The following is a 115247-nucleotide window of genomic DNA, read 5'->3' as shown; positions in this document are numbered from 1 at the left end:
GTGCAAATATTGTTAGATGCTATTTGCATCCCTAATTAAATACCAATTGGAGCATCACTGCATCGTGTTTATTGTGTTTATTCAGAGTCCTCAAAATACCATACTTAACCCTAACCATACCTTACAAAAATTAACCATGGTTTTACAACAGTAACCATAGTATCACCATGGTATTTTTTTAGCAACAAAATTAACAGAGTTAAACATGGTTATTATATTGACACAAAAAAAAAAAAAATTTTTTAAAAAAAACTCCCCGACCATCATCATGACCAAATCACTGCAAGGAAATCAACATTTATATTCATTTTTATGTATTATTAAAGTAGTAGTAAAGGAAATATTAAGAGTGGAGACAGTAAACAGGATGGGAAAAAGTGGGACAAATGGCGGATTCGAACCCAGGTCGTCCACACGATAAATGCACATCTACACCATTGTTACACCCCATGCCACTGCAGTGACACTAGGGGGTGCTGTTTGTTTTCAATTTCTGTGTTTCCACCAGACTATTGGAGTGCAAACAGCCGTGCTGTGTGGCAGGTGCCATTTACACACCTCGTGCAAATAGTTATTGCGTTAATAAAAATAATAGGGGTGATTACAACTGGAAAGAAAATAATACAAAATTCAAATATAAACAAACCAAAAAAGGGCAATATCATTTAATTATTTTTTTGGTTTACATATTTAATTACATTAGCCTTGGAAACTATAACCTTTTCAGACTAATCTCAGAATTTGGTAAATGTGAAACAGGCTTTAATTTCCAAATGACTCAATCAGTCACACAAGACAGGGTGCATCCCAAACCGCACACTTGTAACCGGCAACTGTAATTGGCCCTCTGAGCGGGATTCGAACCGGCACCAGGGAGGCGGGCACGTTAACGAGGAGGCTAAAGGCAACAGCCTTTAGCATTAGTCATTAGTGCGCCTCTTGAGGTCAGGAGAGTGAGGTTTACACATACCGCATAGCTATCAGGTACCAGCTGGCTCCCGTTACATAAGTTGACTGCTTTATCATCACCCCACGCTGTGTATACTGTATACACATTATTTGAGATACAGTTGTTGAACTGAGGATAGCTAACGCACTAAAGCTAGCGGCAACACATCGCATGCATTTGAAACGTCACTTCTGTCAGCTGTTAAGGCGAATGCTTCTCTATAGTAAAAACAAAGTGCTCCATTTGGGACGATACTACACTTTGAAAATTCAAACATTACACGGCTGAGTGCATAGCGCATATTGTAAGTGCATAGTGTATAGTGTGTCATTTGGGACATAGGATAAAAACAACATAAAAGTACACCTCCTATAGACTTGAATAAGGAAAGATCAAAATCTCTAAAACGGTTGGCCAAGAATATAATCAAAATCAGCAGTAAAATCTGACAACAATGGTATGATCAAAATTGTGCTTCTTTAGCTCAGATCAGCGCCATTTGTAGGCTGGTTCTGCTAATGCGCATGCGCGTTTTCAAGTTGCCTAATAGGGAACGTCAGTTTCTAAAGGACGATTGGCTCTTTTACCTGTAAGGTGGGACATCCTTATCTACATCCGCCATATTGGGCGTGCCAATTCCTCTCATGCATTTTAATACAAGTGTTTCGTCTCGGGTTAAGCAGTCTCTGGTTAAATCACTATTATGCCTGAGTGAGCTACAGTATTTTTGTCAGAAATCAGATTGATTTGTAACGCCACCCCCTAGTGGATGTTAAAGTAAGACACAGGCAGATCATTAACAACACTAAAATACCTTAGTACCATGGGTATTTAATATTTACCACAATGAACACCTTACTAGGAGTTTATTATGATTACCATTTTTATCATTACCTCTGCAGCTCATTCTGTGTAAAGAACAAAAGACACATATAAAACTGTGTGTATTTTCAATCACAATGCACTGACGTGGAAGAAATGACCAACACAATTAGTGACAACAGAGATTTTGTAATTTTCCAAAACGTTTTCTTTTTAACAGATGTCAAAAAGGACATTTCTAAAATGTTTTGTCTGATTTTAAGCACTTAATAATGTTTTTATATACATCTTAAAAAATAACATGCATGATGAAAACTTGTCAGTTGACCATCACCACTATAAAAGAGATTGACTTTATGGCCATTGGCTCACATGATATTTTCTCTAAAAAAATTTAATAAAAATAAAAATAATAGAAAGATGTAAAACTATTCTTTATCACAAAGACCTGTTATCAAATATAGATAGAAAAGTAAATCAAACAACAACAAAAAGAATAATAAAGATTTTCCAGAAATTACCTTCCATAAAAATATAAAACATACAAAAAAAGACATTCATATGTACACACACACACACACAATCTGCACACTGTATGGACGGAGCATGCACTCAGATTTGTAAGTAATAATTTAAGATGTGTTCCACAGTGAGATGAAGAACCGTTACGTCTGTTCTGTGCCGTCGAGTCCATGAGCTTCAGCACTACTGATCCGTTTCTCTTTGGGAGACTTCATTTTCTGTACAATAAAAGTGTTACAAGTCATTTTCTCTCAGTACTACCAATCTTAGTAAGTCTTATCACAGCAGGGCTGAGTATTGATCCAGATTTCCCCTCAATACGGTTTGATTCTGATTCCGATTCATTTGGGTTTATTTAAGTTATAATGTCCATTTTACTTACATCTGAAATACATTCTCTTACAGCTATACAGGTAATTATACAAGGGACCTTCAAACTTGTTACATTACCAAAATGATAATTGTACAAATGTATTGTATCATTAGTTTTTCATCATTTTAGTTACATTGTAGCTTTTTAAAGGAATAGTTCACCCAAAAATTAAAATTCTCTCATCATTTTCTCACCCTCATGCCATCCCAGATGTGTGTGACTTTCTTTCTTCTGCAGAACACAAATGAAGATTTTTAGAAGACGATCTCAGCTCTGTAGGCCCATACAATGCAAATGAATGGTGACCAGAACTCAGAAGGTCCAAAAAGGACATAAAGGAAACATAAAAGTAATCCATACGACTCCAGTGGTTTAATCCATGTTTCAAAAGCAATATAAGTGTGGGTGAAAAACAGATCAATACTTAAGTCCTTTTTTACTTTAAATCTTAAACCACTTTCACTTCCACATTCTTCTTCTTTTGTTTTTGGCGATTCACATACTTCATGTATATCACCACCTTCTGGGCAGGGAGGAGAATTTATAGTAAAAAAAGGACTTAAATATTGATCTGTTTTCACCCACACCCATCATATCACTTCAGAAGACATGGATTTATCCACTGGAGTCTTATGGATTACTTTTATGCTGCCTTTATGTCTCTTTTGGACCTTCAACGTTCTGGTCCCCATTCACTTGCATTGTGAGGACCAACAGAGCTGAGATATTCTTTTAAATAGCTTCATTTATGTTCTACAGAAGAAAAAAGTCATACACATCTGGAATGGCATGAGGGTGATTAAATGATGAGAGATGTTTTATTTTTAGGTGACACTGTCCCTTTAAAAATGTACAAATTCCATATATTCCATCAATAAATATGATGTCTTAAAATTGCATATATACTGTATATTTTGATACATAGATACATATTAATTGTTTACATGCATAACTTGTACTATTTACAAGCATTTACATTGATTTGTAGAACAAGTGCTAAAACGGTACTGTCTCTTTAAATATAGTGGCAGTTCAGCGAACGTCACACAGAAGTTTTTTTGGTTGAGCACATAATATCAAGAGTGGAGTCGCACTCGTGCTATGTGTGATTAGAACAGAGAGGATATCAAGAGACATTATTCAGTCACAAATGGACTGCGTAGATCGTCTTTGGTCACACATTACACGGAACGAGTCAAACCAAAATTTACTCTCAACTTATAGTGAAAGGATCTTGCTGCTGAACTTCTTTGCTGCTATACTACTCAGTCACTGGTGAGTAAAATCTGAACATTTACAAGCCAGTGGCTAATCACAGACATTTTTAGTCGCATTGCAGGAAATTTGGTTGCATACGCAAGTGATTTACTTGCATTGTAGAGGGTTGCGCATAGAGCAAAATAGAAATCTTGAAATTTGAAAGGTGCAATATGTAACAATTTACATGTAATATTCGCCTTTTTTTTTTGCCAATGTGTGAACGGCTTGTAACGCAACTTAAAAAATGAGCCCTTCCTGGACTTCCTAGGTTGCCCATTAAAGCCTGTAGACTGATTTTCATGTGAAGGGAGCAGGTCGCTTTTGCCGGTAAAATCCTAAGGATGTGACGTTTATGCGCGCTCCCAACAGCCTTCTACTGAATCCCGTCTGGCTAAGCGGGAACGTGATCATGGTCGAGCGAAAACTAGAGTGAACATCGGCAGGGCATTTTATTCCTGGAGGGACATTCGTTCGGTTTTGGGGATCAAAACCGACCCTGAATTGCCATTCTTCTTATTGGACAGGTAAACTTACATAACTGCAAAGCATGTGAAATATAGTGCCATAAGGATTGATCTGTGCCATTTTAGCTAAACTACAATAACACATGAAATGAATGCTAGACAATGTTCAAGATAATGCAAAAAGCTCCATTCATTAGTGTAACGTAACTTGGTTATACAGAAAATATATACAATCTATTATTATAAAACAATAGCGCATCGATATATCAAAATAACAGTTGTGATTGAATCACATCAATACTGAATTGTGTCAACATATTTATAATGTACGGTCTATTTTATAAACAGCTACTGTCATCACCCACCAAATTTAGCTAACAGCTATTGATAAAGCTGGCTAGCTAGCTAACGCCGACATCGTATAAATGCAGTCAATGTATCATGCAAAGAAAAGTGATTACTTCAAACTACGGTCTCACACAGTCAGACCTATATCCACACTTTGTTTTAGCCCTGTTCCAGCACTGGAGAGTGAAATATAATATACAGTCTCAAAGTTTGTAGTAAAACAATCATAACTGTCAGCCTCATCTGTCAGCTTGATGTCGGTGGATCACGTTCAGTCTCTTTGTACGTTACGTCATTGTTTTGGCCAATGCTCGCTCGCTCGCGTCCCTATGGATTGTGTGCACGAGCGCGATCACGAGCAACAGGCTGCAGTTCACTTAGTGGCCACAGGTGTCATTAATAACAAGGGTTTCTGAATCTTACATACTGCACCTTTAAGAATCGTTATTGGCATCTTTCAAATGTATATTGCAATTATTCAAAACTGTAAAATCTGGGCTATTCTCAGAATAGAATTGCATCCTGCATACTGCGCAGTAAATTCTGTATACTACCTGTCTACGGTTATTTAAGAATGCCAAAAAGTATGCATATGTAAAACAATAAACACTTACTTTTGGCAGGCCGTTCAAATAAAGTACATTTGTAGTATGCAATTTCAAATGTAGGTATTAGGCCATTCTGAACATGCAATGAAAAACATCTCCAGAAATTTTACCTTTTTGTGAACTACCACCTCTTCATCTGGAGCAGACACAGGAGAATCATCAGAGATTTGCTCTTGTGTCTTCTCTTTTTTCTTCTTTTCTGTACATTATTTTAGAGACAGCGAGAACATATGCACACATTAAAATATGCAGTAAAATATTGGTTTTAGCAATATTAGTTATAATAATAATAATAATAATAATAATAATATTATAACGACCTAGTTAGATCATCAATCACTCACTCTTTTTCTTCTGGCTGGTTTCTACAGTAACAGAAGCTATTTCTTGTGCTGTTGTTTCACCCTCATTTTCACCCTCCGTGTTTTTCTTTTTCCCTTTCTTGGCCTTCGGCATTGCCTCCTCTGGCACCAAGACATCACTCGGTTCTTCCTGTGGCCGTTTTCTTTTTTTGGATGAAGTCTTAAGATCTTGACTAGATGTTTCCTCATTACCCAAACTTGCTTGTTCCATTTCCAGGAGAACGTCATTCCGGGTTTCCGAAACTTCTGAGGAAGCCTTGTCCTTTCTTTTTTTCGAAGAGTTGTTCGTAGGGTCGGACTGCTGGAGATCCGCATCCGATGAAACCGTTTTGGACTTCTTAGAAGGCGTTTCCGTCTGACCAGGTTTTGCAGAATCTTTCTTGGCTTTAGCTTGCTTAGGATTTTCAGACTCTACGGTTTCTGAAAGACTCTTACCTCCCTGAACTCTGGCTTTTTTCAATGGAGTTTCAGACTCAACCATTTCTGAAAGGTCTTTAACAGCCTTATGTTTGGCTTTTTTAGATGGAGTTTCAGGATTAACGGATTCTTGAAGGACACCAACTTCTTCAGATGTTGTTTCTTTGTTAAACTCTGCAATATTTTCTGTTTTCTTAGACTTAACCTTCTTAGACGAAGTCTCACTATCAACAGGTTCTACAACAGTTTTAGACTTCTTGTCTTTCACTTTCTTTGATGGCGCCTCTGATTGGTCTGACTTGAGGTGGCCGTTATCAATCGCAAAGTTGTCATCTTTACAGTTATCCTGCGCAGGCTTGCTACCATTTTTTACTTTCTTAACTTCTTGAATGGCTTCTTTAGTATTTGAGAGACTATCTTTGTTTCTTTTAGGAGTTTCAACCTCATCACATTCAGATTGGATATTTAATTTCTTTTTCTTGGCCTTTTTAGATGGAGTTTCAGGGTTAACGCATTCTTGAAGGACACCAACTTCTTTAGATGTTGTTTCTTTGTTAAACTCTGCAATATCTTCTATTTTCTTAGACTTAACCTTCTTAGACGGAGTCTCACTATCAACAGGTTCTACAACAGTTTTAGACTTCTTGTCTTTCACTTTCTTTGATGGCGTCTCGGATTGGTCAGACTTCAGATGGGCAACATCAAACATAGGGTTGGCGTCTTCACTAGGGTTAGCTTGCGCAAGCTTGCTAGCATTTGTAACGATTTCTTTGGTATTTGACAGACTATCGTCAGTTTTCTTAGGAGTTTCATCAATATTGCCGTCAGACTGGATTTCTGATTTCTTTTTCTTGTCCTTTTTAGTTGGAGTTTCAGGTTTAACAGATTTTTGGAGAACGTCCACTTTCTCAGATGTTGCTGCTTCAAGTTTAGCAAGACTTTTTGTTTTCTTAGCTTTTACTTTTTTAGAATGAGTCTCACCATCAACAGGCTCTACGACACTTTTAGGCTTCTTGTCTTTCACTTTCTTTGACTTAAGTTGGGCATCATCAATCGTATGGTTGGCGTCTTCACAGTTAGCTTGTGCAAGCTTGCTAGCATTTGTAACAACTTTGTAAGTATCTGACAAACAATTAGCAGTTTTTTTAGGATTTTCAACATTATCGGCATCAGACTGGATTTCTGATTTCTTTTTCTTGGCCTTTTTAGATGGAGTTTCCGAGGTACCATTAGCATCCCCAGGAGCAGCTATTTCAGTGGTCTCAACCACATCATGACCTGAGATGTTACTGATTTTCTTATCTCTACCCTTTTTTGATGGTGATTTAACTTTAGGAAGCTCAGATACAGCAGTAGCTGTCTTGTCTTTAGACTTCTTTGAAAGTGTCTTAGTTGTATCAGTCTTAAGAGGAATGTTAGCAGTTTTAGCTCTTGATTTCCTGGTTGGCGTATTGGACTTTTTATTCTTGGGTGGGTCTCCCTCTTTTTTAGTTTTTGTTGCCTTTGCGGTCTTTCCCTTTTCTGTGGACTTTCCAGATGAGGAGACAGGAGATTTTTCAAAGTTTGAGAGGACATTCATCTTTGCTATATCAGCATCTGGTAACACAAAATGTGACGATCACTCTCCCAGACAAACTTTAATAATCATATATCTGGGTGAATCTCACATTAAACCCCATGAAAGGTTATAGTTATATTTTGTGTAAAGACAATGAAATATTGTTTTTGCAAATGTAGTAATATTTTCATTATAATTAAGAACATTTTCAATAAAAAATAATGTTAATAAATACAGGCTTCATTTCCTTAATCCACATTTTTTATTTTATTTTATTGAGGGTGAAATATGACCCAGATATGTTCCTGACAGGTTTTGTGAGATTCACCCACCATTTTTTTAATGTGGATGCATCAATAAACTTTGGATTGACTCACATTTATAAAGTTTGTCTCACCTGATAACTGTGTGACTAGTGTCCTCCATTTCTCCACATCTAAACTGGTCTCAGAATCAGAGTCAGAGTCATTCGCTACAGCAGAAGAGACAAACGAAGGTGCAGAAACAGCAGCGGTTTGACTTTTAGAAGCTCCATCTTCTGAGGTGCACTTTTTCCCTTTCCTTGGTATCATCACCACTTCTTTTTTCTTCTGTTTCTGTTGAGATAACAGATGACTTTCGTTTGGCGAGTCAGTTAAGTTTGAATATTCTGAAATATTCGTAATAACTTAAATACCTGTGATTTGCTCGGTGATCCCCGTGAAGTTTTCTTGCTGTTCGTATCAACAGGTTTTTGTGGACTGAGTACTTTTCATGCACAAAACCCCCCCCCCCACACACAAAAAAAAACAAAACACAAATAACAAAACAAGTCAGCATGCGGTGTGCAATCCGAGTGTTGAAATAAGACGATGGCCGTCAACTCTAAGAACATGTCTGTTGTAAGTCACTCTAGATGTCTGCATCTTGTGTGCAAACACACTCTACACCATATAAACATGACATTACATGATATAACGTGACTACTGAGAGTTACCTTTAGAGGGAGCTGTGTTTCCAGCTGTGTTGTGTTTCTTGTGGGACTTTCTAACAGCTAGAGAGGTTGTCTTGTTCTTTGCAGGACTCTTCAATTCAGGAGTCTGAACGCCTGCGGATTTGGACACTTTCAGTTGGTCACATCTTACAATTAGCACTCAACTGATTGAGCATGGTGACTGATATATTGCTAAAATATAAGCTGCATCATTAAATGTAATGGTGGCAAAAACAGATTTATTGTCATACTAACTCATTCACTGAAACGCATGAAAACAGAAAACATGCATCCCCTGATAAAAGCTGTCGGTAATGTTTGAAACTGCAACATGATGGTGAAATATCAGCCGATTAATTGGCCAAGCCAATATATGTTCGTCTTTGACTACTAACAATTGAAATGGATCAATAAGTGTCAGCACGCATGTTTAAGTTCTACCAAAACAGGCTCTTTTTGCACAGATTTTTACCTGTGAAGCCTTTGATGACTATTAGTTACATACCTGATGGCAGAGGAGGAACATCTTCATCATCCAAGTCTTCGTTCCTTTTACTTGAGAAAAGGGGCAAAAGCTACATATTAGTTGAAAGAGTTCCAATACATCCCACAATTCCTTTGATGCATTGGTGCAGTCCTACCTTGCCCACATCTTAAAGATCTCTCCTAAAGAGGCTTTTACTTCCTCAGTTTCAACCTGCAATTGACATTCACATTAAAACACATTTAATATAAATATTATACGCATTCAGATATGGAGCTTATCACAGCATTGACCATTGGGATCACTGTCTAACACTGACTCTAATGCGGCAGAACTTTTAAATGCTTTATTTCTACAGCTGTTGCCAGTTATAAGTAATACCCAGGTAGAAATAAAGCATTTTTAAGTGTTGCATTCATGACAATGGATCAACTCGTATAAATTCATTTCATAAACTTGAATGCTTCTTGTAGTGCACTTTGTACAAGGGTCACTGGTAGGACCAAAGAAGTTAATTTACTCTAAAACAGCAATGTTGTCATCTGCATCCAATGCATGCAATAAGCCACGACTACAGTGGTGGAACTGAAGTATATTTAATGTTGCATTACAGTCCATGGATACCATTTATCTTCTAATATCAAAGCCTAGTTGTACACACTACACAGGTGGTCTCAATGCATTATATTAAACCCATTAACTCAAATGCAACAGTTCTACGTGCTTTATTTTGACCACTTTTGCCATGTTTATGAAATGCATGCAATAAGCCACAGCCACTCTTGATATACAAAGCATAGCATGCACTCGTACACACGTGCATGCATACGAATATGAACCTGAGGCGCGTGCTTTCTCAGCACGTTGGCAGCTTTCTTGTAACCGTTGTCCTTTAAATGCAGGTATATTAAATTGATCAGCTCATCTTGAGAGGCTTCTGTAAGCTTAGATGTCATGATTACAGGCGGTTATAAAATCAGGCACGAGTGAACTTTATGAAAAACTTTGTTGCATATTTGTATTTCCGCTATCCTGTTGCCACAGCACGCGCATGCTTCCACTCTCACCTCTGAACTCTCGAGCGCTGCACAATGGGAAATGTAGTTCTTCCTCTGTTTGGAAATATTGTTCCTTTAAGTGAGTTGTAATTAAAGTGCTTATAAAAGGATAACGAAAATAGTTTTGTAGAAATAATTATTAAGGTTATAATAATACAAATATACTATATTAATAATATTGTTATAATATTGTACAGTTATTATTAAATATTTTAAAAGGTTAGATATATTATAAAATATATAAAATATAATAAAAATGTAAAATACTCAAATATGCATGCTCTAAAAGCAATGGAATCAAATATCAAACTTTTTATGCACCAAAATATTTATATTTTTATATTTGAGGACTTTTTGTATTGTCAACAGTGGACAGGATATGAGGGTGAATCACGCGAGCAGAAAACACAATGGATTCGAACCAAAGTCTTTTTCAAGGCAAGTCAAAATCTCAAAAACGGTTGGTCAAGATTGCGATCGAAGAACATATTTTAAATAAGCAGTAAAATCAGACAACAACAGTATCATAAATTGTGCTTCTTTAGCTCAGATCATGCAAAAAAAAAAATGCTATTTTTCAGGCTGGTTCAGCTAATGCTCATTTGCATTCATGAGTTGACTGACAGGCAATGTTTGTATCTAAAAGGTAATTGGCTCTTTTACCTTTAAGGCAGGACTTCCTTTATACATCCGCCATATTGGCCATCCCAACTTCTCACATTCATTTTTAATGCAAGTGGTCCATCTCTGGCTAAATCAAATCTCTGATTCGCCTGCGTGAGCTGCTCAGAAATGTGCAGTAACCGCTATGCTATGGATCCAACTTGCATTTACATTTTTATTTATTTATTTATTTTTCAGTTTTGCCCAACTTTCTGTTTTTTACTCACCCATATTGTTCCAAACCCATTTTACTTTTTTCTTCCATGGAACACAAAAGGAGGTATTAGGCAGAATGTTAGCCTCAGTCACCATTCACTTTCATTGTATGGTGCTTGGAACTAACATCTACCTAACATCCCCAAGGAATAACAACAACAAAAAAGTTATATGTGTAAAACAGTTATATGAGGGTGATTTTTTGGGGGGTCAGTTGTCTCTTTAATTGTCAAATTGTCAAAGAATGTGTTGAAAATGTTTCACAAAGCAGTCGGAGTGCAAATGCATTGAAACCGTCCATGTGGGCTCACGTTCAAAAGAGTATACTTTAAAAGGCTGAGCACTTAACTACATGAGAGATGGAAAGGCACATGGAAAAACAAAGTGTGCTCTAACATTTAAGGCCAAAGTAAATACATTTTTTTATAAGTGCTGGTACGTCTCATGCACAGTGCATGCATGATGCATATTTCATCTTCAGTACAGTACGCGCGGACTGTCTGCATGCAGCCTAGCTTTTCTAGACATGTGGACAGTTTTTTATATTACTATAAATCTCCACCTTTGGCCAGCCCAACCAGTAGGTGGCAATATGCACGATGAATGCGAAACGCCAAAAAAGAAGAAGAATGTGGAAGTGAAAGAATGAGCTTTATTGCCAAATATGCTTACACAGACAAGTGATTTGGTGACAGAAGCTTCCAGTGCACAAACATTACAACAACAAGACAGAAATAATGAAAAATAGAATATAGAATAAAAATAAGTGAATAGGATATAACGTTTATATAAAAATACACAATAAGACACAAAAATATATGTATATACAAAAGACAATCTGTTATATACAGATAGTGCAAGGGAATGTAATGTGCAGAGGAGGTAGGATATGTAAAACAAATATAATTGACTAAGCTTTTTAATTGCACATAATTATACCTCAATGGGGCAGTTTTTAACTGTTCATGAGATGGATGTCCTGAGGGAAAAAGCTGTTCCTGTGCTTGGCTGTTCTGGAGCTCAGTGCTCTGTAGCGCCAGCCAGAGGGCAACAGTTCAAAGAGGTAGTGGGCTGGGTGAGTAGGGTCCAGAGTGATTTTTCCAGCCCTTTTCCTCAATCTGGATGTGTACAGTTCTTGGAGGGTGGGAAGGGGAGAACCAAAAATCCGCTCAGCAGTCCGAACAGTCCTTTGCAGGCTTCTGATGTCTGATTTGGTAGCTGAACCAAACCAGACAGTTATTGAACTGCTGAGGACAGACTCAATGACTGCTGAGTAGAACTGTATCAGCAGTGCCTGTGGCAGGTTGAACTTCCTCAATTGGTGAAGGAAGTACAACCTCTGCTGGGCCTCACAATGTAGTCAATGTGGGTCTCCCACTTCAAGTCGTGTGAGATGGTAGAGCCCAGGATCCTGAATGAATCCATTTCTGTCACAGTGCTGTTCAGAATGGTGAGGGGAGGGGGTAATGATGGGGTGTTTCTCCTGAAGTCCACAGTCACCTCCACTGTTTTAAGCGTGTTCAGCTCCCTTCGGTATGCAGACTCATTGGCATCTTGGATGAGGTTGACAGAGGGGTCCTTGGCAATGCATTCGTTGGTGTACAGGGAGAAGAGTATTGGGGAGAGCCCACATCCCTGGGGGGGCGCCAGTGCTGATCTTACAGGTGCTGGCAGTGAATTTCCCCAGTCTCACTAGCTGGTGAAGCTGGTGATCCACTGACAGATAGAGGTGGGAACAGAGAGTTGGTTTAATTTAGTCCGGAGAATAGCTGGGATGATGTTGAAAGCCGAACTGAAGTCCACAAAAAAGATCCTTGCATATGTACCTGGTCTGTCCAGATGTTGCAGGATATGATGCAATCCCCTGTTGACTGCATCATCCACAAACCTGTTTGCTCGATAAGCAAATTGAAGGGACTCCAGTAAGGGTCCAGTGATGTTCTTCAGGTGGGCCAATACCAGTCTCTCAAATGACTTTATGACCACAGACGTCAGAGCGATGGGTCTGTAGTCATTAAGTCCTTTGATCTTGGGTTTCTTAGGGACAGGAATGATGGTGGAGCGTTTGAAGCAGCAGGGAACTTCACACTGCTCTAGTGATCTGTTGAACATCTGTGTGAAGATGGGGGCCAGCTGGTCAGCATAGGCATTTAAACAGACAGGTGAAACACCATTGGGGCCTGATGCTTTCTTTGTCTTCTGTTTCTGGAAGACCCGGCACACATCCTCTTCACAGATACTAAGTGCAGGTTGAGTAGCAGGAGGGGGGTCGCATGTTGTTGCGAGGTGTTGATGTTTGTGTGAAGAGAAGGTCAGATTGGGTGTGGGGTGTGAGACTGGGCATTTCAAAAAGTAAAACACATTCAGTTCTTCAGCCAGTTGTTGATTCCTTACAGAGTTGGGGGATGGTGTCTTGTAGTTAGTAATGTCTTTCAGGCATCTCCACACTGTTGCAGGGTTGTTAGCTGAAAACTTGTTATTCAGCTTCTCAGAGTAGCTTCTCTTAGCCACTCTAATCTCCTTTATCAGTGTGTTTTTGGCCTGATTGTACAAGATTTTATCCCCACTTCTGTAAGCATCCTCTATGGCCTGATGAAGCTGCCTGAGTTTTGCTGTAAACCATGGTTTGTCGTTGTTGAATGTTGTTGAAACTGACATATGATGTCACAGTATCTGTGAGCTTCAAAAACACTCCAATCATTGCAGTCAAAGCAGGCTTATAGTTCCATCTCTGCTTTATTGGTCCATCTCTTTACAGTCCTTACTACAGGCTAAGCTGATTTAAGTTTCTGCCTGTAGGTTGGAAGAAGATGAACCAGACAGTGATCAGAGTGTCCCAAATCTTCTCTAGGGACAGAGTGATATGCATCCTTACTGTTGTGTAGCAGTAATCCATTATATTTCTGACTCTGGTGGGGCATGTAATGTGCTGTTAGTATTTTGGCAGTTCATGGGTGAGGTTGGCTCTGTTAAAATCGGCAAGAATAATAATAAGTGAGTCTAGGTATTGTTGTTCCGTTTCTGTGATCTGATCAGCCAGCTGATTCAACGCTGTGCTCACACACACTTGTGGAGGAATGTGAACACCCAACTTTCATTGATGTAAAAGCATGTTCCACCACCTCTCGTTTTCCCCGACAACTCCTCGATGCGATCCTCTCTGAACAGCTGGAAGCCTGGCATATGTAATGCGCTGTCCGGAATGGCTTCACTCAGCCAGTTTTCTGTGAAGCACAAGGCAACAGAGTTTGAAAAGTCCTTGGTGTATGGGTGAGGAGATGTACAGTAGTTTGCACTTGAACAACACCGCTCTCCTCCAACTAAAATAAAAAACTTCCAAATAGTCAAAAACCGGGAAAAGATTGTTTGGTATGTGCTGCCGAATGTTCAGCAGTTTCTGGTAAAACTGATTGAACAAAACATTACTAAACACAGGACAAACAAACAAAAACAGCAAAAGAATTGGAGAGCTCCACACTGAGGTGGCCATTTGTGGCACCATCATGTATCACGATGAAAGTGGAGATTTATAGCACAAAAGGACTTAAATATTGATCTGTTTTTCACCCACACCTATCATATCTCTTCTGAAGACATGGATTTAACCACTGGAGTCATATGGATTACTCTTATGCTGACTTTATGTGCTTTTGGACTTTCAAAGTTCTGGTCACCATTCACTTACATAGAATGGACCAAAAGAGCTGAAATATTTTTCTAAAAATCATTGTTTGTGTTCTGCAGAAGAAAGAAAGTCATACAAATCTGAGATGACATGAGGGTGATCCCTTTTCTGGCCAAGGTTCGTTTGGCCTTAAAGGGATACACTTTAAGCGTATGCTGATACGTCTCATGCACAGTGTGCACAAATTTCTTTCTCAGTACAGTACGCGCAAACTGTCTGCATGCAGCCTAGCTTTTCTAGACACACAGACAGTTCCTTTCTTTGCACGTAGTCGGCACATGTGCCTGCCATTGACTGTAGCCTACTAAAAAGTATCACAAAGCAGTCGTATAGTGCACATGATGCAAAAGCGTCCATTTGGGTTAGAGTTTAAAAGAGTATACATTGAAAGACTAGAGCGCTCGACCGCGCGCGAGACGTTACGGCATGCAACATTTTTATTTTATTTTTTAAATAAGAAGTATAGCCTAGCTTTTTAAAATGCAAAATAGTTCATTTACAAGATGAACTGGATGACTTTTAACATACAACATAATAGTAGTTGGCAGTATGCCGTGTACACTGCACAGTATTCTGTAAGTTGTAGTATTCCATTCCAAACAAAGCCAAGGACTCTGGAAATTGTCTAACACTCCAGGTCAGACAGTGAGAATTTGGGTTAAAAAAGCAAAACCCAAAGACTGCACTCACACAATCACTTTTTAGAAACTGCAGAGCTCAGAAGAGGAAATATACTGTAGATAATTTCCCAAATTAGAGTTAAGAAAAACCCCTCATTGAACACATGAGAACCTGAGATCCTTTGAAAGCTGTACAGTGAAAAGCATGCCGTTTTAATGGCACCGGTAGCGATGATTAAATAGAGTTGTTAGCATGAGGAGAGGGATTTTTTTATAACTGCCCGGCTCTCTCTCGCAATGGCAAACTCAACATCTGCTCAGACTCCGTTGGCTGCTCCTCTAATTATTTCCTTTCATGTTCTTGATTTCTTTTAAAAAGTAAAAGGAAAGAAATGCCAGGATTAGATTATTGGTACAAAAGAGTATACAGGTATGTGTTTAACACCCATGTTAAAATGAAATAAAAATGAAAATAGCAAAATGGATTTAGCACCTGAAGTAAATTTACTGTGCAAGATCATAATATACTGTATAACGTCAACACTACTGTCAGTTTAAATTCATAGAAAATGTTAAAAGAAGCCATCTGAGCGTTACTTGATATGACTTTGTATGTCTATTTTTTGCACAGCGTTATAATAAACTGTTATGCAAAAAATGTTTAATGACAAAATTCCATTTGTGTAAGTTTTGTTATAAAATAATTTTTTTATTATAATTTGATTGTAATTTACAACACTCACAAGTTTTTCACTCAAATAATTTACTGTGACACTTAATTTTACAATATTTTAAATCAATATTAAATTCCAGTGCAACATTTGTATATCTGATTTGGTTTGTTTGTCTTCTGACTTTGACCAAAGGAATGTGGAACAGGTCAGGTATTTAAAATCTCTTGCTTTTAAAAAAAAATCAAAGATCATATTTGGTAGTTTTATGAGCAGTTATGCTATTGATAGACCATGCTAAAAGAGTTTGTGTAGCACATCAGAATGTTGAGGTTTGAACTAAAACTCACATCAAAGACCCTTCAGTCGGATTTGCATTTGTTGAAGTTTTGGCAAATGTAATGTTGACTCACTGATGTAAGATATTTTCAGGGGCAGATATTTCAAGACAGGTAGAAAACTCCCATTAGGCCATAAATGATGTAAACAAATAAACATTACTGTTGTGAGATTGTGTCTGTCTGCTGTCAATGCAACACACACACACACACACACACACACACACACACACACACACACACACACACACACACACACACACACACACACACACACACACACACACACACACACACACACACACACACACACACACACACACACACACACACACACACACACACACACACACACACACACACACACACACACACACACACACACACACACACACACACACACACACACACACACACTCACTCACTCAGAATGGTGGTGTAGTGGACTAAAGCACTGAACTGATAAGCAGAAAGTTGTTGGTTTGATCCCCACAGCCACCACCATTGTGTCCTTGAGCAAGGCACTTAAATCCAGGTTGCTCCAGGGAGATTGTCCCTGTAATCAGGCACTGTAAGTTGCTTTAGATAAAAGTGTCTGCCAAATGCATAAATATAAATGTAGAATGAAAGGATTTGGTTAGCAGTGTGTTCTTGTCTGCTACAGCTCATTACTGCATCACATGAGACTGATCTCAGTGTGAATTTGGTACAGTAGGTTGAAAGTTCTTCAGCTGAAATCAGTCTTTTTCATTTCTATTTTTTAATTTAGCATTAAACAAATATAGTTACAATATAGTAGAACAACAAAACAATCAGAACAGTTCAAAACACCAACATTCAAAGGGGTAAAATAAAGAAAAAAATATTAATAAATAAAACCATACACAATAATAAAAAACAAAAAACAATAATACAAATAAAATCAATTTATACTGATTCAATAAATATAGCAAATTGTAATAAACAATATCAACTGAAAATCTTGAAATAAGCGCAACAAACAAGTGTTTTCCAAGATTGTTTATTTTTTTAGCCGCAGAGAGCGTTTCAAAATAAAATGCTTAAATTAGTTAAAAGCACCATAAAATTGGTTTGTGTTGAGAGAACTTACACTTATGTATGTGAAACTAGGCCAAAATTAATAAGAGATTAATACGGTGAAACTGTTTGTCACTTTCTTTACCTATTATTTTCTGAAATCAGTCTGTGCTTTTTTGGGTGTGCGTATAGTTCACCCAAAAATGAAAAAGTAAAAATGATTACTTACCCTCCTGGGATCCCAGATGTGTATGACTTTCTTTCTTCTGCAGAACACAAATGAAGATTTTTTAAAAGAATATCTCAGGTCTGGAGGTCCTCACAATAAAAGTGATTGAACATTTTGACGCTCCAAAATCCACATAAAGCATAAAAGTAATCCATAAAACTCCAGAGGTTAAATCCATGTGTTCAGGCACAAAATGATAGGTGTGGGTGAGGAGCAGATCATTATTTAAGTCTTTTTTTTAATTAATATAAATTCTCCTCCCTGCCCAGTAGGGGGTGATATGCATGAAGAATGTGAATCACCAAAAACACAAGAAGAAGAATGCGGAAGTGAAAGTTAAAGTGGAGATTGACTGGACAGGGAGGAGGATTTATAGTAATAAAGGGCTTAAATATTGATCTGCTTCTCACCCACACTGATTTAACAACCAGAGTCGTCTGGAGAAATTCTTATGTTGCCCTGATGTGGATTTTCGAGCTTCAAAATTTTGGCACCCATTCACTTGCATTGTGAGGACCAAAAGAGCTGAGAAATTATTCTAAAAATCTTCACTTGTGTTCTGCAGAATAACAAAAGCCATACACATCTGAGATGGCATGAAGGTGAGTAAATGATGAGAGAATTTCCATTTTTTTGGGTGAACTATTAACCTTTAATGAAATTAAAATCACTGCCCCCAGTGGCCAAAGCTGGAAGTGTTGTTGAACGTATGGGCATGTGTGACCTCCACTTTCCAGGTGAACTGTCCAAAGAGTGGCGCCAAAAGCGATTTGTAATTTTAGTTGTAAATGATATAATAAAGTCAACAGGAATGCATATTATATTTACTCTAACTCCTAACCCAAACCCCAACCCTAAACCTAATCATCAGTGAAGTAAATATGAAATCTTAAAGGAAAAATGCAACCTCCGAATCACATTTGTCATGTTTATGTTAAACGTGATTACTTGCTGGTTTCTGTTGGACCAGAACCCGGGTCTCTGAGGCTGCTCACGCAACACACTTTTATTAGTGCCACAGGAAAAGTAAATATTTACATTGATTTAAAATGCCTGATGAGAGATGGTGGTTGGTTGTCAGTAACTGATGATGTCACAGTACCAGAACATTCAATAGCAACATGTTGAGTTCCCGTATGATTATGTTGTTCACACTGCTAGTATGGTACAATAAAATATATACTGTGTGTATTTTAATAGAATGTTGATAGAGCAACACAATTTTTTCTTTTTATCTTTTTTTATTATTAATGATGGTTCTTTTCAATTCATTTGAAAATACAGATAGCAAAGGGGCGGGGGGTGGGGCTTATATCATGTGGATATAGGGGCAATAGTAATATAGGGAAATGTGACACCATATGCAAATTCTTTTGATATAAGAGGACTTTTTTATGTGACTTTGAAGTAAATGAACACTTGGATTTAATCACCATTGTTTACTGTGGTGGTTTGTTGCCATTTAGTGTTTTGTGAGAAACAAGCATGAAAATCGTATTAAAATCAACTGTTTGCCTGTTTTAATGACACTTTTGTTCTTCAAATTGAGCTTTAGAAGGACATGCATAAACAAGTAAACCTTGAAATAAACTTCACGTATGTTTAATTTCCTCCCTCACATAGTGTTGAAGTCATCAGAGAAGAGCTCTTCTTAGTTCACTTTACGTATGAGGTTTTCTCATTTTCAATTTGGGGCGTATCATACTTTGTAATTTTTCAGATTTTTTTATTCGTTTGGGTACTATTTGTACTAGTAAGTGGTACATTTTCAAAACACTTAGTGCTAATATCCCAACAGATCATCAAAAATTAAATTTTTTGTTCAAACATTTCAGCATATTTTCAATTGACCAAGTACAAAACACAAAATCACAAAGTAACGTTTTATCCACACCAAATAAGTGTTTCATCTATATATACCTTTCATTGAATATAACTGCCTTTCATAATGCTATTACAATCAAACCTGTTCATTTGTTACTGTTCTTGTTCAGTTTAATATGTGTCTATCATTTGATCTATTTTATGTGTTTGTAAAATAACATCTACAGTAAATCATATGTTCAGAACAGGAAAACATAATGCATTTTTTATGATATTGCCAATTTATATCATACGTAACTCTGTTGTTTACAGTATGTACCGTATGCATTCAGAGTGTGTGTATGAGCATTTGCAGTTTGTCTAATTAGTGCAGGATAGACTGAAAGGAAGAGGAACCAAACAATGAATTTGTATACTGGAGGCCAGTCAGAGAGGTCACAGAGGAACTGGTGAGCCCAATGACATCTGAGCCATCAATGTCCACTATGTGATTCAGTAAACAAAGACCTTCTGTAAAGCAAATGAAAGGTAATGTGACAAACTTGTGAGTCTCTCTTGTTTGTAAGTCACTTGGTTACTATAAAAATGATCAAAAGATCATTGATCACACGTTTTGATCACACATTGGGTTGATATAACAGACATTATGAATTTACAGTAATGTCAGTCTGGTCAGGGAATGTAAGTGTATTTCCTAATGTGATTTTGCAGTACTGTAAAACAACTGTATTAAACATCTTTAAGGTTAATCTGAAACATGCATCTTGTACTGTTTGCTACAGAATGAACCGACTGATAAAATAACTAAACTGAAAGAAGATCATTCTGTTGTGTTTGGTTGATTAAACTAAATGTTCTCATTACATGTCACAATAATCGTGTGTTCTGAAACAGTGTTTATATGAAAGGAAACATGTACAACCCTGATGAAAGCATGTTAGGAGGTTTTAAAAGAACGATTAGCTTTCTTACAAGTGTGATCAGTTTGGTGTGTGTACTAAGAGTTTTGAAAATGTACCACTTGCATGTGAAGATAGTACCAAAGCAATTAAAAACAAAATGTTAACTACTCAATGCAACCCTATATTGCAATTTAAACATCTGTAAGTTTAAAGCATCTGTTTATGTGTTGCCAGTTCTATACATACAAGCTATAGGAGCAATTGTAACAACACTAGAAGTTCGTTGATGAATTTACAGTATCTCATATCTGCATCGGCTGATAATTTTCACACCCGTAACACTGCTAATCGCTGATATTACTGCAAAAGATAAGCATATGAATCTGTCAGCTGCTATAATAACACTCTAATTTCATCTACACCTCAATAAATGCACAGTAGGCCTAACAAAATATCAAATATAATGCACTGCAATATATTTGATCCTATCCCTTTCATTTATTACAGATATGCACAATTGTACATAATAAAACTTTGGTATATCTTCACTATATTTATTGATTTCCTATAGTTTAGATGTGATTTTGTAGTTCACACCTGTGCGCGCTCCGCTCTTGTGAAAGTCTGTACAAAGGTAAACGAGGCCGAAAATTTGGGTTACTCCGTGTCAAACAATCGACCAATCACAGGCCTCCTAACAGTCGCTCCATTCGTACGGCGCCTCTGATTGGTGGAGATATTGGCCACGGAACACATCGGAAAAGGTTGTAAAAGCTCAGTGAGCACAAACGCAACAGAAGTGTACGGACTCCTACAGGTCAGTACAGCAAGACCGAAGGTTATTTGTAATTTATTTCCTTGTTAATATTATTTATTTTTATGTAAAGTAATACGCGCGGGCCGGATGTTTTTAGCAATTCTGTTTCCATGTTCTGCAACGTGTCCATAGAGTGCAGAAGAGCACGTGATAGTGAAAATAACATTGTAAACTCCTTAGTGCATCATTTTTATTCCACAGCAGTGTGGATAAAGTGCTTTAAGTCTTCAGTTGTTGTTTGCAAAGGTCTTTTTTATAATTTGACCAATGCAAAATGTGTGGGGTAGTAATGTAAACACTAGTTTAGCATATGCTTGATAGAGTGGCTACGTGATTAATAATTAAAAATCCTGTTCTCATTTTGTAAACAGAACAGTGCAGTCATCTGTCATGTGTCTCACTATATACAATGACTCAGGCTCATTATTACTCATTTAATTTAACCTGCTGTTCTCAGTGCATTAATCATGTGGTTATTCATAAAGAACTAGGCTACTTGTTTATGGTAATATTCACATAGAAATTGGTATTTAATGTGTCTTAAGTTAGTTAGAGTCTATAGTATGGTTGTAATTGAATGTTGCCAGTGTTACGCTCTCTTGCACGAGTTCACTCTTGTGTCCTTTTGACCTTGATCTATGGCAACAGCCATGTTTCCTTTTATTATGTTTACTCCCAGGTGAGAGATCACCTGTAGTCATCACCTGGGAGAATACCTGAGTTGTGTATTATTAAATAATGGGTTTTCATTGAAAAGGGAATGTTAAAATCTATTGTCTGCATGGTTAAAGGGATGGTTCAACCCAAAATGAAAATTCTGTCATCATTTACGCACCCTAATGTAGTTCCACACCCACATGACTTTCTTTCTTCTGTGGAACACAAAAAGATGACATTAGGCAGAATGTTAGGGACTAACCGCCTTCTGCAGAACACAAATGAAGATTTTTAGAAGAATATTTCAGCTCTGTAGGTCCATACAATGCAAGTGAATGGTGACCAAAACTTTGCAGCTCCAAAAAGCACATAAAGGCAGCATAAAAGTAATCCATACGACTTCAGTTGTTTAATCCATGTCTTCTGAAGTGATCCAATCAATAGTTTGGTGAGAACAGACCAAAATATAGCCTAACTACTATATAACTACTATACTCAAAGATCTGGCCACCATTAACTTGCATTGTACGGACCTACAGAGCTGAAATATTCTTCTAAAAATCTTCATTTGTGTTCTGCAGAAGAAAGAAAGTCATACACATCTGGGATATCATGAGGGAAATAAATAAGAGAATTGTCATTTTTGGGTGAACTGTCCCTTTAACAATACACATTTAACATACAAAATTACACACTTCCCTTTTAAGAGAAACTCATTGACATTTCAATTCATAAGATATATTATTTTCGTTATAAAAAGGTAGAATACATCATGATAATAAACTGCCACAAGACAGTTTGAGACAGTTTAATTCTGCCATGATATTCTTGTTCATTGTGGCCAGTGTGTTGCAAATGAATGACTAAGACACAACAGATTTTGAAAAAAAGGTGCCAGGACTCATAAAGCCAATGCAGGGTGAAAGGTCAAGGGCATCATGTGAGCATATGAATGTTTGCTAATGAGGTCATGCGTTCATTAATAATCTGTGCAAGCTGATTGATTGTACAGTATTTATTCCATGCATTTTATATGAAGGTCATTATAACTGGACTTTGTGGTACAAACTGTCTTTCCTTGATGTGCAGCCCTTTTTACAAGGAAATGACTGCTCATATTTTGTCAACACGCGTAAGTAGAGTAGATCTCTGCATTTGTGTCAACTAGGGAAATCATGTGACTTTTCTAATGATTGGCATCATGGTATGTGGATATCACAAACTCAAACGCCTGTCTGAATTATTATAAAACTTGTTTATTATGTTTGAGTTCCATTTACTTGAAATAGCAGCAAGCTGTGACATATTTAGATATAAGCAAATTATCTCAAGACATAATGCAACAGACCTGCGGCGGATCTAGAACATTTTTCATGGGGTGGCAAGGGGGTGGCATGCAGACTATGTGGGGTGGCAACACCAAAGCAGGCATCCATGCGTAGTTCTTATGGATTAAGGCACCAAGCTTCATTGCAACAAGTATTAGTTCATTAATTGGAGTCACTATCAAATTACAAATGTCTGTTATACAACTGCATTTCCACAGTAACCACATAGTAACCATTTTGCTACTGATTTGCCAACTTAATTTTTTTTTTAGCATAATAAAAAGTAAGTAACAAAATAGATATCTCCAGAGCACCAAGACATTGTATATTAAACATGTCAACAAATTCTTAATGTTCCTAAGCTTCACATATAGAACTAGCAATCTGGACTAAACGTCACCACCTTATGCAGGCCAAATTTATTTATTGTGTTAAGTGTACCCATATATGGAAAATGCATGCATATCCCATGTTATTCTGCAAATAAAGTCCTGTAGGCCTATCACCTTTGTAACCACTGTAACCATTTGAAAGCGAAGGTTAGCACAAAATTAGATCTAAATAAAAATAAACTGTACAGAAAATTGTACGGTAGGAGGCAGTGCTGCAAAACTCATGAATATTAATTATGCTATGCACGGTAAAATATTATTTTAAATTACCTATTTTGATCAACAGTCATTCTTAATGACCAATTCAAGCACCCAAATAAATATTTCACATAATATGGTAATTACATCTCTACATCTGACACTGTCAGTCTTGGAATTTTGTTAGTCAGTAGATCATGGGTCGGCAACCTATGGCATGCATGCCAGCATTGGCACGCAGAGGGGTAATCACTGGCATGCCAGCAACGGCGAGAGAGTAGCAGACCATTTCATTTATATGAAATTCCGCACCTGCATTCCAATCTGCATCTTGATGTAATCCTTCCTCATTATCACACAGCAACATGTTTTCATGAGCTGAATGGGAGGCTAAACAAAAAGTAAAAATGTGACGAGACTGCAGTACACCCAACAGACTCGTGCAGCGCGTGCAAGCCATTCGTGCATCACGAGCCGGCAGCGCTTCACTTTCGGTTAATCGTGCGAGTAAACGCGCCCTCTTTGCATCGGTCAGGCTGTGCGGATGACAGCCTACATTCTGTTTCATTTGACCAGCCATTGACCAGGAAAAAAAATTAAAATAAATGGCACTCCATGTCTAAAAAGATGCTGACCCCTGCAGTAGATGAATACATAGATCAGTACTTTGATTAAGAACATGACTGATTGATCAAGTGGTAAATTTTTGCCTTTAGTTTTTAGAGGTTTTGGATTCTAATTCACCCAAATATAACTTTTCATTTTAATCAAACGAGATTGCATCTGTACGACAGTGGATGGGTGTTACACTTTAAAAATAAAATGCAATAGCAGATGCGGGGAGATGAGAGTAGCGGAAACACTGACACATTTATTGACAGTTCTGTATATGAAAAACAGCGAACTCCGAAATTCAGACAGCGACAACCACAAACTCTCCGCAGCAGCAGTGGAAACGCCCGTGAACGAGAAAGAGAAAAAGACAACACACACTACATACACACAAACAATACGGCCTAGAAGGCCATCACAATGGGGGACATGAAAAGAGCGTGAGCTGCGGAAAAACTGCCGACACTAAATGACACTGATAATAGCCGCAACGAACACTTATCATAACATTCAAAATATGGCACCAAATCGCCAGTCAAAACACACAGATGAAATAGAAACTCCAACTCAAGAACTGGAGATGTTTCATGAGGATTTTACTCATACCTGATGAAAGCTATTTCAAAAAGTGGTGAGGACATGTCTCATCCGTCTTAACCCATAATTGACAGCGATGTATCTAATAATCATTCAATGAATACTTGGAAACAACTGAGAAATTAATTTTTTACCTCTTTTTTCCCACGTATTTGTCATTGTTGATGAGGAAATAAGCTCCTCAACCCGCGGGAGCCCAAGCATTGTACCCGCGCTGCGATAATATATACGTGATCGGTCGATGATGTGATTGGCCGCTGCAGCTGCTGTAAACAATCACGGGATTGTTTGCTGCTGTAATCAATCACGCTATGGGTCTGTAGTCATTTGTGCGTTCGGTGAGAGTTTAGGCAGTTTGACATGAATAAACCCCAACACAATCTCAACATCAACTATAATATTCTTACATTTATATTTAATGCATTTGGATACTTATGGTGGGGTGGTAGATGGGGTGGTAATGCTTTTTCTTAGGGTGGCATTTGCCACCCTATGCCACCCCGGTAGATCCGCCCCTGCAACAGACTGATCAGTATCTAGTGTAAGACGCTTAGCTAAATGTAGTAAATATGTGAGTTATTGATGGTCATTGCTCAGGTGAGTGCTTCAGAATGCTTCTTGCCTCATTTGTTTGCTCAGACTCATTGAAACAGAACAGCACAGACCATGTGATGCAATCTTGTCTGCGGTCAGCGTTTTGAAACGGACTATATAAACATTCACATTGATTGAATGAATGAAATGGGGTCAATCTAGGTGAAGCCTGTCAAGAACATGCATGGACACGTCATATTTCACGCCAAAATCAAAAGAAAGAAATATGAATTTAATTGAGCTTAAAGGAAATTAAGCCAAGTTTTAGGACCATTACAGTTTTTGCATTGTGACAGTATTTTTTGACAATTAAGCACCTTTTCCCCACAAATTCTCATTCCAGTAATGGAACCCCCCCCCCCCCAAATTACAAAGTGGCTTTATAATACAAATTAAAAGGGTAGTTCGCCCATAAAATTAAAATTCTCTCATCTTTTCCTCACCCTCATGCCATCCCAGATCTGTATGACATTCTTCTGCAGAAAACAAATGAAGATCTTTAGAAGAATATCTCAGCTCTGTAGGTCCATACAATACAAGTGAATGGTGACCAAAACTTTGAAGCTCCAAAAAGCACATAAAGCCAGCATAAAAGTAATCCATATGACTCGTTTAATCCATTTCTTCAGAAGTCATATCATAGGTATGGGTGAGAAACAGATCAATATTTAAGTAATTTTTTTACTATAAATTTCCAACTTTGACCAGCCCCGACCAGTAGGTGGTGATGTGCACGGAGAATGTAAATCGGCAAAAAACAAAAGAAGGAAAATGTGAATGTAAAAGTGGAGATTTATAGTAAAGCAGGACTTAAATATTGATCTTTTTCTCACCCACACTTGTCATATCGCTTCAGAAAACATGGATTAAATCACTGGAGTATTATGGATTACTTTTATGCTGCCTTTATATGCTTTTTGGAGCTTCAGTGTTTTGGTCACCATTCACTTGCATTGTATGGCCCTATATAGCAGAGATATTCTTCTAAAAATCATCATTTCTTGTGAATCTGACCATTACGTGTTCTATCCCTCTAGATTGCAGAACTGCGATTGTTTAGACTTGATACAGTGTGTTTTATGATTTGCCTTTCTCTGATAATAATCATGTTTCTAAGCCATAGCCGCTGGGTCTAAGCTTTGGTGGGGGGGGGCATTGCCCCTCTAGATTTTCCTTATGCCTGCTCTGAAACTTCTGACAGACCAACGGTAAAACACAATCAAGCAGGACCAACCCAAGAGAAATTACCAAGCACACCCTGGTCCGACAAAGAGATAAAAAGTTGCCCACAGATAAAAAATCCCCCCCAAAGATCACAGTCCTCACCCTGGTTTAAGCTGTTACATATTTAAGGAGAAACTTTAGCTTGTTTTCTCGTTCCTTGCAGATGTCATATGCTGCACGTCTGTCGTCATAAATTGCATGCCTTCAATATCTGAATCTATTCCACTCGCCCTCATTCCACTGTTTCCATTTGTTGTGCCACTGTTTTAAAATAGCAGCCCCAGTCTGGGAGGGGCAAGTGTCTGCTTGGTTGGCCTTCATCGGATGACCGGCCTCAGGGTCTGTCATTGGTCTTACTCACCCCTCCGTGAAAGTGGCAGTGGCTTTGCTCATGTTACCTTTGCCCTGGAAAGTTTGTACACTAGTAGAATGGGGTGATGTGTCTTTATGCATGTAATAGCCACTCTTGGTTGGTGGACACCAAACCTAGTGAGATATAGTTTGAAAGAGATCTTGAATTAATAAATGGGTAAGGATAGACTGATATATCAGATAATATTTGGCTATTTTGACATAATCTGCATTGGCTGAAGAGGTCATTCCACCTTGTGTCAGTACAATTGTTTTTTATTTTATATTAAATTAATGAGTTGTACTGGTTTTATACTGACATTATGTCAGCTATCCTGCTATCTAGATCAGTGTTTCTCAATGGGTTTTGCTTCAGGTTCCCAAATTTTATATTGGCCATGAAATGGTGACCCAACACATACCAATATTGTTTATTACTATTGTTAAAATCAAACCTAGAAATTCATTAAAGGGGTCATGACATGAGGAATCAAATTTTACTTGATCTTTTGACATATAAGAGGTTATTGTACTATAAAAACTTACTGTAAGTTTCAGAACTCAAAACTTCCTTTTCACTGCAAAAAGAGCATTTGTTGAAACCAAGCTGCCAAAACGACTTGTTCTCTACTTCCTCCACATTGTGATGTCACACTTTGGTATATATTTGCATCTGACTGCCTCCACAACAACACATCAATGCCTATTTTACCTTATCACTTCTGTAGCCCCGCCCAGTAGCAGTGAGCTGTGAGATTGCAAGGAGAGAGCAGGCCCTTTTGATAGGGAAGCCTATAAGAATAGCATAGATTAGCATAACACGGCCATTCCATAGACATTCTATGGCGGTACACTGGCGAGGAGACGAGGCCATTCTTTTTTTTTTTTTTTTCGATACTCTGCCGAGTATTCATCTGGTGAATGTCCGCTCCCTCGCCAACAAAATGGACGAACTGCTTCTGCTCACTCAAACAAATAAGGACTTTTCTAACTCCGCTGCTCTGTGTTTCACAGAAACTTGGCTGAATGAAACTAACCCGACAAGCGCGTTACATCTGCCGGGCTGTCAGATGTTTAGAGCGCATCGCGCTGCGGAATCATCGGGGAAAACGAGAGGCGGCTGGACATGATTTTACATCAACAAAAGTTGGTGTACAGATGTAACAGCATTGAAGAAGATGTGCCATCCTAATTTAGAAGCACTCTTTATCAACTGTAAGTCTTTCTACTCGCCGAGGGAGTTTTCCTCGTTCATTCTGGTGAGTGTTTACATCCCGCCACAAGCATGCATGAACGCTGCGCTGCAACAGCTGGCTAATCACATCACAGACACAGAGCAACAACACTCAGACTCTCTTATCATTATTCTGGGAGATTTTAATAAAGCTAACCTCACCTGTGAACTGTCAAAATACAAACAACTCATCACATGCCCCACCAGAGACAGAAAATATACTGGACCACTGCAACACCCCTGTAAAGGATGCATATTGCTCTGTCCCACGTGCAGCTTTAGGAATCTCTGATCACTGTCTGGTTCATCTTCCGACCTACAAGCAGAAACTAAAATCTGCTAAGCCTGTAGTAAGGACTGTAAACAGATGGACCAATGAAGCAGAGCTGGAACTACAAGCCTGCTTTGAATGCACTTATTGGAGTGTTTTTGAAGCTGCAGCCACAGACCTGGACAAGCTCACAGATACTGTGACATCATATATCAGTTTCTATGAGGATATGTGTATCCCTACAAGGACATTTTTATCATTCTATAACGATAAACCATGGTTTTCAGCAAAACTCAGACAGCTGCGTAATGCCAAAGAAGATGCTTACAGAAGTAGGGATAAAATATTGTACAACCAGGTCAGAAACACACTGACTAAGGAGATTAGAGTGGCTAAAAGAAGCTACTCTGAAACAGTTTCAGCCAACGATCCTGTGTGGAGAGGCCTGAAGGACATCACCAAGTACAAGACACCACCTCCATTGTTCTGTAGAAAATCAACAAATGGCTGATGATCTGAAAGTGTTTTACTGCAGATTTGAAAAGCCCCATCTCACACCCCTCCCCCACTCTGATCTTCACTTCACACACACACTTACACCTCGTGCGACCCCCCCCTCCTTCCCTGTCCTGCTACTCAACCTAGACAAGGAAAGCTTCAGGCCCAGATGGTGTTTCACCTGCCTGTCTGAAAGTCTGTGCTGACAAACTAGACCCCATCTTCACACAGATCTTCAATAGATCACTGGAACAGTTTGAAGTTCCCTGCTGCTTCAAATCCTCTACTATCATTCCGGCCCCCAAAAAACCCCAAATCACAGGACTTAATGACTACAGACCTATTGCTCTCACGTCTGTGGTGATGAAGTCGTTTGAAAGACTGTTTTTTCCTACCTGAAGGACATCACTGGACCCCTGTTAGACCTCCTTCAGTTTGCTTACCGAGCAAACAGGTCTGTGGATGATGCTGTCAACATGGGACTGCATTATATCTTGCAACACCTCGACAGACCTGGGACTTATGCAAGGATCCTTTTTGTGGACTTAAGATGGGAGGTTGCTGTTTGGTGTGGTCACAACAACCTTGAGCTGAACACGCTCAAAACAATGGTGATGACTTCAGGAGAAATCCCCCCCAGCATCCTGAACAGCACTGTGGCAGCAGTGGAGTCATTCAGATTCCTGGGCTCTACCATCTCTCAGGACCTGAAGTGGGACACCCACATAGACTCCATTGTGAAGAAGGCTCAGCAGAGGTTATTCATCTTTTGCCAGCTGAGGAAGTTCAACCTGCCACAGGAGCTGCTGACACAGTTCTACTCAGCCATTACTGAGTCTGTCCTGTGTACTTCTATAACTGTCTGGTCTGGTTCAGCCACCAAATCAGACAGAAGGAAACTACAACGGACAGTCAGGACTGCTGAGAGGATTATTGGTGCCCCTCTGCCCACCCTCCAAGACCTATACGTCTCCAGAGTGAGGACACGTGCAGGTAGAATCACTCTGGACCCCACACACCCTGCCCACTCCCTCTTTGAACTGTTTACGTCTTGTTGGTATACTTTTGAAGCAGTGTGTAGTTTAGCATTTATGGAGTCGTCCCATTCACTTCCATTGTAAGTGCCTCACTGTAACCTAGATTTTTGCTGCTTTATTGTTTGTTTGTTTTTTTCAGATAAACAAGCGACGAGTCGAAAGTATTTTTTTGTGGTAATCAACATTGTATTGAACCCGAAACATTTCTTTAACACAAAAAACAAAAACTTTGTTGCATATATCGTATCAGCCATTAAAAAACCCTTAACGGTCAACCATAAATCGTGGACATTTATCACAGAATATCGAAGTGATGTTATCAGTTCATGTATTTAATGTTCTTGTTGATTATTGACACAGTAGCAATGACGGCTAGTTAGTCATGTTGTATTTTAATGGTGGACACTGCTGGTCTGTTGCTTGTTTGACTTTCTGTGCTGTTATTGGCTGACACAGCAGATTCTAAGAGAGTGTGTGTCCAATAAGAAACAAGAAGGGGCTGGAGTGGGTTTGACCAGTGGTTGTACATAAACTAAAACTGTAGTTGTTCTTACTCTCACCTGGTCAGTTCACCTGCCTGTTACATTATTTCTGTTGGTGTAGGAGGCACTACGCCCACATCTGGACCTACTTTATTCCTCTTGTCTCAGGTGAAGTGTCTTTGCGTGTTTTGTGCACTGTTTTGATGTAGTATGTAGGTCATGTTGAGTTCATGCCAAGTGATTGAGATGGTTTGACTTTGCTGTCATTTCCCAAAAGAGCTGTGCCATGATAAAGGACAGACTTCTTGTAGGAGATTTTGAAGTGAGACATGTCCTACCTCAATCTTTGCTTAAGGGCTGAAAAAACTGTATTATATAGTTACAATCGTCCATTGATTTAGGTAGAATATATAAAAGTTATGTATCACCTATTTGCTTGAGCATTTTCTGTTTGATTCAGAACAAAAAGCTATTGAAGGTTTTGTTGTGTTCCAGCTAATTGTCTCTACAGGATTAAGTTCCAGTATTGTTTGAAAGCAGTCACACATGAGCTGGGAAGCTTGTCCATAATATGTTTGCTTTTATTCATGAAGTGAACCGTAATCGGGGCAGTTTCTCAGAATGATGTGTCCTCGGGCAGTAAGAATAGAAGTAGGTGAAAGTTTATAGGGGTAAATTGTGCTCAAGGTTGAATCACAGCTGAATAAGGCGACTCAGAAGCTTACTTAATGCTGTTGTCAAACTAGTTAGCTTAATGCAAATGAAATGTTTTCTTGATATGTAGTTGAGTGTCTTTCATAGAACATTATAACCTAGAAGTTATCAAAAAGATGCAATGAAAGTGAATGGTGACTGAGGTTGTCGGTTCCTAATATTTTGCCTACATTCTGAGTTTTTTTTCTTTCTGGGAATAGAACCCACGATGTTGATGTTGCATGCTTTGCTTCATTATGGAATGCTTTGCAGTTTGTACATTTAATCTAGTAGAGCACAAATCTGAGCACTAGTTTTATTTCCTTGTGCTGATTTGGTCCAATAGTAGCTTTGCGGAGTTTCGTAAGGTTTAATGATTTGATAGTGGAGTGTTATTAAAAAGGTGTGAGATTGCTGTGAAGGTTTCTGCTCTGTTAAAGGAAAAAGATCATGTGTATTGAATAATGGGGGTAGCAGATTAAGATAACTTTACAGAACATCTGATCAGTTTGACCCTTGATCACTAAAACCCTTTGTGCTTTGAATGTCTGTTTTTTGTAAAGATAATGTTCCACAGTTCACTTAGATTGCTAAATAATTGCTACAATTTAATCAAACATTTTTTTTTTTTTGCCAGCATTTCAAAACACCTGAAAGGATTTTTATAGTACAATACTAAAGTCAAGGCCTGATTTTTTTGGCACCATTCGGAGTAAATTCTGGAGACTGTTTTGCGTGAAAATCCCAGGAGATCAGCAGTTACAGAAATACTCAAACCAGCCCGTCTGGCACCAACAATCATGCCACGGTCCGAATCACTGAGATCACATTTTTTCCCCATTCTGATGGTTGATGTGAACATTAACTGAAGCTTCTGATGATTTTATTCACTGCACAGCTGCCACACGATTGGCTGATAATATCATGGATGATTGTTGGTGCCAGATGGGCTGGTTTGAATATTTCTGTAACTGCTGATCTCCTGGGATTTTCACACACAACAGTCTCTAGAATTTACTCCTAATGGTGCCAAAAGCAAAAAAACATCCAGTGAGGGGCAGTTCTGTGGACGGAAACGCATGTTGATGAGAGAGGTCAACAGAGAATGGCCAGACTGGTTTGAACTGACAAAGTCTACTGTAACTCAGATAACCGCTCTGTACAATTGTGGTGAGAAGAATATAATCTCAGAATGCTATTCAGAAATGCGGGTTGGCGCTGTTTTGGTGGCACGAGGGGGACCTAAATAATATGTATACTGTGTTGACTTTTCTTTAACTTTAATCAGTCTGTGCCTACCGACATTTGAAGCACTGCCCCCAGTGACCAAAGCAGTAAGTGTTGTTGGGTGTATGGCCATGTGTGAGCTCAATTTTCTGGGTGAAATGTCCACAGAGGGGGGCCAAAAGCGACTTGTGAAGCAAGTTGTTTTCAGCTGTACAGGCAGTAAAACAGTGAAGAGGAATGAATATTTTATAAACTGTACCCCCAAACCCCAAACCTAAACCTAACCATCAGTGGAGTAAAACATTTTATGTCAGAGGGAAAAATGTAACTTCTGATTCGCGTTCATCACTGATTATGCAAACGTGATTACTTCCTGGCTTCAATGTGGGATTTGAACCCTAGTCTCTCACGCTACTGACGCAACGCGCTTTCAGTTGCCCCATAGGGGAAGGTAAACACACTGGAGTTGATGCTAAAATGTCTTATGGAAGATTTTGCTTGTCGGTAGGTCGGCATAATGCGGCCGATCCTAGGGTACAGGAAGTTTCGGAAACAACATGCCGACTCACTGTCTGATCATGTTGTACCATCACTCTACAATGGTACTGCAGTTTTGTTGTAATGTTCTAATAGAAACCTTGTTGTCTTCCACAGATTCAGTTGGTGATCATCATGCAGGCACACGAGCTGTTTAAGCAGTGGAGGATCCCTGATCTGACAGAGTTGAGAGATTATCTCCGCAATCTCTCCACCAACACTCTCCTCGGCATGGGCGCGTTCACAGCCGTGACTGCGTACTGGTATGCCACCAGACCCAAAGCCCTCAAACCGCCCTGTGACCTGCGAATGCAGTCGATAGAGCTGCCAGTAAGTACAAACCCTTTCTGCAATTTTATGCATTTGCCAAATTGACCTACAACTTTTGCTATTTTGATAACTTGAACCATGTCAGCAATCCGATGTCAGCAATCTGGAACACAAAATGATTGACAAGCTGTCTCTGATTGGCTAAATAAGGATGACTCACAGAGACGGGTGTGATTATTCATGACACTTATTTCAGTAATATCTGTCAGGTTGTAGGGGCATTATGCATGCAGTATTCAAAAATCGCCTACAGCACCTGTTATCAGCAGAGAGTAAATATTTGTTATAATGTTTATGGTGATGTTTGGTTGTTTTTTTTCTCAGGGTGGAGAGTTCGCTCGGCGGTCAGCAATATTAAACGGTGGCACGCTCTTGACTCATTTCTATGAAGATGGCCAGACGATGTATGAGTGCTTTCTCAGGGGCCTGAGGGTGTCGAGTATGTTCTGTTCATTATTATTTCAACTAGAGGTAGCACAATAAATCGGCTTTACTGATTAATCGGTGCCGATAGTTGCTTTTTCAGACTATTGATTATCTGCAAAAAGCTATACCGATAGTTGCCTATAATTGTTAGTTTTTTTTTTTATTCCTCCATGTTGCTCTGTGGGCGTCACTAGAGGATTCTACAGTTAGAACGGCTTGATTCCACAGTATAACAGCGGCCTCTAGAGGTGAAATAAAACTGACACCTCGTGGGGATTTGCTGTATCTAAATCTTTTATCACTGACAATATAGTCCCTGGTGAGTTTCAGGCTTGTTTATAATTAAAAGTCCTGTTTTATGCACCAATCTTAATTTTTTCTGGTAATTATTGGGATTTTGGTTTAATAGTAAACTGCATCTGGGACTTTATTCATGTTGGACTGTTGTAGTTTCAGTGTCTGGGCCCGTCATAGTAAGGAAAGAATAAATCTATCGGCAGATTAATTGGTTATCGGCCTTTCCCACCACCATAGTTATCGTTATAGGCAAAATCCACAATCGGTCGACCTCTTATTTCAACCTAGAAGAAAATCGAGCTTCGCTGACAGTACTGATTAAAAACAAACAAACAGATTGAGAAATAAAGAGTGTTGTCTTGTTAGCTTGTGGTAAAGTGGTCAGTGTTGTCATGCTTTCTGATAGGGATAGTTCACCCAAAAATGAATCATTTACTCACCAGGTCACCACTTGGGTCGTTCCAAACCTGTAAGTCATATGGGCTACTTTTACAGTACTTCCATTGTACTAGACAGCCCGTTGTCATTAGGAATGGGAAGATATATCAAATTTCGATATTTATCGATAACCAGAAAAACGACGAACCATGTTAAGAAAATACTCGATATTTGGAAATTTGCTCAATAATTTTCTGTCCATTTCATCATAAATGAAATGAGCCGTCAAACATCATAATCTCTCTATCAATTGATTTTATCCCTACTGCACTTTTTTCCTACACTGTTTACAAGGTATGCACAAGGTCCTTAAAGGGATAGTTCAACCAAAAATGAAAATTCTCTCATATACTCACCCTCATGCCGTCACATCTGGAAGAACAACGCTGTTTACAAGTGAGAAGGAGGAATGCTGTACAGAAGCTTGGTTGGTTTTGGTTTAGATATGTATTTATCTGTTTCTTTATTCACAATGGTGTGTTTGTGTGCTTATCCTGGATGTCTCAACCAAGTGGAGAACATGAGATAACTTCTGTATAATTGGCAACGCGAATACGTCACACGAGAGACCGCTTGGACTCCACACTCTTGTGAAGTGCTGAATTATAGTTAAGTACTTAAATATTGATCTTTTTCACACCAAAAATGGTTGTATCGCTTTAGAAGATATCTGTTTAACTGCTGGAGTTGTATCGATGATGTTTATGCTGACTGTCTGTGATTTTTGGAGCTTCAAAAGAGAAACCCTTTTTCTATTTTTCATCAAATGTGTTCTGGTGAAGAAAGAAAGTCATACACAACTGAGATATCATAAGCGTGAGCAAATAATGAGAGAATTTTCATTTTTGGGTGAACTATCCCTTCAAGTGCTTGAAATGAGCTTTTAAGAATTTAAGTACTGGAATACCTGGGAAATTGCCTTGTTTTGTTGAAAAGTGCTTGAGGCGGACCATTTCTTCCATGTAATGTATGTCCATCAAAGATGAAATCCCACACTCCTCTTTCATTGAATAATGTGTATTTTACGACAAACAAATTATAAAAAAATAAATAGACATGTTCACATATTTTTCAGGACAGGTTCTGTTCAGTTCTATTGCTTTTTCTGTACCTGATCAGCCTGAATGTAGCCCACTATTTTTTAAGGCTTATTTGTTTGTGATCTTTTCTTATAGAGAAAGGTATATGATAAACACTTGAGCATTTATATTGTGTATTAAAGAACTTTATTTTGATGAGAAATTATAATGTGCTTTTTGTGCAAACATTTTTTTTTAAATAAACACAGTTTTCTACCATACATTTTCCATTTAAGTGTTATTATACTGAATTGAGATAAAATTGAATCTTGAACCTAATATTGTACAGTATATCGAACCGAATCATGAGAAAACCATATCGTCCCATCCCTAGTGGTCATTGTATGCTTTCGTTGCATGGAAAATAGCTCAAATATTCTTAATTTGGAACAACATGAGGGTGAGTGAGTGATGACAGAATTTTATTTTGGGTGAACTGTTCCTTTAAACAGCTGTAATGTGCTAGTAGAAGATTAAAAAAGGAAGAAACTGCTAATAAATGGCTAAAAGGCTGTTTTTTTGCTCAGTGGATTGTGTTTTATGTGATACGGCATCTTTATGCTTCTCCTCTCAGATAATGGTCCCTGTCTGGGTTCACGAAAACCAAAGCAGCCGTATGAATGGCTTTCTTACTCAGAGGTATGATGACACTTCTGTATCCCTGTTCATCTCTTCTTAAATTCAGATGTAATTGAGTCATTTTTTGACCAAGATTGAAGTTGGAACATTTCTTTCCAGTTCATATTATCCAACTAATAGATCTCAAAATATTGGTATCTGCATCAGCCACTGAAAAACCCATACTGGTCGACAGCTAACTCAGACCTGTCTATCTACTTTTAACCACACTATTTTATTCACTCTCTGTGATGCTGGCTTACTGTGTTTGTATTGTTGCTTTAATTTATTGGTCTTTTAGCCCTGAAGTTAATAAGTTACTTGATGTCAATAATAATAACACTTAAAGGGGTCATGACAAAAAAAAATATTTTTAATTTTTTTATAATTGTATTATCTTCCCTGAGGTCCACTTATAATGTTAAAGTTTTTTTTTTTTTTTTGCACCAAAACAGTCATAATTTACTCTGTCTGAAAAGCTTGGTTATAAGCTCTCTGGCCCTTTGAGACTTCATTCAGAGTAAACGCCCCCTGTTATGATTGGCTAACATCATGCAGCCCTTCCAATACAGCCATATTTGAAATGCAATCCGGAGAAAATGAACAAACTCCACAAAACCACAACATTTATAAAACTACATTTTAGGATTGAACTATAACCTGCATCCAACAAATTTCATATGAATATATTAAACTGTTCACTCAAGCAGCATCATAAACTATCAAACAGTCATGACATTTGAAATATTCATGAATTCAATTGTCCCAGTCAGTGGCAGCAGCAGAATGAAACGCGTTTTTAAAAGTTGCGCTTGTACCGCTTTTAAAAGGCTGTGTACATCTGCGGAAACACATCAAAACAAAGACGTCCAACTAGTGCATGTTTACAGAAGATCAACATTTAAATATAGCACAGGTGGGTGCCAAAACAATCCAGGACACCTTTAATACAGCAAGAAACAGCACCACTGAAATACTGTAGAACGAAGGTCTCCTTTTTAGAGTTCTAACTTGACATTGCATCTTTTAAAAGTAGTGTGAAATGCATGATAACGGTCAAAGCTGTTCGTCTAGTGCATGTTTATGTAGAAAACATTTAAATCCAGATAAGCACATGAAGGTGTCCTGTGTAAGTCCCCTTTGGTGAAGATGAATCTCTCATGACAGGTCCATGTCTCTCCTCTTCACCTGTGTGAGTGTGACTGAGCTCCGGTGGGCGGGGCCAAGGGTGCAATGACAAAAAATAGGCGTTGATGTTTTGCTGAAGAGGTAGTCAAATGCAGATGTGTTTGTCCTTGTGACATCACAAGTTCCAAAAATTCCAAACGGCCCATTTACACAGCCTGGTTTAAATAAATGCTCCTTTTCTATTAAAGAGGAAGTTTTCAGTTATGAAACTTACAGTATGTTTATTTAGTACAAAGACCTCTTATATGTCAGAAGATCAAGGAAAATTTTATTCCTCATGACATGACCCTTTTAATAACACAAGTTTGCTGTTTTATAAAACAAAAGAGATTCAAATCAATAATTTCTTCACCCTTCTTTAGCACGGTGTACAAATGATGTGAAATGCTTTAAAAAGCAGTATCTGATAGTTTAGTTGAATAGTTTTTAAATTTCTCTCCTTCTCAGGTGATCGAGCGAGCGGAGCTTTTGGGCTCAGCATTTCTTCACAAAGGACACTCCAAAAAGGGAGACCCCTACATCGGTATCTTCTCTCAGAACAGACCAGAGGTCAGAGTTGGGCTCAAATCTGTTGTTATTTGGCCATTCCAGGAGAATTTTTTTTACACATATGCATGTCTATTTGTACTGGCGTAGAATTAGGGGAGATGGGGGGATACACATCCCTCCCAATGCTTAGAAGGGGGTGAATTGCCGCCCCCCACAATCATGTGTCCCTGTTGTGCAGCTCTGTTCTCTAGTGTTACACATAGGCAACTCAGAGCTTGCATTAGGCATATGATAATGTTTTCAGACCATTTCTTAAAAGTGCTAAGACAAGGGTCGGAAATTAATGGGGGCTCGAAGCAAAAGTGCAAACGAAATTGCAGAGGCGGATCCTCACACTGTTGACCCACACAGACTGGCACTTCTCTCGCCCCAGTCTGCATCAGTTTGGTCCGGCGCTAAATTCCGTGACTGTTTGCTTCTCTCATTTAAAACAAAATGCCCTAGTCAGTAAGCTAAAACTATCGCTCCCTGCGCTAAATATCCCTGCCCATCACTTATTCTGTTATTCTATCTGTTTGAAAAGCCTCCTCGCCCACTAGAGGCCCGAAGTGTGGGAGGGATGGATGTAGTGGATATAGTAAATTAATCAGGGATGAGAAATCACAAAATATAATGTCACCAAATGCTACAATTTACTTATTAATATTATCATTAAAAATACCAGGATAGGTTAAATAACCCTAATGTAAAAAACAACTACAACTTTATGAATAATTTAACCACTTTTGCCGTGGGTGATGTATTAGCTTATAAGTTTGTTTAAAAGACTAATAGAAATAAAAAACCTTGTTAATAAGGTAATACATTCAGTGATACCTATAAGAACACCACTGTCATAACTCTATAATTATGGAGAGTTCTATGAAAAGAGTTTTTATCTGAAGTATTATGACACTATACAATACAATAATTGTAAGGAATAATTGACAACGGACCATTGAATTATTGTAAAATAATGACACCCGAGGTGGTAATGCCGTCACGATACGCTCGGGTGTGCATTATTTTTCAATAATTAAAAAGGCATGAGTATGTATGTGTGTGAGCGTGTGTAAGTGCGGGGGAGACGAGGGAGCGCGAGGGCTCTTTTCAACTGAAATTAAAATAAATGTAGGAAATTATAGACATTGTTTGACATTCTTAACCGATTTACTTTAACCAGTGTCTTTGTTTTAATTAGTTATTTTGTTGTGGTAGCCTGTAAGGCTCTTTGAAATAACTGAAATAATTTGGCGAAGTGATATGGAACCATTATGTGGTCAAGACCTGGAACTACTTCATAGCCGTGCGTTTACTTGAAAATAACTGCACACCTTAGAACGTCCGTCAGCCAATCAGAATCAAGCATTCAACAGACCCGTGGTATAATTAAAAATAGCCACTAAATAACAAAGCCCAAATGCAGTATTTATATGCAATATTTAAGAAAACAGTCTCATCAGTGCCCCCCCCCCCCCAAAAAAGTTCGAATGAAACCTACGCCACTGTCTATTTGTGAATTTTTAGTAATTCATTTCATAAGTAACCCAAAACTGGGACTCCAGTTATATCAGTAACCTTATAAAAGCTGTTTAAATCTACATAGTGAGGGTCCCCTCATAAACCTTAATCACAGTAGTGCCATCAATGAGTGTATGAAGTTCCTAGATCCCATCTGCTTCAGAGATTGCATATGTTTTGTCACTCATGTCAGAAATCTTTCTCCAGTGGACAATTTCAGAGTTGGCCTGTTACACCTATTCTCTGATAGCAGTTCCTCTGTACGACACCTTGGGCAATGAGGCAATAAGTTACATCATCGACAAAAGTAGGTCAATTAATCATACTGGTTTTATTCTGACATGACCTATTTCATTTAGGTTTGTATATTTACTAGATATTATTTTGATTTGAATGCAGATATGTGTCTTTTATTATGGTGTTTGCTAAGGCAAGCATCACCAGTAGTACTGCTCACACATGTGACTTGCGACTTGAAACGATGTTGTTGTAAAGTTTGAATATTAACTAATAGATTTCGGTGTTCCCCATTTAAGTGCAGTAGATACGTTTGAACTGTGCTTGTGTGACAGAAAATAGCTGTGAACTGACTCACCCTAAAGGGACTTTGTGCCAAATTTCTTTTGAATTGTTTAGCACTTATTACATGAGTGTGTGTGTGTGTGTTGGCAGCGTGTATCTCTACAGTCATATGTGACGTGCCAGAGAAAGCCAGACTGCTGTTGGACTGTGTTTCTGGCCGACGGCACACAGTGAAAACCCTGATCCTCATGGAAGAGTTTGACACGGATTTAGTGAGCCGAGGACAGCAGTGTGGCATCGACATCATCAGTCTGCGAGACGTCGAGGTGAATAAACCACAGACTCTCTGAGCAAATCTTTTTTTTTACTGAATGAGATCGATACATTTGTTTGCATGTGGTGTCATTCGTTTATCTGACTGTGACCCCTGTCATGACATCACACATCAGCTGTGTTGACTTATAATGCTGAATGTTTACCCTCAGAGTGTCCAATGTAAACTCATTGACTCAAATGACTATTTATAGAAATACCCACGCAGAGTTGATGCAGAGCATAATCCCATACAAAAAATACATGGTACAGTAATGGTTTCACACGGTAATACCATGTTACTATATTACTGTATAAATGGAGTGATTACCTTGTTTATATACCATATTTGTATACAATGCATTAACATAGTACCATAAGGTACTTCAAAGAATACCATGGTATTACCAAAAAAGAAAGGTAATACCATGATATTGTTTTTGTTTTTTGTTTTTTTGTGTTTTTGATACGTTTATTTGTAAATCATAATACTTTGCTTAGGAATCGGGCTACACCGGTCGTGCTGTATGTTTCTCACTGTAGATTCAAACAAACCAGCTCATAAGAGTCATTCGTTTGGGAATCAGACATTACTGGTCGCTCGGTAGATTCAAAGAACCGGCTCATAAGAGTCGTTCATTTGCAAATTGGATTATACTGGTTGCGCTTTGTTTTTCGTGCTGTAGATTCAAAAGAATCAGCTCATAAGAATAATTTGTTTGGGAATCGAACTACACTGGTCGCGCTGTATGTTTCTCACTGTAGATTCAAAAGAACCGGCTCATAAGAGTCATTCATTCAAGAATCAGACTACACTCGTCTGACTGTGTGGTTTGCACTGTAGATTCATAAGAACTGACTCATAAGAGTCATTCATTCAAGAATCAGACTACACTCGTCTGACTGTGTGGTTTGCACTGTAGATTCATAAGAACTGACTCATAAGAGTCATTCATTCGAGAATCAGACCGCACTCATCAGGCTGTTTGTTTTGCACTGTAGATTCATAAGAACTGACTCATAAGAGTCATTCATTCGAGAATCAGACTACACTCGTCTGACTGTGTGGTTTGCACTGTAGATTCATAAGAACTGACTCATAAGAGTCATTCATTCGAGAATCAGACCGCACTCATCAGGCTGTTTGTTTTGCGCTGTAGATTCATAAGAACTGACTCATAAGAGTCATTCATTCGAGAATCTGACTACACTCATCAGGCTGTTTGTTTTGTGCTGTAGATTCATAAGAACTGACTCATAAGAGTCATTCATTCGAGAATCAGACCGCACTCATCAGGCTGTTTGTTTTGCGCTGTAGATTCATAAGAACTGACTCATAAGAGTCATTCATTCGAGAATCTGACTACACTCGTTGGGCTGTTTGTTTTGTGCTGTAGATTAAAAAGGACCGGTACAGATTAATTCGTTTGGGAATCAGACTACATTGGTCGCGCTGTGCGTTTCGCGCTATTGATTCAGTAAACACTGTCAGAGTATTTCATCATGCCACGGTCCAAATCACTGAGATCACAGTTTTTCCCCATTCTGATGGTTGATGTGAACATTAACTGAAGCTCCTGACCCGTATCTGCATGATTTTATGCACTGCACTGCTGCCACACGATTGGCTGATTAGATAATCGCATGGATGATTGTTGGTGCCAGACGGGCTGGTTTGAGTATTTCTGGGATTTTCACGCACAACAGTCTCTATCTAGAATTTACTCAGAATGGGGCCAAAAACAAAAAACATCCAGTGAGCGGCAGTTCTGTGGACGGAAACGCCTTGTTGATGAGAGAGGTCAACAGAGAATGGCCAGACTGGTTCAAACTGACAAAGTTTATGGTATCTCAGATAACCTCTCTGTACAATTGTGGTGAGAAGAATATAATATCAGAATGTTATTCTGAGATGCGGGCAGGGGCTGTTTTGGCGGCACGAGGGTGACCTACACAATATTAGGCAGGTGGTTTTAATGTTGTGGCTGATTGGTGTGTATATATACAGTATATACACAGTATAGTCTTCAGTGTAAACTTCCTATCCTAACATTTATTTAAATACGTTTCTCTTCCACCTACAGGATATCGGCAAGACTCATCGACAGCAGCCGTTGGTTAGTGCTGATGTTTTTCTTTCAGTTGCTCATTTATACTAGTAATATGTAGGTTACTAATGATACTAGTTAAATTTATCATTAATAATCATTGGAAATAATAATAAATAAAATAAAAAAAATCTTCCAAGTAATATTGTTCACCATCCTAAGTGGTTGCCAAGCAACGTAGAAACTTGGCACATTAGTATAGATTAATATAGCTCATCTGATCAGAATTAAGAATCGGACCAGTCCATTTTATCATTTCGATTTTGGATATCATAAAACGTTTAATGTGTGATTTTCTTGCTCAAGTCTTGCTTAAATTCTCTATATTCTCTAGATTTATACCTTATTCATATATGATTATTTAATGTACTACATTTGCATACAGTTAATAGATGTTCATATATCTTATTCAAATCTATGTTTATTTAATTCACTATATTTGCATTCAATTAATAGTTCACATGCCTGTTTATTTATTTCTCTATACCTGCATGTCTGTGTTAATTTAAATTCTCCTATTTTTGCAGCCTCCTATGCCCGATGACTTGGCTTTAATTTGTTTCACAAGTGGAACCACAGGTATGGTGTTTGTGTGTGTTTGTGTACATGTGTGTTTCCAAAGAGAATTCAGGCCACATTTGATTTGATTTGAAGTGTTGTGATGGAAACAACATCTCTTCTTATGTCTCTCTCTCATAGGAAACCCCAAAGGAGCAATACTTACTCACAAAAACGTTGTGTCCAACACAGCCGCTTTTATCAAAGTCACACAGGTAAATACACTCTCTGAAGAAATACTTGATTCTGGTTGCTCAATCATGGCATTCTGTGGTCAAACAGGTTTGCACAATGACCACAAAATTATAATTGACTGCTGTCTCAGGTAACGTGAAAGTTCAACGTCTCTTGTATCACTCCACACTCTCTCTTTCTTCTCAAATAATAAATACATGAAAATGAAATATCGATTAGAGTTTAAACCATTTTATTTATTTGGTAAGTAGTCATGTAATAAAAAAAGGTACTGATCCCCCTGTCAGGGTCAAATTGGACAATGTTGTTTGACATTTTGTCTTTGGCTGTTATCTTCCAGAGCAGTTGTCCCTTCGGCCCTCAGGACACTCACATCTCTTACCTGCCCCTGGCACACATGTTCGAGAGAGTCGTACAGGTATGTGCGTGCCATTAGAGAGGGATTGACTTTACTTTATGATTTGACATTTCTGGGAACGTTTTTAAAAGCACGCAAAGCTGAGAGCGTGATAGTTTATCTTAAAGCATATGAGGAAGAATCTTAATCTGTCAAATTGTTATTTTAAAGTCTTCAGTGTTGAAGAATTTTAATTGATTTTGCACCCTTAGAAAATATGATTCAAACTTTTTAGTGGGTAAACTTCAATCTAAAAGAGACATATTTAGAGACAAATTTCTGTCTGTTATGTGAAATTGCTTAAATGTGCAGTCTAGAAGCAACATTATTCAATGATTGAATTGATATAGCGCACCTGTTCATCGGTCACACATGCAGCCATTATAGCACAAATTGCATACATTGATTTTGATATCGATACTGAATGGATATTTCAATGTCAAAATTCAAAAATATTTATATTTTTATTTATAAATATTTTTAGATTATTGAATGGATATTTCAATGTCAATAATCAAAAATATTGATATTTTTATTTATAAATATTTTTTGGTTATTGAGTGAATATTTCACTGTTAATATTGAAAAATATTTATATTTTTATTTATAAATATTTTTAGATTATTTGAGTGAATATTTCAATGTTAATATTGAAAAATATTGATATTTTTATTTATAAATATTTTTAGATTATTGAATGGATATTTCAATGTCAATAATCAAAAATATTTATATTTTTATTTATAAATATTGTTTGATTATTTGAGTGAATATTTCAATGTTAATATTGAAAAATATTGATATTTTTATTTATAAATATTTTTAGATTATTGAATGGATATTTCAATGTCAATAATCAAAAATATTTATATTTTTATTTATAAATATTGTTTGATTATTTGAGTGAATATTTCAATGTTAATATTGAAAAATATTGATATTTTTATTTATAAATATTTTTAGATTATTGAATGGATATTTCAATGTTAATATTAACAAATATTGATATTTTTATTTATAAATATTTTTGTGATTATTGAGTGAATATTTCAATGTCAATATTCAAAAATATTGATATTTTTATTTATAAAATCTAAACATTTAAAAAATGTTTAGATTTTTTTCTTTTATTTACTGAATATGTATAAAGTATTTACTATTTTCTTTGAATTTGTGTATTAGACCAATATGTAGTTTAATACAATTGTTTAACATTGTTCTTCGCTGCTTTTTAATATTTTTAGAAATTTCTGACATCTACAAAATGTAAAGTCACTCACTTAGCTGCCCAAGCATTTTCCTATGAAGGGCCAAAAATCAAACCTACACAAATGTTGCATTATACCAAACTGTATTTTAATAAAATATAAAAGTTGCCCTGGTTCCCTTCCTTTGTGATTTCATAATAATAATAAAAAACATTACTCTACAATCTGCTTAATTAATGCAATGAAGAGCTGTGTCAATGGCATATATATATATATATATATATTTTTTTTTTTTTTTTTTTTTTAAATTCCCTCTTCTCATATATGGCAAGGCAGGCCAAATCAAAGGTCATCACAGGCCAACATGTCTGACTCACTTTAACCACAAAACCTTTAAATAATTTAAAACCTTTGATTCATTCCTTTCCATGAATCACGTCACACAATGTGGAAATGCCTAAAAAAGGAAATATAAACATAATTTTCTACATTTGCTTTCGATTGTAGTAATGAGGTCTGTTTTTGCAAGAAAAGTTTTTGTTATTTTTTTTTAAAAACAACAACAAAATGCATGCAATGTGTTTCACCCCCTCAGGGCGTAGTTCTGTTACACGGTGCACGTATCGGATACTTCCAGGGTGACATTCGGGCTTTGATGGATGACCTCATGACCTTGAAACCCACCATATTCCCTGTCGTTCCTCGTTTGCTGAACCGCATGTTTGATAAGGTCGGAAAAAGCATTTCACACACTACCAGTCTGGACACTCTTGACTGGATTTGTTCCTCAAGATCTTTAACAAAGAGTGGCTACTGTACTTTGAAGAAGCTAAAATACTGTATATGGTAGCTTTGATTTGTTTAAAAAATTTTGGTCACTACATTATTACCATACTACCATTTGTTCTTTTTTTAATTTTATTGATTACATCTATTATTTAAAAATGTGAAAAAGAGAGAAAAATGGCCAAAACTGATCAAAATAACTTTTAAACAATCATTGTGTCATCTGTGATATTGGATGTCAAATGTGTTTTTCCTCTTGTAGAGTTTGTTTTAGAATCTGTAGTGTAGTAGTAATGTTGTTAATACTCTTGCAGATCTACGGACAGGCCAACAGTCCTCTGAAGAGAAGGATTCTGGAGTTTGCATTCAGGAGGAAAGAGGCAGAAATGATGAGTGGAATTATGAGAAGAGACAGTGTGTGGGACAAAATCATCTTCAAGAAAGTCCAGGTGATGTCTCTGATTATTATCACATTAGAGTATTAAATATTATAATAATTTAAGCATCAAATATTAAAGTATTTTAATGTTCTAACTTCTAGCTGAGTCTTTTGCCTTTATCTTTTTGTATGCTGTCAAATCGAAGAAAGAAATGTATCTTGGGCTGTCGATTGAATGCGTTAATTCAGTACGATTAATTATCTAAAAAAATGACACGTCAAAAATTAATCCAGTCAACCATATCCCTGAAATGCAATTAGGAATATTCCTACCATTGTAGCAATTCAAGCTTGAAGGAGCACTTTCGTGTTTTCAGCAGGGGGCAGTAAGCGCAAATTCAGCTGTGCAGGCAACAAACCACACACAAGAGGAGAACGCTCTCTTAAACGGCTGGATGGGGCACAACTCCGAATGCAGGGGTCTCATAACTTGACACAGCGACCTAAAAATGCTGCGTTTATGACGCGATGTTCCAAAAGTGTCCGTCGGACACGTGTACATTGACACATCCTTAGACAAGCAGGATAGATTAATGTTGATTGTCAGCTAATGATAGACTTATGTACAAAAATATGGAAAATAAATAACATATTGCATCTAAAGCCACTTTTGTATCGCCTATTCTTTGCTTTACTTGTCTGCCACAATAATGTAATGTATATTACATTATCTGAATTATTTCATTTATTGTATACATTACAGTTATAAATATTTACAAATTATTACTTAGAATTATGTCATCGTTTTATATTGAATTGTTTTTTATTTGGGGCCTTCACAAATATTGATATAAGCGATTAGTTTTAATTAATTGTAATCGACTTACACAGTTTTCTTTCTAAAAATGAACATGAAATGGTCTTATTGTGAATGATTCAATGGTGCATGTTATTACATTTTATGACTGGTAAATGTCTCTAGTGCATGATTTCATCCGTACATTTTTTTTACCAATAATATCATAGTCTAACATGTTTTACATACATGAATCAATAATATCCTGATGGATAAAATCAAGTCCCACCTTACTTTTATGACCCACTAATATTCTGTTCACTCTGAAATGTCATTGAATGCCATTTAATTTCATGATGTGTAACTGCAGTCTCTGCTGCTCCCTGCAGGCCAGTGTTGGAGGTCATGTTCGGATGATGATCACTGGAGCTGCGCCCATTTCAGCCACTGTTCTCACCTTCCTAAGGGCTGCATTGGGCTGCCAGGTGAGAATCTCTCACTTAGAGAAGATTTTAAAAATTACAAAGTATTTATAGGTTATTATGAGGAAGTTTCTGTCAATTAAACACACACACACACACCTTTTGCACATACACATTACAGCACACCTGAGACTGTTTTGATTTAAGTGGCTTGTTGTTTGAAGTGAATACGTTCTCCTTTCAGTTTTACGAAGGGTACGGACAAACCGAATGCACTGCGGGCAGCACAACTACAGTACCAGGAGACTGGACAGCAGGTAACACACACACACACACACATGTGCACTCACACGTACACTTCTTTATGCTTATGTCAACTGTTTCAACATGTTTTATTTCATTGCAGGTCATGTTGGTGCTCCACTACCCTGTAATGACATCAAACTAGTGGATGTGGGAGACATGAACTACTACGCCATTAACGGAGAGGGAGAGGTGTGTGTGTGTGTGTGTGTGTGTGTGTGAATAAGCCTCATGTTTTAAAGTATGTGGTCACACATTTGACTGGTTCTTTAATTTGTTTTTGTTAGGTGTGTGTGCGGGGTCCTAATGTTTTTAAGGGTTATCTTAAGGATCCAGAGAAGACACAGGAAGCTCTTGATGAAGATGGATGGGTTCATACAGGAGACATTGGCAGCTGGCTGCCGGTAAGACCTGTGACTCTTAATAAATATGCATCACTATTTTAAAGTAAACTGATTTGGAATTCTAATTTGGAAAGAAACAGTTTAGCAACAATGAAGATTTAGAACAATCTGTAACAATGATGCACTTATAAACCTGCCTTCTTAATGCCGATTTGGTGTCACAACTTTTAAATGTGCACTCAGTATTTTTTTTCCCCTTTAAAAAAGTTTTACTTCTAAAGAAATGAATTGTAATTTTGAAACATACTGTATGTATAAAATCACGCGCACTCACATGAGATGAGGACTCTAGTCATATCAGTAAGCTTATAAAAGCTGTTTTATTCTACATGGGGCAGGGGCGCCCTCATGGGGGCTGCCATTTTAGAATCACATGACCAGCTGAATACTACTCGCTTAATCTCAGTAACCATCTTGTTATTGGACACTTTCACTCTTGGATTAAATGAATCATGGCTGATTGTGAAGAGTGAATTTCTACAATGGCATCTATAATGGAAAACTGTTGATTTTTAATGATGCTGCATCCACACCACTAGGTGTCACTGTAAGTCCAAGATGACATGCGCAAAAAGTTACTGCACCTTTAAGATAATTGCTCGGCGACCAGACTCCATTTTATGTAATTCTATGTGTAGTCAGAAATCTGATCATTTAATGTATTTTTGAGCTTATAATATACATTTACAGGGTTTATACAGTGGCCCCAACGACTGTATGGACACTTAAAAGAATTTTCAGAGTTTAATACAATACAAGTTAAGCATTTGTGGCATAATGTTGATTACTTCAAAAATGTATTTTGTTCTGTCACTCCTAAAAAAAAAAAATTAAAAAAATAAAAGCATAAATCTGGGTTAAAGTGAGGCACTTACAATGGAAGTCAATGGGGGCCAATCCGTAAACATTAAAATACACACTGTTTCAAAAGTATAGCCACAAGACATAAAATAAATTTGTGATAACATGATTTTACTGTGATAAAATCACTTACTAACCATTTCTGTGTAAAGTTATATCCGATTTTACAACTGCGTTACCATGACGACGTAACGCTGTAAACCCTTAAACAACCGTAAAAATGACTATTTAAACAACTTTACAGCTCAAATAATACACAAGTAGAGTTAATGTGCTTCTATAAAATAATAAGCTTCACATTTCTGCCTTTAAACCCTCAAAAATGGTCCCCATTCACTTCCATTGTAAGTGCCTCACTGTAACCTCAGTATTTGCCTTTTTAAAAGTAAAGGAGGGATGAGTTGAAATAATTTGTTGTAGTAATCAACGTTATGCCACAAATTCTGTCGATTAAAAAAATGTATGACTATAATTGCGTTAGATAACAAAACACCAAACCAAAACTCAGTGCAAAATATTCAATATAATTGGCATTTATTTTAAATAAAGATAGCACAAACTCACTTTTTAAGCTAATGATAAAGCAATAGATGTACTTTTCAAAATTAAGGCAAAATGTATTTGGTAGGGATGTGTATGAGTAATCGATTAATCGAGTACTCATTCTGCGCCAGCTATTCGACTATTAAAAACACTACTCAAATATTGCAGATTGACTTTCCTTTGCACATTTGACTGAATTATAACGCTGAATTATACTGTACTTTCTCTGTGATTTCGAATTAATTTTCTAAAAAGCCAACTTTCACTACTTGTTTTTCTGAATAAGAACATGTGAAACAATAAAAATGTGATAGCATTTATGCAGAACCAATGTTTATATATGTGCATTACTGTAATGCCGCCAATATTGTTTTCTATGCAAGCTTCGGGTGAGTGCAAATGTTTTTTACTGTTATTTCTAAATCTGTTTTATTAATGCATTTTGTTACGTTAATTACCCCCCCACCACCCAGTTTGAAAATTTTAGTTCTTGGTAACATCTTTGTCAGAAAAATATAAATTTCACATACAAGTCATGCTGTTTTTAACTTGCATTTTACTTTACAAGTAACCAATTATTCGTTTATTGTGGGTTATAGGACTCAACTAGAAAATTCCTTGATAATGCCCATCCCTAGTATTTGGACACTTTGTCAGTCGCTTTGGATTCATTTGTTTTACTTTGGATAAAAGTGCCTGCCAAATGCAAATATGTACATGTAAAATGGCTCAGAAAATCTCTAGCATGATTTGTTTGAGGATGCCTCGTGGTTTGATATTTTGCTATCTAATGCAATTACATATCTAGTTTTTTTTTATTTTTTAAGCGTGACTTAGGTGACCAAATAGAATGGACTCAACTATGAGTGGCCCCCAAATAGTGTTTAATATGATACTGTCAACTCTTGATTTCCTTTCTCTCTGCAGAATGGCACTCTGAAGATCGTGGACCGTAAGAAGCACATTTTTAAGCTGGCTCAGGGAGAATACATTGCTCCTGAGAAGATTGAGAACATTTACATCAGGAGTGAAGCTGTTGCTCAGGCCTTCGTGCATGGAGACAGTCTACAGGTGAGGAAGAAGAGAGAAAACATTCCCAAAAATGAAAATTCTCTCATCATTTACTCACCCTCATACCATCCTGGATGTGTATGACTTTCTTTCTTATGCAGAACACAAATACATTTTTAGAAGAATTTCTCAGCTCTTTTGGTCCATACAATGCAAGTGAATGTGGGTGCCAAAATTTTGAAGCTCCAAAAAATCAGCATAAAAGTAATCCATACGACTCCAGTGGTTAAATCAAAGTATCCATAAGCGATATGATAGGTGTTGGTGAACAACAGATCAATATTTAAGTCCAGTTTTACTATAAATTCTCCTCCTTGCTCAGTCAATCTCCACTTTAACTTTCACTTTCACATTCTTCTTCTTGGGTTTTTGGTGATTCACATTCTTCATGTATATCGCCCCCTACTGGTCAGGGAGAAGAATTTAAATTTTTGGGTGAGCTATTACTTTAAGAGAGAAATAATGGATAGAAGGAAAGAAGATGCATATACTGATACTGTTTTCTTTCTCTGTGTCCAGGCGTGTCTGGTTGCCATCATAGTTCCTGACCCAGACTTCCTCCCTGGATGGGCCAAGAAGAGAGGTATAGAGGGGACCTATGAAGAACTGTGTAAAAATAAGGTAATGACAGATCTCGCATCAAACCGTGTTCATTTATATTCCTGTGCACTCCAAAAAATATTTTAGCCTATTTTTAAGATTTCTGCATTTCAATTTCATAACAGAATTCCATCGAATTGAATTGTGTAATGTTTAACAAATTAAATTAATAAAACTTAAAATATTTAATGTTATTTTATTAAAGATTACTCAATTTAATTTGATGGAATTTTGTTATGAAATTGAAATGTGTAAGTCTTGAGTGTGCTTAAATCACAGAAAGTGAGACGAAACCAAGATGTTTTTGTTTACTTTCTCACTGTTCGACGAGTTGCAGTAAAAATGGAAATAAAGGTGTATGTTGTCATTTATGTTCTCAGGATGTAAAGAAAGCCATTCTGGAGGACATCGTAAAATTGGGTAAAGAAAGTGGGCTCAAGTCTTTTGAACAGGTGAGTTTCACCTAAATATTGAACTTTAAAAGTGTTTCGCCTCATTCAGGACGTTGCTCTGACAGATTCTACAGATCTAAATCATTCTGCCCCCTAAATCCTAATGCATTATAAGGCTGTCAAATAAAAATTTGAAGTTTGAATAAAAATGTGCATTCGAATTTTGGATGTGTGCCACGTCCTGACGATGACTTACGTTCAGACCGATCACATTCTTGGGCTAAAACAGATGCAGTGCAAGGAATAAAACAGAACGCAAGTGTCTTGAGACCTCTAAAGGCTGAATTGTCTTTCAAATTGACGATGTGTCTAAAAAAATGCATTGTTAATGCACAAAACTAAAAAAAAAACAAAAACAAAAAAAAACAGCGAGACGCATTGCAGTGGACAAAGCCTCCGTATAGTGTATTACAAAGAAAAAGATTAACACGTTCAGAGTGAACGGCCTCTTAGGTGGAGGTCTTTGGCAGTTGTGTCTTGACTATGCCTTGGCTTGCTCTTATGAGCGTCGTGCTGCATTAGGTACGTACATACAACCGGTATTATGAAGCTTGAGTCCGTGGTTGTACTATGGCACCGGTATAGGCTATTGTGCAACATAGTACCATCTATTGAAGTGATTCTTTTTACATTTTACTTTTTTTACTTAACATTTGAGAATATAAACTGGCTCAATCTTTTCACTTCAACATTTTCCGCACTTTTGTTCACAGCCAGATATGTTCTTTGATATAAACAATAGCTATAAGATGGTGCTGATTGGTTTAAATTGATTTGTTGCGACCTCTTGAGGATTTAGGAGTCAATGTCGATTTAAAAATCCAGCCTGATGTCGTGAACATAATGTGACTATGGTAAGATTTTTGCCAATTGAAATTACTTGCTTCATTACACTTTTGGCTTCAGTTTCCCGGTGAAATGTCCAGCAGGGGGCGCCAAAATCGAGTGAAATGGTGTCGTAATCAGACAAGGTTTTTAAGGTGAATATTATATGGAGGTTTCAATGAGTAAAACTTACCTCCCTAACCTAAAACTTTAATCTAAACCTAAACAATAGTGTCGGAAATGCAAATGAGAGGTGAACAAAACAGACATCCTTACCCTAAACCAACACCTAAACCTAACCGTTAATGTAGAAAAAAATCAAATGCGACATCAAAAGCAAATTTTCAGAAGCAACCACATCATCTTGTGTCGCTCATATGACACTTTCGCCTCACGTGTCAGCTTCCATGTTTGGCATGTCTCGAACAACGGTCTTTGTGTCCAAAATCCAACACTATCAGGTGAGCTACCGTGGAAGCTAATCACATTAGAATAAGTGTGTAAATGTAGGTGGGTCATTAATACAAATGTCAAAATATATATTTTTTTAAATGATGCGTTAGAATAAAAGTGTTTCGATATCAGAACATAGCAGTGTGTGAGTAATAGTGCAGAAAATACGTGTTTAGAAAGTCACAATCAGCCATTGCAGGTGTGATTTGGGGGTAAAGTGAATAAAACACACAGTTGTTGTATCACCTCTAGTGTTTATTTTACCAGGAAACTGCAGCTAAATGTAGAACATGGCACGTAAAAGTCAGTTTGCAAAAATGTTGTTATAATAACGGTTATTCAGTGAGACTAGGTTGCAAAAATCTGATGTTTTCCTACCTGAAATGATGTCTATAAAATTAGAATATAATTCGAATATTTCAGTGAAAAATTCCAATTAAATTTCTCAGCCCTGTTGACAGCCCTAATACATCAAACTAAATGGAACTCCAATAAGGCTTCATTCATTCATACAAATGCCAATTTTGAAATTATGAAAGGTCTCATACAATCTGATGTTTTTCCATCATCTTCTCTGTCAGGTGAAGGACATTGCTCTGCACACTGAGATGTTCTCCGTCCAGAACGGCCTACTGACGCCCACCCTCAAAGCCAAACGTGTTGAACTCAGGAACCACTTCAGGGCACAAATCGATGAACTTTATTCCACCATCAAAATGTAAACCCACCAGGACCTTCACCCAAAGATGTTTATTGAGCTTGTTGTCAGTTGACTTAGCATCAGTTTTTGTGCCTTCCATATCCTTCAGAATAACATTATAAACTCTTGGTCAGTTCTGTTACTTGAAGGTTCATCGCTCGGTTATGATAAGCATTAAATATCCCACCTCAGGGAGACAATGTGTTGCCTTTAACCATTTGAAGAAAAAGGGAATAAACCAAAATATCCAAGAAGATAAAACCAAATGAAGACCCCAATAACAACCTTATGTTGTTATGAGTGATCTGTGGAGAAGCCAAACTTACCAACATACTTAATAAACCAATTTTTTTTAAATGTTTGTGACCATAAAATTGTCTCGAATTGTGTATATGTGTGTTTGCAGAGTATTTTAGTCTCAGGGACAAAATGTGCTTTATTAATGGAAATCAATTGCCTTTGAGTTATATTTAAGAGGGTGAAAAACACAGCAAACATGCATCATTTCACCAAACAAAGCTAGTAACACATTTAAATACCTCATAATTAGATATCGACCAATAATCGGTTTGACCGATATTTTTTACCGATATTTACACTTAATCTGTTATCGGTTCTTTAATATCGGGTTTACCGATAAGTTGGACACAAAAGACTTTGCATTTTAAATATATAATAAGTGAGAGGCTTTGCACAATGTATATTGCAACTAAAACTAGTCAAATTAATTATTTGTAGACTGTGTGCAATATTCGTTTTGTAAAGCAGTTCACCAGAGATTAGTGATAAATGATCAAGTTAATGTGCCTAAAAGCAGAAATAAACAAGAATTAAAAATCGGTTATGCATATCGGTTATCGGACACTATAATCAGAATCGTATCGGACTAAAAAAACTTTTGTCTGGTTACGTTTATTTGCTGAAGTTCCTTCCTGAACACCTTTTTATCAAGAGAGAAATGGGGGTAAAAAAAAATGTCTTTGTGGAAAACAGCCATTGTTAAGGTTAAACACAGCCTAGTGAAGCCATTCTGAAGTGTGTATAAATATAACCACATTTTCATAAATTATTTATATACAGTAGACATCTGCTCTGCTTTCCTCATCTTTACTGTTGGCTAGAAATTAAGACGAGTGCTTAACTTTTGTTTATGTGAAGGCTCTGATAATATTTTTCAAGTTTAATATATTAAATAGGTCTGACATGTCTCATATTACTATGCTGCAATGATCTGCATTTAAGAATACAGGTTGCCACACACTTATATTTCATAGATTTTTTGCTGCTTTATATTCACTGTAATATTATGTTTATTTTGCGGAGGTTGTTGTTATTGTTTGTTTTATTAAGTGCTAGCTCTTCTGTGATATGATCTGTAGATAAGCCAAGGTCATAAACGCATGTGGCGAGTCAAATCCATTCTTTCAATTGTCTGTTGTCTCAGATACAAAGATTCTTGTAGAAAAGGGAAGATTTGTGTGAAATGTCATGCAGCTGATGTTTCATTATGATTTGAAGTGTCTTTGTGTTTGAGGTGAGTTGATGTATCTTAATGAAAATACTCAAATTAATTGTCTTGTTAATTCTATGTGGTACATACATTAAAATATTTATGCTAAATGTAAATTTTCCATGTAAGAGATGTACATGATTGATATTAAATATTATTTGTGGTTGATGAACAGTTTGTCAAGGCTGAGATGAGTATGAATGGCATGGATTGGGTGCATTTATTCATAAATTCAATTTGCAGTCATTTGAGGTTGCAAAACCAGATAATTAAAGGAGGCCCTTTGGTGAAAAAAAAACAAACAAAACAAAAATGGACACCCACTGAGGAAAAAGCTAAATTGCACCTTTGTAAAACTAAAATAAAGAGAAACGGGGGAAAAAATACATTATCCGATAGAAACACTTGCTGAACAACATTGTTTTAAGCGACTTTACAGCTGAAGCTCTTAATGGCAGATAACAGTGTTTGTCTATGCAAAATATACAAAACATAAAGCATAAAATGGATAATTTTGTATAAAAAAACCATAATTTAACTCATTCAAACAATCTCATGTCCTGGCAACACTTTCTAATAAGATTATAGTTGTTAACATTAGTAAATATGTCAGGTAGATATCAACCGATAATCGGTTTGACCGATACTTTTAACCGATATTAAAAATTTTCCTCTTAATCTCTTATCGGCTCTTTAATTTCGGGTTTACCGATAAAGTTTGAACACAACATTTAAATATAAAATAAGCAAATATTAATGCTTTTTTAATACTCATTAAGTGAGGGGCTTTGCACAGTGCAATATTCGTTTTGTAAAGCAGTTCACCAGACGTTAGTGATAAATGATTAAGTTGTTTATATGCCTAAAAATAGAAATAAAGAGAATTAAAAATTGGTTATGCATATCGGTTATCGTACACTTATACACAAAAATAATCAGTATCGTATCGACCAAAAAAAAGATCGTCAATCTCTAGTATTAGCTATCATTAACTAACAACAAACATGTTTATAGCTTTTATTAAGCTTGGTTAATGTTAATATATATATATATATATATATATATATATATATATATATATATATATATATATATATATATATAAATCTTAACTGTTTATCGTTAGCTCGTAATGCTAACATATACAACATAAAATAAATTGCTCTTTTGTAAAACAAAAATAAGGTACTTTTTTTTTTTTTTTTTTAAACAATAAACACTGGTTACATATTTGCTGATTATCTACACATTGTTCTATGTGACTTGATGCTGGTGATGCCAGATAAGAAATTTGCGAAGACAAACACTGTTGTCTGTGCAAATAAACAAATTGTACAAAAATGATACAGCATAAAATATATAATATTATATAAAAGTATATCATAGAACACAAATGTCAAAAATGTAAATAATGTCGTCTTATATCAAATAGATTTTAAAATAATAGTTAATAAAGTTTGTTTCAAAACAGTTTTATTATGTGCATTCCACGTTTTGCACTCAAATGTGTATATACAACAATGAACTAAAGCTATTCTATTTCTATTTTATTTCTATGGTACTCCTGCTCTATTTTTGTTTGCCGCCTCCCTTTGAAAAGATAATGCGCGTCATTTTTACGTCATTTCCGCTCGGTCAGTGCGCGGAAGATGGCGACCTCCCTGGGCTCAAATACATACAACAGACAGAACTGGGAAGATTCGGTACGTTTTAACACTTTTCAAACATTAAACACACTGCGGCTTGCTTCAAATATCGGTTTTCCTATTAGCTCACTTTGAGAAATAGTTTTTAAATGAAAAGAGTAGAAAATAGTCCGCGCGTTCAGCTCGCCGCGTGCGGTTTGCGTGTTGTTATAAATAATGTGAATTATTAATCAAGTTTACAAATATATTATCATTGCTGAACTAGAACGCTAATTTCGCTACGCTTTAATCACGTTAACATGAAGTTCAGTATTGTTAGTTGTGAGTTGATGTGTTGTGACGCGTTGTGACGTCATTATTAGAATCAAAAGGTTTGTTGATATTTCATTTTTATGATCACATACACAAATAGTTTAACCCTTGTGCGATCATTTTGTCTATGTTAATGCCAAAGGTGTAGTTCCTATAATACATCTATAATACACTGTGTACACAAAATAGTTACACTCAGGACCTTCAGAACAAAAATGTCCTCATTGAAACCCATTAAAACGTAAATATTTGTTGTTTTAGTGCCATTAAAGCATAAAATCACGAATTCTATGATATTATGCTTTCATTCCGGAGGCCTGTCTTCAAAATGTAAACTTGTAATATTTTCCACCAGATGGCGCCAATTTTCTCATGTTTAGCCTATGGAGCAAATACATGCTTTTTTCCTATTTTCTGTTTGCTGTATTACAGAGCACTGCAGGCCAATTGAATAAATGATGCAGCTAAAATTTTGTGGGTGTGCTGGTATGGATGCCAGAGTGTGTTTTGTCTGTGTGTATTGAGAAATTTGTGTGTGTGTGTGTGAAAAACAACAGTGGCATTATGTAAACAAACTGGCATTTAAAGGGTTAAAGTCCTGAAAATGAATGAATATTTGGTAGTTTTGATCAGGACTGATGTTGGTTAAAAAGTCAGTGAAAGTGGAAAATAATAGTAATATATAATATTTTTATGGCAGTTTTTTTACGCGGACATTTTTGTCCTCCAAGGACCTTTGAGGAACTTTATTTCAATTGACGCACAAAGGTTAAATAGTCTCTGTTACAGTTCAGATTATTCAGCTACAAGGGAATTATTCAAGAACTAAGTAAGTGCCTAAATGACTTGAGCACAAATGAATATAGGAGTAAATAACTAAATAAATGAAGAAAAATTTATCATATCAAGCATAACAAGGATATAAATGTGGGCATAAATTCAGCGGCAAAAGTAATTCAGAGACAACCATATTTAAACGCACATTCCAAGTTTTGATGGTTGAAAGGTTTGTTTACTTTCAAAGCATTCCTTTCGTTATGACATAAAGAAGGACAAAATGTCTCATTGTCATACGTGCAGTATGCTGTCATTGGTTTGAGATAATTTGTTTGGGAACCACCTTGTGTGTTTGTTTGTTTTTTGGAGATGTTCAACAAGGCATCTCTAATTTATGACTGCACAGTTTCACAGTGTTCTGCGATAAAAAGGTTAAGAATGTCCAATTCAAATAAACAAGGCTTTATATATCACACCACTGTTATTCATGACTCCACCTGCTCTGTTGTCTACATCAGAGTGCATTTGTGTCACCAAAAGTCAGCACATGACGTTCTGTTTAAACAGGGCCAGATAATCAGTTGTCAAATTTTATGGCATCAGAATTAGGTTGAACACATAACTACCTTCACTGTTACCCTACACCCAAGTTATCAGTAGTATGGTTTGAAATGCATAAATTTTTAAGTGTGTTTCAAAAGTGCTGCTCTCCTCTACTAGATATCAATGCTGTGATTGCTTAAACTACCTTTAGCTTCTCTAATGAGGTGAATGACATGGTAGAACCTGTTGAGAGGGCAATTTAGCATGAGCTGGAATTTATGCAGCATTTGGAAGCAGATACACCCCAGACTTTAATATAATCGCAGATGCATTTATTGCCAGAGATACAAATTTGTATAAAGTCCATACAGTGGTGAAACTGATGGTTGTTGAATATGTTTGCTAGGGAGTGTTTTGTTTTTAGAGTTAACTGACTTCATATATAATGTGTTTGTGTCAGTGTTGTTATCGTTAACAAAAACGTAATTAAAACATTTTCGTTAACTGAGACAAAAATAGGGTAACACTTTATTTTAATGTGTCCTTGTTACACATATTACATGTATTTACTATAGTAATAACAGTCAATTATGCATAATTACAAGCAACTAATCCTACACCAAACCCTTACCCTAAACCTATAGTAAGTACATGTTGTTAATTAGTAATAATCAGTAATTACTTTTGTAATTGCACTGTAACAAGGACACATTAAAATAAAGTGTAACCAAAAATGGAAACTTACATAATTGGAAAATAATTTAACTAAACTACAATCCAATTCTGAAAAAGTTGGGACGGTATAGAAAATGCTAATAAAAAGAAAAATGGAGTGATTTGCAAATACGATTCACCGTGTGCTATATTGAAAGCACTACTTGGCGTTGGCATGCTGGAAAATTCCAGGATGTCCCTGGAAAAGATGGCGTCTGGATGCCAGTACATGTTGCTCCAACATTTATACATATTTTCTGCATTAATGGTGCCCTCACAAATGTGCAAGTTACCCATGCCATGGGCACTGACACACCCCTGGACCATAAAGACATTGGCTTTTGGAACTGACGCTGATAACAGCTTGGATGGTCCTTTTCCTCTTTGGTCCGGAAAACACAAAAACTGGGCTTTCTTTTTTTTTTTTTTTTTTTTTTAAACTATTTGAAATGTGGACTCATCGGACCACAAAACGTGATTCCACTGTTCTACTTTCCATCTAAGATGAGACCGAGCCCAGAGAAGTCGGCGGTGCTTCTGGACAGTGTTGATGTACGGCTTCTCCTTTGCATAGTAAAGTCTTAACTTGCATCTGTTGATGCAGCGGCGAATGGTGTTGACTGACAAAGGTTTACCGAAGTTATCCTAAGCCCATGTCATGATATCCATTACAGATGAATGTCAGTTTTTAAGACAGAGTATGATTACATGGGCAGTTTTAATCAATCCACTGCGGGTTTCAGCCTCATTCTATGAATGGAATCCACGTGAGATCAGTAAAATACACTGTTATAACCACTCTGATTGAAAAGTAAGATATATGTAGTTGGGGGTGTGTGATATATGAGACTGGTAGAAATTTGCCAACTGGTATACATTTTGGATTATCGTCTCTATCGCAGTAACGCAAAATTGCCACACAAGAAATGTGTACAGCACATGTACACATTACACACTCTGTTGGATAAATGGAGTGAAGCGGTGCGATTACTCATTCCTTCTCATTTCATTTGAATGAGAAGATAAAAGGAGATTATGAAGGAAAAAGTGCATCTTTCATGGTGTGGAATTGGATGGAGAAAAATGATGAAACACATGGATTTTCACGGACAGCTGAATGTGTCATTAGATGAAAAGCATGTTTGAACGCAAGAAAATGTAACTGAATCCGCTTCCGAGACCCGAAATTTCGCTTGAGCAACCGTCAAAGCAAATTCAATGAGATTCATCCCACGCTTCAAACATGCCTCCCATCCAAACACGCGCAGCTGTGTTTTGTGCGAGTGTTCCACAGATGCGCAGTCTGAAACACGCATGTGCACGCAAGTCATCCCAGTCCCTTCATTTGTGCTCCAGTGACAAAAATCACAGATCACACCCACTACTCATTCTGGTTTCTCTCAATGTCATGTGGGTTTTTGAAATTCACATCAAAACCCTTTCTAAAATTCAGTTTGAATGATGTGTGATATCAGGAAACTAACCATCCATACCGTATTTTCCTTCAGGTATTTTATATTTTCTTTATATAGATTATTAAAAACACTAAGAGCCTAATTAAGTGTTTATTTATGGATAATTATTTCTTTGTTATTTTCTTTGTTGCATTGCTTTGAGGAGATGTTAAGTTTCTTGAGGAAAGTTAGTAATATTAATAATTATATTAATAAAAAGAAAAAGAAGATTAGTGCACATCATCAGACTGAAATGTTTTTTTGTTTTGTTTTTTTTTCATTAAGTTTTCATTTATAAAGTGTTTAATTCACTGACTGGATTACTCAAAATTACACATTATGACATGGCTTAATATCTAATACAATTTTATTGATTTTTCAGAAGAAAAACAAATGTAGCTATATCGTGATATATTTCGTTATCGTGATATAAAATAACTCGTATCTTGATAAAAATTTTGGTCACATCGCCCACCCCATATGTAGTATATAATGTGTACTTTGTAATGTATACATCATCCATTCATAGTGCTAATGCTAGCGCTAGTATGCTAACTTTGGCCATAGTATTTACATTTTACATTTATGCATTTGACAGATGCTTTTATCCAAAGCAACTTACAGTGCCCTTATTACAGGGACAATCCCCCTGGAGCAACCTGGAGTTAAGTGCCTTGCTCAAGGACACAATGGTGGTGGCTGTGGGGATTGAACCAGCAACCTTCTGATTACCAGTTATGTGTTTAGCCCACTACGCCACCACCACTCTGGTATATATAGTATATAATATATAGTATGCATCTGTTATCCTCTTATTGTGTTTTATGATGGAATGTGTGAAAAAGTCCATTTAAGATTAGGGGTGGGTAAAAATATTGTTTTTACGATTTATCTCTATATTGATTCTTAAATCCCAAGATCGATCTTTTACTCAATGCACAACCCTCTACTACAATGAGAGGAAATCGGCAAATTTCGCGCTATGCGATTAAAGTGAATATATTTTGCAACTGACTGGTAAATGTTTACATTTCACTCGCCAGTAATTGTGTAGTTTAGTCATGAAGTGTACATCAGCGAGATTCTTCACAGCGTGTTGAGAGTAAAAGTTGTTCCGTGTAATGTGTCCAAGTCGAGATCCACGCAACCCATTTGTCATTAAATACTGTCTCTTTTAATACCCTTTCTGTCAACTATAAAAAACATTTAATTGTAATCCTGCATCGCACAGATGAGGTAAAGCCATTCGAGTCCTCTCTAGTTAACATGCGCTCATTTAAAGGCGCTGTTTTACAGAAATGCCATTTTTTTGTTAAAGAGACAGTACCGATTTTAGACGTGTTCGACAAATCAATATAAATACTTATAAATAGTACAAATTATGCAATTTAACAATAAATATGTAACAAAAATATTATGAAATATAATATCTTATTTATTGAATGAATACATGTATTTGTTCGTTTTTAAAAAACCAAAATGTTACCAAAATGCTGAAAAAGTAATAAATTAATATTTTTATATATTCCTCGACCCATCCTTGCTCTTGAAGGACTAGGCTTTCTTTTATAACATGATTGCCTCACTTGTTTCACATCTCATGTTTCACACCATCTTATTATTTCAACTCGTCAGATTGTTATTAGTCCTAAATTACCCGTCTCAACTTTTTTGGTGCATGTTGCAATTGTCTGATTTGAAATGAGTGTGTATTTAAAAATAAACAAATCAAGGTAAAACATCAAATATTGTGTTGTTGTACTGCTTTCAATATAGCACAGGGTGAATTGAATTCATGAATCCTTTTTGTTTTTATTAGCATTTTCCGTACTGTCCCAACTTTTCCAGAAATGGGGTTGACTCCAAAATGAATTAAAATCAAATCAAATTGACCACAAATTAATTTTTGCGGGTGGAATTGTGTGTTTGGCCGGCCTGATTTTAAATGTATTTTCCTTCCAGGACTTTCCTATTCTCTGTCAAACATGTCTTGGGGAAAATCCATACATTCGTATGGTAAGTAGATTTCAGTATCCAGCATCTCTCTCAATAGTGGATGAAATTGCACATAATGTTACAAGATCTAAACATTCCTTTCTCTTTTATAGACAAAGGAAAAGTACGGCAAAGAGTGCAAGGTGAAGTCAGGATCTAAAGTTTGGTGTATAGCTAAGTATTAACTAAAGACATCAAGCTTTCTGAAATATTTCCCAGATTTAATGAAAGTCTTTTGAAACGTTGAATTATTTCTTCCAGATATGTGCTCGTCCCTTCACTGTCTTCCGGTGGTGTCCTGGAGTGCGGATGCGTTTTAAGAAGACAGAGGTGTGTCAGACCTGCAGTAAGATGAAGAATGTCTGTCAAACGTGTTTACTGGATTTGGAGTACGGTAAGAGTTGCACACTAGAACTGTCTAGCAGAGGTCATTTTGACAGAACAATCTTCTATTCCCTAATGTAACATACAGTGATGGTTACATGCAAAATAATAATCTGTTAATTATCTGGGGTCGGATTCATCTGAAGCATCCTTCAGAATAAAATTCTTAAATACTGTTTAAAAAAAAAAAAAAAAAAATATATATATATATATATATATATATATATATATATATATATATATATATATATATATATATATATATATATTTTTATTCTAACTTAAAAAAAGTACGTGTATTGTATTCCCATAGAGACTTCTTAAGAATGTTTTATATTTAACATTTATTGCTAGATGTCTTAATAACTTCCAGTAATTTATCTAAATTTTTTTTAAATGAGTTGTGAGCTTGATCCAAAGTTATTATAGTTTTGAAAAAATAAATAAAATAAAATAGTTATTTCTGTTCGTTTAGGGTTAGGTTAGAGTTTTTTCAGTTTGTCATTAAAAAATAAAAATAAAAATAAAAATAAATGTTCACTCTGACTTTTAGTTAGTTTAGTTGTTTTGTTTTTTTGTCAGTGTTTTCTAATTTCATTGTCTCTACATGGTTTTGCTTTACAGGTCTTCCAATCCAGGTTAGGGATACGGGTGTGTCCATAAAAGATGACATGCCGAAATCTGACGTGAACAAAGAATATTATACGCAGAACATGGAGAGAGAGGTACTGTTTAATAACAGTATCCCACATCTAAGAAATCCATAAGTCTTGTGTTTGATGTTGTAATCTTTTACATACCAGTGTGCTGTGAATTTGGTTAGTTGTTTTCTTGAGTATTTTCAATTAAATAACACATGAAAGCTTGAAGTGTAAGAGAAAACAAACATTAAGAAGATTTAGTTGTGCAAGTTTTATGTAAACTCTTGAATTATGGCTGTTTCAGATCCAGAACTCTGATGGCACCAGGCCGGTGGGGATGCTGGGTAAAGCTCAGAACCCCAGTGACATGCTGCTGAAGTTGGCACGCACCACACCGTACTACAAACGCAACAGACCCCATATCTGCTCTTTTTGGGTGAAGGGAGAATGTAAGAGAGGAGAGGAGTGTCCATACAGGTCAGAGTCTCGAGTTGTAATGTTGATGACCGTCTACACGGTGTCGCTCTTGTAGCAATGTATTACAGAACCGTGCTCTTTAAAATAATTTATTTCTCATCAGGCATGAGAAGCCCACAGACCCTGATGATCCTCTTGCCGATCAGAACATTAAAGATCGTTTTTATGGCACTAACGACCCAGTGGCTGATAAACTGCTCAAGAGAGCGACCACCATGCCTCGCTTGGACCCGCCCGATGACAAGTCAATTACCACATTGTATATAGGAGGTTTAGGAGAAAACGTCACTGACTCTGAGCTCAGGTGAGAGCATCTTCCAAAATATTAGTTCTGGAGAGTATACAATTCTTTAAATTTTTGTCTAATTTTGTTGTCACCAAATCTTAAAGTTTGTTTTCAGTATGTTGCAATAATATTTTCATAAACTTAATGCTGTTTTGACATTGATACAAAATGTATATTTGGAATGGCATACTTCCATATTCTTTGTGATATTTTTGCTCAGCGCAATATGTTAAATTTCTGTATGCATGTATACCCTACAACGTTTGCCAAAAGTGTCGTATACTATCGGAGCACAATGCATGACATACTGTATTGTACAATTCAATGTGACAAACAAATTGTAAGCTATATGAACTGCGACATCTCCTATTTGATCGGACTGGCAAATGTACAATTTGTTATGTTGTTCAATTTTACAGTATTGGATTGAAAGTAAAATATTCAAAATAACTAGTATTTACTTATGAGAGAATCTTGTGAGTAAATATATATATATATATATATATATATATATATATATATATATATATATATATATATATATATATATATATACACACTATATATATCTATATATATTTACTCACAAGATTCTCTCATAAGTAAATACTAGTTATTTTGAATATATATATATATATATATATATATATATATATATATATATGTATAATGCCTTCATTTTAACCAAATTCAGTGTTGTTTAATGTAAACTGTAATTCAAGTTTCTTTCAACCCTCTACGGACATGTTGGAGAAAGAATTGCCATTGGCCGTTACATTTTTGTTTGTACTCGGCAGACAACATGTAAACGTAATGCAACTGAAAAGATATTAAGTAAACCGAGAAGAGGGCATTTTCACATATATATATATAGTATTCATACTGTAAATGACTTCACGCTATATAGTATGCGGGATTTTACATTTTATTTTATATTTCGCTTTTCATCATTTTAATCACATTTTAGCTTTTTAAAAATGTACAAATTTCACATTGTATCAATTTATATGATGTCATGAAATTGCATTTTTAATAATGATACAAGCTGTTGTCACTATTTTAAATTTCATACACATTTATGAACAAAATATTCACAAGGTGGGAACCAAATAATGAACATCGAATTACACATAAAACAATTGTTTAATTATTATATTCTAAAAATAATTATTTAAGTGCTACTATATCAAAACTACTATGCAAAAAACAAACAAAAATTTATCAAACCCCTGCATAGATGCGGCACAAGCCTATTTGTTAAATTTTTAAAAATATTTTTCAATGTTTTCTGAAGTTATTTTTTTTTTATTATTATTGTTTAAAATATTTATGTATTTACAAATTACACTTACTGCATTACAATATTTTGTTACATTTATATGCACTTGTGCGATTTACATTGAGTTTACATTGATTTGTATAACAAGCACTAAATTGGTACTGTTTCTTTAAGAGAACTGGCAGCAGTTCCAAGCAAGTTTTTATGGTTGAATGAGTGCAGTGCACATTAACGAGAAGTTGCACAGTTGTTTTTACCTCATCTGTGCAATCTGTGTTTAGAATTAAAGTTTCTTTTAACCTATTTGATCACCAACTGACTGTAAATAACAGAAAGGATATTAAAAGAGACATAAAAAGAAAATTGAGTGCGTGGATCTCGTCTTTGGACACACAATACACGTAACGAAGCAAAAGGAAACTTTTACTTGCATAATGTGTATGGACTTGCTTGTACATAATCTTTATTTCTAGTTCTCAAATTAAAATCTACACGCTCTCGAGTTTTGCAACACTTGACAGCTTGATCCACGACACCTCAGGACCCACTGCAGCCAAATAAGGTCAAATTCCTTCAGAGTGTGTGCTTATGAGACACAGCACGCACTAAAAGACGAGGCTGAATCCAGCTCCTTAATTGCTAGCTTTTTATTCAGTTAAAGGTTCTTGTGCTTCGAGACTACACAGTTCAATAACTGGCGTGCAAAATCAGAATATTTACTAGCCGGTGGCTAGTAACAGACATTTTAGTCGCATAGCACGAAATCTAGTTGCATATGGTAGTGATTTACTCGCAATGTAGAGGGCTGCTTTACCATCTGAAACTCTCCAGGTAAAACACATTTCCTCGTCTTTACCTGCAGGAATAACTTCTATCAGTTTGGCGAGATTCGTACAATCACTCTGGTTCAGCGGCAGCAGTGTGCGTTCATTCAGTTCGCTACGCGCCAGGGGGCAGAACTCGCAGCAGAGAAATCCTTCAACAAGCTCATCATTAATGGTCGCAGGCTGGCGGTGAAGTGGGGACGCTCTCAGGCCGCTAAAGGTAAAGAGGTCAAGGAGGGCTTCAGTGAGATGGGCACCAGACTGGAGCCAGTACCAGGTCTACCAGCAGGTATGTGTTTCTGTGTCTATTACTGACACAGGGATTGTAAATGCATTAAATATACAACAATAGGAATAGCCCTAGTTCCAGCTCTAAAAGCTGATTTGATAGACCATGTTGTAAAATAGGAAATCCCCCCCCCCAAATTCAAGTCGCAAATTCTGTCTGGGACTTTATTTGAAAGTCAAGGCTGTGTCGTATATTATAGTGTGATGAGGCACTAAAAGTTTTGTTTATGTTTTGCAGCTCTTCCGCTTCCTCCAGCTCTGGAGGATGAAGGCTCAGCCAACTACTTTAATCTGGACCCAAGCAGTTCTCCAACAGTTATGAACATCAGTCTACCCCCTCCACCTGGACTACCAAACCCACCACCACCAGGTATACAGCTTAACATAGCTCACCCCTGTATAGTCCCAGCCTCAGAAGGCATGCCCAAGTGCAGGTCTGCCATGAAAATTCACAAGGCTCAGGACCATCTTTTTCAATGCTTCAAATCTTTGAAAGAAAATGAGTTTTGAGTGAAGCATTTAGTTGCAAGCAAACTAGATATTCATGAGGAGAACTGCATATTATAGTTTGTTTTCTAACTTTGAATAATCAGTACTTATTACTTTTGGATGGACAGAAATTATGAACAAAATCAATTGTGGTTGGGATCCGAAAATCATCCTTTATGAAAAGCTGATATGAAAAAAAAACGGTGATATATTTATAATTAATTATCACCACACTTTGTTTATATGCACAATCCATAAATAATGAATGGCAAAAATGTAGAGGGGTTGACACTCCTAAGAACATGTAATATTTCATTTTTACTCTTTCTCGTCCTCACATTGATGAGGACAAACCCACGTTACAGACGTGACAGTTGTGAAAGTGGCACTTGCCTGTACATGATGAGGGAAACCATCCAGAAAGCTTTGACTTCTGAGACATTGGTATGGTATCCATTAAGACTGCACAATTAATTCAGTTAAGATTAAAATTACAATATGGTCTTGGATGATTATTAAATCTTAAAAGGCTGGGTTTAAGATGTAGTATTCATTTCAATGCTTCAGTCATTTTATTTTAGCTTTTTAACTTCTATTTATCTTTCAGTGTGGCTCTCTTTAAAATGTTGACCTGTCATATGTTCAACAGATCCAGTCCATGTTCAATGGGAATTATTTACACCGATCAGCCACAACATTAAAACCACCTGCCTAATATTGTAGGTCCCCCTTTTGCCGCCAAAACAGCCCCTGCCCGCATCTCAGAATAACATTCTGAGATGATGTTCTTCTCACTACAATTGTACAGAGCGGTTATCTGAGTTACCGTAGACTTTGTCAGTTCAAACCAGTCTGGCCATTCTCAGTTGACCTCTCTCATCAACAAGGCATTTTCGTCCACAGAACTGCCGCTCACTTGATGTTTTTTGTTTTTGGCACAATTCGGAGTAAATTCTAGATAGAGACTGTTGTGTGTGAAAATCCCAGGAGATCAGCAGTTACAGAAATAATCAAACCAGCCCGTCTGGCACCAACAATCATGCCACGGTCCAAATCATTGAGATCACATTTTTTCCCCATTCTGATGGTTGATGTGAACATTAACTGAAGCTCCTGACCTGTATCTGCATGATTTTATGCACTGCACTTCTGCCACACTATTGGCTGATTAGATAATCGCATGGATGATTGTTGGTGCCAGACGGGTTTGAGTATTTCTGTAACTGCTGATCTCCTGGGATTTTCACACACAACAATCTCTAGAATTTATCCTGAATGGTGTCTTTCTGCAGAAGAAAAAGTCATACACATCTGGGATGGCATGAGGGTGAATAAATGATGAGAGAATTAAATTTTTGGGTGAACTATCCTGTTTAAAGAATCGTTAATGGAACCGTTAAGAGGGATCGGAACTAGAATGGTAAAATTCCTTACAATTCCCATACCTAAAATCTATACACGTTTTTTGCTTATTTCTCACGTGTTTTCTGTGTTACCGTTTCCCTAGGCTGCTGCACCACACTTTGAAAGCTGTTTCCACTGTCTATTGTTGTGGTATCATTGATTTCAGATTTACGTCCCCCTTAACGGCACATAAAAACAAAACCAACTGTGCCTGGCCTATTTATATGTCTGTGAAACAGTCTCTTCTTGTCTAAGTGGGTGGTTCTTGGCCAGAATAAGCTGCAGTCTGGACAAGACTTGATACTGAAGACTGTAAAACTGTTTTAAAACTCTTGTGGTTTCAGGTTTTGGACCTCCAATGTTCCACCCCATGGGTCCTCCTCCACCTCCTCCGATGGGTTTGAGACCACCAGGCCTCATCCATTACCCTTCCCAGGATCCTCAGCGCATGGGCGCGCATGCTGCGATTCGTCACGCTGATTGATTGACTCCTCCCATTTGGACTCGATTAGCCAATTGGCTGTAGCGTGTGGAGGGGTCATGCTAAGCCTCTCTTGTGATGTCATCAGAGGGTGGAGTCTGATCTTTGACATCATACAGAGCGATTAGTAAATGGATCACCCGGCCTGTTTGGCACACATTCTTTGAAAAGTGCCAGTAGATGGTCTGGTAGTTTAATTGGGTGATGTTTTTTTTTGAGCACAATGCCAAGTGGACTGCAATCGTGTTGTATGTATTAAAAAAAATGCTTCAGTCACACTGCTTATAGAGACACCACAGGGGACACTTTTTTTTTTCCTTTTGTTTACGACTTGATGACAAATAAACATGCCCTTGTTATTAGCATATACCCATCTTACTCCAGACACTAAACCAACTTTAACTGTCATAGTTATAAGCAGGGAATTGAAAGTGCACTGCTACTGTTATCTTTCATGAACATTAAAACCCAGCTGTCATTAAAATGTGCCATGTGCTCTGTTTTATGATATACAGACCCAAAAAAGTATTTGGACACTGCATGAATGTCATTGCATTAGGTAACAAAATGTCAAACTGAGTGGCATTGTAAAGACAGACAGTGAAACATACTTGTTTTTCAACAAAAGATTTCACAAAATGAGAGCTTTTTTTGGTTTTAAATCAAGACAGTATTTGTGACACTTACTGGTTGTCAAATATTGTCTATTTGACAACCAGTGTCCATATTTGAAGGAATTTTTCAGGTTTAATACAAGTTAAGCTCAATTGACAGTATTTGTTGTATAAAGTTGATTACCACGAAAAATGATTTAGAGTCATCCCTCCTTTTCTTTAAAAAAGCAAAAATGGAATTTACAATGAGGCACTTACAATGGAAGTGAATGGGCCAATTTTTTGTAGGGTTTAAAGGCAGAAATATGAAGCTTATAATTTGATAAAAGCAATTTAATTTGTCTGTTAAAACTTGTGTATTATTTGAGCTGTAAAGTTGTTTAAATACTTTTTATGGTCATTTTAGGGTTTATAGCGTTATGCCGTCATGGCAACGAACTTGTAAAATTTAAGTCAAAATAAAAATAAATAAAAATAAAGTCAAAATACATTTTTGTTGTAATCAACATTTTACCACAAATGCTGTCGATTGAGCTTAACTTGTATTGAACCCGGAATATTCCTTAAATGTCATGGTCTACACCGATGTAAACTTGAGAGAAACTGGCTTCAAACATCCACTAAAAATGACCTAGATAGGTATCAGTTGGTTAGAAGACATTGCAAAAATGAATTTCTGAGAAAAGCAAAGCTTTAGCAGTACTTGAGCATAGATGACACTTGCTTTGATAAGTTGCTGCTATTTAAAGCAATTAAATTCATACATTAAAAATGGCCAAATATTTTCTGGGGCAACTGTATGTTTGTGCATTTAGAAAAACATTTTCTTATATATTGCGTGGATACAGCTATGAAATTAAATAGTAAATTTGTATATGATTAACTATGAATAAGCTTTGGACTTAAAGTAGATATCCGTTAAATGTTTTGTACAATTGTCTGTTTCCTAGGATAGCTAATGCTCTGTAGAAGACTTCCATTTATTCTGCCCTGAAATTATCTTTCCTGTATGTATTTATCGTGATCAGTGTTGTCATTAAGTTTAATTTAGATTTTTAAATGATTTAATTCTAAACTTCCGCCCACTCTCCTTGAGAGTGCCCTCCCCTGGCCACCTTTCACCAGCCGGGAACATATCAGGACAGTCCAAATGTGGAAAGCGCAGGTCTTTACGTTGCTACAGTCTTTCTTTTCCTCTAGTATGGCAGGTCGATTACAGGTCATTTGACTCTGGCGAGTATCTGGCACCCCATCCCTGTGGGGCTCTGTTGAAGTTGGGTCTTTTGGACATCATGGCCAGGGTCATGTCAGGAAGATTTTGAGTCTCCAGTTGTTCAAACCCAATAACAGAAATCACCCTCTGACTGCATACGTGACCACCAAATGGTACTGCAGCTCTTCAAGAGAAAGCAAAGAAGGCTGTGATGTGCTGAATCATATAAAGCCTAGCAATAGCATAGCAATGCATAAAAACTATTCAGAACACGTTAAAAGCTGCATAGAAATGCTCTGGCAACCATCCACAACACCTGAGCATCGTGGATGACTTTTGCCCTGGCAAGCACTTCTCACATTTTCAGAAAACGTAAAAAAAAAAAGGTTTGTTGCTTTAGAATTGGCAATAAAACTTGCTTTGAGAAGCTAAAAGTAGCCTAAATTTGGTTCAGCTTAATCTAAATGACTACAACCTTGGTTATAAAACCACATTTCCTCTAAAGGCCAAAGTATACTTTGGTTTTCTGCATGACCGTACGTATTGCGCACAGTGCACATTATGCAAATTTCGTCAGCAGCATAGTATACACGTACTGTCTGCACGCAGCCAAGTTTTTGTAGACACGCAGACAGTCCGTGTCTTTGCACATATTCTGTGCTTTCAACTGGGCAAAACGAGTATCACAAAGCAGTTGTAATGTGCATGCATCAAACGCATCCCTATGGGCTTGTGGTCAGAATAGTATACTTTGAAAGACTGAGTGCTTGACTGTGCATGAGACGGAACGGCATGTGGAAAAACGAAGTATACCTAGTCTTAATGGCCAAAGTATACATCGGCGTTCCGCATTGTGAGTCATCGCTGTGCGCATTTGTCAAACATGTCCGAATGGGCTCGTAATCAATAAAGTGTTCTTTAAAAGGCTAGAGCTTTCAACCATGCTCAAGACATAATGGTATATGGAAAAACTTGTACCCTAGTCTTTAAGGACCCATCTGACTCGACATAGTGACGCAATTGGAGTTTGTGTCTGAGAAACATGATCTTCTGTGTGTGCAATTTATCTTTAGGTTCTGAAAGCCGTGAAGGTTGTAGCCAGTGGTTCTTCTCTTCCCCAATGCATTTAAATAGTTCCTTAGTCATTTGCTCCTCTGCAGACAGGATCTCATTTCAAATGGGAAGATGCAGTGGAAACATAGCTGCTCTCCAAGGGGCTCATAAGTGGACTTCAAAATTGGATAGTGAGGATTGGTCTTGTTGGGTCTATTTAGGGCACATAATCAACATGCATGAAGCTAATGTGCCAAAACCTCTTGGTGACCCTCAAGGCTGTTTCTCATATCCTGTTCCGCCTTCATTTGCTGGTACAATGGAGGCTTAATCTCTACCAAATAAAGATGCTATTACAGGGGGACCCCAGGCGTGCTCAGATTTCCCAACCCTAGATGGGCTGCTGCAAGATGTGTTGTATTATTTGGATTTTGTGATGCATTATCCTAATAAACCTGTTGATAAACCTTTGCCCTTTTGGCTTGTCGCCCTGTGATCACTTAAAGACTCGTAATCTCTTTTTTTGTCATGTTTGTGTGCACTACACAAATTATTTCAGACTGGCTGCATCAGTAACAATAGGCAGTTATTCGGCAGTAATTAATGGGACTTCTTTTTGCCAACTAGTCAACGACGATGAGTTTGAGACTTTAGTTCTAGCATTCTACCAGTAAGATTCCAATCAAATATTTGGACTTTCCAGGTGAGCAACTTGCAGTCAAGTCTCCCAATTACTTCAGTCGTTAGTTGAATTGGTATTGACTTGTTTGCCAACAAAGAGATCAGTAAGAATGTCCATGGGATTTTCTTACATTGCCAATATAGATACTTAAAAGTTGTTGGTCAGATCCAAGGAGGACTCGTTCATGAATCCTTGTTGGGCCTGGAAAAACATTCCTATCAACCAATCAGATGTTAGGGTCAGGTTTAGGGGGTTAGGGCTTGAACAACATTCTAATCAAGAATTTCTTAATTATGATAGGGGTAGTTAATGGTTAAGGTTATCTGATCCACTCCCACGGCTCATCAGGATGCATATTGTGCTCAAAACTGAAAAGAGCTGCCTGACATCACCAGCTAATCTCATTAGGCCCTTTCCAACTACAGGAACTAAAGCCCGTTTTAGGTACGTTTACCTGGAACTAGTGCTTTTCATCTTTTTTTGCACATGAGGAACTGTAGTTCCTTTAGACGCACATTTTAGCTCCTACTCTAATAGGTACTTCAAACCCAGAAGAGGGACTGTGGGAGGTGCTACAGCCTGTATGACGCACATAGCAATGAGAAATGTGGCAGCCACGATGAATAAACAAACTTGTGGCTGCTAGCCTGCTACTCAGAGGATTGCACTAATTTTCCAATTCCCTTAACAGAAATAACATAAAACCAACAAAGTTTCCAAAGAGTATTGTCTGCTTCACAGACAAGTGTGTGAGGGGTGAGCACAGCTGCTGCGTGACTTCAACAGGAGATGTTGTTCAGGAGTTTTTTGAGTTTTCATTGCATCTGTAATCTGTGACTATACAGAAAATAAAGTGATTTATAGATTACTACCGTACATTGTTTTGTTTTTGTAATTAGATGTTTTTCAAGAGTGGGTAAATGAATTTGATTCTAAATGTATCCGTCATGAAGTCTAATTTACAAGGGTTACGTGCTTGTTACTGCATGATGACGTCTTTTTTTAAGTCAGTCATTGAGTTGTTCAGTACAGTATTTTATGTTGAGTCATAAAAGCCTTTATTGTAAAAGATTGTGTTGATATATACACTCACCAAGCACTTTATTAGGTACAATTGTACACCTACTTATTCATGCTATTATCTAATCAGCCAATCGTGTGGCAGCAGTGCATTGCATAAAATCATGCAGATACAGGTCAGGAGCTTCAGTTAATGTTCACATCAACCATCAGAATGGGGGAAAAAATGTGATCTCAGTGATTTGGACATTGGCATGATTGTTGGTTCCAGATGGGCTGGTTTGAGTATTTCTGTAACTGCTGATCTCCTGAGATTTTCACGCACAACAGTCTCTAGAATTTACTCTGAATGGTGCCAAAAACAAAAAAACATCAAGTGAGCGGCAGTTCTGTGGACGGAAATGCCTTGTTGATGAGAAAGGTCAACTGAGAATGGCCAGACTGGTTCGAGCTGACAGAAAGGCTGAGAAGAATAGCATCTCAGAATGCACAACACGTCAAACCTTGAGGCGGATGGGCTACAACAGCAGAACACCACGTTGGCCACTTTATTAGGACCATAGTGTTCCTAATAAAGTGCTTGGTGAGTGTAGGTTTAAAGTGCATTTTCAACATGTTTTCTATTGAGTACAGCGTGTGCTGTGTGGTTAAAATAGGCTCCTCATCTCTCCTCATACTGTGGCTTCAGGGGTGCAGCACCGCACGCATGGTTTGTGCCCACTGTAAAGAAGACACAGGCTGCATACAAAAACTGGAAAGAGCAGCTTTCGGAGGCTATATAAAGAGGTAGTGTGAAAATAAGGTGGTTTTCAAACTGTTCTGAGACCATTTTCCTCAAAAACGCCATTGTATAAGCCACAAGCAGAACTATATATTCTGTTTTGTTTTCTGAGTTATGTCTGTGAAATAATCTATATTAATGTCCAGAATAAGCTGCAATGTGGGCCACACATTACACCATCGACGTAAACCTACGCAGAACTAGAGTGAGAAATATGTTTTTTTTTTTGACAGGAATGTTGTTCATGGGCCAACAAAAGATGTTGTTTTCCCACCTGGCTATATTTACATTTATGCATTTGGCAGATGCTTTTATCCAAAGTAACTTACAGTGCCCTTATTACAGGGACAACCCCCCTGGAGCAACCTGGAGTTAAGTTTCTTGCTCAAGGACACAATGGTGGTGGCTGTGGGGATCAAACCAACAACTTTCTGCTTACCAGTTCAGTGCTTTAGTCCACTACACCAACACCACTGCATCTATATCACTGTCACCATGGAATGTACCCATGACTCTTACCTGTTAAAGCACCTGTAGTTAGCTGGTGGGAGTTTCTGTGGCAGTTGAGGTAACTGAGCATTGAGAGAGGGAAGAAGCTCTTCACTATCTCCCAGGGCTTCCTGCCATGGTGAGCAATATGACTTTGGGATGACTGTGGAATTAAACTTCTCTCGAGGGATCTCTCTTAGGGGCCCAGAGTAACCTACCAGGGCAGGTTACCAGTTATAGAGGGAAATTTGCTGGATGAACATTCATGCATACTACAGTGTTAAGCTCATAGGACTAACACACAAATGCATACTTAGAAATTCAGACAGTCTCTTCAGGGGTCATAGGAGATGGAACAGGAGATGGATGTTTATTAAGGGGTCCACAGCGAGAGCAAGAAAATTAGAGAGAGTTAATTAGGCTCTGCAGAGTCAGCTAACAAGCTAATGATAACAGCACACAAGTAAGCTGACGAGGGAGGCTTCTCTCGCAGATGTCTGATAATATATGCAAGCACGATTTGTATGGAAGCTCTTACAAAAAATTTAAAGTTCTGACAATTTTGTTGCAAACTTGCCGCAGATTTCCCACTCATAATTTTCACATGCAAATCAGCTTGCAATTCACCGCAAATGTTTGCCAGAAGTTTGCAGCTCTGCACCAGGAGTGGTGAACCTGCAGCAAACCTTTGGCGACAATGAAGAGTTTGCCACAAAGCTCTTTTGCATGTAAAAATAATGAGTGGTACATTTGTGGCAAGTTTGCCATAACTCTCGATTTTTGTGAGGGAGGTTTTATTTTGAGTTCCTCTCTTGAAATTTTGCTCAAAAATACATTGATGTGTTTCAAATTTCTTGGACTGACTTTGGATTAGTTTTATTAACTGATCAATGTCTATAAGACCAATTCAAGTTAGATGCTAACTGAACTAAATGTCTACATCTTAGTGGTGCTTGCCTGTGCAAATCTTGTCCCAATAATACTTGGCTGTTGTTATGCAGTTTCTATGGCATAACACTCTTTGTTGCGGTTCCCAGGATGTTGCTAGGTGGTTTTTGAGGTGTTGTGGTTTGTTGCTAGGTGATTGTTTACTGGCCCAAGTCAAAATAGCTCATCCCCAAGTCTCTGTGATATTCTGGTCACTAGATATGGCTTGGGTCCCTACTTCAATGTAGGTCTATTGATTTTTTTATTTATTTTTTTGCCTGTTTTATTGTCTGGCAGGTGAAAGTCCGACTATTTAGAAAAGTAATAGCACACCTCATCATAACAAGCTACATTATTTGTTATTCATTATGTCTGTAGCACAAACAGTGCAGGATGAGTTACATGCAGAAGTTTAATATTTAGGGTTAGGTTAGGGTTAGGGGTTTGCTCTAAACTAAGTATGAGTAATATTAATATTGATGCTTGCCAAGTCAAGTCAAATTTATTTGTATAGTGCTTTTCACAACAGGCATTGTTTCAAAGCAGCTGTACATGAAATTATGCTATAACAGAAAATGAATGAATACAATGCCAATATTAGTTATTTATGTTTAGAACTATTAGTGGTTAAAATGAGTAAACTAATTAGTAAAACCTTGCCTCAATGAAAACCACTTACATTACAGATGTTTGCTATTACACTGTATGAATCAAGTGAAAAAAAAAAAAAAAAAAAAAAAAAAAATATATATATATATATATATATATATATATATATATATATATATATATATATTTTGAAAGCAAAATATCTGGCACCTACCCTGATACACTGATTGTGTACCTGGTGCCAGGACATTGGGGCTGCCCTTTTTGGCAACCGTCTTCTTTAGGGTGGTGACAAGACTTTGTTTACCAGCCGCTGGATACATCAGGTTTTCTTCCCCTCTCTGTATATCTGTAATCATGTGGTTTTGGTTCTGGTTTTGATTCTGTTCTTTGTTGTTCTGATGGAGAAGTGTAGAGATTTAGGGTGGAACAATTTGTTCAGTGTCTTTGAATGCAGTGGTACATTTTGTTAGTGGATTGTACTATTTATGTTAAAGGGATAGTTCACCCATTATTTACTCTTATACCCTCATGATATCCCAGGTGAGTATGACTTTCTTTCTTCTCTAGAACACATTTGAAGAAAAATAGAAAAATGTCTTTGCTCAGTAGGTCGTTAAAATACAAGTGGATGGTGATTTTTCTTTTGAAGCTCCAAATATCACAGACAGTCAGCATAAACGTCATCCAGACGACACCAGCTGTTAAATTAATGTCTTCTAAAGAGACCCGATTGCTTTTGGTTCGAAAAAGATTAATATTTAAGTACTTTTTTAAGTCTAAATCATGCTTCCGGTCAGAAGCGGTACGCGCGTGTGACGTAATCGCATTGGCATTTGAAACACGCGAGAACTGAGGCATGTGAGTCACAACCGGAAGAGCGGCGCTGTTTACAAGTGAGAAGGAGGAATGCTGTACAGTAGCTTGCTTGGTTTTAGTTTAGATCTGTATTTATCTGTTTCTTTACTCACAATGGTGCATTTGTGTGCTTATCCTGGATGTCTCAACCGAGTGGAGAATGTGAGATTACTTCTGTATCCATGGCAACGTGAATACGTCACATGAGAGGTCACTTGGACTCCACCTTCTCCTGAAGCGTTGAATTATAGTTAAAAAAGTACTCAAATTTGTATCTTTTTTCAGGCCAAAAGTAATCGTATTGCTTTAGAAAACATTAATTTAACCGTTGGAGTCGTATCGATGACGTTTATGCTGACTGTCTGTGATTTTTGGAGCTTCAAAAGAGAAATCGCCATTCAGTTGCATTTTAAGGACCTACTGAGCTAAGATATTTTTCTATTTTTCTTCAAATTGTGTTCTGGTGAAGAAAGAAAGTCATACACACCTGGGATACATGAAGGTGAGTAAATAATGAGAGAATTTTCACTTTTGAGTGAACTATCCCTTTAAAGTAAGGGAGCCCTTACATATATGATGGAGGGAGCATCTACTGTGTTCTCTAGTGTATATCTTTCTACTCTTCTCTGACGCTCTTGGAACATTCTAGATCCCCTGTTAGTGTTCAGATTCAACTCCTCCATCATCAGGTCCTTTGGAGCGCTGATCTTCTTCCCCAAGTTCAGACTCCCTGAAAGACATACACCTTGATTTGTTGTTATGTAATGCAATGTCATTCATACATTTTGAAGTGTGGCTTAAATATCCAAAAGTTATTTTTTAGGTGGTACACATGGATTTGACTCTGAAAGGCTTAAAAACAATTTGTTTTCTACCCACACCTATCATACAGCTTCAGAAGATATGGATTTAACCACCAGAGTTGTCTGGAGAACTTTTATGTTTCCCTTATGGAGCTTCAGAATTTTGGCACCCATTCACTTGCATTGTATTGACCTACAGAGCTGAGATTTGCTTCTAAAACTCTTCATTTGTGTTCAGCTTATAAAAGAAAGTCATACACATCTGGGATGTCAAGAGGGTGAGTAAATAATGAGAGAATTTTCATTTTTGGGTGAATTAAACCTTTAAGTACACTTTGTTGTTCAGGTGTATGGGGAATGTTTGTTTATGTATCCATATGGCTTTATGTAAAATATTTTGTGTAGTGTCTGTGTTAGAGTGTATTTGTGTGTTAAAGTCTGTCTTACCTCCTTTTGCCTCTCTGCTCAGGCTCATTGCTTGCTGTTGTCTCTGTTTGGTAAGACTATCATATGCAGTCTGCATCCTCTTTAGTCTGCACACATCAACATACCGATTGACATCACATGTACAGTACACTCGTTGTCTTCATGTAGCATTTAGTTATGTACTGGTAATTCACCACTATACAATAATAAAATATACTATACTATACTATACTATACTACAGTATATACTGAACTATACTGATCTATACCATGCCAAACAATTCTACACTACACTACCATACCATACCATATCATACTGTACTCTATCATACCATGCTAAACAATACTATAATGTACTATACTATACTATACTGTACTGTATAATTCATATAAATTTGGTCACTTTAATTTGGTTCAACTCACTGAAAAAGTGGCCCAATTTAATTGAATTCTCTATACTATACTATACTATACTATACTATACTATATATTGATCTATACTTTACTATACCATACCATTATAAACTACCATACTATATGGTACCATGATAAAAATACTATAATACACAGTGCTATACTGTACTGAACTGAACCATACTATACTGTACTATGTTATAATATACTGTACTAAATACAAGGTGATCTCCAGTAAATTTGGTCACTTTACAATGTTCAATTTACTTTGAAAAAGTGGTTTAATTGAATGCACTATACTATACTATACTATACTATACTATACTATACTATACTATATATTGATCTATACTTTACTATACCATACCATTATAAACTACCATACTATACCATACCGTATCAATCCCTACCATACTATATTATACTAAACAATACCATACTATATGGTACCATGATACAAATACTATAATACACAGTGCTATACTGTACTAAACTGAACCATACTATACTGTACTATGTTATAATATACTGTACTAAATACAAGGTGATCTCCAGTAAATTTGGTCACTTTATAATGTTCAATTTACTTTGAAAAAGTGGTTTATTTGAATGGACTATACTATACTATACTATACTATACTATACTATATACTTTAAGATGAATTCAAGTAAATTTGCTCACTTCATGACATTTACTTTGATAAAGTGGCCCAATTTAATTGAATTTACCATCACATCACATCACATCATACAGTATATAGAGAATTCAAATAAATGTGCTCATTTTATGAGATTCATCTTAATTTGAAAAAGTGGCTCAATTTACTCTAATTCACCCTACTAATACTATACTATAATATGCTACACTATATGTTACTATACTAGACTTTACACACACACACATATATATATATAATTGTTTTTTTTTTTCAACTGTACTGAAGTCTATTGGGATAGTTAGCATTTCCTCTTTCAAATTCTGCTGTCCTTATAGAAGCAACATCAGATTCAGATTTGACAGATATGTGTGACTGACACACTGAATTTACACAGCTGGTGTGTGGATTTGATGAACACCATTTCCACACACACATTTAAATCCCTCATACCCAGATGAGTAGTTCTGGCTTACCTGAGCGTGTGCTGGGGAAGATGATGTACTGTCTTAGCTGAGCTGTGTGTTGCCAAGGTTTGAATGTGAGAGCACTTTAGGGTGAGTGCTGGTTTCTATAGACTCATATCACCCTCAGCCTGCACTGTTGATGACATCATCTTGGCAAATTTAGCCAAAGGACAGGCGCTAAATGGGGCAAAGTATTTGTGAACCCCTGCCCACCGCCTATAATAAAAACCTGATCCCACTTCTGTGTGTAAGAATACAGGTATGTGTATGCTTGGAGGGTTTGTGTGAGTGTGTGTGTGTATTTGTTTTTGTTGTCATTGGAGATTTTCACTCAATTTTGGTTGATTTGTACATTATACTAATTATATTTCTCCGTCATGATAATACAATATCTTTCTCTCAATGTATTAATATGGAAAGCACTTTTATCCATAGCAACTTGCAGAACATTTGACAGTCTCCTTGGAGCAACCCAACAGTAAGCGTTGAAGGGCACTTAAGGGTTTGTGGAAACTAATGTATTGCCCCCTCTGGGGATTTGAACCTACAACTTTTCAGTTTTAGACTAGATCTTTAACAACTTAGCCACAATACCTAATGTGCTTGATTGTTTGGTTTATGAGAAAATGTGCTACTTGAACAATTCTGTGCAGTTGGCAATCAAGTAACACTTTATCACTCAGCGGGTCAAATTGACCCGGCTCGTTAAATTGCAGTTCAGCAGTCAAAAATGTTCCCCAACAACTGTTTAATTATCATTAACCAACCTTTCACTGCTTAATAATTGTAACATTTTCTAATTAATTTTATATAATGAAAATGCTCAACATTTTCATTAGAATATGTTTATGTACAGTATGTATTTATTTGTGTGTTTGTGTGTGTGTGTGTGTGTGTGTGTAAACCATATACTGTAAATCATCATCGTTGTACAATTGTACATTGCAAGTACTTTGTTTATAAAAGACAAAGGCCCAACACTAAAATATAAACATGTTTTTATTAAAAACAATTTTAAAACAAACAAACAAACAAACAAACAAACAAAGCAATGCAATAATACTGTATCTACAAGGATTTGGGATAAGGGAGTTTTACAAACCTTCCTTCCCCAGTTGTCCCAAACCAAACTGCCTTAAAATAAACAAATAAGCAAACATATAAATAGCTATACTATCATACCAAATATATAAATGGATAAAATCAAACATTGCAATTCTGGAGTGACTGCATGTTAGAGAAGTATGATAAGAATACAAACTATTTTTACCCACTCGTAACTCAACTACTGTTATGCAAGACATTACATTTAATGGTAAAAGTTGAAACCACAGTCCACACTTTATGAAGCCAGAGGAAATATCAGCATATGTCAGTGAGAGGTGACCAAAACTCATCTGCATCTGTCAGTACTCAAAGTCACAAGCAGTTGACATCACAACAATAGAGCTGCACTCATACTGAAGGGCTTGTGGAAGTACAACTCTTTAAAAAAGAAAAAAGGTTCCGGCTTCTCCTGAGGGATTCTTCAGAGCGAGACTGTGTCCAGAAGAGCTACAGGTCTCTGAGTCAGACAAACAGGTCAGTCAGTTCCATTACACTCACTGTAGATTGAGTTATGATGTACATTATAGTATTATGACAGGTCAGGGCTTCATTGTCATGAATAAATGGACAAAGATGCAAACTTTGAGAATATGACAGATTTATTGATTTTAAAAGAATGGATTAGAAACATAGAAATCCTTCTTTTGATGTTGCCTTGTATTGCCTTATTCTGTATTATCTGTTGTTCCACTGTTATCCCTTAAAATTTGTCTTTTGATTTGGAAAGATTTCTTATCTCTCGTGTTAGCGCTGTCAGAATGTACGGGCTGCTGTGTGAAAGTCTACACGACTTTATTAAGGAATCGTATGGCGATGACGTGTGGAAGCTGGTCAGAGAGAGAGCTGACGTCCGACTCCACTCCTTTGTAACTCATCAGGTAAGAATCTGTACAGAATAACATAATTTTACAGAATTACTGGGGAACAAAAATGAAAATTGACCATGTGATTAGAGAATTGAATTAATTTCTTTCTAAAACATTTATAATGTATTTTTTGACACTTACACATATGAAAGTTTGACATATTTGAAATCACACTTATTGCGAGTATTGACGCTGACTATCACCCCTGGAGTCGCGAGTTTGAATCCAAGGTGTGCTGAGTGACTCCAGCCAGGTCTCCTAAGCAACCAAATTGGCCTGGTTGCTAGGGAGGGTACAGTCACATGGGGTAACATCCTCGTGGTCGCGATTAGTGGTTCTCGCTCACAACGAGCCACGTGATAAGATGCGCGGATTGACGGTCTCAGAAGCGGAGGCAACTGAGACTTGTCCTCCACCACCCAGATTGAGGTGAGTAACCGCACCACCATGAGGACCTACTAAGTAGTGGGAATTGGGCATTCCAAATTGGGAGAAAATTAATATATATATATATATATATATATATATATATATATATATATATAAATAATAAAAAATAAATCATACTTGAAAATGTCCTGGTTTCAAGAAATATGTGACCCTGTATAGTCCGTTGACATTATAAAAAAATTATTCTAGTTTTAAAGAATAGATTATATAGAAAAGCTACATTTTATTATGTTTATTTAATTACTTTTCCCTATTTTTTGAAAGATTGTTCAAAGTTTAATTTGTCAGAATTTCTCTATTTTTAGCTTTTTACCAAGACCTTTTAACTTTCACGCTATAATATATTTAGAAAAAGTGTTAAAATGAGGGAAATTCTACATGAGAACTTTATTATTATAGGCTATATAAAAACTCTATTCATTTGGCATACTTATCTTTATTCCAGGATTCCTTGTTGTAATTGTTTGAAGAATAAATTACAAATTGAAGAATTCTTCGTAAATGATCATTTCATTGGTCAAAAGTCATATATTACAAACATAAAATAAAGAAGAAATAAAACACATTATGTATCATTTAACTGGGGTTTATTTATTATTTGAATCATTACCTAGATTGCTAAGAAATGTGGAATACAAATGCCGTACAAAAGATCAAACTGTGTGGATGTACCTATATAAATGTGTGTGGCTGTGTCTCTGTGTGCTTATGTAGGTCTACAGTGAGAGTGTAATTCCACGTATCGCTAAAGCCGCGAGTGGCGTCACTGGAACCCCGTATAATGAGCTGATGAACTCATGGGGGGTTTATTTCCTGGGATTTGTGGGAAAATACGGATACGACAGAATCCTCAAGGTACGGTCAGGTTTGGGTACGCTGCTCTGAATTGATCTACGTATATTGCATCCTCTGAATGTTGTACATTTGTGCATGCGTGTCAGGTGTTAGGTCGTCATGTTCGTGACTTTGTGAATGGTCTGGATAACCTGCATGAGTATCTGCGCTTCAGTTATCCTAAAGTTCAACCGCCAACCTTCTTCTGCCAGGAGGAGTCAGCTACAGGAGTCACACTGCATTACAGGTGAAAAGCTAGTCTTTCATAGCTCAGGATAATCAAGAGTTAATGGAGTTCTCAGTTGTGCTTCATTGAAGTATCAGCTTTGTCTCAGATGTTTATGTTCCAGGGCCGTTTCTAGGCATAGGTGAACTAGGAGGTCGCCTAGAGTAACACTAACTTGGGGGGGGGCACCAATGAAAAATTGTCAGAAACAGCCCTGCCTGTGGAGAAATAAAAAACAGAGAAATTAAATTAACATGGATTGCATAGCTTCAGATTCGTAATTTGTGCTAGTAAGAATTTGATGAAAAAATGTTTCAGTTCATTTCAGTTGATCTCTGTCTCTCATGCTTAAATTAAATCCTGGTCAGCATTTCTGCTTTGTCCTTGTGTGTTGTGTATTCATTTCAGGAGTAAACGTAAAGGTTACCTGCACTACGCCATGGGTCAGCTGAGACAGATGGGTAAACAGTTCTATGACACTGACATTCATGTTGAGGTTCTGTCTGAACAGCTGGTGGGAGATTACTCACATGTTACCATGAGGTGAGACACACAAACACACACATAATATTGTATAAAAGTTTTTTTTTATTATATTTTGTTAAACATAACTTTGTTATGAAATAGAAATGTGTAAATCTTGAAAATAGTCTACTATATATATATATATATATATATATATATATATATATATATATATATATATATATATATATATATATATATATATATATATATATACATATATATACGTATATAACTTTTTTGAAATAATTTATTTTATGTATCCTAAATGCACACAATTTGGTAATATTTTCAGACCTCTGCGTAATTTGGCAAAATTACAGTTTGATAAATGATGCCCAATAAAAGTACTCAAACATCACTTGTCTCATATTTCTTCTCAAGCATGATAACTTTACACTAACTTTAAAAAATCAATATTAGGGGGGAAACGGTTTGGTGTGGTGGAAATGAGGTCAACTGTGGGACTGTCGTAGTTTTTTCACGCAATGAATATTGAATTGGTTTATGTTATTTTCACTCTTTCTTTAGATTATTACCATTTTAAACATGTGATAATTTGTAATTTTATAATGGATTTTCATAGTTTAATACTGAAGTCTAAAACAATAAATCTATACATAAAAGGCATGGTCAAAATTTTAATGTGACCTTCAAATAACATGAAGAAAAAAATGTAATCTGTTCATTTGAATAAAGGTCTACGCCTAGGACATGAAAGTGCCTGAAGTTGAAGAAACACCCAATTCCAATAGTAAACAGCATTTGTGGTTGTAACATGTAAGAGAACTGTATACTAAACTGTCTGTAAAGCCCACAGGACACGTGGTAGATGTAATGACACTATTACATGTTTATTTCAGATTAAACTTTGATAACTCAGCGTATCGCTATATTCAGAAAGAGGATGAAGAGGAACAAGAGATTCTTCCATTCACTAGCGACTTTTTCTTCGAAGTTTTTCCCTTCAATATTGTGTTCAGACAGGTGACTCTCCTCTCCTCTGATTACCATCTCAAACACTCTGGCATTGCCATGTAATGTGTCATGTTTTCGTCCAATAGGATATGGTCGTGCATAACGTTGGCTCTGGACTGGCCACTGTCTTTCCTGACCTAGACGGGAAGAAGATCAATGATGCTTTTTTACTGGCCCGCCCACTTGTGGAGTTCACGTGGAACATGGTAAGACATGCATGACCAGTGGCGGATTTAGGCATGGGCGACATGGGCAGTTGCCCAGGGCGGCATCTTGCAGGGGGGTGGCATGAGGCACCCACACAGACCCCCCCCCCACCCGGTCTACAACTTTGGGGGCGTGTTGAAGCGGGTTTCGCCCAGGGTGCCATACAAGCTAAAACCGCTACTGTGCATGACATAAGATGCCAATTGATCAATCAATTAATCAATCTATTCATCCATCAACTCTGTCCCAGATCATCTCCCACCCTAACAATCTGTTTGAGATCATGTCTAAGGAGCCGGTGAAGAGAGAGAGAAACCTTCATAACAGAGTGCAGAGTAAGGAAGGTTCAATGTACCGTTCTTACCACTGCAGCTGTATGTGACGGGTGTTTCTCAGATGTGCTGTGTGTGTCTCTCACAGACTCTGATTATGAGAATGCCAATCGCTCTGCAGATGTGGACGTGGAGCTGATGGCTTTTCAGTCAATCATTGGAGACGATTATAAAGGTCAGTCACCCGTCTGACCTCACAGAAACACTCTTGCTCAGAGGAGCTACATCATTCATACAGTCTTTTCTCAGAGTGACTTAAAAACAATATTTCCTGTCAACCAACTAACATTTAGTAGAAGGCTAACAGGACTCGTAGGACTCGAGTTCGTAGTCTAGTTTAGCCAGACTTTTGACTATCGGCAAAATGCCTGGTCCACTTTGCCTCTTCTTGTGGTCAAAAAGTGCCAAATTATCAACCACCCAGACTGTGTTTTGTTTTATATGTCATTTAGGGGTGGGCTTGTCTGAAATGGTACCATACTAATAGACTGGCATGGAAAAAAACAGGAAAGCAGGAGAGATGGCTCGCAATGCCCGGATGAGCGGTCTGATACGTGGATGTGTGGTTGTTATAGAGAAATATCAGAATGCTAGATGGCACCATTGACCAGTCAGAATCGAGTATTCCAGAAAGCCGTATAATAACATTTGTTAATGCATTAGGTCTTATAGGCAAACAATTAACAATATGTTTACAGCATTTATTAAACATAAAATAACAAATTTTTAAAATCAAAAATTTTATTTGTTAACATTAATGCACCATGAATTAACGTGAACTAACAATAAACAATTGTATTATTACTATATAACATTAACTAAGATTTATAAATGCTATAACAATATTGTTCATTGTTTGCCTAAAAGACCTAATGCATTAACTAATGTTATAACACGGCTCTCGAATACTCAATTCTGATTTGTCAATGGCGCCATCTAGTGGTCTGGCATTTCTCTGTAACAACCGCACATCATCAGACTTATGACTATTGACATAATGCCTGGTCCAGTTTACCTCTTCTTATGGTCAAAAAGTGCCCACATAGACAGAAAAAGACCATCTGACTGACATGTAAAGCAACCAACTTTTGTTGGTGATACAATTATGTATCATTTAGGGGTGGGTTTATCTTAAATGACACCATAATAATTTACTGGCATGGAACAAAAGTCATGTAAGTAATGTCACGGCAGTATTTACTTAAAAAAAAGATGTGTAGTGTTTGTTAACACAACTTCTGTCCATCCTAAAGTAGTATGTACTGATTATGTCACAGGGTACAATGGGTACAATGAGGCAAAAGACCCTCTGGTATAAAAGACACTTTTGATTTTATTTTCTCCCAAAACACTAAAAATTATGCTTTACTTGTATTGAATCCAGAATATTCCTTTTCTGAAGTGGTTATTTTGAGTAAACATTAGCTTAATTTGTTACTCAAAAAAGCATCTTGCTGTCTAAAAAGAATTTGCCTAAGTTGACAAATATTATATACAAATACTTGTAACGAGGTAAAGTGGGCAAGGGGGGGCGGGAACCGGCTAAACAGTCAATGTAAAGTTTAATGATAAAACTCAACATAAAGCAAACATAAACAAACACAGATACACATGCAATGCGTAGATCTCTCTCTCTCGAACTGGCACCTCCGGCTAGTCTTTATCCACCTGCCGGCTGATCAGCCCGATTCAGGGCCAGCCGTGTGTCCTCACGGCCCGGCCCGGCCCCGCCCTCCTCCTCATCACACTCCTCCATCGCCCAACTCAGGCTGGGGAAACCCCTGGCATGACACACTCCTCTCCCTTCCTGAGGGGGGGCATTGCCCTTCGGCCGTGCCTGCCAGCAGGTCTTCCCCGTCTTTTTGAGCCTTGGGAGAGACAAGGGGAGGGAAAGGGGAGAGGGAAAGAGTGAGGCAGAGTGAGAGAGCGAGAGAGAGTCCTCAACCACACTTATGCCCTCTGGCTGACGCCAGCTCGCTCCTCCCCCGGTGGGTGGCAGCGAGTCCTCCGGCCCCTGGCGGACGGAACAGCTCCTCCCCTTCTTCGGCAGATGGCAGCGGTTCCACTGGCTCTCGGCGGCTGGCAGTGACCCCTCCGTCCCCAAGCAGACAGGTTTCGGCACCAATGTAACGAGATAAGGTGGACAAGGAGGAGGTGGGAACCGGCTAAACAGTCAACGTAAAATGTAATGATAAAACTCAACATAAAACAAACATAAACAAACACAGACACACATGCAATGTCGGCCGCGTGCGTCTCTCTCGCTCGCTCGAACTGGCACCTCTTGCTCATCTTTATCACCCTCCCTGCTGATTAGTCCGATTAAGGGCTGGCCATGTGTCCTCACGGCCCCGCCCCGCCCTCCTCCTCGTCACATCCCTATATTTACAAAATATCACTATAGCCCCCCTGGGGGCCTTTTACCCCGCACTTGCCCTAGCCACTTTAAAAAAATACAATAAAATAATTTTAATCAAAACAACCTTCCGTTTTCACACAAATTGTGTTGCTCCATCAATATTTAATAAAAATACTTTTGTTTTTTCAATCTTGATACTCTTTGTGACCAGAAAAAAAGTACATTTTCATTAAGGTCTGCCTTTAGCCCCATTCTACCCTGCATTTCTTGGTACACTTTGGCAAATCCAGTATAACAAAAAGATTTATTTTATTTGTCTGAATTCGGGCGAATTCTACATGACATGCTATACTATCTAAAACTATTTTAAACAGAATTTTGCTGCTTATAATTATTAATGATTTTTTTTAATTATGTGTGCAGCTTTTACTTCCTCATATTAATGGTGAGACTACTTGGAATATTTGAATTTCCCTGTAATTCCAGATTAAGTCAGGATTAGGGTTAGAGTTAACTTTTAAAGTTTTGAGTTTTAGAGTTAACATTGCATTAATGTTTCTGTGATCATCTTTTTTATTGTGTCAGATGGAAACAGCGCCAATGCCACGGAGAGCTGGGGTGATGGCAGCCGCTGTCTGAAACTGAAGGGCCAGATGAGATACATGCCCGAGTGGGAGTCCATCATCTTTCTGGGGACACCAGTGTAAAACACACACAAATACAAATAAGTCCAGCGGTGTGACATGCTATACTATCTAAAACTATTTTAAAAAGAATTTTGCTGCTTATAATTATTAATGATTTTTTTAAATTATGTGTGCTGCTTTTACTTCCTCATATTAATGGTGAGACTACTTGGAAAATTTGAATAAATAAATTATTTAAACTCATCCCTCGTTTAAGAAAAAAAAAAAAAGAAGAAGCAAAAATTGCGGTGACAGTAAGGCAATGGGAGTAAATGAAGCCAGTCCATTAACATTAAAATACACATAGTTTCAAGAGTATAGCCACAATATGTAAACATTACAGGTGTTAACATGATTTTAATAAGATAGGTAAAGGTAACAGGTCATTCAAAATGCTAAAAAAAACCCTAAAATCTTTATGTTGATTAATAAAAAATCTTCATGGACATGTCATGCATCAACTACCCATATGCAAACCATCCACTGAAGACTCCACTGAAGACTCTCAGTGGCAGGGGCGGAGCTAGGGAGTGGCCAGGGGTGACCATGTTCACCATGGACGAAGCCTGGCCACCCCATGGGCCACCCCACTTGCAATTGCCATTTTGGTAATTTTTTGTCTTGGGCACAATTTAGTTTTTTAGAGGTGGAACCATCTCTGTACAACCACAACACATAGGAGACTTAACATGTGCACAATCTTGAGCTCCGTTTTTGCATCCACGCGCCTCCGCTTTCCACTTAAACATGGTCGTGCTTAATGGAAAAAACATATAATTATTTGAGTCAAAGGCAGCAGGTGCAGTTCTTTCAGTGTGTTGGTGTGTGTTATCTCGTTTCAGCATGGAGAGTTTAAGTGCCATGTTTAAGACTGGTCTGTACATCAATGACTTGAGCATGCATGACTCGAGCAGAGATCTGGTGCTGGCAGGAACACAACAGTCTGAAGAGCTCAAGAGAGCACTTATACAGGTACACAGAGAGAGAGAGAGAGAGAGAGAGAGAGAGAGAGAGAGAGAGAGAGAGAGAGAGAGAGAGAGAGAGAGAGAGAGAGAGAGAGAGAGAGAGAGAGAGAGAGAGAGAGAGAGAGAGAGAGAGAGAGGGAGGGAGGAGCTGGCAGTGCTTTAGTGTGGCTTTGGAGTGTCCTGTTTGGAAGGATTCATGAACATAAATATATATCAAGCTTGTCTATATTTGCGCCATTAGACTAAAGTCTAAGCTCTAAGTGTGTTTTTATTTCAGGGGTATTTTGGCTTATATATGAACTTGCTTTAAGAGCAAAGCCAACTCAGACCATCTGCAGTACATTAAAATAATATTTAAGTAACAAGTGGATTTGGTTCCAAAAAACAGTCATGTAATTGTGAAGTGGACTGAGACCAGATCCCAGCTCTGTTGTATTTTCATTGATTGTTTCAGGGGTCTGAGAGCAATTCAAAAGATTTTTGTGTCATATATAAACACTCCAAAAAAATCCAGACTGCGAACCAAATTGAGACCATCTTGGGAGGTGTTCTGAAACAGGTTTGCATTATTTGGGTCATTTCAGTGGTCGAGAGCTGATTGGAAGAATTATGGCTTATATATGAATGCTCCAAATGAACTCAAATCCTGCTATATCAAACTAAACCAAGACTGTCTATGTAACAATAATATAATATGCAAGTGGACTGGGTTCCAAAAAATTGTGTGGGTGTACACTGGACTGAGACCTGACTACAACTTATGTGGTGCAAAGAGAGAGTTAAAAAAACATTCAACAGTGTGAATGTGAAGTGGACTGAGATCTGAGGCCTGTACCATGAAGGTCGCTGAATGAACTCAGGGTTTCGGGATGGGTTTCAGATTGACTAATTCAAACCAATCCAATCAGGCTTAACTGGTACCATGATGCAGCTCATCAGCTTTCTCTGTACACTCAGGCGTCGATCGTGACTTTAAGATTAGATTGTGCGCTCGTGCACATGAATGAGTGACGATTGCAGCGCACAACCAATCGTGTGAGAGAATGCGATTCACTTCTCGTGAGAGACTCAGCAGGAGTTACCTCTCTGCTGTAAGCTGATGATTATGAAAATAAGAATTTAAATTCATATAAACTGTACACAAGACATTGTTTTAAATATATATATATAAATGCATTTACACTGCTCATGAGTTCAGCATGAAATCATGAAAACTTAAAACACATGATTTACACAGTACAAGGGATAACTGTAAAATTATGAATCAATTAAAGACATTTACACAACAAGAAGAACCAGCAGCTGCTACGAGAGCTCAAAGACTGCTGCAATAAATTCTAAATGTGATAAAAAAAATATAAAACAGCTGGTAAATCAATACGTAAGTGAATGCATATATGCCCACAACAAGAACACACATGCTTATTAATTTTAAAAGCTTAAATGTATTTAAAATATAAAGGCTTGTATATTTATTTGAATTGAAAACTTTATATATCATTCAAAACTATTACAAAAACAACAACAACAAAAAAAAATAGGCTACTATTGATTACTAAATGAATAGAGACTATAAAGATGTTTATTTTGCTTTTTCGAAATCTACCAGTTAGTATATCAAAAAGTGTTTTTAGACAATGAAATAAACTACTTTGTAAATATACACTATATTGCCAAAAGTATTCGCTCACCCATCCAAATAATTGAATTCAGGTGTTCCAATCACTTCCATGGCCACAGGTGTATAAAATGAAGCACCTAGGCATGCAGACTGCTTCTACAAACATTTGTGAAAGAATGGGCCGCTCTCAGGAGCTCAGTGAATTCCAGCGTGGTACTGTGATAGGATGCCACCTGTGCAACAAGTCCAGTCGTGAAATTTCCTCGCTACTAAATATTCCACAGTCAACTGTCAGTGGTATTATAACAAAGCGGAAGTGATTGGGAATGACAGCAACTCAGCCACGAAGTGGTAGGCCACGTAAAATGACAGAGCAGGGTCAGCGGATGCTGAGGTGCATAGTGCGCAGAGGTCGCCAACTTTCTGCAGAGTCAATCGCTACAGACCTCCAAAGTTCATGTGGCCTTCAGATTAGCTCAAGAACAGTGCGTAGAGAGCTTCATGGAATGGGTTTCCATGGCCGAGCAGCTGCATCCAAGCCATACATCACCAAGTGCAATGCAAAGCATCGGATGCAGTGGTGTAAAGCATGCCGCCACTGGACTCTAGAGCAGTGGAGACGCGTTCTCTGGAGTGACGAATCAAGCTTCTCCATCTGGCAATCTGATGGACGAGTCTGGGTTTGGCGGTTGCCAAGAGAACGGTACTTGTCTGACTGCATTGTGCCAACTGTGAAGTTTGGTGGAGGGGGGATTATGGTGTGGGGTTGTTTTTCAGGAGCTGGGCTTGGCCCCTTAGTTCCAGTGAAAGGAACTCTGAATGCTTCAGCATACCAAGAGATTTTGGACAATTCCATGCTCCCAACTTTGTGGGAACAGTTTGGGGATGGCCCCTTCCTGTTCCAATATGACTGTGCACCAGTGCACAAAGCAAGGTCCATAAAGACATGGATGAGCGAGTTTGGTGTGGAAGAACTTGACTGGCCTGCACAGAGTCCTGACCTCAACCCAATAGAGCACCTTTGGGATGAATTAGAGCGAAGACTGTGAGCCAGGCCTTCTCGTCCAACATCAGTGTCTGACCTCACAAATGCGCTTCTGGAAGAATGGTCAAAACTTCCCATAAACACACTCCTAAACCTTGTGGAAAGCCTTCCCAGAAGAGTTGAGGCTGTTATAGCTGCAAAGGGTGGGCCGACGTCATATTAAACCCTATGGATTAAGAATGGGATGTCACTTAAGTTCATATGCGTCTAAAGGCAGATGAGCGAATACTTTTGGCAATATAGTGTATATGGGATAATAGGAAACCTAGAATTAGTCTTCAAATTCTTAAGCTGCCAAAAAGGCTTGGAGGACTAGAATTCACAAATGTAATAAATTATGAAAAAGCTGCCCAAATTCAACATATTGATTAGGATGAACGAAGAATCTGAAGTGAAATGGAGGAAGATGGAAATGTATCAAATGGGGGAACCTATTAGTATATCCCTGTTCCTGCCCAAACAAAGCAACACATTTAAATCAATAGATCATATTTGTATTAATAGTACTTTTACAATTTGGTTAGAAAAAAAGACAAATAGTAAAATTAAGAAATATGTAGTTAATTTACAAGAAATTGCTAAAGATCCCGATTTCATGCCAAATAGATTAGATAATACATTTAAGTTTTGGGCAGATAGAGGTCTGAAAAGATATCAGCAACTGTTCACTGATAAAGGAATGGACACCTTTTCAAACCTAGCAAAAAATATGAGCTTCCAAATTCACCATTTGTTAATTATTTACAGGTAAGTAGATATTTATTAACAGACATTAAAGTAAAAGAAATAAAAAAGGAAATGCATCCATTAATACATTATATAATTGATACATACAATACAACTAATCCAATAAAAATGTTAGGAATTTTAAAGAGTGCACTTGAAAGAGATATAGCCTACAGGACACTCTGAATTAAATTATACTGTATGTAGATGGGAGGATGAATTAAAAATAAAAATTAGTCAGCAAGAAATATCATATAATACAGTCCATACTACTCATCCCAGTGTTTGGAGGGAATCTGCTTGGAAGATAATTTTTTTTTTTTTTTCTTTTATAACACCTATTATTCAAAGTAAATACAACAGCATGTAAAAGTGGATTGTTGGAGAAATTGTGGAGAAAAAAAGGCTCATTACAGTCGAATTCTATGAGTGCTCTAAATTGACAACTTACTGGAATGAAGTGATTAGACAGGTTCATTTATTATTTAACTGCACAATAGAAATACATCCAGAAATCCTTATTCTGGGTCAAATGCCATTGTCCTTAAGAAATAAAACTGAACAAAATATATTTAGTGTAATCAGAATAGCAGCTTAAACCAGAACCCCCTCAATCTTAAAGATGGGTGTTGCTTAAAAATATTATAAATTAATTTAGATAGATTGTTTCCTTCAGATTCTTGATTTTTGAACAAAATTAGTTAAAATACGAGGTATGATGTCATTGTGTTTTTTTTTATTTCTCTTTCTTGATGTACAATTTGTACATTGTCTTTAGTAAAAAAAATATAAATAAAATAAAAAGCATAAAAAAGGCTACTATTGATTAATTAAAAAGTGAGCACTTGGAATACTGTATGCAAAAAAAAAAACAAAAAAAAAAAAAAAAAAACGTATGCAATAATAAGATGCATTTGTCCTTTTTATAAAAGAAGTATTTTGTTTACTGCTTATAATATTATAGCTTCATGTAAAATACTGTATGTTCATCTCAAGTCCATGAAAGAAAGAAGGGGTTTGGGTGGCATTCACTCCTTTCCATAGCAAACATGAGCTATTAATATTTAAAAAATGATGGTTTTTTTGCAGGTATCATATTAATCCATCTTACTGGCTGTTTTAGAGATAGCCTAATATATTGTTTATTTTTTCAAAGATATTTTTTGCTATGGCTAAAGAGGGTAAATGAAAAGCAATTCAATTTTAAATAAAATACAACACTCTATCTAACAAAAATGTAAATCTACATTTAGATTCTCAAATAAATAATTTATCACGAAGAGTCGATTTTGTGGATTTCTAAGATTTTATTTGTAAAGTGTGCTTTGAGACACGGGGGAGTGACTTGATTGCGTGAGAGATGTCATATTACTCACAGCTGATTGGTTCAGTATCTGTTAGCGATCTGTAATCCAGAGCAGGTTAGCCATGTACCGTAAATTGCTATGGCGATGAACACCACTAAAAGCCGACCAACTTTCATGGTACCTAAAACCTGGGGTTGAGGCAAACTAAACTAAAACTCACCTGGCTAGCCACCGAAACCGGCTTCATGGTACAGGCCCCTGATCACAGCTTTTTTGTGTTTTCATTTTAGTTTTTTTTTAAATTTTGTGTCATATGTAAACACCCCAAACAATCTCAGACCCCTCTGAAGAGAACCAAATTGAGACCCTCTCAGGAGGTAGTCTGAATCCGGTTTGCTTTTCACACTTGGTTTGCTTCAGGAGTCTGAAAGTGGTTTGCAAGAATTTTGGCTTAAATGGGAACGCTCTAAACTGACTCAGACCCAGTTATAGCAAACCAAACTATAAATTAGACCATCTCTAATAATATTCAATTGGACTGAGTTCCAAAAAAAAATAAAAATAAAATAAAAATAATCAGTGTAAATAGAAAGTGGAGTGAAAAGTGAGATCTGAGCCTATTTTTAAGGCGTGGGACAGTATGAATGCAACGAAAATTTTTGTTTATTTTCACTTGGTTCACAATTGGTCCATTTAAAGGGGTCTGAGTTTGGTTCTTTTAAAGAGGACTGAAGTGTGAAAACACACTAGACAACACATATTGATACGTGGCGTGTCCGAGCACCAAAGACATGTTCTTCTCTCTTTAGCTGTCCCTCACTTTCTGTACACATTTTCTCTCCCACAGGAGCAGAAGAAATCCAGTAAACTAGAGGAGAGCATGAAAATGTTGGACTATGAGATGAAGAAGACGGATGATCTTCTGTACAGAATGATTCCCAAACCTGTTGCTAAGAGACTGCGTAAGGGAGAACCAGCCGTGAACACTTGTGAGGTCAGAACGTTCACACCTTGCTCTATATGAGCACCTGAGTCTCATATAAACCAATTATTATTTGATTTTATCATTATTATTATTATTTTGGTATCTGATGTTATGGAAAATATGATTATTACAGCTGTATCATAAATAGCTATCTTCAAAAATTCAAAGATTGTGGCACTTAATTAGTAGATTCTCAGACTTTCAAACAAGCCATTTCCATCAGATTCAGATGTTTTCAGTCAAGCAGATTTTATTGGAACTTCGATAATAATAAATAAATATGTTTCTGATAACTTTGTTGCACAGTTATGGTAAAAAGTGATTTATATGAATTGTTATTATCAAAATGCCAAAGCTACTCTTTTCCATAGGGAGAAAATGCATTGTGATCACTGGCTGCCAAATTCACAATAAGAATTTTGCTTTATTTGATTTATATATAATAAAAAATGAATTATACATTAGGTCAAGATTTGAACCCAGGCACCCTAGCATGCTTAATTAAAACTGTACCATTAGACTAACTCATTTTACACTAATAAAAAGATCTCCTAAGTTGTTAAAAAGTGTTTTGTTTTGGTTGGGTCTTATCTTGCCTAAGGCATCAAGTGAACCAGGACTGCCACTGGTGCCCCCTCAAAAATTGGTGGTGGTGTAGTGGACTAAAGCACTGAACTGGTAAGCAAAAGGTTGTTGGTTCAATCACCACAGCCACCACCATTGTGTCCTTGAGCAGGGCACTTAACTCCAGGTTGCTCCAGGGGGATTGTCCCTGTAATAAGGGCACTGTAAGTCGCTTTGGATAAGAGCGTCTGCCAAATGCATAAATGTAGAAAACATATGTGCATGAGTGCACAACTTTTGGTTGGAGGATTCACTGACACATGTCATCTGTCTCAGGTGTTTCCTGATGTGACCATCCTGTTCAGTGATGTGGTGGGCTTCACCCGTATCTGCAGTCATATCACACCCATGCAGGTGGTCTCCATGCTCAACACCATGTACACACTCTTTGATACGCTCAGTGAGAAACACAGAGTGTTTAAGGTGAGTTCAGTCCATGCTCCTGGTGGTTTTGATGGTTTTCTTATAAGATCTCAGCAAAATCACACATTATTCAGGGGTCCATCTAAAATTCACATATAATTTATGCCTAAAAAAAAATCGGAATTTTGCAAAAATATAAAATTAAGGTATAAAGCAACTTTTCCATCCTATGTATTCAAGAGAGCAAAATTGGCACATTGCCGAAATTGGCAAAAAAAATAGAAATGGAAATGGAAGTTGAATCCACCTCAATCAAGAGTATACAGTATGTTTTTATGCGCATTTTGGAAATTTTATTAGCATCTCAAGCATCTTTATTTTTAACATTCCCTAGCATTTCTAGCAATATCCCAAAATCTCATAACTTAAAGTGTAGAGTTAGAATAACTGCCCTAGGCTGCGTTTCCCAAAAGCATTGTAAGCCTAAGCAGATCATAAAAACCATTGGTGCCAATGGTCTCTACGATCAACTTAAGCTTGTGATGCTTTTGGGAAACGTAGCCCTGGATTGATCTTGTTGAGATAACTCAATTATCCAAGTTTTTGTTGGCTGAACTTGTGATAGGTATTATAATCACTGTAGGTAAAATATTCAGCTGAAATAAAAAATACAGTATAAGTCAAGCGAACTACGCACGTCACGCTCACGTACTCATATTCCCAGCATGCACGGTGGCATGAATAAATTATTCAAATTGCAGTGTTACTGTCTTACTTTTCATTGTTTTACTGTTTGCTGCTTTTATTTACGCTGTTGATTGTTGTGTTTGTTGTCACTTTTCGTTATTGCCATGTAGCAATAATTTAAAGCTCCTCTTTTTACTCAAAGATGTGTTTGATGATTGTCACCATCATTGTTATTTTCATGTAAAGTGTTGAGGCCCATTGAGGGATCAGATGTTGGTTCCTGATCATCAACTGGCCAATTATCATCAAAAGGCACTTAATTATACATTTTACAAAGGGATAGCCTTAGCTAATATAGTTATCAATATTATTAAATGATAGTATAAGTAATAGAAGTATATTCGGTTTGAATTGAATGAGAATGAAGTTGATTGAACTAAGTAAGTCAAGTTTACTTAAAAAGACATTAAGCTCTCTTAACAAGTTCTACTGATTTAAGTCAACTTTATTTTTCAACTTTCCCTCTTAAGTTGACAACTTAAAATTTAAGGCAGCACGAGCATACTTTTTTAAAGTTAAACACCATGGTTGCTACTGTGCTGTTTCTTACACTGGTGTGTGTGTGTGTGTGTGTGTGTGGGTGTGTGTGGGTGTCTGTTTCAGGTTGAAACTATTGGTGATGCGTACATGGTGGTGGCCGGTGCTCCAGAAAAGACAAAGTACCATGCCCACAATATTTGTGACATGGCTCTGGATATGGTTCGATCTATTGATCATCTCAAAGACCCATCCAACGGAAACAACATTCAGATCCGCGTGGGTGCGTCTTCTCTTTTTGTGCTGCTGGTGTTGGAGTTGATGACTTCTAAAGCCATACGATAGCTTTGTGTGAGGAACAGAACAAAATTTAAGTAGTTATTTGCTGAAAATCTTCCACCACTTCCGACATAGCACTCAAATTTCATTCACACATGTACATAATACATCTCATTAAGTTTGACGTCAGTGATTCTGAATGTTGTTGGTTCTTAAATGTGTTGTAACTGATCACAACGTCCAAAATTTGAGAACTACTGCAGAGGTTTTGCTGTAAAAGATTTTCATCAAATAATAACTTACATTTCGTACTGTTCCTCACACAAAGCTATCAGACGGCTATAGAACAAAATAGCGCATGAGTCATAATTAATACTCTGATGTTGACAAATTAATAATAATTCCAGATGTTGCCTACGTTGCAGATATAGTCTTGGAAATGAGATTTTTTTTTTGACATTATTGCTTTTATGTGAATAAATAAAAGTACCTTTGTTTTGTTGGACAAGAAAAACTAGTTTCATACCAAGTGACCCACTTTTTTTTTAATGTAATAATTTATGCATGGAGCCATATTTGAGAGCCTCATATCGCTAGGATTTAACCCTTAAAAAAAAAAAAAGAAAAAGAAAAAGTGCTTTTTCCCATTTTTGGACTCACACCATTGCCATATAATAAAACAACGGGTGCTGACATCAACTGATTTTAGTCGTAGACCTACCAATCTCTGTGTAAAATAAAATAATGATGCTGACACCTTTCTAAGATCATTTTTTTTTACCTGTATTTTTGCTCCAATCATATAGGCGACAATTGTCATTTTGAACCCCCCACCCCCTCTACAAATTAATGGATTACTCAGTATTGATCCATGGCATTTAATATTTTGGCCTTGATCATCATTTATGTATCTCTTTCACTGGTAAAGCAATGATCAAAAACAAAATTATAATCAGAGGATGTCTGGTTGAGTTGAATGACCCAACTTATATTTTAAGGTCACAGTGCTATTTTCACCTCTATTGATCTCTGGAATGCTCCTCTTAGGTATTCACTCTGGTATGGTGGTCGCTGGGGTCGTAGGTCACAAGATGCCTCGCTATGGTCTCCATGGAGACACAGTGCACACAGCTTCTGCTATGGAAAGCAATGGAAAGGTAAATGGACAGTAACAGCAAAGGCAGTGTAATATACTGGAGTAACACAGGGTGAAATACTGTCTCCGATTACTGTCTACTGTTTCAATTAAAAGTGAAAATTCTGTCATTACTTATTCACTCTCATGTTGTTCTGTGGAACACAAAAGAAAACATTTAAAAAATGTCCAGGCCGCTGTTTTCCATACAACGAAAGCATACAGTGACCACTGTATTTGGTACCCTTTTAATTGCTTTTCAGACAGACGTCTGTGAATCATTGATTTTTGTAGCATTTAAAAGGGATAGTTCAACCAAAAATAAAAATTCACTTATCATTTACTCACCCTCATGCCATCCCAGATGTGTATGACTTTCTGTCTTCTGATGAACACAAATTAAGATTTTTAGAAGAATATCTCAGCTCTGTAGGTCCATACAATGCAAGTGAATGGTAACCAAAACTTTGAAGCTCCAAAAATCAATTAAAGGCAGAATAAATGAATCCATAAGACTCCAGTGGTTTAATCCATGTCTTTAGAAGCGATATGATAGGTGTGGGAGCGAAACAGATCAATATTTAAGTCCTTTTGTACTATAAATTTTCACCTTTTACCAGCCCCAACCAGTAGGTGGCAATATGAATAAAGAAAGCGAATCGCCAAAAAATAAAAGACGAAGAATGCGAAAGTGAAAGTGGAAATTTATAGTAAAAAAGGACTTAAATATTTATCTGTTTCTCACCCACACCAATCATATCGCTTCAGAAGACATGGATTAAACCACTGGAGTCTTATGGATTACTTTTATGCTGCATTTATGTGATTTTTGAGGATTCAAAGTTCTGGCCTCCATTCACTTGCATTATGAGGACCTACAGAGCTGAGATATTCTTCTAAAAATCTTGGTTTGTGTTCAGCAGAAGAAAGAAAGTCATACACATCTGGGATGGCATGAGGGTGAGTAAATGATGAGAGAATTTTCATTTTTGGGTGAACTATCCCATTAATCATAAATGATGGAGCTAATTCCATATTAATCAAACGCAATACCCAGCATTTATTAGATTACTTGTTTGATGTTTGTTTGATGTCTGTTTCTCTGTTTTTAATAGGGCTGCTGCTGCTTGATTGACATTTCACTGTATTGATCATTGTCTGGTCTATTATTAATAGGAAATGCACATTCAACTGAGTAGTGCTACTTACGAGCACCTGAAGGGAAGTCACTTTATCTTCGAGAGACGTGGCACCATCACCATCAAGGTCAGTCCCCAAACAACTGCACAGACACAAAGTCTGTTTATACATAATTTCTCAAACAGGGCCACCTGAGGTACTGCAGTAGGGTGAGCAGGGTGTCTCTCTGACCACTTTGTTTATTAAAGTTTTAAGTAAGTCTGTTTTTAAGAGACCAAAAGCGTCAGAACCTGAGATTCTATTCTAAGATGATGCTAATTCAAGCATCACTATAACTACTGCTCATTATTAGGCTGAAGTTTAATAATTAGGGTTACCACTTATTGACATAAGGATTACACTTAAGTTATTAGTTTTTTGATTCAAAATAAAAGAAGCACTTTAACTTGCAGCAACCAAAATCGCAGCTGTGTCTCTTATTGGTTTAATTTGTTTTTTTCTCTTGACAGGGGAATGTGGAGATCGAGACATACTGGCTGAAAGGAAAGAGAGATAAAGATGGAAACGCTCAGGCCGCCTGTCCGCAGTTTGAAGCTCAGACCATCAGTAAAGCTGCTATCTCTGCTCCAGAGCCTCCGATCGATGATGAAGTGCTGGTAAAAGCATGCTATTTTCACCCAAAAAATAAATGAAACTGAGGACAAATCCAAAACCTTAAATGACCCTAGCAGTTATCTTAGAAGAATTATCAAATATTGATCTAAATTAAAGTCTAAATGAAGTCAAAATTGAAAGTTCTCTCATAATTTACTCACCCTCATGTCGTTCCAATCCAAACAAAAGGAGAGTTTCAATGAATTTCATGGTCTGTCTTTTTAATACAATGGCAATTGATAATAACTCACTTTAAAGCTTAAAAAATTACCCAAAAGTATGATAAAAAAAAGTAAATGTGATTTGTGCATCATATTCCAGGCATACAGTAAGTGTTTGTGAGAAACAGTCTGAAATAACAGTCAATTTTCTGTGAAAATGTCTATTTTCTATTTTATATATGTCAAAAATGTTTGAATTTTATATTCAATCTTTTATATCTAAATTCTGAATATATAGTTGTAAATCCTGAATATATTGTTAAAATTCTGAATCTATATTTATAAATTCAAATGTATAGTTATAAATACTGAATTTATAGTTATAAATCTGAATATATAGTTATAAATCTGAATATATAGTTATAAATTCTGAATACATAGTTGTAAATCCTGAATATATTGTTAAAATTCTGAATATATAGTTTTAAATTCTGAATATATAGTTATAAATTCTGAATATATAGTTCTAAATTCTGAATATATAGTTATAAATCTGAATATATAGTTATAAATTCTGAATATATAGTTTTAAATTCTGAATATATAGTTATAAATTCGAATGTATAGTTATAAATACTGAATTTATAGTTATAAATCTGAATATATAGTTATAAATCTGAATATATAGTTATAAATTCTGAATATATAGTTATAAATCTGAATATATAGTTCTAAATCTGAATATATAGTTCTAAATTCTGAATATATAGTTATAAATTCTGAATATATAGTTATAAATCTGAATATATAGTTATAAATTCTGAATATATAGTTCTAAATTCTGAATATATAGTTATAAATTCGAATGTATAGTTATAAATACTGAATTTATAGTTATAAATCTGAATATATAGTTATAATTTCTGAATATATAGTTATAAATCCAAATGTATAGTTATAAATCTAAATATATAGTTATAAATTCTGAATATATAGTTCTAAATTCTGAATATATAGTTATAAATCTGAATATATAGTTCTAAATTCTGAATATATAGTTCTAAATTCTGAATATATAGTTATAAATTCGAATGTATAGTTATAAATACTGAATTTATAGTTATAAATCTGAATATATAGTTATAAATCTGAATATATAGTTATAAATTCTGAATATATAGTTATAAATCTGAATATATAGTTCTAAATCTGAATATATAGTTCTAAATTCTGAATATATAGTTATAAATTCTGAATATATAGTTCTAAATTCTGAATATATAGTTATAAATTCGAATGTATAGTTATAAATACTGAATTTATAGTTATAAATCTGAATATATAGTTATAATTTCTGAATATATAGTTATAAATCCAAATGTATAGTTATAAATCTAAATATATAGTTATAAATTCTGAATATATAGTTCTAAATTCTGAATATATAGTTATAAATCTAAATATATAGTTATAAATTCTGAATATATAGTTATAAATCAGAATATATTGTTAAAATTCTGAATATATAGTTGTAAATCCTGAATATATTGTTAAAATTCTGAATATATAGTTATAAATTCTGAATATATAGTTATAAATTCTGAATATATAGTTGTAAACCTGAATATATAGTTATTGATCCTGAATATATTGTTTTAAATCCTGAATTTAATGTTAAAATTCTGAGTTTATAGTTGTAAATCTGAATACATAGTTATAATTCCTTAATTTATAGTTGCAAATCTGAAAATATTTCTTATAAATTCTGAATAGATAGTTGCTAATGCAAAAATATTGGTATAAATCCTGAATATTTCATTGTAAATCATGATATATAGTTATACATTTAATAATACATCCTGAATATATTGTCAAAATTCTGAATATATAAATGTAACTGAATATATACCATAGTTATAAATCTTGAATATATAGTTACAAATCGGAATATATTGAGGTAAATGTAAATATATATAGTTATTAATTTGATATAAATATATCGAATCTTTGTATAGGAGAGATTCATATATAATTTCACATTCTTGCCTATAGAGTCATATACTGTATTTTATTTTATAAAGCATTTTGCAAATGACTAGGAAGAACACTCATCTTGGCCACTTGGTTGCTTTTTTCTCATTTTCTTTTACAGTTCTTTGAAAGATTGATTGATTTTTTTCTCACCAGGTGTTTCCCTCAGTGGCAGGAGAAGATGAGGATGATGTGAAATCTATCCGATCTCACCGCATAAAGATGGAAACATCTGGAAACTCTTTGGAGGAATCCATGGAGGAATGTCGGGTGGAGGAAACGTCCATCAGTAAGGTGAACCACTATTGACCATGTGAAATTTCTCTGAATAATGAAATACTACACAAAGACACAAAGAAAATGTGAAATTCTCTCTCAGTCTCATTATAAGGATGCCCTGCAGGACAGCAGTCTTCAGGATCCACACATTGAACTTGACTCGGCTGAGTTTTATGGGCGAGATTCTATAATGGAGTCTCCCGCTGGCTCCTGTGATTCCTGCGGCTCTGAGAAAAGCACCATGTGCTCTGTGTGCTAATAATGGCAATCAGGACACCACTCAAATGACTTTACGAAATTGGTATTGGTGTTCAAAGCGTTTAACTATATTAGCCTGTTTGGTTTCATGGTCCAAATTTAGAACAAAAAGATTGTTACTTTCCAAAGAATTCTGTGATTGTTCTGTTAATAGATTCGACATATTATTGAATTAGGTTGCATATTATTGCATTACGATCTGTATCTTTCCTTCACTGAACTGAAGCGTGTAGTTGAAGGCTTATTGTGTTAGATTTGTATACACATTGGAAGTCAGTTTTATTTTATTAGGTTAAAGCTTTATAAATATTTGTGCCTTGTAGTGGCTATTAGCCTATGCTTTATATGTACAGTTAGTTTTATTATGTCTGTTCAAGTTTAATCAGGTGAATCTCACAAATAAATGTCTGGGTCTCATTTCACCCCAAAATAAGAAAATTAAGGTTATTTTAGAACCAATAAGAATTATTATTATTATTATTATTGCATTGTGACTTTATTTTCATGACAATTAAGCACACGTATTACCTCCCAAACTCTCATTACTGTAAAAAAGCACATGAAAATCATCTAATCTGTTTTATGCATGAATTAAATTCAGTACAACAAATACAACAATAGTGTATACACAAATGTAAACAAATGTACAATTGTACATTACAATTTATATAATATGTCAGTAAATTTGTTTGCATTACAGTAATGACACTTTAGATTTTAGAGATTTAATTAAAAAAAATCTAGATGCATAAAAAAAACAAATTATCTATCCTAAAAATATGCTTTTTTTTTTTTTTTTTGAAAACTAACTAAATAAATAAATGATATAATCATGAAAACTGATCATTTTGCAGTGGTCTCTTATTTTTTCCAGAGCTGTATATACTGTATATATGTGTGTGTGCGTGTGTATGTATATATATATATATATATATATATATATATATATATATATTTACAGTATACAGCTCTGGAAAAAATTAAGAGACCACTGCAAAATGATCAGTTTCTCTGGATTTACTATTTAAAAATATAGGTATTCAAGCAGCTCAGCCTTGTTTGATGGCTTATGGCCATCGATCTTCCTCTTGATCACATTTAAGCCACGTACAAGGTTATCCTGGAAGAAAACTTGCTTCCTTTTGCTCTGACAATGTTCCCCAACTCTGAGGATTGGTTTTTCCAGCAGGACAATTCTCCATTCCACACAGCCAGGTCAATCAAGGTGTGGATGGAGGACCACCGGATCAAGACCCTGTCATGGCCAGCCCAATCTCCAGACCTGAACCCCATTGAAAACTTCTGGAATGTGATCAAGAGGAAGATGGATGGCCACAAGCCATCAAACAAAGCCGAGCTGCTTGAATTTTTGCACCAGGAGTGGCATAAAGTCACCCAACAGCAATGTGAAATACTGGTAGAGAGCATGCCAAGACGCATAACAGCTGTGATTGAAAATCAGGGTTACTCCACCAAATACTGATTTCTGAACTCTTCCTAAGTTAAAGCATTAGTATAGTGATGTTTAAAAATGAATATGAACCTAGTCATTTCATTGACAGTTTTCAGTTTCATTTTAGTGCTCTTGGAAAAACGTTTGCTCTTAAAGTAACTGAATTCACAACTTAGCACATTCATAAATTATATGAAATGGAAGATTTGAATCCATTCATTGCACAAAAGCAGAATCTCTCCTGTTTAATGTCTCTTTAAATCTGTAAATGATTTATCTTGACTTATATTATTTATAGGCTTTCAAAGACAGAAACCGATTTAAAAGATTTGAAAAATATTTCACTAAACTCACTAAAGCCATCACATATTTTGTGTTGCACTGCAAAAATAAATAAATAAAATAGAAGTCTGCGTGTGTTTTTAAAGTGACATGAAAATAATCCAGGAGTGACAGTGACTCATTTTATCACTTTGTTACAGTGTAAGACAGCAGAACACAAGCAGATACAATAATGTCAGACATTGCTAATGCTGTATTATGGCTGTCAAGCCTTATTTACCAGCAATTATATACAGGTATGTTAAAAAAAGAGTAATATAAAGCCTTTTCTGCTTTGAAACCAGATAGAACATGCTTAAAACTCATTAATTAATTAATTATCTCATCATTTGTAGCTTTTAATTGATAAGTTCTACTATATCAGCATTATCGAGTTATTTACTTCATTGGTGTTCACATACGGCACATTCCATAGAGAACCGCAGTGATTATGTAGCTTATCTCAGACTGCACCTCACACACATGTACTGATGGGCAACAGGATTTGTAGTCCAGTTTAGACTTTATTTCCCAATGATGGGCTCGAGGAACTGCGCCTGAAGGTGGTGTCCTCTCTGTCCAGGCTGCATCCGGTGTTTTGCCGCCCATCTTTGGGTGATTTTTGAAGCGTGCAATAAAAACAGAATGCATAGAAGAACACCACCAGGAGGAGGAAACAGACCATGCAAAAGATGATGACAATCAGGACAGTGTGAACATGTATGTGCGTGTCCTCGGAGGAGAACCCAGGGGTCAATGTAAGGGTCACAGTTTTAGCTGGGGTCATTACAGATGTCATGTTTACATCCTCATAGACTGAACCATCAGAGCTGGGATGTGACACACCACTCATGATGGGTAATTTATTATCAGTTACCTGTAGTGGAAGGTGAAGACAGCACAAATCTGTGAGGAGAGACTGCTTGCGCCAACTAAATGACATTTAAGCCTTTTTTTGTTTATTTATTTACAAGAGGGAAGACAGTAATTATACAGTAATCGATACAGTAATTGATACTATATACTGTATATGTATGTGTTTATATATATATATATATATATATATATATATATATTTCCTACTATTGGAGCAATTCAAGCTTGAAGTACATGCAACTTTGTGTTTTTTACAAGCAGTGTCAGCAGAGGGCAGTCAGCGCGCCTCAACAAACCTAACAAGCATGGCAGAGATCTCGAGATGCGATTTAAACTTGACACAGCATTCTAAAAACACAACGTTTATGACATTGATAACCAGTGAGAAGTTCCAAAAGTGCCCTTCTGACACACATGTACATAGACCAAACAATTACAATTAGCACAGAAAGAATGTGAGAGCAGGACAGCTTGACCTACTCCATTGCAAAATAGATTGCCATTTATACCAGTGATAGGCTTATATTCAGTGATATGTGAAAAAACAATATATTGACTTCTAAAGCAACTTTTCTTTTAATCAGTGGGGTGTTTTCTCAGCAAATATTGATTGTATGCGATTAATTGCAATCAGTTCGATTAATTAATCGGGATGTCTGAGATCATTTGTGGAAATGCTTTTATTTTGTATTTTTCTAATTTAACAATTATCTTCTCATTTACAAATTAAATGACCACTTTAAAAATTGTATTGAAAAGTTGATTTTTTCCCCTATCTGCATATACTATATATATAGCATGCCAGATTTTTATATTACATGGTACAGTGATGATAATATCCTCCAGGTCACTTTAGTGATCATGGCAAATGCCCCCCCAGAAATGGTTAAAAATCATGGCAAATCCATGGTGCTTTTTACTACTTTTTGTTTGTGTATATACACTGATCAAATGGCTCACAACAATGTTATTGCCAATACTTTAAAGAGATTTAATTAACCTTCAAATGAAATGCTAACTGAAAGACATCTTAATGTGAATTCTTAATCAAAATATTAAGTGTGGAATTTCTAAAAATATGCAATCTTGTTTTTGTCCAGCACTGTTCTCCAGACCTGCTCTCATTACTTCAGACATATTCTACTAACTAAACATTTAACCAAAATTAAAGGTACTCACCCAGTCCAGTTAAACTGTTGTGAGATATAATGTAGAAAACTGTTCAACTCATCTGTTGAAGCTGAGTTCAATTGCGTTTGCATTACAGCACCTGCTCACTGAGTGCATTGATGTGACTGGACGAAAGAAAGGATGGAGATGAAGGAGAGGAGGAGAGGTAGTCAATGTTGCAATAGAGACGCGCTCTGAGTGGATGAGAGATGTAAAGTGACATCAGCATGTGAAGTAACTCAACAGCAAGACAGGAAAGAGTATTAGATAGGAAAGAGTATTAGATAGAGTGCATCCGGAAAGTATTCACAGCGCTTCACTTTTTCCACATTTTGTTATGTTACAGCCTTATTCCAAAATGGATTAAATTCATTATTTTCCTCAAAATTCTACAAACAATACCCCATAATGACAATGTGAAAGAAGTTTGTTTGAAATCTTTGCAAATTTATTAAAAAAAAAAAAAAAAAAGAAATAAAAATTAAAAACAAATCATCACATGTACATAAGTATTCACAGCCTTTGCTCAATACTTTGTTGAAGCACCTTTGGCACCAATTGCAGCCTCAAGTCTTTTTGAGTATGATGCTACAAGCTTGGCACACCTATTTTTGGGCAGTTTCTCACATTCTTCTTTGCAGGACCTCTCAAGCTCCATCAGGTTGGATGGGAAGCGTCGGTGCACAGCCATTTTCAGATCTCTCCAGAGATGTTCAATCGGGTTCAAGTCTGGGCACTGGCTGGGCCACTCAAGGACATTCACAGAGTTGTCCCGTAGCCACTCCTTTGTTATCTTGGCTGTGTGCTTAGGGTCATTGTCCTGTTGGAAGATGAACCTTCTCCCCAGTCTGAGGTCCAGAGTGCTCTGGAGCAGGTTTTCATCAAGGATGTCTCTGTACATTGCTGCATTCATCTTTCCCTCGATCCTGACTAGTCTCTCAGTTCCTGCCACAGAAAAACATCCCCACAGCATGATGCTGCCACCACCATGCTTCACTGTAGGGATGGTATTGGCCAGGTGATGAGCGGTGCCTGTTTTCCTCCAGACATGATGCTTGCCATTCAGGCCAAAGAGTTCAATCTTTGTTTCTCATGGTTTGAGAGTCCTTCAGGTGCCTTTTGGCAAACTCCAGGCGGGCTGTCATGTGCCTTTTACTGACGAGTGGCTTCTGTCTGGCCACTCTACCATACAGGCCTGATTGGTGGAGTGCTGCAGAGATGGTTGTTCTTCTGGAAGGTTCTCCTCTCTCCACAGAGAAATGCTGGAACTCGGTCAGAGTGACCATCGGGTTCTTGGTCACCTCCCTGAGTAAGGCCCTTCTCCCCCGATCGCTCAGTTTGGCCAGGCGGCCAGCTCTAGGAAGAGTCCTGGTGGTTCCAAACTTCTTCCATTTACGGATGATGGAGGCCACTGTGCTCATTGGGACCTTCAATGCTGCAGACATTTTTCTGTACCCTTCCCCAGATCTGTGCCTCGATACAATCCTGTCTCGGAGGTCTACAGACAATTCCTTGGACTTCATGGCTTGGTTTGTGCTCTGACATGCACTGTTAACTGTGAGACCTTATATAGACAGGTGTGTGCCTTTCCAAATCATGTCCAATCAACTGAATTTACCAAAGGTGGACTCCAATCAAGTTGTAGAAACATCTCAAGGATGATCAGTGGAAACAGGATGCACCTGAGCTCAATTTTGAGTGTCATGGCAAAGGCTGTGAATACATGTGATTTTTTAATTTTTTAATTTTTAATACATTTGCAAAGATTTCAAACAAACTTCTTTCACGTTGTCATTATGGGGTATTGTTTGTAGAATTTTGAGGAAAATAAAGAATTTAATCCATTTTGGAATAAAGCTGTAACATAACAAAATGTGGAAAAAGTGAAGTGCTGTGAATACTTTCTGGATGCACTGTAGATAGATAGGAAAGAGTATTAGATAGATAGACAGATAGATAGATAAGACTGTCATCAAGTTTCTGCCAGTCTAGATTTTATCTACTGCCATCTGCAGGACATAAAGGAAACTGTTACAGATTAAGTCAAATAATTTCATGTGGTCTTAATGTGATTCTAAGAAATGAACAAACCTTTAAGTTTCCTAGACTGATTCAAAGAGATCAACATAGAAAGATCTGAAAAATGTAATGTCATCATGTGCTACAGATTTGTTGCTAAGACAAGTGATTACATGAACAATAGAACATTCTCACAAATTAACATCATGTGCTTATAGTTTTCTTTATTGTGTTGACGTATTTCCTATTGAATTAGAAAGTTTAGGTGGGACAGTTTGAAGGACTCAGTGTGTGTTTTATTCAGAAGTGACCATCCCTATACCCTTTTCCCTACAAAGACTTAACCATCCACTGTGGAAGCTTATGAGGGCTGAATGGTGTGGGGCTAAAAAACAACGCCCATAGAATCTCACTTTTGAAGTCATTTTTATTGGAAATTCTGTTTGGAACGATCTTACAGTATGGCTATCATGATTGTTCTCCCTCCGACGGCATCATTTATGCCATTTTGAAGGCAGGGTCAGTTGATGTCACAGCCGCAAATCACTTTAACTAAGGAGGGGATTTTATTGAACAAAAGTGCAAGGTGAGTCATCAATCTTTTGTCGACCCACAAGAGAAAGATTAAAAGACATTTTAAAGGCATAGATCTGCTTAAAGTTTATTTTGTCAACCAACATATACGGTAGATTACCTAAGAGCTAACAGACAGTTTTGATTTCATGGGGCCTTTAATGGTCATTGCCACTTTTGTAAAAATAAATAAAATAAATAAATACTTTAGGTAAAAACGTTTAAAATTGCCCTCAATGAACCTTCAATGAGAAAAAAGTTAAATCTGTATAGTAATTTTGCTGTTCAGACACCCGGATATTCACTCTAATTCTAAAACCTGACATGGTTAACTTCTTACATCAAACATTTGGAAATACATTTAATAACTCTCTTTTAAACATAGAAACAGAAAAATGTAAGGGTAAGATACTTTTCCATATGTGCAAATTATCAGTCACAGAAAAAAAAAAAAAACAACAACTTTGGAGTCCCTTTACTGTGGAGGATCAACATTGGGCACAGTGCTTTGAGGATATTATGCTGATTATATGCAAACCAGAATGTTACATGATGTAACGTGGTTATTGCACAGAGTGCTAATGTTTGTTCAAACAGGACTGCACTGCCCACAATCACATGTGTAGTCAGCAGAATGTTTTCACTTCTTCCTGGTGATGAGGTTTTTGCAGATCCAATTCATACCATCCTGTAAAATATACAGAGATGATTTCCTTGTAGAAGTGGATTACCTAAAATGTTACAATTAAATTAAACTTGTACATTTCCTAAAGGATTGTGAGTGGCGCTTGCCCATGCAAATGTTGCTGAAATGATCATAGGGTGTTGGGGGTGGTTGCTAGGGCATTGTGATGTGGTCACTAAGGATGTTGCTTGGGCATTGTGATGTGGTTACTATATAAAAATATCTAAACATTCTTAAAACGTGATTTATTTACTTGACAAGCAAACTGACATAAGATTTTAAGTCTTGTTTTGAGAGAAATCTAATCAAATTTAGTGAGATTTACGCTTAAAACAAGAAAAAACTGTTTGCCAATGGAGTAAGAAAAATAAACTTAATTTAAGAGAAAACAAGTTTATTTTGCTAGAGAGGTGGTTGCAAAAGTGTTTTGGGTGGTTGCCAGGGCATTGTAAGATGGTTGCTAGAGTGTTCTGGTGGTCACTTGGGTATTGTGATGTGGTTACTAGGGTGGTTGCAAGGGCATTGCAATGGGGTTGCTAGGGCATTGTAAGTAGTGGTTGACCGATATGGGTTTTTTAATGGCCGATGCCGATATCCAGAGAGCAGGGTGGCCGATAGACCGATACAATGCCGATATATCACACAATTTAATATAGTAAATAATATAAACATAAAATTGCTAAAAAAATTAATAAATCTTATGTAGCACTATATTTACTCAACTTCACACAAAACTTATATTAATAAGTTATATTAATAAACTATTATTATATTTAATTATCTTTAAAAAATAAGATTTTATTTTAAACGGTAGATAGCAGTTTCTTCTGATTTCTGATTTAATAAGACATTTACTTTTAGTGCACGTGAAGCACTTTTACTTTGAAGTTGCACTGGCACACTTGTGCAGATCCAGCATGAGCAGCAATCTACTGACAGTTTAAACGTCGTGGATCGCCTGCTTGGATTATCACGGCTGTGAGACTGACCATCATGATTTTTGAATTATTAGTGGAACTTTTGATCCTTATCCTGAACTTTTTGATTCTGGATGGAGTATGCGCTTCAGAAGAAGATATTAGATGAGTGCTGAACGGGAAGAAAACACTGGATTTTCGGGAATTACATGTGTTTAAACAAGATATCCGCATATTTGCGGACAGTAGGTGATAGAAGTTTTATTGATATTTGCCTTTTTATCATTAGACAAGACAGTTAAGAGATACAGGGAACTGTTGAGGAGAGAGATGGAGAAGGAAACAGGCGAGCACTTTAACGCGTTTTGGCTCTGATATGCGGACCATTTAAATGAGACTGTATTGTAGTAACACGATGGCACATAACAACAAAATGAACTGTGATTGTTCGTTTACATGTCTCAGATGCTCCTTCACATGCAAGCATGCAATTCTCTGCACCCTCGTGGCCTTAAGAAACCAATCGGCCAAATGGGAAAATTTATCAGCCGATGCCGATAATTAAAAAATTCAGAATATCGTCCAATTTATTGGCTTCTGCGATATATCGGTCGACCACTAATTGTAAGGTGGTAGCTGGTGTGTTCTAGATGATTTTTGGGTTTGTAAGGTGGTTATTAGGGTGTTCTGGGTGGATGATAGGGCATTGCGATGTAGTTGCTAGGGTGTTCTAGATGGTTGCTCGGGCATTGTAAGGTGGTTGCTAGGGTGTTCAGGGTGGTTTCAAGGGCTTTGTGTGGCAGTTGCTTACAGAACTAGGTCAAAAGAGCCCACCCCCAAATCTCTAGGTTATTCTGATTCCTTCCTAGACATTAGTACTTAAATTTATATCTAGTGGCACCACAGCACCCCTCGGCTGTTCCTCACCAGAACACCCTCTCCTGTGACTGCAGAACAGGCCTGTATCTGCCAGACTCTGTCTCTGTACGTGTGAAGGTTCAAACCCTCAGCAAACTCACTGGATGGAGATGCTGCTGCCAGATCCTGCTTGTTCGCAAAGATGAGGATGGGGACACCCACAAGGTTTTCCTCATCTATCAGCTCTGATAGTTCCTAGAGACACACACAATCACACACAGAGCATGTATGCTAAAAATCCATTTAGATTATACACTGGAGTCTACAAGTATGAGACCACCAGTGAAAAAGCTTGTATTTTGCATTTGTTTCTAATTCATATATATATGGACCCCAGTCTGTCAGAATAGGCAACACCACCTCCAGTACCACCACACTGAACACTGGCAGACCACTCACCACTGCACATCAATGGAACAACTGTGGAGAGAGTCAAAAGCCCCAAGTTTCTTGGTGTGTATATGATGGAGGACCTCTCCTGGACTCTCAACACCACCTGTCTAGCCAAGAAGGCCCAGCAGCACCTCCACTTCCTGTGAAGGCTGCAGAGAGCCAAACTCCCACCTCCCATCCAAACCACCTTCTACAGAGGGATGATAGAGAGCGTCCTGACCAGCTGTTTCACTGTGTGGTATGGGAACTGCACAGCCTCTGACCGCAAGACCCTACAGTGAATTATGAGAATAGCTGAAAAGATCATCAGAGTCTCTCTACCCACCATCGACACCACATACAACAACTGCTGCTTCCGCAAAGCCACCAGTATTACGGACGATCCCTCTCACCCCTCTCATGGACTCTTCACCCTCCTGCCATCGTAGAAGGTACAGGAGCATCCGTGCCACCACCAGCAGACTCCACAACAGTTTCTTCCCTGAGGCAGTCAGATTACTCAACACCCTGCTGCCTCCCAATGCTCACCTGGCCTAGTCAAACACCTAACACAGTATGACTCAAAAACTTTGCACACCTGCACTTTACAAAGCTGCATCAGTCACTTATTATTATGGAACTCGTTTATGCTACACCTAAATATACATATAATTATGCTGCTACACCACAAAATATTTTACAGTCTACAGCTCATGTTCTGTGTATTTATTGTCTTGTGCATTGAGTATTTTAGTATCCTGCACTCATCTCACACTGTCGTGTATTGCACTTTATGTAGTCTTGCGTACTGTTCTGTGTTGCACCATGGTCCTGGAGTAACGACATTTCTTTGCAATGTATATGTAATGAGGAGTCAGCGGAGTTGGGATCCATGTGCTGCTTTATTAACAGTAAACATAGTAATACAGACAAGCAGGGGTCAATCACCAGCAATAGTAGTTTCCAAGGTAATCCAGGGGGATAGTCACAAAACAGGCAAGAGGTCAGGGCAGGCAGCAGGCAGACACAGGTAATATCCAGGTAAACAAAGCAGTAACAGTAGGCAAGCAGCAAAGGGTCAAAAAAGGGTAAACAGTCCAGAATCATACAAAGGTAAGGCAGTAAATACAGATAATGCTCAGAAATGTCAGCCAGGGCAAAACAAGACTTCGCAAAGACAGAGAGTGAGAGTGAGACTTAAATAGCTGAGTAGATAGGTAACAGGGGAGGAGGTAATCAATGCCAGGTACAGGGATTATGGAAAAATGGAGTCCGGAGAGTTAGAGTCAACACTCAGGTGATGGAGCCCTCTGGTGGTGAGCGGGAGGAACTACAAAGGCGGGATTCGTGACAGTATACAAGCTAAATAGAGGAATGACAATAAAACCCACTTGACTTGATTTATATATATACAAACATCATTACAAATTATGTCATCAGCATATATCTGGACATGATGCCATGGTAATACCATGTTGTTGTTGTTGTTGTTGTTTTTTTTACATGTACTAAGGTTATTTGGTTTTTAGTAAGCTATGTACCATATTACTAACATAAATTTCTTTAAAACGGCTAAAATAGTGCGGAATCTTAAACATTTATTTTTCCTTTTATGTCATAATGTTTCTTAAATTTGTTTTCATCTACAAAAAAAAAAAAAACAATAACAAACAGTATAAACAAACAAACAAACAAACAAACAAACAAGAAAAACAATTTTTTTTCCCCAGGTTTAGATTTTAAATAGCATTTTGAATCCCAGATTTTCAGTTAAGTTTCAGACTTTGTTGTATCCAGGGTAACAGTTCACAGCTAACATAGGAACAAACAACCTTTATCTCGGGATGATTCTGGGAATAATATTTGCATATGATTTACTGCCTTACCAGTCCTGTTTCCTCAAACTGCTTCTTATCAGAGCTGTTTATGAAATAAATCTAAAGATGAACCAACAAAGAAATTCTCTTCATGAAAACATGACTCATGTACATGCAAATTAACAGGGTGAAACTGAATTTCCTGATTATTCTGAATTGAATCACTTCTTACCTATAAATCTGTGTTTTCTAAGTATTTTTTCCAGAAGGGACGGATCTGTATCTGTCCTCCAATGTCCTACACGTTCAGTTTCATACCGTGAGATGCCACACTCTTGATGTTAAGGCCCTGAAAACAACATACAACATCGCAAGACACATATTCAGCACCCCCAAAAATAGTTTTCATAATTTGCTAAACAAATTTTAAAAAATGATGCAAAAATTTCTCACATTGATAGCATTGATCACATTTGCTACATAGGCAATATTTTAAAGGGGTCATGACATGCCTTTTTTACTATTTTAATATGTTCCTTGAAGTTCACTTATAATATTAGTTACATTTTTTTGCACAAAAAACAGTCATATATCTGTAAAACATGATCATTTCCCACCCTCATTCTGACCTTCTGTCAGAAATGCTCAGTTTTGGTGCTGCTACTCCTTTAAGACTTGACAGTGCATGCCCACTGTTCTGAGTGGCTCTCTGCTCTTGACTGACCTGCTCTTTCCTTGTCATATCACTGCTCACCACTATTGGGCGGGGCTACTGAAGTGATAAGGTAAA

General features: G+C 36.8%; 5 protein-coding genes and 1 pseudogene across 9 annotated transcripts; 3 read left to right on the top strand and 3 right to left on the bottom strand.

Moving 5' to 3' along the window:
- Positions 1 to 1956: 1956 nt before the first annotated feature.
- On the bottom strand, positions 1957 to 10196 carry LOC127417631 (muscle M-line assembly protein unc-89-like). The gene is made up of 9 exons (XM_051657680.1): positions 9980 to 10196; positions 9298 to 9353; positions 9162 to 9211; positions 8660 to 8770; positions 8360 to 8430; positions 8081 to 8279; positions 5691 to 7721; positions 5457 to 5545; positions 1957 to 2511 (listed from the first exon to the last, which is right to left on the bottom strand). Exons 1-9 carry the CDS (start codon positions 10094 to 10096, stop codon positions 2437 to 2439), a joined length of 2799 nt encoding a protein of 932 aa, XP_051513640.1. The 5' UTR covers positions 10097 to 10196; the 3' UTR covers positions 1957 to 2436.
- A 10939-nt stretch (positions 10197 to 21135) lies between these two features.
- On the top strand, positions 21136 to 55135 carry LOC127417632 (long-chain-fatty-acid--CoA ligase 1-like). 3 transcript variants are annotated; one of them, XM_051657682.1, is made up of 21 exons: positions 21136 to 21201; positions 33251 to 33463; positions 33788 to 33902; positions 36278 to 36342; positions 37957 to 38058; positions 39766 to 39865; positions 40231 to 40406; positions 42477 to 42509; positions 43028 to 43079; positions 43200 to 43273; positions 43594 to 43671; positions 45454 to 45588; positions 45959 to 46093; positions 47209 to 47304; positions 47486 to 47558; positions 47648 to 47736; positions 47832 to 47948; positions 50280 to 50423; positions 50943 to 51044; positions 51404 to 51475; positions 53335 to 55135. In XM_051657682.1, exons 2-21 carry the CDS (start codon positions 33269 to 33271, stop codon positions 53473 to 53475), a joined length of 2094 nt encoding a protein of 697 aa, XP_051513642.1. In that variant the 5' UTR covers positions 21136 to 21201; positions 33251 to 33268; the 3' UTR covers positions 53476 to 55135. The 3 variants fall into 3 exon arrangements, with proteins under 3 accessions (XP_051513642.1, XP_051513641.1, XP_051513643.1); XM_051657681.1 differs by lacking the exon at positions 21136 to 21201 and adding an exon at positions 30132 to 30150; XM_051657683.1 differs by lacking the exon at positions 21136 to 21201 and adding an exon at positions 30770 to 30844.
- Positions 55136 to 56601: 1466 nt separating this feature from the next.
- LOC127417634 (pre-mRNA-splicing factor RBM22-like) lies at positions 56602 to 69445 on the top strand. 2 transcript variants are annotated; one of them, XM_051657686.1, is made up of 10 exons: positions 56602 to 56666; positions 62372 to 62425; positions 62518 to 62577; positions 62666 to 62798; positions 63413 to 63513; positions 63734 to 63906; positions 64010 to 64210; positions 66334 to 66584; positions 66822 to 66953; positions 68821 to 69445. In XM_051657686.1, exons 1-10 carry the CDS (start codon positions 56613 to 56615, stop codon positions 68958 to 68960), a joined length of 1299 nt encoding a protein of 432 aa, XP_051513646.1. In that variant the 5' UTR covers positions 56602 to 56612; the 3' UTR covers positions 68961 to 69445. The 2 variants fall into 2 exon arrangements, with proteins under 2 accessions (XP_051513646.1, XP_051513647.1); XM_051657687.1 differs by having other exon boundaries at positions 62518 to 62547; positions 68821 to 69443.
- Positions 69446 to 69617: 172 nt separating this feature from the next.
- Positions 69618 to 80040, bottom strand: LOC127417635 (myozenin-2-like). 2 transcript variants are annotated; one of them, XM_051657688.1, is made up of 6 exons: positions 79979 to 80040; positions 78454 to 78539; positions 77773 to 77933; positions 76560 to 76743; positions 74840 to 75023; positions 69618 to 70968 (listed from the first exon to the last, which is right to left on the bottom strand). In XM_051657688.1, the coding sequence occupies exons 2-6, from the start codon at positions 78527 to 78529 to the stop codon at positions 70785 to 70787; spliced, it is 789 nt and encodes a 262-aa protein (XP_051513648.1). In that variant the 5' UTR covers positions 78530 to 78539; positions 79979 to 80040; the 3' UTR covers positions 69618 to 70784. The 2 variants fall into 2 exon arrangements, with proteins under 2 accessions (XP_051513648.1, XP_051513649.1); XM_051657689.1 differs by having other exon boundaries at positions 76581 to 76743.
- A 1794-nt stretch (positions 80041 to 81834) lies between these two features.
- LOC127417846 (soluble guanylate cyclase 88E-like) lies at positions 81835 to 103337 on the top strand. Its single transcript, XM_051658082.1, has 18 exons — positions 81835 to 81954; positions 83107 to 83247; positions 83334 to 83473; positions 83861 to 83995; positions 84841 to 84964; positions 85042 to 85161; positions 85413 to 85497; positions 85583 to 85669; positions 88439 to 88556; positions 89382 to 89511; positions 95051 to 95197; positions 96089 to 96235; positions 97526 to 97682; positions 98726 to 98835; positions 99990 to 100079; positions 100463 to 100609; positions 102956 to 103093; positions 103179 to 103337. The coding sequence occupies exons 1-18, from the start codon at positions 81835 to 81837 to the stop codon at positions 103335 to 103337; spliced, it is 2295 nt and encodes a 764-aa protein (XP_051514042.1).
- A 7051-nt stretch (positions 103338 to 110388) lies between these two features.
- LOC127417845 (ADP-ribosylation factor-like protein 3) overlaps positions 110389 to 115247 on the bottom strand; it is a 7313-nt pseudogene continuing 2454 nt past the window's right edge.

Source organism: Myxocyprinus asiaticus, chromosome 27 (assembly GCF_019703515.2).
Source record: "Myxocyprinus asiaticus isolate MX2 ecotype Aquarium Trade chromosome 27, UBuf_Myxa_2, whole genome shotgun sequence".
Classification (NCBI taxonomy): domain Eukaryota; kingdom Metazoa; phylum Chordata; class Actinopteri; order Cypriniformes; family Catostomidae; genus Myxocyprinus; species Myxocyprinus asiaticus.
This window is presented reverse-complemented; position numbering and strand designations above follow the sequence as displayed.

What these genes read in the sequence shown, in the direction of transcription:
- LOC127417631 (XM_051657680.1), bottom strand. Translation starts at nt 10,096, where the DNA reads ATGACATCTAAGCTTACAGAAGCCTCTCAAGATGAGCTGATCAATTTA. An exon ending in ACTAGTCACACAGTTATCAG is followed by an intron (nt 7,722 to 8,080) that starts GTGAGACAAACT and finishes TTGTGTTACCAG; the next exon opens with ATGCTGATATAGCAAAGATG. An exon ending in AGGTGGTAGTTCACAAAAAG is followed by an intron (nt 2,512 to 5,456) that starts GTAAAATTTCTG and finishes TTTATTGTACAG; the next exon opens with AAAATGAAGTCTCCCAAAGA.
- LOC127417632 (XM_051657682.1), top strand. Translation starts at nt 33,269, where the DNA reads ATGCAGGCACACGAGCTGTTTAAGCAGTGGAGGATCCCTGATCTGACA. An exon ending in TCATCTTCAAGAAAGTCCAG is followed by an intron (nt 46,094 to 47,208) that starts GTGATGTCTCTG and finishes TGCTCCCTGCAG; the next exon opens with GCCAGTGTTGGAGGTCATGT. An exon ending in GGGCTGCATTGGGCTGCCAG is followed by an intron (nt 47,305 to 47,485) that starts GTGAGAATCTCT and finishes TTCTCCTTTCAG; the next exon opens with TTTTACGAAGGGTACGGACA.
- LOC127417634 (XM_051657686.1), top strand. Translation starts at nt 56,613, where the DNA reads ATGGCGACCTCCCTGGGCTCAAATACATACAACAGACAGAACTGGGAA. An exon ending in TTTACTGGATTTGGAGTACG is followed by an intron (nt 62,799 to 63,412) that starts GTAAGAGTTGCA and finishes TTTGCTTTACAG; the next exon opens with GTCTTCCAATCCAGGTTAGG. An exon ending in AGTACCAGGTCTACCAGCAG is followed by an intron (nt 66,585 to 66,821) that starts GTATGTGTTTCT and finishes TATGTTTTGCAG; the next exon opens with CTCTTCCGCTTCCTCCAGCT.
- LOC127417635 (XM_051657688.1), bottom strand. Translation starts at nt 78,529, where the DNA reads ATGCAGACTGCATATGATAGTCTTACCAAACAGAGACAACAGCAAGCA. An exon ending in GAGCAGAGAGGCAAAAGGAG is followed by an intron (nt 77,934 to 78,453) that starts GTAAGACAGACT and finishes TATGTCTTTCAG; the next exon opens with GGAGTCTGAACTTGGGGAAG. An exon ending in AACTACAGGTGCTTTAACAG is followed by an intron (nt 70,969 to 74,839) that starts GTAAGAGTCATG and finishes TTTCTCTTGAAG; the next exon opens with AGCTGCAGTACCATTTGGTG.
- LOC127417846 (XM_051658082.1), top strand. Translation starts at nt 81,835, where the DNA reads ATGTACGGGCTGCTGTGTGAAAGTCTACACGACTTTATTAAGGAATCG. An exon ending in TACTCACATGTTACCATGAG is followed by an intron (nt 83,996 to 84,840) that starts GTGAGACACACA and finishes TGTTTATTTCAG; the next exon opens with ATTAAACTTTGATAACTCAG. An exon ending in TCAAGAGAGCACTTATACAG is followed by an intron (nt 89,512 to 95,050) that starts GTACACAGAGAG and finishes TCTCTCCCACAG; the next exon opens with GAGCAGAAGAAATCCAGTAA.